Consider the following 124,683-nt stretch of genomic DNA (forward strand, 5'->3'; position numbering starts at 1 on the left):
TGGGGATGGCTGCTGTTTTTTCCAGGTGTTGGGCTATCTGTGATTCCTCCTCAAACACAAGATTATTGAGGTCAGGCTTCCCTAGATTAAATGAAGACACTGCTCTCCTACACATATTTGTTCTTGTTTCATCTTTGTATGAAATACGATGAGCAAGCTATATGGTGCTGTAAAGTTTGTCTCTGTCATGCATCCATGTATGGCCTGTACATGAGTATCAGTGAGAGATGGGTCTGGGATATAAAACCAAGCAAGGATCACTAAATCTAGGAGTGTGCATGGACCCAACCTCAGAGACAAAAGACTTCACAAGAATAAAGATTTATCAGCCAGCAGTGTTTATCAGCAGGATCACACAGCATGCAACAAAACATTTGGGAGTTGGCCCACAACCTAGGCTAATGTAATTCCTTTTCTGTTCAAGTCGTCCAATATACTTTATAACTATGTGCAACTCTACTATAGATTCTGATGATTTTCTTAATAATTATAATTAATAATTATAAGTATTATTTTAATAGGTGCTTTATTTTTGTTGTACTCTGAGATTACCTAATGATAACAATAACCTGTTCCATTCCTTTGAAGAATGATCCAAAAAACAGTGGTGCTAACATGGATTAGAGGTGAATACATTCCCAATATATTTACCAAAGGAACCAAGGCTAATAATGTTGACTAGCTATTGGTCGAAGTGATTGTTAAAAAGCTGGTAATATGGATCTGAAAGGAAGTATCTCTTCCAAAGTCTTTGGAAATTTCAGGGGAGTGAAAGAAGAGGAGGGATTTTTTTCTGGTGATATCGTCATCAATTTCGTTCACCCTTAATAAGAAAGGTGCATGAAGATTTGGAAGAAAAAAAGGTGCTTTAAAATTTTCTATTTTAGGGTTACACAGTAAGCATTTGATTTCTCAATGTGCAAAATGACTGCTGATCACGGTTTTTAAAAACTTCACCTGTGCAAATTGATTTTTTGTTTTCCTTTCACTGAACTTAATGCTTGCTATTAAAAGGGGAAAAGCTGAAGTGAAATTATAACTTCTCCTAGCTTCAGAAGAGAAAAGGTTATCACCTGTGTATGAGCTGACTGGTGATATTTCTCAACCTGCAGAAAAGTCACTGTCCTTTTTGAGAAGAAAGTGTCATCCTGATGAATCATCTAATCAAAAAAAAATTAGCATATGGTGGCATGAAGAAATGAGTGTTTATGACAGAGTACAGTCTGGTACAACTCACATTTCACTGCTTTTCATGCTTATCAATCTATAGGTTTGTGGAAAAAGAATATATAATTTACTTCAAGTTGAATTCAAATTACTGGCAAACCCAAGACCTGATCTTAATTCAAGTAGCAAGGTTGTTTCACCAGAATACTAGATACAGAATTAAAATATTTCGAGCCATTTAATTAGTAAAAGGCTTAAGTATTTTGGTTAAGCATAATGAAAAATACATTGTTTCTCTACAGCTAATTGCTAATTATTTGTTAGAATATTTTTTTGTGCATGTTTTCAAAACCTGATTTATATTTGTAAACACATCAGTTTCACGAATAATAATCAGGGGAACAGAGAAATCTCTAGTAAATTATGATTTGTAAAGGCGTATACATGCTACTAAGAGCCTTTATTTCACAGCATTGTACGACCTCTTGCAGTACTTAAGACGTAAACTTGTTAAGTAGTAAAAAGATCATGTGATGGCAATATTGATGTCCCATTGCAGTAAATAGCAAAACTCCGTAGACTTTGATGGAAACAGAAGTAGGCTTGGAAGTAGAAGATAAAAGATAAGGAGAATCTTTATTAAAAACGGAAAAAAAAAAAAAAAAAAAGTCATGCAGGAGAAAGTATATATATATATATGCATGTAAGTATTTGACAAGTGAGGTAGCAGTTTAGTTGCTGAATTCTAGAAAGTGGAAAGCCAGCTGAGGAAAAAGAAACTACTTTTCTTCAAAAGTCTCATTTATTCCTTCTAAGAACCGAGGTAGTACTGCCTTCTTACACATGCACACCCTCTCCTTTCAGTTCTAAAGAAAAGACATTACATGACAGCTCATCTCACGGAAGAGCTGAACGGCAGTGAGGAGAGTGTGAGCAGCCCTGCACTGCTTGCCATCATGACCTGCAGGAAGGGAAGCAGCAGGAGCCAGCAGTGGCCAGGGGTGCTGAGCCATGGGGTGCAGGATGAGGCAGAACACCGCCTGCCCTGAGCTGTCCTTCTCCCTGCTTACCAACCCATCATAGCCCCAGAAAGCTGAGAAGTCACTTCAGTAATTTCAGCAGTTTTTAGATGAGGATCCCTTTTGTAACTCAGCCCTATTTCCTCCAAATGAAATTTAATTCGGGTCAGGGAGCTGGGCAATACGGTTACTAGTGATTTGCCACATCACTTTTTTGATGTCCATGCTGTTATTGCTTCAGCCAGGAGGATCAACAGCGCTCACAGAGAACAAAACTTTCAGTAAATCCTACAGTCATCTTCTCCATGTGAGTAAATACTCAAGACAAATGATGTCTGTAGAATTACCTGAGTCGTGCTTTTTTTTTTTTCATTAAAAAGCCAGCTAAATCTGCAGCAGATGTAATAGCACGCTTCTGTAGCCTACAGCTTCAAGATTTGTTCGTATTATGCAGACCATTCAGATGTATTTCATTTTTAATGCAACTGTTTTACTATTTGTAATGAGCAATCATAGTAATAAAAAAGGATAGATGTGCAACAAATGTCCCTGTAAGCCATAAAACCTGATCATTTGCAGTATTTAGGTGAAAGCTTATTCTCCTTTGTTTGTAAAGTTCCAGATATGCTTGGATGCGTTTGCAATCAATAATACAACACTTCACTCCACAAACACAACGTCTGATCTTCTCGAAGTTCGAGCCTCCTTTATTTCTGACGGGAATGAAATCAGCTGAAACGCAGCTAGTTTGGGTGTTAATGGAAGAGCTTCTAAATACTGTTTTTGTTACTAATGTAATGGGGGGAAGAGCAGGGAAAAGGAGGGATAGGAAAGGGTGTGTGAGGAAAGTGCAGGGTGGTTTATCTCGTTTAAGGCTGGAATGAAGAGGAGCAGTGAAAAAGCTGAGTGGAAGGAGTTGTTTTAGGCTACACCTGGTCAAATCAGTGCAATTAGCCCCCGAAGAAGCCTGCCTGCTCTGTGGAACGCAAGCCTGGCAGTGCCATTTGGGGACTGAAAAGTGAGCTTTTCTGGCCGATATGGCAGGGCTAGGGCCAGGTGAAAGGGGCTGCCTGAATTTTGGGACCAAAGCCTGGAGCACTCACCCCCACAACAGGTATGGGTGATGCCCCTACGCGGCCGCGGCACCGCCCAACGGCCGCCCCTCACAGGGCGGTGGGGCCGTTATCGGGGCGGTCCCGCGCTGCGCGCTGATTGGCCGCCTCCGCTCCCCCCGCCCCGGCCTGAGGCCGCCGCCGCCTCAAAGTTTGCCGCCGGGCGGAGCGGTGGCCGCGGCGGGGCGGGGGCTCCGCCGCTGCGGACGGGGAGGGCTTCGCGCGGCCGGCCGGGCGCGCTGAGGGGCTGGGAGGAGGGCGGGTGGGAGGTGAAGGTGTCGCCATGCGGTCCCTGAACATCACCCCGGAGCAGTTCGCGCAGCTCCTGCGGGACAACAACGTGACGCGGGAGCAGTTCATCGCCCTGTACGGGCTGCGGCCGCTCGTCTACATCCCCGAGCTGCCCCGGCGCGCCAAGGCCGCCTTCGTCCTCGTCTGCGCGCTCATCTTCGCCCTGGCGCTGTTCGGCAACTGCCTGGTGCTCTACGTGGTCACCCGCAGCCGCGCCATGAGGACGGTCACCAACATCTTCATCTGCTCCCTGGCGCTCAGCGACCTCCTCATCGCCTTCTTCTGCGTGCCCTTCACCATGCTGCAGAACATCTCCTCCAACTGGCTGGGCGGTGCGTGCCGCCGCGGGACGGGACGGGACGGGACGGGACGGGCTCTCCTCGGGCTCTCCTCCCCAAAAATGCCTTCCCTGGGGTAGCCCGGGGCTGCCCGGAGCTGCTCGTCCCCGGGGGTGCCGGTGTGTGGGTAAGGGGCTGTGCACAGGTCGTGGGGGGCTGCGTGAGGCGCTCCCGAGGTGGCTTTTTTGCTCTAAACTTGGAGTCCGAGCTCTTCAGCCTCTGGTGGGGAGAAGGCTGTGTCTGTGGAGAAACGGGGGAGCGAGGAAATGCACAGGGTTTATCTCGAAGCGATAAAGCGATGTATTAGTTTCAACGCATCCTCTTATCCTAGGGATTATGTTGTATTCCCACCATTATAAAGGACCTTTATGATAACTAGAAAACACCTTTTCTAAAAAATAAAATGCATCCCAGATCGAAAGAATTAAAGTAACATAAAGACAAAGCTGAAGTAACGTTAGCAAAAGGGTGTTTCTTGTCCTTTTCTTGGCCTTAGGGCCATCCTAAGTGGAAAAATAAAAGGGATGGCTTTGCAGCAAGGAGCAGACGAGGTCTCGTGTGGCTGCAAATTGAAATGTTTGCAGGAAAAAAAGATTGTTTGTGAAGTGATGCTGTTAAATTTCAGTTTCCAGGCTTCCTGTGGTGCTCCTGTTGGGAGATAGCGGAGGTTACCTCCCGGGCACCGAGGCTGAATTCCAGCGCATCTGATGGACTCGAGTGCGGGGTGGGAATTGGTCAGAGGGGATTTGAAACGCACCCAGACACCTAACGCAAGGAGAAGTCGGCTTTACTTTTGTCTCAAAGCCAGGAACTGTCTGGGAGAAGTGATGAATATGAAACCACAGGTGCAAATGATAGCAAATCCAACTTAAATTGTTTTATAGCTACACTGCTGTGCCTTCGTTTTGACTGTTCAAGTTGCAGTTCTTGCAGATGAACACAGCAGAAAGTTGTTGCAGGCATCAGGAGGTCCCACGTATGAGTGAGAGGACCAAACTGGGTAGCTTTCCCTAAAGATTAGAGTTGTCTTTCCCCCAAGATTAGAGTTGTGATTCCCCTCCCTTGTATTGGGGATGACAGTCTGTCAGCCTCAGACCATGCATCTGACCAAAAGCCATCTAAAAGCAGGGTCCGATGAAGCCTCCACCTGAGGTGAATTGCAACAGATACAGCAGAGGCATGTGGAACAGTGTGAGTGAAGCATGTATGTTTCCCTTCATCTTATGTTACCTGATGCTTGACGAAATCTACAAGTAGTGAGTGTAGAAATGGCATGGTTGCGACAAATATCTTTGGATATTCAGCACTTGGATATTTTGAAGTGTGCCATTGTGTGGATTTTACTGTACTTCTTGCCTACCTTCTTTGCAGTGCTAGAGCTTTTTAAGTGCAAATGGATTCATTGACTTTGATTTCAACCTCTATGGTCCCGGTAATATAACTGGATTTAACTAATGTGGTATTGGCAGGGCATAATAAGTAGCATAATGGATGAATCTTGCCCTTCAGTGGGTGGGCAGGGAGTGAAGCAAAACTCAGGGAAATGAGATGTAAATTGAAGGTGTCCCAGGGGTGCCTGATTCTTGAGGCTCACACCATGAAGCATGAATGGTGATTACAGTTATACTGCAAATCAGAGCCTGCCAGACTGGGAGGACTCTTTTCCTTGCTTGCTTTAAAGGTGTAATTTTCCTTTTGCCTTCCATTTCCTAGTCTGAGGAGGCTTTATCTCATCCACCTTAATGCAAGCTGCTCTGAGTAGTGCAAGCTCCAGCTCTGTTAAGAAAAATCTGTTTTGACTATGCAGTATATTCCTGCTGGACGAAGTGGTGTGTACTGAGTCGTTTGATGCATGAAATAGCTCTGGGTTGCTGAGCATGTAGAGCCACTTCACTTCTTGTTCTAGCTGCACTTGTATCACTAAAACAAGCATCTGTACTAATTGATGTGTGCTGAGACACAAGTATGTTATGTACTTACCTTTGAGTCCTTTAGTTCCATGCTTGTGTGCAGCTGTTTGTGTTTCTTTATCTTCCTTTTCTCTTCAAAAAGACACAACAGAGCAGAAGCGAGGGCAGAACTACAGTTGCTCTAGGATGAGATAGAGAATATGCAGAGGTAAGAACAGCCACAGCTTTAAAGTAGCTGTTAACTTCTAAGCCATTCAACGTTATCTCTATAATGGGATGCTATCAGGAAGGAATAATTACCGTTCTGCTCTTCTAAAGTGAGAGGTGAAACACTTTCACCCAAAAGGCCTCCAGCTGTGCTTAATTTACAATAGGACTCCAGGGAAAACGTTGATAGCTGGCGATGTGAAGTGAGTCAAACTGAATGGTGGAATCACTCTTATGAAATAGATTGTGTTTGTCAAAATTCTTCAGAAACAGAAGATTTCTACTGTTACACTTACCAGAAGTTAATTCATTTCCAGCAGAGATGTGAAAGGCACTGACACGACTTCTTCCACAGTATGTTCGTTAACACACTTAACTTCACTTACGGTTCAGCACCTGGAGTTTCAACAAACTGAACGTGCAGCTTGTTTTGCCTGGTGATTGTGCAGTGCTAACATCGCTGCTAGCTCCACATATGCAGTAACTGGGACCAGCTCCATCTTGACTAAAAATGGGTGAATCAGTATCATTTTCAATTCTGCAATCCGTTACAAATCTGTATAACAGCATGAGACTCTTAAAGTGATGGTATAAGATTCAATTTCTTATTTATACTTTGCAAATAAAAAGGATGTAATTTCTAGATGACCTTTACATAGAAATTCAGCAAACTAATCTCTCAGCAATGCAGAAGATCCTGTGGAAGAAAATTAAAATTGTGGCTTTGGCATAAACGATCGTTGGTATAATTTGTAGGAAGAGGATGAGAGTGGAACTCGAATAAGAATTGAATTGGTGCATGCAGCAAAGGTGATCTTGGTGCAAACTGGAGTGATTTGAGGATTTTGCTCAGTTATGATCACAGGTGGGAGATAGCAGTAGAGGTCCTGTGGTCATACTGATAGCTGCCCTGTTAAGTGTCAATTTGGGCTTTTACCTGGGCCAAATATCTAAGAGTTTCTTTATTTTCCAAAACGGATTGGTTAGCTGAGTAACAGTGATATCTTTGCAGAACTGCCTGCAGCAACTGGAAAATTACTTCTCATGTTGTATAAATATAATAGCCCCAGCAAAAGATAAAGTCAAAACATGACATTACTGTAGACCTAATACGTGTGCTGCATCTTGCTCGTGAATTTTGCATCTTATCAGACAGGATGTGTCTTCTTAAAACTGGTGTTGAAGGCTGTTTTTTCCTATCGCTTGGGGAGTATTGGGTCACCTGAAACACTGTAAAACACAGCAGCACTCAAGATGACCTCGTGTATCTTTTCTGGACTCCAGGCACTATGCAGGAGAGGTTTGTCTTCTGTCTGTTGCTGTCTTATCTGCCCATTATGTATAGCTGCCTTGCTTCCTGAGTACATCTAAAGAAGCAGTAAAGGTCTTCTTAGGCACCTCAGTTGCTCCTTGGCACAACAGTTTCCTCATCTCTAAAAATTTGGCTGAAAACCGAGTGGTGTGTCGTAGCCAGTTCTGCACTGAGGGTGCTTTCTGCACCGAACATCTTCTGTCAAGCAGTACGCTACCTTACAAAGTTTCTGCATGAGAATGCATAAACATTCCCTTCTGACAAAATCGTCATCAATAAAATCACTCAGCCTTTTGTCTGATGTTCACAGGGATCTCTAAGCTCTCATTTCTTATTTTCAGTGTTGCTTCAGGACCTTGTTCTCCCTGGCTCGCTTCTGGAATGTTCCTTGATGCCGGACAGTTTCCATACGCTCTCAAACTCTGCTGACATGCTGTTAGGGTTAACACAAGGCAGTAAAACTGGAGATGAGCTTCCAATAACTGGATATCTTTTTTAAGCTTTTTTTTTTTAATTTTTCAATTTAAGTTGTGTCTAGACTTGGTGTAAATCAAGTCAGAGAAGCAAGAACACTCGTCATCAGTCTCCTGCAGCGTAAGAGGTTATGTCTTTGGGTTGTCTGCGTCCGTGAGAGCAAGATGATTTTAGTTCTCTGTTTTGTTGAAATCCTGCCTTTGCATTCATTCTGTCGCTACTATTGTTTACTTTCACGTATGTGCTATTAAGTAGAGGTAGGAATACAATTCTGGATGAAGATAGTTTGAGAACAGGTTATCCAGTGAATACCTCAGTAAAGGAAATAATGGGCTTAGGATTTTTTAAAAGTATAATATAATATATTGGCAGGATGACATCTGACAAAAGCAGCAAAAGAATGCTGATAGAAGAAAATTTGTATGTTTAGCACAGGGAATTACTGCAAGTCGTGGATCAATATTCAACACAACGATTGATGTAAAATGTTTTTTGTTGCATTAATCAGGCAGAGAAAGCAAGCAAGTTGAAGAATGTGCATAGATTGGTTAGTGTTTTATCTGGGGTGGTTGTTATATTTTTGGCAGAAGTACCTGACAACCTCTGCCTTGTCTGGAGACTGTTTACCATGTCCTGTTCTGCTCCCTGCCACCCCCTCAGCTGTACTGCTTGCTGTTTCTGCTATAGCTGCAAATGGCATAGTGCCCTTTGGTGGTCTGGTGTTCTAACAGCAGTGCTTTGCTGCAGAGCTCTCCTGCATCCTTGCACATTGGTATTTGTTTTCACTCATTGATTGCTTTGTTTTTCTGATCTGAGTTTGCCTGAAGGCTGTGATGCCTGTTTTGGTGACTTTGTCAAACCATGGGCAAAGCTGAATGTGAGCCTTTTTGGGGAAGGAGTGTGGACAGTGGAGACAGGATTCCTTGGCCAGCTAGCCCACGTTGCGCGCAGACTTTAAAATTACAGCACAGATGGGATGGTGTGGACTGTACCATGTATTGGTAAACAAATGTGGGCTGTTCAAGGTACGTGCTCGAATTGTGTGGGCTCAAACCAAACCCTTATGCCTTGTCTGCTGTACTTGACCTTAAACAGTGAGGTATAAATAACTACAGATCTTCTATTATTGTGTGCTATGCTTGTATGTTGTTTGGGGCAGAGCAGTGCATAATGTTCATTATTCTCTACAGGGCACAGGTGAGAGGCTTGTGCGTCACAGATAGCAAACTACTAAAGATACAAGATACCTGTATACCCAAGAATCAGTATAATACAGTGCCATGCCCAACCTAGTATGAAGGACCTTCAAGGATACAAGCTGTATTATTGCAACTGACTTGTTTTCTGCCCCGAATTTAAAAAATAAAACAAATCAAACCTTGCTTGCATCAAGGAAGCTGGAGAGAACTGTTTTGGAAGTTGAGAGAGAGATTTTTCAGTGCAAGGGCTTGGTCAATAACACTTTAACAGAGGAAGCTGCTATTTAACTTTTACCAGAATGGTTTTAGAATTTTGCCTTTGTTACCCTAATAAAAGAAAAATAAACAGATGTTCCAACCAGTGGTGATAAAATGGCAAACTTAGAGATACAGAGACAACATCTGATAATGAAGATGCGAAGAATTGCTTAAGGGCATACTGTTCATATTTGCAGCCTTCTGAATATGTTGTCATTGGGGAAAACTCTAATAATTGATTGAATAAACCATACAGTTTTTGGCAGTGCATGAGGAATACTTTTGGGAGCGTCTTAGCTGCTTGCAAAGGAGAAGCAATTAGTTATTTTCATTCCCAGTAATCCCCCTGTAAGTTTTCTTTTTTTCATTTGAAATGGTTGGTATTAAATGCTTCAGTGCCTTCTTAAGTAGTGATCTATTGGAGGTCTTTGCTGAAAGACTCACTTTGTAGAAAGTTAAATGCTTTAATACTTTATCACATCTTAAATATGAATATTTTAAAATATTCAAAAAAATCCTGTTTCTGTATGGGGGGAGTATGACACGTAAGTGGAAAATGAGCAGGCATAAAAAGAGATACTTTCTCAGCAAGCTTCTCTTTAAAAATAAATAAATTTAATGGCCTTTAGAAAGTCCTTGAAGGATATTTGTCACGTTCTTTTCACTACATACCAGATTCCTGAAACCACTTCATGGTTTGCAAAATAACTGAAGCAAAGCTCTGTTCTGAAGGGTTGAACATAGACACAGCTCCCCCTGCAAGTGAAGAAGAACCTAAGGAGTAGATGGGGTGGGAGGGAGGCAAGGAATGGAGAAGAAGAGGAAAAATGCCTTTTTTCTTTCTTTTTTTTTTTTTTTTTTTTTTTTTTTTTTTTTTTCCTGCAAATAGGCTACAAATTTCTTTATATCAAAGATGAGCTGCACAGAAGCAGTCGATAGAAGATGATTTTCTGTTTTGAAGTTTTTCCCTCTTTAATCCTAATCCTATGTATTGTATTTACCAGGCGATCTATCACTTTGAAGCCCGATAGAAGAAATCTAATTTTAGCCCATTACCATAATACATTCATGGAGCTATTTTTCTGCTCTTAATCGCACTTCTTGTCTTTGGAAGACAAGACAGACAATGAATTTTGTGCTTTGTTTTCAATGATTTAAAGGCTGCGGGAGTTCGAACTTAAAGGTTTAGAAATAACAGAGCAACCCGCTCAGCTTGGAAATAGCGAATGATGGAGCTTCTCTTAAATTCCTTCACTTGGCACTGAAGGTGGCTTTAGTAATTTATGTCCATTTCAGAGAGTGGCCCTGAAGCTGTTGCCCTTGCAGGATATCTGGAGCCCTAGTGGCAGGGCTTTCTTCTTGAGGTTGGAAGCAAGGATTCTAGGGCCCTTTTTCTGGAGTTCTCTTGTTCAGTGATTACAGCCTTCCCTTACTAAAGGGGAAGGAAGAAGAGATGCATCATCTGTGTTTGGGGAAGGCTTAGATCCCATAAAAACTACCTCACCTGTTAACATAGGCAAGGTTGTGTTTAGTGTCCAGAACACTGTGTTGAGTTTCAGACTCCAAGTACAGGGTATTTATAAATGGCTGCGTTCAGCAGAGGGCTGAAAAAGGATTGGAACCAATTCAGATATAATTAAGGATGATGGAGCTGGATCTCAAGTCTGAGGTCAGATTAAGTTTGGTGAAGTTTTACACATGAAACACTGGAATGCCTCAGAATTTCAGAAGATAGGAACTTGTGTAGTGAGTGACAATTCAAGGCAAACAATTCCCCTAAAGTGATGTAGTAACATTAGTGCAAGTTGATATTCAGAGATGCTGGCCTACGTTGCATGAGGAGCTTCAGGGAGGTTGAAATAATGTTCTTACTATTGATACCTAGAGGCTTTTTGAATAGCTTTTCATTAATGTCCTTTTGAAATTTTCTTGTTTTTTTGCTTACAAAACGTATATGGCTGTTGTTTTTCCTTGGCCACAAAAGTTCAACCCATTAAGGAACTGAGATGTGTAGGTGTGACCGAGTAAGTGTCTATTTCAGCCAACTTCACCTGCGATGAAAAGCATCCTTTTGTTTCATGATTCTGGAAGTGGTAATGCCTCTCTTCGTTTAGCTCAGAAGGCTTAATCTACAGATACTATGCAGACTCTTCCTTTTACTACCTTTTTACCAGTTACTTATAGTTTAGTTGGTCACTTTTGGGGAATCTGCCTTCAGAGATGAGAAGTGAGCAATTTTTGCAGCCTTTTTTCTTGGAGATTAAACTAATGGCATAATGGTAGTCTGTGCTCTTTGGCTGTTACTGGGAAGAAAATGCGAACATATCAGTAAAGGCAATGAAAGTCTGGGACTTCAGTGAAGGAATCTTGTATTACAGTCAAACCCCTACAATGGAGTATAGTTCAAATGGACTCGACTATTTGACGTCTTTCAGGCTATGAAAATCAGCATGTGATGAAAGGCTTTTTGCCACAGCTCCATCACTCAAACTTGGACTCATTTATTGAAAGAGAAGATTGTACACTTAAAAAACTACATGAGCAGAAAAGCAAAAATTAAATATTTTTACTTTTTGTCAGGAGTCACCTCTACTACTTTGTTAGCGGGGGGGGAAAAAACTTGAAAGTGATAGCGGAAAACTTCCTTTTCCTTCAGTGGAGTAGGATTTGGAACTGAATGAAAATCTGATTTTTAGAACAGACCAGAGACTGTGAGCCATAGCCTTTTGTTTGGTTGTATTCAGCATTCAACACGCGCAAAGGTGCAACTTGAGCTTGGTTTTTATTATCTCAGTGCAATGGTTTCAACACCTTCTGGTTGAAGGGCTATGAGTTTGATGGTCTGGGTCTGGTGCTTATATGTGTAGTGCATCCCATATCATACTGGGTCTGATGAGAAACAGATAAGATGCCAAGTTAGTAAGATAATGACCATGTTTCATGAGAGGCTTATTTTGTTCTTGCCATCTCCCTGGCAAAATACATTCTAGGTCAGAAACTGTGGTGAGAAGCAGACATACAGCCTTCTATACAGTTCCTGCTGACCACGCTAAAATTTCAGTTGAATAGTTTGAAATTGGGCTGTGTGGTATATATTTTTAATTCTATTTTAAGACAGATCTGTGAGCGTGTTGATTGTTGTGCTGGTGTTGACTATGTATTTCAAAGGCCCTTGACTTCCATCCATTTATCCCATCTTCCTTTTCCCTTATTTGAGCTACAGAAAGTGATTTTTTTTTTTTTTCTCCCCTTCCCAGTTAGGATTGATCAAACCAGTGGCAAACCAGTTCCTTCTAGACAGAAGTTTACCTGGTTCTTGTTCCCTTTATGGAGAGCAGGACTGAGTTTTGATAGCTTCCATTTTGTGTTCTTAATGTTCCCTGTGTTTTTCTTGCAGAAGGTGCCTGTAGCATCATAAAGATTAACTTAGACAAATGGTTATCTGATCCAGTTCTACTATGAGTTTATGGAGTGTATCTGGGTAAGGTGTAAATAATGATGATGTAAAGGAAATATTGACAGCTGCTCCAGGAGCACTGAACTGTAGTCATGTAAGAGAACTGTAGGAATGCAGATACTCAAAATGATCTCAGGGTCAGAAATGGACAGGAAATGAGTGAACAAGGAACAGGCTGGGAAAGGTGTTAACATAAGATTTTTGTTGAAGACTTATTTAAACACAGTTTCTGAGATGGCTGGACTTGAGCGTGAGTAATGGAGAATAAATGCATGATGCTGCATAAATACAGCATCTCACTGGATTTCAACACTGACATCAACATAGTGAGTTAATTGGGGGGAAGAAGGGTGATTTGGAGAATGGAAAAATGATGAAGAGGTTGAATTTTTCTCTTAAGTTATGCATAGCAGAGGACTTCTTTAATATAACACTCAGCAGAAGGTTGTGTTAAGTGTCAAAGTGTACAAATAGAGTGGTATTTAAATGAGCAGAAGAAATGTATTTCCAACAGCAGGAAAAAGTCAATTTCTAAACAAGTGACACTAAGACCTTGTAAAAGCTAAAGGGTAATCTGCCGAGGTAGAAGATAGTATCTCCGTAACTTTACATTTGACAGTAAATGGTGGAAGACTTGGTCAAAAGCGAAATAGGAATAAGTCTTGGACTGATACAGAGCAAGTGAATGTAGAATCATAGCATAACCTAAGTTGGAAGGGAACCACAAGGATCATGTAAGTCCAACTCCTGGCTCCACACAGGACCACCCTAAAATAAGACCCAGTGTCTGAGGGCATTGTCCCAACGTTCCTCAGTGCCATGACCACGTCCCTGGGGAGCCTGTCCCAGTGCCCGACCACCCTCTGGGTGCAGACCCTTTCCCTAACCCCCAGCCTGACTCTCCCCTGTCCCAGCTCCATGCCGTTCTCTCGGGTCCTGTTGCTGTCCCCAGAGAGCAGAACTCAGCGCCTGCCCCTCCGCTCCCCTCGTGAGGGAGCTGCAGGCCGCCATGAGGCCTCCCCTCAGCCTGCTCTGCTCGGGGCTGAACAAACCAAGGGATCTCAGCTGCTCCTCACACACCTTCCCCTCCAGGCCCTTCACCATCTCTGTAGACCTCCTTCGGGCACTCTCTGATAGTTTTATGTCCTTCTTATATTGTGGTACCCCAAACCGCACACAGTGTTTGAGGTGAGGCTGTACCAGTGCAGAGTAGAGTGGGAATAACAGTAGGCATTAATATGTCCTTACAACTCTTGTTCTTACGGGTGTAGTATGCACAATGGAAGAAAGACTACTGGAAGCTGCATTTGATGAATTGTTTAAATAGGAGACTTAGCAGTTTAACTGTTTATATATATATACACACAGAAATACTAGTTTGTTCTTTTGCATGATATGACTTTGTATAACAGTAGACTTCTTAGTGTTTTTTCTTGAGCCACAACAGTTGCATGTTTTACTTTCTGACTATTGCAGGTGCCTTCGCGTGCAAGATGGTACCGTTTGTTCAATCCACTGCTATTGTAACTGAGATTCTTACAATGACCTGCATTGCTGTGGAAAGACATCAGGGAATTGTGCATCCACTAAAAATGAAGTGGCAGTACACCAATAAAAGAGCTTTCACGATGCTTGGTAAGCCTCTTTTTTTTTTTTTTTTTTTTTTTTTTTTTTTTTTTTTTAAGAAGAGAGGTTCAAAATGTGCAAGCACTGCTAAAGGAATGTTGCAATTGCAAATGATCCTTCCATTGTAACACAAAGAATATAGGTAATTTGCTTACACAAATTTGTACGTACATACTGATAAATGAAGGTATTTTGAGAGAAGAGAAACTGATAACAGAAGATCTTGCTGTTATAGATATGAATGATGGCCTCACTGAAAATCACTATTAAATAGTGTATTTTGCATGGTTTTTAAAGATGAAGCTGTTAAACTGTTCATACCAAAACTTATGCTCCTTGTACAGAGTGTTAAAAAAATTATTTTTTTACAGGCATAGTCTGGTTGCTGGCAGTTATTGTTGGGTCACCTATGTGGCATGTTCAACGGCTTGAGGTATGTTTGGTGAAATGGGAATTTGTATTTTCAACTCAGTCCTTCCTGGATCTTTTTGCACCTTTAGCAATGAGATTGAATAAGCTCTTGAGAAATGTAAGAGGGGAATAACAGAAACGGAGCTTTTGTTTTATGTGCCAGCATGAGAAAGATGAATAATTAGGACTTGCATGCACTACAAAATGGACTGCCAGCAGGGACTAGTCATGTCTACAATCATTAGGTCAAAGAGCACTGATTGTATCTGGGATTTGCACTGTAGCTTCCTTTTTTTTTTTTTTTTTCTTTTTCTTGAAGTGTGCTGACTCAGTAATGCAGGATTTAGATTGATGTTTCAGGATGATGATGTCTCCTGCAAGATTTTGAAGAACTGTATCTAGTTTAAAGTGTAATCAACTGCCCATTATAGTTTAAGGAGTTACTGTACACCTCTGGAAAAACAAAACAAAAAAAGACTTGCCAGAATCTGTTGCTTTTGAGTCTGAATGCTACAAATTTATTCTATTTATTTATTTATTATTTTAACCCTTGGGATAATTACTGTAGTGACTCCTTTATGCTTGTTACAGGTTAAATATGACTTCTTGTATGAAAAAGTCTATGTTTGCTGCCTGGAGGAATGGGCCAGTCCAATTTATCAGAAGATATATACCACCTTTATTCTTGTTATACTCTTTCTTCTTCCACTGATATTGATGCTTTTTTTGTACACTAAAATTGGTTATGAACTATGGATTAAGAAACGAGTGGGAGATGCTTCTGTTCTTCAAACCATTCATGGGAATGAAATGTCTAAAATATCAAGGTTTGTAAAATAAAATACAATTGGCATTTTGACTTTTAGAAAGCTATTTTTATGGACAGGTTTTGAGAACCAGTGCAAAGAAGCCCATCTTATCTGTGGGGAATTCAGCAGGCATAGCCTGGATTTTTAAAGCTAGCTAGTTATTTAAACAAAATGCCCGTATTAATGTAACTTAAACAGTTTTCATCAAAATGTAGAATTGCCATACCTTAAATGTCTAGCTCTCAATAAATCTGATATCTTTCATCATGAAATCCTTCTTTTTAAAAGATGTAGGTCATGAGTTAAAAAGTAACTTGGGAAAATGTTGGTACGTTATTTCCTTATATTTTATGGAAAGTTCTTTATAGAATTCTGAGGCTATGAATACTGCTTTATCATCTTATAAGTTAAACTGGTGTGTGTGTGCGTGTGGGAGGAGGAATCAGAATTCACTTTAAAACTACTTTCACACAGTTTATCTTGTTATAACTTCCAAAGAATTCTTGAATGGTCTCATATTTGTTTGTGTGAGACTACCTGGATGGTAGCTCTCTATCTGAAAAGTTATGAATTTTGTTCACGGAAAATTACTGATTTTTGTAAGTTTGTTTACATTTACAACATGTTTGCTAATGGCACTACATATGGGCTACCCTTCATATTACCTCACATTTTTGCCTTTAGTTTGGCAAATTGATCCATTGAATGATGTGCTAGAAACCTCTAACAGGTCAATTAATTGAGGAGCATATTGCCTTAAACATGTACTGTAAGAAATAGCTTCAAGCTGCTTGTAAGTAATGATTACTTAGACATTCGTCTAATAGGGTACCCAAGAAAGCAGATAATTTTATCAGTCGGAACTGAAAGAGGATGCAGTCTTACATGAGTTAAGATGATGTGAGCTTTGGGCTACTCACTGGCTTAGTGAATGTCCCATGTAGTGGGAGGATTCTGTAACTGCAAATGTTACTTCTTTAGCTCAAGTGAGATCTCTATCTCGGGATCTAGAAATGTGGTTATATGAATAATATATCATTTGGAGAAAAATGATAAATTCATGGGTACCTTGAGCTTGTTAGGCATTCTGGTGCAGGCAGGGGGAGAGTATTTCTTGCTCTCAATTCCAGCATTTTACTTACCAACAAAGGCTGAATGTTGTAGGCATAGCTTCACCTACTCTCAAATTCTTTGTATAATCAGGTGCTGCACGTATGGCAGTGCTCCCAGTTCTAAGACTGAACTCTTGTTTTTGGAGCTATTAATGGAATTTCATGTTTTTTAACCCATCTGTTACTGTTGGAATTACATCTGCTTGAATAGAATGAAAATGCATTGCAAGACAGGCTCATGTCATTGCTTGCTGCTGCTATGGAAATGCCTTGCTTTCCTGACAAGGAAATAACAGGTGTTATTTATTTACTAGTTTTATATGCTACCACGGTTCTCGTTCAAAGGGAATGACGTGCTTCTGAGCATCTTCCAGGATTTTGTTTGCATCTGCAATCATCAGACATGTTTGCGTGTTTCACTCAGTGAAACATATGTAAACCACAAATCAATTCATAGTGATTCAGTATGAAATGTCTTGATGCAATTTCAGGAAGAAGAAGCGAGCAATTGTTATGATGGTGACAGTGGTGTTTCTCTTTGCAGTCTGTTGGGCCCCTTTCCATGTGATCCACATGATGATAGAATACAGTGAGTATCTGCAATGTGTCATATAATAAAGTCTTTCCTAGTGTGCTTTTTCTCTTTTCTGATAATGGAACTACAGATTATGAAAAGCTAGCGCTGCTGCAGCATTTGGCTATAAAATACTGTCTGTTAGCACAGGTTAATGGTGTGCTTATAAATCCTGAATCACTGTCTTGTAATGGAGGTGCGTAATCAACAGCAGATGAATTATTCTGAAGTCTGAGGGATAGAATGTTCTGCCGTGCTCACGCAAAATGTAAGTACATTTCAAAAAACCTCTTATCAGATGTAGTGTTTGGGAAATATCTTTTATCTGAGATATACTTGTGTGTCAGCCATATCCCCTCTTTTCTGCTGTGTACGTTTTTTGTTTGTTTGTTTTAAACAACAAACAAACAAAAAACAAACAAACAAAAAACAAACAAACAAAAAACCATGATCCTTATCTCTTACTGTAAACCTGACTGGACTTTGTTGCAGGAAGGTTGGGAAGGAACCCAAACTCTCTTCCAGCTCTTTTAGAATTTATATTCTAAAAGAGAAGGCTGCCATTGTTTTCTGAATTAGTACAGCACATAATCCAGTTCTGAAAAGGAGGTTTACTGTTCATAACGAGACTCCAGAAATAGCAAGACTTGAATATTAGGATGGTGAGCCTGTCTCTGTAGATTCATTTTCTTTCTGTCTGTCATCCTCCCTAATTTGCTGAAAGGTCAAAAACACCAGGCTGGAAGGTAAAAGTTCTTTGCAAGTAGAAAAACCCTTGAACATGTAACTTTTGAAATTAAATTTAAATTTGATACATGAAGACTTCTATTTGCATCTACATAAATTATCATACCACTTTGAGTTAAACTGCTGTGAAATATTTATCCTTCCACTTGGCCTGGTTTTAATGAGGTAGGCATGTTGGAAATATAAATACTGGACATCACGGTGATAATGGTGAGGCACTGGAACAGGTTGCCCAGAGAGGTTGTGGATGCCCCATCTCTGGAGGTGTTCAAGACCAGGTTGGATGAGGCCCTGGGCAACCTGATCTAGTGGGTAGTGTCCCTGCCCGTGGCAGGGGGCTTGGAACTACATGATCTTTAAGGTCCCTTCCAACACAAGCCATTCTGATTTTATGATAATATCCGTTTCTTATTATCTTATAATCCATCTGAACTTCCTCAGTACTCTGGGTTGGACAGTGGTTTTGAAATACACTCCTGTTATCTGCCCTCTTCGCTATTTGCCTAAATTTGCTTGAGTCTTGCACAGTTCACTTCCTATTTCCTACCTGGGTACTGTGACAGGTTGTGGGACTGCAGCTGGCAATGCCTACTGCAGCAGTGGCTGTTGTACTCTACTTTGAAAATGGAGCAGCCATTTAGTTGCCTTCTCTTGCAGGTGAGATTGTAGATAAGTTAGCAGTTCTGTAGCCACTTAGCAGAACCAAATCACGTTTATATGTGGGAAGAATAAAAAATACAAAGCTGTGGCTATTAGAATTGTTTGAGTTGTCCCGTGATAGGGTTGCCTGTAATGATATATGAATGGGGCTCAGTATAATACTTTGCTTTTTTCACTGCCAATTTGGTGGATTATTTCAGCTGCTGCATGGCCTTTATTCTGCTGTGTAAACATCTATACTGCTTATTCCAAGTTTGGTAGCCAAGTATTTGAATTCAAGGAATTCAATGTGATCTCAGTAATTAAGAATGAGATATGACCAAGAAGATGCATTTTTTTATACTATGAGATGATCTGTGCCAGCAAAGATGAAGAAGACATGAATAGTTGGTGGCAAGACAGGGATTGGTGTTGTGGTATTACAGTACTTACACGTTGGAGAAGGATGTGAAATGCAGAGCCAGAAGAAAAATAAACAAGGCCTATATTTAGGAAATAGAAGTTTTCTGTTGCTTTGTCACTAAGCAAGTTTTTTGGCTAATAAATTGCTTATTTTGGACTACTGTGTTCTTCCTGATGTATATACAAAGCAGGGCTGTGTTGTAGATTGTGTTCTTTCCTTGCTGATGAAATCCTGTTGATAATATTAAAGGCCTCTAGCAAGGTTTTTTGTTGACATTAAACAGAAACTTCTAATGCCATACTGGATACATATAGACTAAGCAGTGGATATTTATGTCATTCTGTGCTTATAGCATACTTCCTTTTCCTTTCCAGGTAACTTTGAAAAGGAGTATGATGATGTAACAGTCAAAATGATCTTTGCAATCGTTCAAATTGTAGGATTCTTCAATTCTATTTGCAACCCTATTGTGTATGCTTTCATGAACGAAAACTTCAAGAAAAATTTCCTGTCTGCCATCTGCTTCTGCATTGTCAAAGAAAATGTGTCACCAACCAGGCAACTTGGAAATTCAGGGATTTCTATGAGGCAGCAAAAGGCAAGCATTTCTCAAAGAGATCCCACTGACTCGGATGAGGCAAGGAGGGAGGCATTCAGCGATGGCAACATTGAAGTAAAGTTCTGTGATCAACCGGCTTCAAAAAGGAATTTGAAAAAGCACCTTTCCTTATTCAGCTCTGAGATTACTGGGCATTCTGTGTTGGGAAGTGGACAGTAGCATAACAAAGGTTTTCAGAAGGGGAAAAAAATGTTCTCTTTATATCATAACTTTGAACAAGCCATTTAAAGTAGTTTTCTACTTTAAGTGTTGAAATGAGAGAGGGGGAAAATAATTTTGATTATTATGTTGGAATAAGGGTCAAGAAAATATATTTTATAAGGAAAAGGAGTGAAATTTTGGAAAACAATCTCACTGTGATTTCCAGACAAACATTTTTCTTCCTCAGCTAATTTGGGGCTTACTTGCCCTCTGATTTAGGTATACCAAACAACTGTTGGTATACATGGTCTGTTTATTCTGTCTGGTTCCTGGCACTCTGCTGGACTGTACTCTTCTGAATGCCAGAAGACAAGAACTATGGAGAGCATATACAGTTCCTTTGGACAGCTTAGGAATCTTACATGGGTCTAACGCTGTTTATAAGATATGCTCTATGCAGCTCTGAGGACAGAGAAACTTCGTATCTGAGTTCAGGAAAAATGCAGACTGAGATGCAATTCTGTTTTGCAAAGTATGTGAAAGCCAGCCAGAATTGGTTGTGAAGAAATTATGATTTAGATTTTGTGCATGTCTGGATTTTGTTAACAGGAAGTTAATAGAAACTAACAATGCATGTATAACTAATGTGCTATTTTTACAAGTTAATTTTTGGGTACAAATTTAAAGGCCAGTGTCCTTCCCTGTACGCTGCATTATTCTTCCTGGAAAAGGTAGAAGTTGAAAAAGTGCTATACAAATCAAGGGCCTGCATATCCTGGAAGTGTGGTCTGTAAACACTGGAATTATCTTAGTCATGCTTTCATATGCAGTTTATGGGGTTGAAATTGTGTTGCTGTTTCCTGGAGGTATATGAGGGCCAGGCTCAGAGCCTGTTGGACTCTACGGAAGATTTCCAGTTGAATATTGTAGTCTTTTGACCTGATGTTTCTCTGGAGATTTGTACAAACTTTTTTCTCTCTCCTTCATCCTTGAAGTAGATTAAATACTGTGGAAAACCAGTATTACAAAGTCGAAATCCATAACATTCTAAAAAATAAATAAACATTGCTATCAGTGTGTCCAACTGAAACTTTGTAAAATCAAAATTTCCTTATGATTGTGGGACTGGGAAAAAAAAACAAAACTGGGATCTAGAATGGTATACTGTGATCTGATCCCACAAGCAAGGCTTTGAAATACATAATTTACAACTCCAGTTAAGTTTGTTTTGAATCCTTTGATTGCCTGTGAAATGTTGATGCTTTTCTGTCATCCCTTGCTTTCCCTAGTAGATTTTGTATTTTGTTTACACATAATTGTCAATGAAAATGATTTATTGATATTCATGGATAATTTGGAAGTACACCGGTCCTTCTGTGTAATATTTACAGTTGGGTAAGGCATTCTGATGCTGGCTTGTGACATACTCTTTGGTATTTATTTTACTGTGTATGATATACTTTGATGCAATTACAGAGAAAGATTCTGAACTTGCCCTGACAGCCAGGAATTATGAGCACTCTTGTTTATATTAGTATATATATTAAATAAAATACTGATTTCAGAGAGCTAGGTCTGGGTGAAACAGCATGAGTGAAATCAGATTTTGCCTCAGTCAGTCATGCAAACATTCCCCTGTGCATTACCTTTGAATAATGCTGGGAAGCAACAACAACAATTTTTGCCCGTGATTACATCTGTGATTTTCTTTGCATTTTTTAGTTCAAATTTCTAGAAATGTGTCTCGCAGTGAAGTTTTATACCCTGCAAATAGGGGTTCAAAGGTTTACCACCATTTTCCTAGGTGCAGAGTTGATCTGGCTGATGATGAGAACTGAGTGGTTTAACAGAACATATTACTGAAAAGCACTTTATCTTAAGCTTTTCACTTTATTTGTATTGCTAATTTCAATGACATTTTACCAACAAAGTTGATAGCTGCATTGTAAAACTTCCAAGTATTTTGTGTTTCTGTTTTAACTGTTTCTTCTATTGTATCATAAAATGTTATCTCAACAAATGACTGTTATAGTATTGTATTTTTTTAATTAAAATTCCATTTTGGCGTTGCTAGTGCTGTTTGCACTGGGAGCATCTACAATGAACTTCGAGTCTTTTTTTGTTTGTTTGGAGATTTATGTAAGCTTATATTTACATTTTTAGGGATTAATTTCCATTTCTATTACAAGTTCCAGCTGCTACTGTCATCCTGAGAGATGTGATTTAAAAGGCTTTTTACTGAAAAAGGTAGGACGGGGAAAAAAATCCAATCTTGTTGTAGGAGAGAAAAATGGTATTTCAGCGCAGATACGTGGTTACAGTTAGATTAATCTAAGCCAAACTAATACAGACAGTTCTTGTACATCTTAATAAACTATATCATTAGTGCCTTTTGACACAATAGTTGTCTCGAGCCAGATAATCTTGCGAGAAATCCTAGCTGCAAGGAATAGAAGATGCTTTATTGAATTGAGCAGAACCAAGATTTTGCCCATGTTTTCTTAATTTGCTGGAGCTTTAGTTTTGATTTAACTAACACATCATTCTGTTGAATTGAGTCAATTTTCTGTCCAGGCTAGTAGCCTGTCCCTGTCTGTTGCAATGGCTCATATCATGTGTTTGAGTGTTCAGCTGTGACTGGGTACTCTATCCAAGGGAAAGCAAATGCTGCTGTGAAAACCAAAAAAAAACACAAAACAAAACAAAAACAAACAAAAAAACCAGCCCCACTCTTCTCCCAGCTTGCCTGCTTCTTTCTATTTTCTGTTAGTAGAATTTCATGGTAAGCCTGATCAGAAAGCTTTCTGGATAGAGATTTACTGGTGAATAGAAAAGATAACCAAGCTGATTTCCCGAACTGAGAGCATTTATGAGCTGTTATGTTGGTTGAAGAAAAATGCTTCTTCTGCAAAGTTCCTGTCTAATCTGTTTTAATTTCAGTTACATATTGAAACAAATAAATAAAATTTCTTTGCTCAAATTACATTTTTAACAGTTCTCAGCTGTAAGGATCTATACCTCTAAATTTATGATGAAATGATGCCAGCAACTGGCGTAGAAATGAAGCCATGAGTCTGAAAACACGAATGGACCAGAAAAAAAGCATCAGAGATGTAGTCTTGATGCAGTTGTCTCAGGTGAGTTCAGAGGGTATAAACATGAAGAGCAGTGAGTAGAAGGCAATGAACCACTCCAGTAACTGTACAGCTGTCACAGAGTGCTTTCTCTGGGATGGGGAGAAAAAAGGGATAAAAATCACATGAAATTATTTCCTTGAAGTGTTTTAATGTTTGTGGGGGATTAGTTTCTTAGGATATCAGGTGGATTTTTTTTTATGGCTATGTTTTTAAACTGTAGAAATGCATACTAGGCTGTGATAGTTTGAGTAGACAGAGAGCTCTGCTTTTATCGAGGACGCTTGGTTCCGTTACGGGCTAGCACAATGTGACTTAGGCATGAGAAATCTGAATGTAATGAACAGTGCTTGCAGTTCCCTGCAGCACCAGCAGGGTTGTTGTAGGACATCTGTGGTACTGAGAGCAGGGGCCCTGTCGGGGCAGCCCAGGCTATGTCCAGCCCAGGCGTAATGGAAGGCCTCATGGAAGAGGGCCTGAGCATGTGGCACTGCTGGCGTGGTGTTTGGGTGTGTTTATCTGGGACAAGGAACAGCTGGAGCTGTGCACAGCACACCCCAAGGAGAAGACGGGATCTGTTTTAGGAGGTGGTTAGTTGGTGATGCAGGGAATCCATAGCTCGAGTTGTTTTTGTTCAGGGTGCCAGGTGGCTGGTCTCCACTGATTGCGCTTCCAGTAGAGAGTTAAGTGTTGGTTTTGTCACCTGGACAGGGTTGATGTGTCAAGGTGCTGGCAGGGGGCTCCTGGGCTCTTGTGTGAGGAGAGGGTGGGGGCTGCCCTGTGGTGAAGCTCACCACAGGCCCTGGGAGCCATGGCGCCAAGCAGGGAAAGGGAGAGGGAAGTGAGAGATGAACTGCTGTGTGCTGACCATAGGCCCCATCTCGATCTCCTAATATATTTGAATTGGCAAAGAATTAATTTACCCACAACAGTAATTGGTAAACAGACTCCATCTTTTTTATCTTGACCTAAGAATGAGAAATCATTCGTTTTTCTTGTTTTGTATTGCCCCCTGCTGAACATTGGGAGGGAGTGAGTGAGTGGCTGGGTGGGGAGTTTGTTGTTACATGAAGCTCACACACCAGTCCCTTGTTTGGTGATCTTTCTTAAGGAATGTGAGGAGTGGGTCTGGTGTTGAGCTGAGAAACATTTACATAAACTTTTATTTCTGTCCGTACCAAAAGTCCTGCTTTAACGCCTCGAAATTGGCTTCTGTCAGTCTTGCTGCAAATTTTAGGAATCATTAGTTTACTCTGAAGCCTCTGTGGAGTTGACATTCATGATGTTGTTTTAGAAGTCTCCCCGGTGACTTGAGACAGGAAGGAATATATGCTATTACTATGTCATTACCAGTGCTTTGCAAGTGACTCTAGTCATTTATGCAGACTTTCTCTGATGCTCAAAGAGATTCTGGATTCAATGGCTATCTCTGGTCCTGCTGTTAAGATGTGATACTGTCTTTACCCGCTTCTGATTACTCCTACTTGCAAGAGTAATTTCCTGTTCTAGGATGTCTGGTCTTTTTCCTCTGTCTTGCCAGAAGTGGGAGTTTTCCTTTTTGACTTGTCAGTAGCAGGGGCAGTGATCAGAGCTGCCTCCTTCAGACTTAATTTTAAAGAGGTGTTAATCTTTGCAGGAAAACAAACAAGCAAACAAAGAAACAAACAAAAAGGTGATTCATTATGCCTTCATTTAATGAATAACGACAACAAAAGTCATGCTGGAGTAAATTACTGTTAAAGGCATTTGACCTCATGTAACTGTAGATGAAGCTGGTGCATCAGAAGAACTAATGGCACAATGTGTTTAGATTCAGCAACTGAACTGTAATGCTGTATTCCATCTGCAGGAATAAATGAAGAACACAGTAGACTACTCTCCTCCAGAGTCGCCTAAGTGTTTGTCATTAAACGCTTATCTGAACGGCCTGCAGAATCTGGTCTTACATTAGGCCACTTAGTCTGCTTTGAAATTCTGTTGATGCCAGCACGTGAAGAAGGCTGGTGCACTTGCTCGTTCTGCAAAAGGCAGAGCCCCCCAAAGTTTCCCCAAGAAGGGCAGGAGCAAGCAGTGATGAGGTTGTTAATGAGAACATTTATTTGAGCAAGGTTTGACAGAGACGTGGGGTGGGGTGGTGCGGAGGCGTGCCGAGCTCTCTTTGTCCGTAGCCGCGGGGCCTGTTGCTGTGCTTGTAGGACCATAGGCGAGTAGAGACGGGGTCCTGGTGTGCTTCCTGCTCCTCTGGTGGCTGTGGTTGTAGAGAGCCGCAGCAGCCTCCAGGTCAGTGGCCGCGGAGGGATTAGGCAGAGGAGGGAAAGGACAGTGGCAGACCTTGGTGTGCTCAGGGGTTTCTGCTGGGCAGAGAAAGGAAAATGATCAAGAAGAGCAGCCCCAGACTGTTGCCAGGGCCATGCCCTGCATCCCTGCGTGAGGCTCTCCCAGCCTCACTCCAAGGCCGTCCATCTCACGTCCCCCTGACGGCCAGGAGATGCTCATCAGAGCCCACCCATCTCATCTTCTGGCATGCTGTGAGACGGTGGTGCGGAATGGGTTGGGGATAGCTTATCTGTCCTGTAGAGTGGTAGCATCTTTTCCGGCAGAGTTCTCAAGGGGCGAGCTGCCAGGAGTGTGCGGTGGTTTGGTCCCATCGCTGTGTGTGTCTGGCTTTCATAAGAGAAGGAAGAAACAGAGCAGCATCCTCCTGTGACCAGGGGCTGACCCTGCCTCTGTGCCCGAGGGTCATGAGGTCTCACCAATTCCATTAGTGTCCGCTCGTCCTGATGGAGCTGTCACTCCTGTCCTGGCCCGATCGTGTCACCTTCCTGCTCGCTGTGAGAGCGTGGTGGGTTTGGGTTGGGGTTATCTTACCTGTGCTGTAGAGAGGGTGTTGGCAGCTCTTCCTTCCAGCTGAGTGGTTGACGGCAGTGAGGCCAGGACTGCGCTGTGTTTCTGGTCCCATCGCTGCGTGTTTCTGGCTGAAAGAGAAGAAGCACCTAAAGGAGCAGCAGACCCTGCCTCTCTGCCCAAGAGTCTCTAACATCTCACCGAGGCTCTCTGCGTCCCGTTGTCCTGATAAAGCCGTCACTCCTGTCCTGGCTTGATCGTGTCACCTTCCTCCTTGCTGTGGACCGGTGTGGGTGAGGGTTGGGGCGATCTTACCTGTCCTGGAGAGCGTTGGAAGTTCTTCCTTCCAGATGACTTCTCAAGGGGTGAGTGGACAGGAGTGTGATGTGGGCTGGTCCCATCGCTGTGTGTTTCTGGGTGAAAGAAAAGTAGCACCAAACAGAGCAGCATCCCCCTGTTACCATGGGCAGCCCCTGCCTCTCTGCCCAGGAGTCTCCAGTGGCTCACCACATCCGTCCGTGTCCTGTTGTCCTGATGGAACTGTCACTGCCGTCCTGGCCCGAGCGTGTCACCTGGCTGCTTGCTGTGAAACCATGTTGGGTGTGGGGTCATCTTACCTGTCCTGGAGAGCGTTGACACCTTGTCGAGCTGAGTTCTCAGCGGCAGAGAGTCCAGGTGCGTGCCGTGGCTGCATTCCAGCATTGTCAGTGTGTCCAGCTGTAATAGAGGAGGCGACAAACCCAGCAGCCACCCCCTGCCAGCACTGGAAGCCCTCCCTTCCTTCCTCGAGGCTCTCCCAGCCTCATAACAGTGCCGTCCATCTCGCATCTTTCTGATGCCCGGGAGATGTTCACCGTAGAACAAGCGTGTCATGTTCCCACCTAGCGAGGTGAGACCGTGGTGGGGAATGCATTGGGGCTGTCTTACCTGTCCTGTAGAGTGTTGGCATCTTTTCTGGCTGAGTTCTTAAGGGGAGAGTTGCCAGGAGTGTGCCGTGGTCTGGACCCATCGCTGTGTGTTTCTGTCTGAAGGAGAAGAATCACCAAAGGGAGCAGCATCCCCCTGTGACCACAGGCAGCCTCTGCCTCTGTGCCTGAGGGTCTCGAAGTCTCACCACGTCCATCCGTGTCCTGTCGTCCTGTTGGAGTGGTCAGTGCCGTCCTGGCCCGCTTGTGTCACCTGGCTGCTCGCTGTGAAACCATGTTGTGTGTGGGTTGGGGTGATCTTACCTGTCCTGTAGGTTGTATACAATTATCCGGCACAGTGCTGGAAAGGAGCGGCCGGGAGTGTGTGGTGGTTGAGGTCGGTCAGTGTCCTGTAGGGCGCTGAGAGCTGTTTGAGGTGAGGGCCTGAGGAGAGAGGAGCTGAGTTGCTGTGCTCGCCTTTGTGTCCAGAGCAGAGGCTGGAGCCGCAGGAGAGGAGCAGGCAGCCGAGCAGCCTCCCCGTCAGCACGGGCAGCCATGGCAGGGCCCAAGTGCCGCTGGGGCCAGCGTTCTGGGGCAAGGCCGTCCCTGCCCCTTTGTGACATGGGGCACCCCCTGCCTGCTGAGCCATGGGCAGGGCATCCCTGGGGGGGGGCAGCAGGTGCTGCGGAGCCCAGGCCCGGGCTGGGTGGTGGCAAAGGTGCCCTGGTGTTTGGGCAGGGCTGCGGGGCCATGCCAGCAGGCTGTGGGAGCGTGCTGGGGTCCGGCTAGGGCTGTGCTGCCTGCCCTGCAGGGCTCGGAGAGCTCCCCGCCGAGGGGGAGAGGCCAGGAGCGTGCCCCAGTTCAGTCCCATCACTGCCTGTGTGTATGGCTGGGAAGGGAGAGGCTGCCCCCCATCTCTGCGCAGGGTGACATGTCTGTTCTGCCCACCATGGAAGCACGAAGGAAGAACTAAGTGAACAATAAACATTGAAAACCCCAAGGCCACGGGTTGTGATACTGGGGAGGGGACTCAAGCAGCTGTAGCAGCAATTGCAAGAGCAGCTGCTCAGCAAAGCTGAAATGAGTTCATTTAAATGAACTTGATTTCAGCTAAAGAGTAAAGTTAAGGAAAAGCTAAGAAATCCCAAAACTCATGAAAGCAGCTGAAGTGGTGTCAATTTTATAGATCACAGTGGATTCACTCTCCAGGATCCAGCTTGTGCTGTGAAGGACAAGAAGTCTGCTCACTGGGCTGTGTTGCAGTCACTCAGTGACAAGGCTGCATTGCAGTTTTCAGTTTGCGTGAGAGCTACCTCCTAAACTCTGCTTTTTGGTAGTCCAGTGATGCCAGCTAGTGGGTCCCCAGCAATCCCTACGGGGTCTAGTCGTGTTCAACTTCCTCCTCAGTGACCTGGCTGAAGGACAGAGCGCACCCACAGCAAGTTTGCTGATGACACCAAAGTGGGAGTTGTGGCCGATCCACTGGAAGGCTGTGCTGCCATTCAGAGGGACCCGGACAGGCTGGAAAGTTGGCCAGAGATCCCTGATGAACTTCACCAAGGACACGTGTGGGATCCTGCACCTCGGGAGGAATCAGCCTCTGCAGCAGTACAGGCCCTGTGAAGGCCCTGGTAGTCCTGGTGGGCCACAGGTTAAGCATGAGCCAGCAGCGCTGGCTTACAAGGAAACGCTGAGAGAGATGGACCTGTTTAGTGTGGGGAAGAGAAGGCTGAGAGGGGATCTTATCAATGCATACAAATACCTGAAGGGAGGGCGTCAAGACCATGGGGCCAGACTTCCTGTGGTGGAGCCCAGCAACAGGACAAGAAGCCATGGGTGCAAACTGCAACACAGAAAGCTTCCTCTGAACGTGAGGAAAAACTTCTTTCTTGTGAGGGTGACAGCGCTGGAACTGTCCAGAGAGGTTGTGGAGTCTCCTTCCCAGGATATCCTCAAAACCCACCTGGATGTGAGATGTGCTCCTGGGCAACATGCTGTAGGCTTGAGCAGGGCACTCTGACTATATGATCTCCAGAGGTCCTTTGCAGCCTCAACCATTCTGTAATCCTGTTCTTCTGATTCTGTGCCTTCACAGAGTCACCGAACTCTGCAGTTACCTGTTGCTTGAGATCGCTCCTAAGACGTGCATGCATTTAGGGGAAAGCCAAGACTTGCCTTCTGCCTTTTGTCTCACTTCTTTTCCTTTTCTCTCCTTATAAGTTTGTTTTACTTTTCCGTGTGCTCTATTGCTTGCCTTACAGCATTTCCTCGGTTTTTGCTGTGACCTGCTTATCTGTTCTGTGCAGATTAAGACAATGGTGTAATAAATCGTGTCTGTGAAGTGAAACTGCTGCATTTTTTGAATTTACATTTCCAAAAGTCTGACTATCAGATGTATGAGTTGTATTTCCCATCCTTATTTTAGGCCATCTGTGCTCTTGGGAAGACCTTGCTGACTGCACTGGTTACATTTGGCTTGCATATGGAAAGAACTTGCAATTACTGACACCCCTGCACTTCTGTAACACAAGGTTTGCATATATTATGGGAGTTGGAGATCCACTAAGAGGAGTGTATGCAGCTGTCAGGCACATATTTGGCATTAGATCTGGGTGCAGCCATAATGACAGGGAAGGTGGTGAGATGGGATAACGTGGAGGGATGTGCAGTGATGTATGATGGAGGCCAAGCCAGGCAGCACTGAAATAGATCAGCACCATTTGACATTGCATAAACAAAATGTTTTCTCCATTTCTCCAGGCCTTGAATTAGCACAGGCTTCCAGGTACTCTCTTTATGCTCTCTTCATGGTAGCTTGCCTGTACTATGGATTGCTATTTCTGAACTTGACTGCATATTTATAAGAAGCTAGAGGCTTCTTAGTGATGTGCCAGTTGCAGTGGGAGTGGTGACTTTCTTACTTCAAATAAGATGTACATTGGCACATGCTGATTGTAAAGGAAACGGCTGAACTATGATTTACAAAAAGGTCAGTAACTTTCTTCTTGGAGTCTTGTATGCGTGTGACAATAAAAATCTTATGCTCTTCAGCTTCTCACCTTTTGTCTCAAACATCTGGATTCCACAGACACATCTGCTAAGCACCAGGCTTAGCTATTACTGCGTTCAGTCCATAGCTGAAGAGTCTTTAAAGCTCATGCAACCTAAGAACAAATAGCAAGAAAACATAGTTTATCCATAGCTAAAGTATTAAAATACATCCTACTAAATGTCACATTAAAGCTGCATCCTTGTTCAGACTTGAAAAGTAATTTTTTACAAAAATGTATGAAAACATTTCATCTACACTAACTCCATATGGTTGTGTTGTGGCATAGCTCACTCTGTAGATGGCACCATTGCTGTACACCAAAAGTGATCCCGAGCTTGCTCTTCTAGTGACCCTACTCCAAAGGGATTTGTCACGAGCTTTTGAAAGCATGTATTTGCTGATAGGAGGTGGTAGGGGGTTGATTGAGCTCCCCTCTCTGTAGAATTGAATGTTAGGAAGGAACAATGGGAGAGGTGTTAGGTTTGCGTGTTTGTGTGATGGTGCTTTGAAATGCATTGGTTTCATAGCTCTTTCTCTCTCACAGGAGTAATAAAGACTGGGTCTGTTATTTCAGCTCCCTGTGAAAGCTGTATGTGACAAGGGATTTAATAAAGAATTTATTTTTATCTTTCGGGTTTCTGTGATAATTCTAAAAAGGCTACTATAGCAGCGATGTTTTGGAAAATACCAAAAATGAAAGCCAACGCATTACAGACTGTCAATTTAAACATCTACATCAAATGTTGGAACATTAAAATGACATTTGCCCTGCAGAACGAGGATGTTCTTGGCAGGAAATGGGATGGACACCCTCTTATGTGGGGTATGAGTTCCTCTGGGCTTAGCCATGGCCTGAAATTTTGTGGGGACAAAAACCTCAACAAGGGAGTTAGAGCTGTTGAGTGGCTGAAGATCAACTGCATAAGCAATCCAACAGCAATTGGCTTTATTTATTGTGGTCAAGTCTTATCTGAAATGATTTAAGTTTTTCTATTTGAGAGGGACAGCTGGAAGTCATCCTCTTGCCTTTGGAAAACTTCTGCTTACGAAGCTTTTCAAATGTAAAGGGTCTCAAAGTGACCTTTTTTTTTTTTTTATTAGTCTCCACAGGTATTCATTAAAACATGTTATACACAAAAATAGCCTTTAAAATCTCAAAGGGAGTGGGGAATCATTGCTTCAATGTGTTGTGTTTTTTTTTTTTTTTTTTTTTTTTAGGCAAAAATTACCTTTGTATAGAGAAACAAACTTGGCAACTTGTCAAAATCAGTTGTAAGACGTCTTACCATGGTGATATAGATTAAATCTTCGTGAACACTAGGGCATGTGACCAAATTATTCCCAGAGTTCTCCTAAACTGTGGGCACTCATCTAGTGAGCTACGTCTATCATGAGGTTGTATAAGTTGTGTTCAGTCATAAAATATATACATATAGGAAAGTGTTATGGTTTATTATGGAACATAAATAGCATATTTTTGTATATATATATATGTATATATATAAAAGAGCTGGGTAATGGACAAAACAAATAAAACAACAAAACAAAGTAAAACAAACAAACAAACAAAAAACAACACAGAAAACCCTAGCTATTCAAGACCATATAAACCATGAGAAAAAATTTGGCCATCTTTGTTACAATGTGGACCATGCATATATATTTATAAAGCTCTTCAAAAAGTTGTTGATGTATGTTTATAAAGTCATAAGTGGATTAAAGATACTTTACAGGTGGGAAGCAAAAAGAGTGTACAAGTCAGTACAATGAATTCTGGAGTCCCCAGAAGGTCCCCTGGCCTTACGTGGAAGGTACCCCTAGAGCGGATGCTGTCCAGTGGTTTGACTTTGTTTATTCTGTGGGCACATTTCTTATCATTATGGTAGTCTTACCAACTAAAAACATACAAGTATAAATAAAACCAGACAGCTTTGTAATATACATTCTCTACTTAATTGTTTGGCTACTTTTGGCACAATTTACATGTTGAATACTTTCAGAGTTAGGTGTGAGGTGTAAAGAGGTTGGGCTGAGCTTGATGAGGTAGCTACATTGCAGATAGTGATAGAAACACTAGTGTAAGTCAAGGCAAGGTGTATGTTGTTCCTTTTGGTGTCCTGCCTGTCTTAGATGTCCTCTAGGTCCGCAGCCAAGTACAATAATTAAAATTAAAAAAAGTCCTGTGAATATGATGGGGGATCTCTAAATATGTTTTTACAGGGATTATCGGCGAGAGACTCCATAGCAGTCTTTCCTCAGCACTGCTAGCTGTATTTGGGCCTCTGGCCAAGTCTGCAGATGGTAAAGAACATTTATTCTGTTCCTTGGCTGGGCATAACCCCACTAGCAGGTCTCCATCTTTTCTGCCAACGTTGTCTTTGTATGTTGATCAGGTAACTGCCTTGCTCAGCAAGCCTGCCCAAGACACAAATCAAACCACAGTCCTTTAGGAAGCATAAAATGGACAAGACTCTTTTGCTTGTACCTCTGTTTCACCTCTTGCAGGTAGCTGCTATTTTAGCACGTTGTTCTGGAGTCCTCCCCCCAGGCTGGCTGCTTACTCGTGCCCTGTGTCCCCCTTGGTGTGAGGCTGGTGGCCTCCCTGTGCATCCAAGTCACAGGAAAGGTGAGGGCCATGGTGCCTTCAGCGCAAGTTGTATGTGGTGGTCCCTGCAGAAGTAACTGCATTTTGAGTCCTATCGGGGGTGGGGGGTAAAAAAAATAAAAAGGTTGAAAAAAGTAAGAAGCTACTTTTATTTGGCTGTGTGATGTCTTGTTTTTTAACAAGGTATATAGTGGGGTAGCCAGTTCTCAGTGAGCTTTTGCTCCAGTTTCTGCTCCAGAGCAAAACTGACTCAGATAAACTTACTATTTTCAAGGTAGAAGCAGCTAGAGCTCTAAGAATCAGCTAGATCTGTAGAGAGTTTTAGAGGAAAATAATAAAAAGTGACTGAGATTCTGTCAAAGTAAAATACATCGGAACGAAAGAGAGGGCTTAAGGACCACTAAGTTGAAAGAATAACCAAGAATGTGCTTGAGAGATACACACACGAAAAATAAAAATAGAAGTTCTGCTCCTGGGAGTGCATACCTGTTTAAAAACTTGCACAGGTAAGAAGTGCATTTAAAACCAAAAACAATCAAAACCTTTAATGATTAAGTAAACAAACAAACAAACAACAACAACAACAAAAAGGAAGATGAACTTGCTGAGTTTACAGTATTCAACTATTTTTAAAGGAAATCTGTGATAGCCACATGAAAAACAAGGCAAAATATTGTATTTAAATAGACATATTACAAAAATACTATTTTTCTTAGAGTGTGGCATTTCCACTTCCAAAGTAAAACTTCCCAAGTAAACTTACGCAATGGTGAGACTGGAGAGGAAAATATCGAGAAAGCAAGCCTTTAGTTAAATCATCAGCTATAAATAGGTTACAAAACATAGTTGTTTGTTCCAGGTGAATGGTTATAGGCAATTTTGCTTCTACAAAATTGCATTCACTACTTTTGCAGTAGTCATCTTATTACTTCCCTTTTTTTTTTTTAATATATTTTAGCAATCACAAATGCTCCTTTGATTTTTTTTTTTTCTTAGAACCTGTGCTGTAATTATTGTTATCTGCTTCATTTGTCTCACAGATGACTGAGATATTGAGAAACAACTTCAGCATAAAATTTGTCAGGCCTTATGCTAAATATTCTTATTTATGCTCATCCATGCAAAATCATTTATTTACTTATTCTAGAAGTGTAAGACGACTACTATTTACAGGTTGTATTTGGACATATTATAGGCTGTTACTAGTGTTATCATGAATATAATGTAAAAATCAACCAGATAAAACACCTGAGTATACTGAGTGCACCTGTCACCAGTCACATTTTGTGTTCTTGTATTAACTGTATACTGTGTAATAGAAACAATATTGATATATGTGCTGTACTTGCTGTAGTTTTTATTAAATACTGTTACACTAACGTGTATATGTACTAATTTTTTTTCGCTCCATAAAGCCAGTATTTGTCCTTCATGAAGGATTTCTCATATCTAAACTAATTGCATTTATATTCATAACTTTTGATGATTTCAAAATAATTAAAAAAGGATAAAACAAAACAAAAAACAACTCATCCTTTGTGGTTTCATTTTTGCTTAAGAGTCTCTCTGACCAGATTGGTTTTTGTAGCGAGGACAAGGTTCATTAGCAGCTACGCTGCCTGCTATCACTCTGCAAAGATTTGATAGATTGTCTCAATCTCCCTGCTTCTTGTGAAGAATGAAACAAGGGACAAGCAGTCATCTGAGGGATTCTCTCAAAGGAAGAAGGAATGATCCCTTAAAAAATAAAAATGAATAAAGGTGAGTCCTATGGATCATAGCTTGAGCACATAAGACTCAACTGCTTGCATTGCTTGGGACGTCCTTTGGAACCTGACATAGCCCAGGGATGAGGTGAACTGAACACTTTCTGCTGCAATTAACTAACTACAGTGCACTGGCTGCCAGGCAATAAGCAATGTAAGTCATTATACCTGGTATAATTGTGCCTTTTTGGGGCAGGAGACTGACTAGGTCTGTGAATGTACCTCTGTGCTGCTCAGCTGTTCTGCTCATGTTCAGCATGCCGTCTGCTTCAATTTTCATAGCATAGAAACAATTGGGCACTGAAATGTAACTGCTACTTGAGCTCTCTGACTTGCTCTGTATTAATACACATCTCTCAAGTGGTACATAATTTTCTAGATATGGAAATCTGGGGTGGAGTGGGGGAACACAGGGAGGGGGAGTAATTTTTGTCCAGCACAGTAGCTTTGCATTCATACTTTGTTCATATAGTACTCGATAGAAAGGGTCTTAAGCAATTACTGGAAATGGGGATCCTATCGTGCCATCATATCTGAAGATAATGGGTATTTGAAAGACATCTGTGACACTCAGGGATAGGTGTGAATGTTAAAAGATGGGTATAAAACTTAATGAAGAATATAAAACATGACATCTTTCCTAGTATTAATGGGAAACCGTGGCAGATCTGGTAATTGATTTTGTCCCTCTTTCTATATTAGGAGTCTGAAAACAGGGACAATGCATCTTCTGCTGACTCTTATGTAAAACTTACCTTGTTGCATATTTTTGAGACAGTTCATTGAAAGCTGATGCCTAAGTTGCAGTGCTTTTCCCATTGATCAATATTTGCTTGGTTCATTCAGTATTCAAATTATTGCCTAGATGGTTAATAGGCCACAACTTAAAGTACAGAGTTACACAAGTAAACATGCTTCTGTCCACATTTTGTCTTTTATTTTCTCGTGTTTTCAAAGCTGTCCATAACATTCTCCGTGGGAAAGAGAAAGGCTATCTTAGCTAGCAATGGTAGGGGAGGGTGTTTGAGGAAGATTTTGGCTGATGCATCTCTAGTGACACCTTGTGGGATGTTTTACAGAATCTTCTGTAACTCTTTTTCACCTTTTTTTTTTTTTTTTTTTTTTTTTTTTTTTTTTTTGAGGAATAAACAAACTGAAAGGCTTATTTAACAAGAAGTTGTCCAAATACTCCACATGAGATATGTTTGAATTTTTGCACCAGTTTAGAGGTTTTGCCTTTTTTGTTTGTTTTGGGTTTGCTTGTTTGTTTTTCTCTTCCGGGACTGTCATTGTAACTTGTAGTTAGTAGGAGAAAATAAATACACAACCAAGATGCTATTTGGCCGCTACAAACAGCAGAGAACAGAAAGATGATACTTGGTTTGTCAGATTTTCATGATGACTGCTGGATTTTCATTCAGTACTTTTTCTGGGATTGCTACTTTATAAGCCAGATGTTCAGGTTTAAAACTGAGGTTTCAGAACTGATGCAGCAAATTAATTGAATTAATCTTTCCTTGGAATAGTACATTTGTTTCTCTGTTTTTAAAATTAATGTTATATACAGTACTCTTTACAAAACACCTGGAAACAATTACTGTTCTTACTGAATTCTCTGTTTACATAATCAGACCCCCCCCCCAGTGCTGCATTCTGGAACAAAAAGTACCAAAACAGTTAGCTGATCTTTTGCAAACAGCAGTTAAAGTGGAATTTCTGTAAACAGAATATTGGCTCTTGATTTTTGTCAGACCATTTTTTTTTCTTAGGGTGAACAGATGAAGTCAATTGAAACAACATCCCCTTGTAGACTCAGCTAGTAATTAATTCAACAGGACTTCAAATTAGGCTGATTTAATGAAGTATTAGACTTCTGATGAAGTATTCTCAGCAAAAAGAGGTAGAGATAATGCACTTGAAATAAGTAGGTCCTGTGGACTATAACTGATATTCTAGCTTCATTTTTTCTTGAAACATCAAACCCATTACAGACCAGCACAAACACACGCAAAAGGCGTATATATCATTGTTCAAAGCACTTTGGCATGCTTTCTCAACTATTTCTTTATATATAATATAAATATATATATATATATATATATTTTTTTTTTTCATGTTTTACACTTAGCCAGGTAAGATGGTAACTGCCTTTCACTTGTTTAGCTTTGAAATCTAGAAACACGGCAGACTTAAAAATCTATTACAGTTTCACCTTCCCTGGCTATGTGCCACTAAAGTTGTTCCTAGAACCTGAGAACTTGCAGTGAACTTTAATCTGTAAGAGAGAGATAAGCTAAAGGTCGCATTTTTTTCCTCAGAAAGACACGAGTGCCATGAAAAATAAGAGTTGGGTGCTTGTTTCTGCTCCAGTGAACTCAACAGTGACCTTTAACTTTCAGTTTAGTGGCTTCAGGACTATCCTTTAGATGCAGGACAGCTGCAAGGTAGAGGAGAGGGCTGAAGAAGGCCATTCCCAAAGCTGCTGAAAACCCAGGTGTGCATAGGTGAGGAGGTGAACTGGGGCAGTGGAGAAAACAAGGTAAGTGGCAAAACCAGCTGTCGTTTCTTTTGCATGCAAATGTTTGAGAAAAAGAACGTTTTGCTGAGTGAAGTCACTGCTGCATGCCAGAAATAGCAGCCCTGTGTGCATGTGACATACCTGCTTAAAACAAACACAAAAATCTATTATAAGCCCTTCTTTAAAATAACAATAACTGTTAGTAAAGAATAAGATTTAATTATGATCATAAAATAATGAGAAAAATAGCAGATTCATTGTTTTTATTCAGTGGTTTCATTGAATATGCCTTTGGAATTTCTGCTTCTCTTGCTTCTCTCTTGCATAGGCAGCATTTTGTTTGTTCTTTGCTGTTATTTCTGGACAATTTGGTGCCAAGTTATTTTTCTAATCTTCACAGTCAATGTGTCTACCTCTGTGATTACAGGACGTAGCTTTGTTATATAAAATGCAATTGGCTGGGCTGACAGAAAGGTGAGTATCTGGTTCCTACTTAATACCAGGAAAAACATACCTGGCCTATATAAAATGGTTTCAATGGAATTATTTTTATCCACTACTTTCTTAATAAATGCTAATAACTTCTGTGAAAGAAATCTATTTCATAATGAATTTCTTTCTTGCAGTGCTTTAAGGTTAACTTGCATGTTTTCTTCAGTACAATTCTGAAAACTGCTGCAAACTCTGGAGATACAAACCTCAACCTGAACCCTCTATTTGTCTTACATGCTAAGTATACCAAAAATATTTTAAATGCCTGTTGGTGATGCTAAATTAAGGCATGGGAAAATACCAAAATAGGAGGATTGAAGAACAGCAGAATTGCCTTTACTTGAATCAATATGTAACTTTACTGAGTTAACTAACCCAACTGAATTAAAAAATGCAAGTTGCAAAATTATGCTGTTTTCTGTCACGAATGGTGTATTTTATATTTAGAAGTTAAACAAATATACTCAGGCTCCTTCTAGTGGATATATATCTGGTATTTGGTCAGTTCAGTTTGCTGGTTTGATTATGAGTTTTCCCCATGAGCTCTGTCATTTGGTTAGGCACCACGGGAGAGAACTGTCCCGGGAGCTCTGATCCCAGAGCAGATTGCCAATGAGTGTGGGTGATTTTTCTTTCTATTTTTTTTTTCCTTTTTTTACATGAATGCTTAGTTATAGATGAATTTTGAAACTAGTTGCAATAGTTTTCCAGAAGTGAAGTAGTAATATTAGCCTGGAGAAGAACAAGCAAGTAGAAGCTATGCTACGAAAGCACTCTGAAGCAGGTAGACAACTGGGAATGCGAAGCGAGATGCTGCCTGGAGGGCAGGCACGTGGGCATTCAATCCACAGGCGTCATCTTTGTCCAATACAAACTCTGTTTCACTTGAGAGGGGTGGAGAGGGGGGGTGAGCAGTTATCTTCCATCTGGATTGCATGATTTAACAAAATTGTAGTAATGGTTGGGGCCTTCCTAACAGGATATTTTTGCAGAAGAGCATTGGCTTACTGATTGAAGCTCTTTGCAGGACTAAGAATGAGGGAGGACTGAGCTGCCCCTGCAAGGGGTTGAACAAGGGGTGGAGGTGAGGAGGGTGCTGACCCCAGGTAGCAGTTCAGCAACTGGCTGAGAGGAATATGCAGCAAGGGCACCAAAGGATGCCCTTGAGGCTGTTCCTCCCTGACACCTGCCTCTCCTTTGTGCTTGGGGGTGAGGAGGCCGGGGTGCCCAGCTGTGTACAGGGTGGAGGGGGGAGCAAATGGGCAGCAGGTTCCAGTATTCCCCTGTGCTTCATCTTGCCTGGAAGCGTACTCTGTTCTCAGTGTGCTCCTCTGCAAGTAGGGGCTCAACTACTTGTCCTGTGTGTGTGAAGAAGGGCAAAGGAAAGGCTAGCTGTTGCTTAAGCTAGAGTGCCTGAGTCATCTGGGTACTGGCTGGATAAGGCCAGTAGCTGTGTGTCCTCCTCCTTCCTTTTGGCCCCAGTATTTGTCCTCTTCTCATTTTCACTAGAAACTTAATTCTGCACCCAGTGGAAGTGTTGTAAATAGTATGTATCTGCGGAAGAGTTTTTGTAAACAGTAATTCAATAAAACCAACTTTTTTCAAAGAAAATTTATAACCAATTTACCTAGGCTTACAGGTGAGGAAACTTTAATGTGGGAAATACAGTAAGATAAATCTCCTGAAGAGTGGTTGGAAAGCAATGCTGAAAAAAAAATTGTACAAGCCTGACTGTGCCTTTCATGCCCAGCAGAATGTTTTATCTGTGTTTTTATAAAACCATGAATATGTATTTAGCTTGGTCCTTTGCTGACTGAGAAGAAGGAACCAGAAACTTGTCTTTGAGAAAATGCTATGGATTCTCTTTCAGCCAAGCACAGCTGTATTGATTTTTGCTTTGTCTAAACACACAGCTTTTCCTTTCCTTGCATTCCATTTTTAATTTTCCCTGTCCTTTCCTCAGCCACCCCCGGCCATTTTGCTTCTGTGGGGTTGTGTGATTAGTCCTTTAACTGATGTCCTTGATTCCATTGCTAGTTTTATTTGTTTCTGTGTCTTTTCTCTATATGCAGGCATTGAGCTGGCTGAGAAGAAGTAAAAAAGGTGTTTTTAATAGCTGGATCTGGAAGTCAGTCCAATAAGGCCTATTAAAATAAAAAGCCATTCTCAAAACCATCCTGCGAATGAAAAACAATTTTACCAAGAGAGGTGTCTGACCTTTTCTAATTTAGTAGTCATTAAGGGTGTCTGACCTTTTCTAATTTAGTAGTCATTAAGATTTCACAAACAAGTTGGTGGAAGTGTTGGCCCTGTTCTGCAGCAGCTGATTCAGAAACGAAGTTGTTGATGTGCTTCATACTACTTTCATTTTAATTAACGTATACTTACACTACTTGCTTACCTTTCTTTTTGGTTCCTCTACCATTTGAAAGTGAGTCCTTTGAATCACCAATTACATATTTTTTTAGTGCTGAGAGAAGCAGAGCATGGTGTGACTTTCTGGTATTGCCTGCTATTGTCACCTCTGTAGTGATGAGGTAGAATTTATGCAGTAAATCTCGGTACAAAGATGATAGCTAAACTCAACCGTGCTCAGCAGCAGTCAGAAGACTCTGTATAGTACAAATGTGAAGCTGTGGAACTTTCTTAGACGTCCTGCATGGAAGTAGGCAGCAGTGTGACTGGGTGAGGTAGCAGCGTGATTCAGTGGCAGAACATCCCCGTGTTTCATCCTTGGCCTGCTGGTGATCTTCCTCCCTTAATGTGCCACCAATGCAAATGTGCTGGTGTGCCAGTGCTCTGTGGGAGCCCTGCTCATTGGGCCATCACACAGTCAGTAAAAATCCCAATTCCTGGAGTTTCATAGCCAAGGCAGAAGGTGTCCCATGCTCTCACAGCCTACATATGAAACATCCCACACAGTTCGTAACCACCCTCCTGCTTTCACTGTGTGTGGGGGAGTTTATCTTTACTAGAAACAGTAATTGCAAAAATGACCTTCATACTTACTGAAAGCGGTAGACTGCTCCACTCTGACTCATGGAAGGGAGCCCAGATATTGGGTAACGGCTTGCTTCTTGATAATCCATTTCTCTGTCTTGTGCAATAGCTGAAATGATGGCTAGTTCTGTGTTGGATTCAGTGTTGTAGGTGACGCATAGAACTGCTCTGTCTTTGCCAGAATCTAGGATGAAGTGAAAAACTACAAAACCGCTGCTGACTGATGAAAGCAGCCTTGTGTTGGCTCAGCTGGGTTTCAGAGCGAAGGCTCAAATTTCGGTGTGTCTTCTGGTTTCAGTTTTAGAATAACAAATCCAGCTCAGTTCATGCACATCCAGTTGAAATAAAAGCCATTGCTTTTATTCTCTAATCATTTTGCCTCCCTAGTGGATCTTTGGGATCCCTCTTTACTGTTTTCTTGGCTGTTTTTTTTTTTTTTGTGTGTGTTCATTGGTGTTTTACTTCAGCAGGAAATCCCCTTTTTAAAATGCTATGTAATGAGTCACTACCCATGTTTGCTTCAAGCTGAAGGGGATTCCAACTATTAAATTGTATTATTGCTAAATATAATCCTGTTCCATTGTGTAGGTTGTAGTTTGAAACAGAGAAAGGTTTGCGGAAGTAGTAGGTTAAACAAGCAAAGTTGTTGTCAGTTTTGTTTATTAAACTGGAGATTAATGGCAATTCCAGTAAGAAGTAAGCAGGTTAGAAGTTTAATAGATCAAAACACATCTCAAATTGAAAAAATTACTCAGCAGTTATGAATCTCTGAAGATCTGTAGGGCTGGGCTGGGGGGAGAAACAAGAAAACCAAACTGCATAAAAGCTTGTGAGTTCCCAGTAGTGAATATTAGGATTTCTTCAGCAAGAAGCATGATCTGGTTTAGGTTTTTTTGTATGTTTGTTTGCATTCAAAATTTAATTGCTCTGATTTCTTTTTTACTCTGGCATGGAAAAACGCTTTGAATTTGTTTCACTACAGATCTGAGTATCTCTGTCTGTATTACTGCTGTTTTAGCCCACGTTGCTTTAGGTTGCCATCTTCTGAAACCCTCATCTACCACATTCTGTGATCTGGAGTGATGTTGAGACTTGATTAATCACCTTTCAAAACTGTGTGTGCATACAGGAGATGGAAATTTCAAATTGCAATAGCCTTTGGTCCAGCCTTCTCATGCATATACAGATATGCAGGCAATTCAGGTGTATTCACAGGACAATTGATTTGCTCCCCCTTTCAGCTCCAGATTTCCTTCCTTATTTTCATTATTTACCTGAGAGCTTCTACAGGCTGTAATACAGACTCTCCTGTTCTGCTGGTGACATCTACCTTTGTGCTGCATGAGATAGCTTGTTCTCTGCTGCTTCCAGACTTGGAAATACCTGCTTATATATATATGTGTGTGTGTGTGTGTGTGTGTGTATATATGTATTTATTTATTTATAAATAATATATAATTATATAATTATATTGTTGCATCCCTGCCTATAGCAGGGGGGTTGGAACTAGGTGATCATAAAGGTTCCTTCCAATCCAAGCCATTCTATTTTATATATATATACATATATATATACACATACATACACACACACACATATGTACACCTACATATATAATATTTTTGACCCTTTCTAGTTTTATTTGTCATTTAAACAGAACTCAGCAATTCCAATTTCTAAGTTACCTAAACTACCTCTCCCTCCCCATCCCTGAGTGTATTACTTAAAAGCAAGTCATATCAATATCTTCATTATCATATGGAAGGGGGTGGTTACATGTAGAGATACGGTGGTTATTAAGCATTGAAAAGGAACCATGATGTTGCTGAAGGCCCCACAGTAACACTCTTGAATTTAGAAATAGTCCCACTACTGGTTTTACAGCTTATTGCTGTAAAGGAAATAAGTTAATAAAAGCCACAAAGTTGTACAATTTCCCATAGCCTTTGACTAATGCTTTTATAGAAAGAACATTAAAAAAATAGTCTTAGCTGAAGGTGAGGGGATTTCCTTAGGAAGAATGCTTTTAGGGGGCATTGCTCTGAAACTATAACCTCAGGAGTCATTTTCTAACAGTGAGGAACATCTGCCCAGATGAATGGGAGACTAGAGACAGCCCAATCCCAAAACTATTTTGGGGCTTTACCTTTTTTCAAAGGTATTTAGGTGCTAAAGACTGAGTTTTATAGCAATGCTCTAAAATGTCTCATTTGCCTAGCTATGGTCCTCTTAGGGCAACAGGACCAAAAGAGCTGGGCCGGTCCATAGGATAGAAAAACTCAAACCCTGCATTGCAAGCCAGGGCAGCATGGTGAAGATACACTCAGGTGGGTCAGTCTGGAGTCACCCTGGGTCTGGGAGCCGACCAGCTTGGCCAGTATAGGTCAGGCTGCTCCAGTGAAGGTCCTATGTGAGTAAGACTGGGCTTACCATTTACCCGGTGCAGCTGAGGTTGTCTTAGGGTCCAGTGACCTAGACTGGCTCACATCATGCTGAGCAGAAGCTGCTGCTAAGCTCCACCACAGTGTAACACCTACATGGATCTGGAGTTCACATTTTTGAAACTTGTACCCCATTTGTCTTGTTTGAATAATACTCTCATATAGATTAAATCTGTCTGATTTGTAGAAGTTGAACATGCCTTTTAGAGAAATTATGGTGAATAGAAGTTGAATGTTTGCTAGCATTTGTAAGAGAGTAATGGATCATTTATTGGACTAACTTGCTCTCTGCTGTGATTTAAGGCTTCTTGAAAAATAGGATGCTCAGAGATGTATTGCCAAGGTTTAGAGCGAGGTTATAATTAATAGGTAATATATTTGTCCCTACTTTGTAAAGTAATCTGTACTTGACTTTTTTAGGTCACGATTGCAGGGGAAGTACATAGAGGAAGTAAAACTGCTTGCTATAGTCTCCTAGTGCTCCAAGCACTTGGCTTTTCTTTTTCTTAGAGGAGAAAAAAAAAGCAACCTTATCTCCGCTACAGCAAATGGCTTTTCCTTACAACATTTAAAAAATTAATCATTTTAACAACCTTTTTCTTTACTGTTCAAAGAATTTTTTACCTTGCTCTTGATTGTTCCCCAATGTTTGTACACTGCCTCTGTCTATGTTTTATGAGTAAATCTGAATAACACAGGGGTACTGCTTCCATAAAATTCAGGTCATACAAGGTGGAAATAGCAACCTAAGTTCAGGAGTTCCTTTATTTTTATAGTTCTTTCTTTTAGTAACAGGAAACAACTCTAAGGCAATTTTCTTGTAGGGTGATATATGGGAACACTTGTCTTGATAGATTTTTTGTTGTTGTTGTCTGTGTGCATATGTTATGGGGAGCTATATTAGAAATGCTTGGATCTGGCTTCTAACAGTGAGAGAACTCTCCCTCTAATGTGGGTATTAGCTTTACCACACACGCTTTTATGTCTTGCAAAACCATATAGTGAAGTTGTAAGCAGATATTATTCTTGATTTTACAAAAAGGGAAAATTAGATTCATATGCTTTTTCGGGGGGACAGAGGACTTCCTCTGTCTGTTATGATGAGTATTAGTGGTTGTGAAAAAAAGGTCATCAGGTCCTTCAGAGAGCCTAGAAAGAGTACAATTCTCATCTGAAATGCAGTGGACATGTCACCATTCACCATCCTCCTCTGCTGCAAAGTGCCATTCTTCCTGTCCACCAACAACCAGGATACCTCCTGTGAGATGCCTTCATTTCCACTGATTGCCCTTGGTCAGCTGCAAGCATAGCCCAGGAGAAGGTATCTTCCTCTGTTGGAACAAACAAACTTCCTCTGTTGGAACAAACAGCTAGCTCTTACCGGGTACATCAGACCTTACTTCCTTTTCCAAAGGACCTTACATCAGACCAGGTCCATTGGAAAAACATGAAAGCATACCAACTGATTTCAAAAAAGACCAGGCTGTATGCTTGCAGTGGAAGTTTATAGGAAAGATACTGGAGGAGGGTGATGACTTGGGGATGAGATATCCATCTTCATCAGAATCTGAGGCAGCAATTGACTTATAAAGAGCTGTGTGGTTGGATGGAGGTGAGACCATTGCCATCGTCTCTCCTTACCTTGCGAATGTATCAACTTCATGAGCATCTTCATGAAAATCCAGTGAAATAGTGAAAATCCATAAAAATATATTTGAGTAATAATGAAGAATTGATTGAATCACCATCCAAGACCTCATAAAGTAGCTGTGGCCTTTCCAGTTTTCCCATAAGGAAGGGAGAATTTGTTGTGGGTGGTCTTTCTTTTGTGGCTAAGCAGTAAACCACACAGGGAGCAGGAACAGAGTGGGTGGGAAGTGCTCTGACTTCTTGTACATCTCAGGCAAAACCCTACAGAGTCCAAACCTAAATCAAAGCTGTTCACTAACATTTAGGTTAGAACTGGGTAGCAGTATGTTCCTCTCCAGGAAGGTCACTTCTGTGAGCACAAAAATGTATTTCAACTCTGTATCGAGCGTGGACAAGATGCATCCACACCCATTAACTGAGTTTTCATCAAAAACATGACAGCTAGGACTGACTGCCTTGTGTTCCTACTTTTTGATTTGGGGCATCTGAGTCTGTTTAAAAAAGAGACAAAAATGATGATAGCGACCAATCTATTTCTGTGAGTGAAGCAGAAGGGTGTTTTAGCTTGACAAAAATGTAAGTGCGTGGGAGTGGTTCTCATTCATGCACCAAAAAGAGAAGGACAGCTGTAGACAGCCAGTGAGTAACATTGATGTTGACAATAGCAGGCTGCCTTTGTTCGGCAAGATGAATTCTTAATGCCCTAAGTGTGGTATCAAAGTATAAACTTAAAAACTAAGTCTCAGAAGCTTCCTGTACAGCAGATCTGTCTTCAGCTTCCTTTCCAGAATAGCAGAGTCCTGAACTGTTTTGAGCACTTTGATTTTTTTTCTTTTTCCAATCACTGTTCTTCCTTGTAGTGATCTTTTCTCAATAATACTTACATGGCAATTAAGCCCTTTACAAGTCACCTAGGATCCGGTACTTTAAGCTGCTGTCTTTACATTATATTAAATTTTCTCTAACCCATTTCCTTATTTTTCCCATATGGAAAGCCCTTACACAAACAGTTCTTTAGTGGACAATAAAATAATTTGAATGGCAGCCATCCAATCTGGACTTTCTATAGATAAGTGGCTTGGGTATGCATGAGAAGCAATGAATTTTTTATTATTCAGGCACGTTATGGTGTAGCCAAAGGGGCTTTCCTCTTCTGAATGGGGGAGCGGGGAGGTCAGGTAAAAAGATGCATGTGTGATTTCTGCTTTACCCCCACAATTTTCCACTGGAGGTTAAGAGAAAGGGTTCCCCCTTCAATTTTTCCATTGTCTACTTTTCTCTGTCTCCACAAAACATTTTGTTGTGCCTACCTTGTGGTGGTGAAAATAGCATTATGTTCATGCCACTAGTGTATATTCAGAGTTCACAATGAAACAATATGACTCTCTGAGGCAAGGTGGCTGCTAAACTGGCATTAACATGATAGGAAGAGCCCACATTTTCATCTTGGATTCTTTGGAATGACTTAGAAATGTTTGTAAACATTTTCTTCGAGGAATGGCATCTTTGTCTGCTTTTTTTCCCAGCCTTCCAGATAAGAAGGCACCTGATCTTAAAGGCTTAACTGTCCCACCTTTACCTGGTCCTGGACTAGAAGAAATCTGATTACTCCTGGTCTCCCTGGAAGAAACCATAGCAGTGCAGTTGAACAGGTGATGGATATTAAACGCAGGAACAGTACACATGGAAAGACTTAATTTAGCTCTATCATTGTTGCTTAGCTGACAGATGTCAACAAACTGACAACAACAACCCGCTGAACTATTTCCAGTCCCATAGCAATTAAGCATGTTGGTCAGTCCAAAGTCAAAAGCTGTGTTTTAGTGCAGAGAAAGCCAAAAAACATAGAAGGCTAGATTTGCTGTATTTTTTTTTTTTTTGAAGGCATTACTGAGGAAGAAGAGATGTTATTCCCTTGTTACTTCATTAGCTGGTGGAAGAAGCATTTCCCCTCAGATGCGTATCTCTTGGCTTCAGTTTCTTTTGCTGCTTGGAAGGATCTGGGTACACATCATTTGTCTCAAAGATAGTGCTCTAACAGCTTGCTACTGAGCTGGTGGGTTGCTTTCAACCTCCCCTGAGGAAGCTGTTCTGCTTTTTATAAGAACTTATATATAACTAAACCAGTGATCAGAGCAAGAAAAAGTGTGCTGATGTAAAGCTGAGTGAGTAGGCTGCTGTTCTGAGAGGATGAAGATGTTTGAGCTTTTTAAATTTTTTTTTTTGACCAGATAGACAGTAAATCAGAACTCTGGCAGAAGTCTGAAAGTCTGAACCGTCAAGCTAAAGTCATTAATGTTTTCCCCAACAAAGCAACAGCAAATACTTCACACACAGTGAAGACTGTTACTGCAAAAGAATAGAGAAGTTGCTCTAACTCCAGCAGTTAAAACACTTGCCCACGAGATGCAAACACAGTTGAACTCCCTACAGGCAGGAGAAGGAGTTGAGCCTTGGTCTCCCACATCCTGACCCTGGCCTGTTGTTCTCCTCTGCTGTAGCTGCAAATGCCTGCTGCAAATAGTTTTGTTTCAACAGGGAATTGGACACGAATTTGCAAATGATTATTGTGTGTGTGCATGTGAGAGGCAGAGGGTAAATGGTTTGACAGAGAAAGATATACCCTACTTTTCTGAGAAACTGTGATATTCCTGCTAGGAAGACAAAAATGCTTCCAGGGCAGTTAAATCACTGGTATCTCCAGTGCAGAAGACAACAGCAGCCTCCTAAGAATGCTAGAAAGGTATCCCCTCCCTGGTGCATGGCTGCGCGGGTTTTGTTGTCATAAAAACTGAAACTAATACAAGTCATTCTTCAAGATAACCTTTTCTGAACATACTTATAATGAATCTTTCATTTCTAGGTAACAAAATGACAGTGTTAATTTTTATCATCTGTGAAACTTGATTAATGAGCTCCTAGGTGCAGTGGGCTACGCTCTGAAATGAATAGCGTGCTCCTGAAAATGCTACATCACTTCTTGTCTGGGCGGAGGGGAAGACGTTTGTGCAGTCTCCACCTCTCTACGCCCTCTTCCTCAGCGAGAAAATCAGATACGATAATGAACGTGGTGCTTGTTGGCTGGGGAGAGAGCTGAATGTCACTGCTGATGAGGAGCCTGCGGCTGGCTACACTGAGTGCTGTTTCTGCAGGGAAACCTTTAGAATAAATTCTAATTAAAATGCATTCCTAGAAATGGGTCCCTGACCTATCTCCTCCTTACAGTAAATTATTCTGCTTCTAGATTAATACTGGTGCTATATACCTTTTGAGCTGATACAACTTTTCCACCATGCTAGACCGCTGCTTTTCCCACCGCATGCCTCTTGCTGGTGAGTGGGCGTACCATTGTGTCACTGTTCCATGGTAATCTGAAGAGCGAGAGGGAATCCTCTGTGGTCTCCTGCAAGCACTGCTTTCAAGTAGAGCTGCGTGGGCTGTGTTTATTTGTGAGATATGAATGCGTCCCCACCGTTAGAATGACTTTAAGAAAGGGGTTTCCCTAAGCCTGGGGTGTAGGTTAAACCTTGAGATAGATATATATTTGCCTCCAAACCGCTTAGTTGTCATTTGATTCAGAGAGCCTTTATTGAGACTAGTGCCTTCTAACCTAGCAGACACGGAGATGAGCACCTCGCCTGACAATGGTGAGTAACTGCTGCATTCGGAGCTGGCATCGCTGTGTCCCTGCCTAGACTCAGGATGAAATCATGTGCCTCTTTTTCATCTACCAAAAAAGATTTCAAATCCCAAACCTTGTATTCTAAGAGTTTTTTTTTTTGTTTGTTTGTTTTTTTTTTTTAACTTTTATTTTCTTCACAACTGTGTATAAATCATGTGATTTCATGCACATTTATACTCTGTTGTAGCACAGTTTTTGTACTCTCTTTTCTCGTACAAGGCTGGACAGTGAATGATACAGGAACAGTAAAGCATTATTGCCATGTAGAGCATTTGGGCTATGTCAAACTCTTACTTTAGAGTAAATCTAATGTTAAAAAGACTCAGTGCACATCTACTGGGTTTGACCCATGCTTCTTCCTTGGGTAACATTTCTGCTGAAACTTTAGGAAATTTTACCTGTTCTGTAGAGTTTGGGATGTGCCCTGTGCTACGGACTCTGATGAGCAGCCACAGGATTCCCTTGGCTGGGTCTGTGATTAGGAAACAGAAGGGCCCTTTATCCACATCTGCTACAAATTGTTTTCTGTAGTCCATGTAGCATTTGAGGGTGGTCCGGGGCTGTGGGCTGGGTGGTTTTTGCTTGCCTTGTTGCTGTGAATTAACATTAATGCTTCATCCCAGAAAAAGTTTTGAAGCATTTCAACCCCGAGTAAGGAATACTTGGAGTCACAGCGTAAGAAATTTCAAGTGGTACATTTTCGGTTAATAGGCATAAACAGAGTGAGCTGTGAGGATTATTGAGGCTTGTGTAGAAGGAAAAGAAAGCAAATTTATGCACGTTTTTTTTTTTTCTCTCTGTGTTTTAATTCCTTGTCTGATAAAATATAAAGCTGCGGTACTTGTAGCCGTTGCAGTGAGAATTAACCCTTCTGTCTTCAGAGCCAGCGGTGTTTGCTGCCAGAGGGCCTGCACAACCATTACACTAGGATAGCTGTAGGACTCTCTGCTCCAGTTCCCCCTTCTCAAACCAAAGTAAGAGTTGTCAGTACATCTATGAGAACTTAAAAATGCTCACAGCAACCCACTCAGAAAGCTGTGGAAAAAGAGTTTCTTAAAGGGTCGTCTTCCCTTCACATGCTGCTGGATCCTTAGTACACCAAGATATACTGCTGGCAGAGTCCTAATTTCCAGCAGTGAGAGTACCCCATTATCAGAAGTGTGGGCACACTAGAGTGTATACAAAGCAACAAGCATTTCACAGGTCTCTGAGAGCTGTTTAGCACTTGTGTTCCTGCCAGCCAAACTGTGCCAAGCTTTTCTGCAATGGAATGGGTTTGTCAGATCATTCCTAGTTTTCTATAGGCTCATTTCTTCTTTCTTATTTTGTTCTGAGATTTTGAAGCTTAGATGGAGAGTTTGAAGTTTATATAAATCTGAGCTGAGCTCCTCATCTGAATCAGATTCTTACCTTCTTAGTGTTAGGCTTCTGCTCTTGCAGCTGTACAACTTTTTGTGGTAGGTGTGCTTGTATCTTGAATACTTTTCTCATAAACTCATCTCCTTCCCAGCCATGTGGACCCTGTCCTTGGAGCAATCTTTCTATTAACGTGGCGAGTTACCTATTTGTACTCCACAGATCTGTTTCCAAAGTCAGTGGACTTAATAGATCCTAAATCATTTCTCTCTTGGCTTGGATTGCACAAGGAAGTTCCATTGTTTCTCTTTCCCTTCACATCACAGTTGTATTGTTGGGAGATGTCCATTGAAAATTATTCAGAAAATCATCTCTGGCACTATCGATTGTTATAATATTTATTAATCTTGCTTTTATCTTGCAGCATTTTTCCTTTCTACTTCTGCATGTTATCTTCTGGAATTATTTCTGTCCGTACTTTGACAGTGAATAATAACAAAAAAAAAATCTTTCACTGCATAATTTAGAGCTGACATTTAACAAACAGCTAAGTATTTCCTTCCCATCTTGCCCACCCTCAAATAATTTGTCATGCTAATTGAAGCTAGATACAGAACAGGAGTAAAGTACCCTTGGGAAGGCTTCCTGCAGTGCTCTTAGATGACATACGCCTGGTTTATACGTGTTCTTCTGAAGAACTGTATATTTGGCAGAGTTCACTGTTTGACAGATTTGTGATTTCTTGATAAATTGCCTTTAAACAAATTAAATAGATTTATTGCTGAAGGCTTTATTTTATTTCATCACTGCATTCTGTAAATCTTTAATAAAATAATTCATATTCTATTAACAAGGATTCCCCTTCATAGACTTCAGGCAATAAGTACGTTCAAACTATCATTGCCTTTGCCCCCAGGTCTTTGTGCAATGATGGGCGCTGGTCAAACCCAACATTTTCCAGTAAAGAACTGAGGCCCCTCATTTTCAATACTTTTAGGAGAAATATGTGCAGTATCTGAAAATCAGTGATAGGATATGTATGAATATGAGAGAGGCTCAAATAACAGAAAGTTAAAATTCATTTTCATATACAGGAAGAAAAATGTTGAGATTTTGTTTTTAGGCAATGTTTTTGGTTGCAGACATCATCATATATCTTCTAGCAACTTCGTGGCACGTTGTAAATCACTCCAAAACATTAAAGCGTAGCGCAAACACACACACACACCAACTCATAACCTTGTAATAATTAGAGGTTAGTAGTATTTTCTTCTTTCTGTGGATTCCAGTGATGGGAGAGGGAAGAAGGTGACTTTGTAGGAATCCAGGAAAGCACTGAGGACTTGAGGTATATTGTGCATGGCTTTGACAACTTGATCATACTTGACTTCTCTTCGTCACTTCTTATGTGACTCTTGCACATTAGAGTTGTAGCCATAATATTTTTGGCAAAGAATTTAGGTTTTGAAGCCTTTCAAATTGTCTTCTGTGCTTTAGATTCATCTGTGCAGATGTCTGTGTGGAATGACTTACGTTGAGCTTTGCTCTGGGCATGACCCTGGCTGCTTTTGGTAATATTTGTGCCGTTGATTTCTACTTGAAGGGGTTTATACTCACATGGGAATATTTTACTCACTTTGAAGATCTTAAGAAGTACATCTAAATCTGAAGATGTTTAGAAATCGTGAAATGGACAAATTTCTGAAGAAATAACTATGTCTGTAAAATGTTTTCCATTCTGGTTTAATGTAAGAAAAAAGTGATGTATTGATTTTTCAATCCAGGTCATGTACTTAAAAACAGGATTTATACCCCCTACTTCAACTAGTTTGTGTGTGTCAAAAGAAATGTTTTCAGACACCCTATTGTAAGACCAAAGAGCTGCACGGCAGATGCTGCCTATCTGTACAAAGCCAGCCTGCTACCTCCCATGCGAGACAGTGAATGCAGAGATTGCACTGTGCGTTTGCATTTCCTGGACTGCTGCCAAACAGCTTGCAGCGCAGAGCCTCTCCAGAGTCCCATCTACATCGTGCAGAAAACCAGGCTTTTAGTTCTGGGTAGAAATAGTGCATTCAGCCTTTAATTGCCTCGTTCTTCAGTCTGGTCCACTGCAACAGCCTTCAGTTGTTTTGGGTCTTGATTTATTTCAGTCATTGCACAGTTTGAGATTAGTTCAAGAAATTAAATAGAGTGCTTATCAAGTTCTGGATATCACAGATTTGTGGCATCTGTGAATTAGGTTTTTGGGGATGTTTGCTCTTCTGACTCTACTGCTACCATAACCAAGGAAAATTGTGCTTAATGGGGAGATCAGTTTTAAGTATTCAGAGTTAAATCTCCCTGCAGCACACAATGCAGGTACCAGTTTCATTTTATCTGAATCTAATTGGGCAAGACAGCTGAAGAACCTAACAACTTTCTATTTTTCGCACAAATAAAATGTCAGACTTTAAATATATGACTAGAAAAGGTCTAATATTGAAGTTTCAGCACTATCAGGAAATAACAGGGGGAGGAGAGGACTGGCAGATCTTGCTGTCTTTGTGGGTTTTCTTGTGCTGCATTTACATGACTGAAGCTGCATTTTCAGCAAAGAGCGTGGATGCAAAAGCAGGAAGACATGTAATAGCTGGTTGAAGTCTGGCTGCACTGAACATTAGTGCTATTTACGAGTATTAAACCTGGGACTATCTAGGGAGGAAGACGTCACAGAAATATTATGTTGTATTTTTAACTTTCTCAGAGTTATGGGTCAAGAAAAAAAATCCTGAAGTCTCTATTGCTGTATCGATTTAGTTTCCGTATATGTTGCTTAGGATCTTTTTCATCAAATGCTTATTTGTTTCTTCGGTTGCTCTTCCATTTTGATCACATTTACAGTAATAATCCATTTCTTCCCCCCCCCCCCTCCTACGCAACAGCCACACACAGTGTGTAACCTGCTGGCTTGTTTATCAACAGCATTTATGATTATATATGTTCCATTTTGTTTTGGAGCTATTTTGCAATTTGGGTATTACTTAAATGATGTAATTTTACTTGGCCTGTCTGTGACGGTTAGTCCTGAATCTTTTGCTTTACAAAAAATGTGTTTCAGTGGAAAGGTAACTTATTCTTGGGTTTGTTCCTTATGCCTAGTTTGCAAGTATTTACTTCATTATTTTTTTTTTTCTGGCATGCTAGCTGTTTTCTGCTCCTTCCATTGAGACAATGTCAGTTTATGGTGCTGTTCAGTTAAATTGAATCATTGGATAGAGTGTGTGTGTGGAGAAACCTGACAAAATTTTCTCTCCCTTTCCTGCCTTGTTTAGGCCGACTCAGTTCTGAGATTCATCTTACACTGCATCCCCACAAAATATTGCTTTGGCACAACACAGGAACAAGTGAATTACAAAGTGTGTTTGGGGAAAATGGAATGAAGGTTGAGGAAGATAGGATGCTCTTAAACTAGCACTGGATTTGGAGAAAGAAAAAGAATGTGGCAGGAGGCAAAATGAGAGCAGTGCAGGTTTAACGTTCACAATATAGATGTTTTTGAAATGTGCTTTGGATAACATTTTGAAGCTCTAGTTTGAGTGCCTATGTGGCCTTTTATTTTATAATTATTATTTTATAAGAATTAGTCTTCTTGTTGCTCTGTGTGGAGGTTGTTTTTTTTTTTTTTTTTTTTTTTTTTTCTTTCCAAATATGTTTTCTGCATGTGGAAAACTTCCTTGTTTTTAATACAAATTAGTACTCCAACCAAAAAGAGCTTTTTTGTCCTGTTCACATATATTTAGGAAGCACTTAAGGCTTGGATTATCACTGGAGCACTGATAAATCTGGTAGGAGAGCACCAAGGAATTTTGTATGCTTTTTACTATACATCTTCAATTGTGGCTAAAACACATAAATCTGTGAGCAAAACAAATCCTGTTTTACTTCAGAGCATTCCTGTTCTTAAAAGCCTTGACAGAAAGCAGAAAATTTATGTAATTCTGAGCAATCCTTTACATGACCATTATAACCTCCCCTATTTCCTACGTAGCCTTGATTCTTTGAAGTAGCTGCATTTTTATCCACCTTGGCTTCAATTTGTCTGATCCAATAAAAACCCTACAGCATTAAATTGCATACTGTAGTTGTAAAATCTTCTAGTTGTTTTTATAAAAGTGTGCATGTTTTGTACAATAACCTAGATGCCTCTTGTTTGGTTTGTAACCAGATTTAGATGTAGCACAATTTGCACTGCCAACACAGGTTGGATTCATTGCAGTAATTTTTTTTTTTGTTGTGAAGAATCAAAATGATTTGGGGGAAAAAATAAAGAATAAAAGACCTTTCAGGAGAGACACACTTCAGCACAAAGCCTTAAGAAACGAAAGGCAAGGCCATTACCCTGCATTGACACAGTCTCCAAAACTTGTTTGAAGAACAGCGGAGGCAAATCAAAGCAGGTGCCGGGCTCTACTGTGTGCATTGCGCCAGCTCTCACCGCAGTGAGGTCTGCTTTTCCCCACAGCTTGGACTGTTCAGAAGAGGGAGGATGTACTCTGGTGCTATGACCATGAAATAGCTTCTGGTAGCTGGACCGGCTGGTAAAGACATATTAAATCAGGGTGCCCGGTGCTGTGGGGCATGCAGCAAAATCTGCATATGACTAAGAGTCAGGAGATGCGTACCACGGACTTTGCAAAGCCATGCAGGAGGGATCCCCCCACCCCCAGCAGGTGGTGGCAGCAGGACTTCTGGAGAACTGCTGCTCTGTGATAGCTGGGTCTTCAGCTGGGCCAAGCACTGAGTTGGGAATTGTCAGCTTTAGCAGCTCCTTTGCAGAGCAGGGCCACGGAGAACCCAGAGCAGCCAGTGCAGGGGCCTGGAGCACTCCCCAGCACATCCCACTGAACTGATCTGTTGCTGCAGAACCAGCAAGTCACACAAGGAATCTTTCCATGTCCTTCACTTTTTTACTCCCCAAAGCTTTCTTTACTTGCTGTTGCATAAACTTCACCCACATAGGAATCCTCTTTATTGTCAGTTCTAACCTGCATCACTTTAACACGGCTCATTTTTTCAGCATGGGGGATGTCATAGTGTGTGTAACTGGCATATGGGTCTGAGGATGCTGAAGTGTCTAAGCCCAGTGGGATGCATTAGGGATGAAATAGTGGTCTGAATTCTGGTGGTGGTGGGTTTTTCTGTGTGTTTTTATTTTTATTTTTCATTTTTTCCTCTTCAAACCAGATTTGGTTTAGTGTGTTCATTTTTTTTTGTTTGTTTTGTTTTGGTGGAGGTTGGGAGTGTTCATTCCACGTCAACATTTTTCAAAACTGGTATTTTGTTAGATACCTAAATGCCCAGTGTAGGCATCCCAAAATAAGGCTTAATTCTTATTAGTACCAAATGTCAGCAGCACCCATTAAAATCAAATGAATACAGCTTTCCATACTTCAACATGTTTTTGTTATGATTAAACAGACACTCATAAAACTCAGACAAGCTGGAATCAAGTTGCATATGAAACTGAATTTACATTTTTTCTTAATAGGATCCTTGTAATTAGTGATTACCAGATGCATTTAAAATGTGTGAAATGTCTGCTGGAAAGGAGAATTAAGCAGGGGAGGAATGCCAAACACCTCAGATCTTCTCCTGGCAAACTTTTATTTTACACTTCTGCTCTGCACATAGATGAAGCAGCATGGTTTCTATAAAATGTTCAGCTGTGGTTTCACATTAATTTGATGTTACCAATAAAGAGAATGGCTTGTAATTGAAAACTTATTTGGTTACAAATGGCAGGTTCCACTCTTAATCGCTTCCTGCTTTATTCCAGTGGTCACGTTGTCATCCTTCCACCAGGCGTTATGAAATCTCTTAGGTCATGATAAAGCTCTAATCTCCCAGTTTTCTGACACCAACAACTATAACAACGCAGTGGCTTTGACACTTTGATCTCAAGTGTATAATAACACTTCTGGACTCCTTTTCTGATGGGGTGTCCCACGTATCCTGAAGAAACTCACCCAGTGCTGTCCCTGGCCTGCAGCACAGGCAGCAGAATGGCTCCTGGGGGTGAGGTGGCAGTGGCTCAGTCCCTGTGCCATCTGTTCTCCCGCTCGTCATGTAGAGGTGATGGTACTTCACAACATACACAGCTTGCTTTCTTCATGTTTGGGCTTCTCATCTGAAAGAATTATTTATATGTGAACTACTTAGTGTGACTGTTACCCCATTGTGTGTCCTTTTGTCTGGGAAGGATGTTTTTTTTTCCCCTTCTTCTCTTTGGAAATGCAGTGCTAGACAGTAACTAGCCCTGAAGAGCAGGAAGCTTGTTAGGAGCTTGTATAGTTCTTGAACAATGCACTTGTGCACAATAACTTACACAAGCCTCCTTTTCTTTTCTCTTCAAGTGATCTGTATCAGGCTCACTACTCATTCTCTTAAATTTGGAGTAATAGTCTTACTGTATCCTTCCACAAAGCATATGAATTTACAGGTCAATCTGAGGACATACATGAACTCTAGAGTATTTAAAATAGTTGGTTCTTTTAGAATGAATAATAATAAAAGCCTTTCACAACACTTCCAGTATTTTTGTGGCTACTGACAGCTTTGCTCCTTGGGGAGATTCCTGCTACCACAGCTGGAGAGTGATAGTCCTCTTGCCCTTGCAAAACTGTCCCTGCTAGAGTGGTGGGTTTAAGAGGAGATGATGGTGGGAAGGAGAAAGTAGATTCCTGGCCTACATGTAAGCCATTTATTGTATATAAAGAAGAAAACAGGAATGCAGACAAGATGTTATGATCTCTTCTTGTGATTACACAATTAAGTTGTTCTTCCTAGATTATTAACCTTTTTGTTTCCCTCTAAGTGTACTTTTTTTTTTTTTTTTTTTCCTCTCTGTTTCTAACAGATTCACTCTGAGCAGCTCAAAAGGAAGAATAAAGAGGCAGAGGATCTCCTTGAATTGTGTCTCCATCAGTGTGGTGAGATGGAAAGGTATTAAAGTATCTTAACTCTATGTGGAGAAGCTTCTCCCTTTATTTATTTATTTTAAAATTAATTTACATTATGCTTTGGAACTATACAATCAGGTATTTTCTGCATTTGTCAGTCAATTTCTCTTTCAGAGACCCAGACTAATACATTTTTTTCCTACTGTAATCTGTCCTGTGGAGGTCTGCATCAGTTCTGGTTAAACAAGTGAAATATGGGCTTTTTTTTTTTTTTTTTTTTGTACTGAGAAGAGCATGATCACAGAATAGCGTAGGTTGGAAGGGACCTGGAGGTCACCTGGACCAGCAGGGCTGAGGTCAGATTGCTCAGCCTGCTTAGGCAAGTTTTTAATATTTCTGAGTATGGAGATTTCACAACCTCCTTGGGCTGGTTGCTTCTTTGTGGAGTAATACTAGTTCTACTGATAACGGCAGGAAAAGAGGTTGCACTGTAGGAAGGAGAGATACTTTATACAGATAGAGAGGTCACAATATTGCTAACAGCTTTCAGTGAGTCTGTGACTGTGATGACCTGTTTCTAAGACTGTCGGTGAGTCATGGGGAGATTTAAGACAACAAATGATGCTGAGTATTTCGATGAACAGCTGTATTCAGTAAGACAAACTCTGACCAAATAAAAATAAATAAATAAAAAATCCAGGTAGCTGAGAATGATTAAAAGATAGCTTTAGAATTAAGCATAATGCGCATATATGAGAGGAAAAACAAAAACAAAACTTTTAAGGAAAGTGTAGTTTGTTTTGTGAAGTTTACAGAATAGTACTCTACCCTTCTTTCTTCCTGAAAGAAGCATTTTTTGTTCCAGTTAGTTTATTGAGAAATAACTGGACATTGAAATCCCTTGGGATTTCCGATTTATTTAAGACATTGTGTGCTGCTAGTGTAGTTTGACTCTAGCATGTTTCTGCGAGGGGAGGGAGGTGTCAAGTCTCCCTCCTGGTGCTGGCATCCCTGGTGAGATCAGGTGCCGGTTGCTGGCAGTTCAAGCCCTGATCTGTGACGCAGACAGCTGTGCAGCGAGCTTCCTCTCTGTTTCATTTTGGCTGCCTAACAGCTACCACAGGCAAGAAGTTGGCTTGACTTAACAGGGCTGGTTGTCCTCCATCAGCTACTGTAAGTTAAATTTCCTGGCTGAATTTCCTAATGGTGCTCTCCTGTTTGTTCTGCCTGCACCATTAGTAGGTAACTGAAAATAGCGAAGGTCCACAGGGGTGAAACTGACCCAAATGAATCACTGACTTGTTTTCCTGCAAGGGTGCAGCTCAGCTGTGAACCCAGATCTGTGAGGCTTGGTGACGCATCGACATCCTGCCCAAGGGTGAGCTCGGAGGCAAAAGGGGCAGTGCACAGGTCTTGTTTGGTTTGTGGTGATGCCTGATTCAGGAAGAGAAAGATCGGTGGTGTAAAGCACCAGTTAAAAACCTCAAACATATAAAATTGCATCAGGATTGCAGCTTTCCACAGAAATGAGTGCATGCAGGGTCTGAATAGACACCTGGTGCTCACGCTGGAGTGAGCAGTCAGTTTAGAAAGAGCTGTGGGAGGGTGACTGTTTCAAAAAGGTACCTGCTGGGGCTAGGAGAGTGTCGTAAAAGGGATTCAAGCTTTTCTGGCTATTGGTCTTCATAAGAAAAGTGCAGGCACTTGAAAACATTATTTTCACTCTGCTTTAGATTTGTCTCCCTTCTTGTTGTTAACTCTTAGTTTTTGGTTCTTTCAATGCTTTCCTGCCACCTCCCACCATCTTCCTGCATGCGTGCATGTCAGTGGAGGAGTTCATCTGCTCCAGAAAGCATGTGCTAGTCGGTGGCCCTGCTTGGCTCAGCTTTCCATTTTGTTGATTTTTCATGGCAAAACTTCAATTCCCTTTGCACCAGCGATCCACACGCAGTTGCATGAGTCCTGGGTGATGAGTCTGGGTGCTCCGTTACAGATGACTGTCTCTCTGGAGAAGCAGTAACTCACTCACAGCTCGTTTTAAAGCACAGCGAAATTCGTGAAAATCATTTCATTGACTTTCCAGGGGTTTGAAGTCATCCCAAATTCTGTCCATCAGGAAGAAATTTCGTTATGGTTTTGGTAGTGTAATTAAGCAGAAGATCCAAGTGAAAGGGGAACAATGTTCTCTTCTTGATGTGCAGGCTGTGGTGTACAGAAGTGAGGAGGCACTATTGAAGTGCAGTCCCAGAGAGTCCCAAACCTTCACGCACAGAGGGGCGCAGAGCTGTGTAGTAACTGACATCTAATGGGATTTAATGTGAGCCAGATAGTTGCCATCTTCTTTCACATCCCATATTTGTTGAGGGTAATAGTCAAAGGCTGGAAAAGCACTAAGTACCTGGATATCAGTAGCTTTACTTCTTTCTTCAGTGAGACAGAACAAATTAGAGATGCAGCTTCAGTGAATCACTGCGCCCTTTTTTGGCTTCTTTTCTGAGAAACCAGATGTGTTTCCATTGCACCTCTTTTGTTGTTGTGATTTGTGTAATTCTTAAAATTAAGCAAAACTATTAAAGAATAATTGTTTCTGTTCACATTAACGGCACAGCTTCTCCAGATGTGGCATTTGACAGCCAAACAGCTGCTGGCTATTAAATGTTCCTTAAAAGCTCCATTCCTTTGTCGTAAAGGGAACAGAAGTGTAGGGACGTTTATGGGGTGACAGGCAGATGTTTTGGCTGCATCACATTTGAGCGAAAGTTTAAGCATTTCTTTGCTCTAGTCTCAGTACATACATGTTTTAACCCCCTATCATACACCTTGCCTTATGGAGCTCTCTTCTTGGGACTGGGGCAAGATTATCTTTAATCTCAAACTTAATTCCTGAGTAACAGTGCCAGCACTTTTTTTCTACAGCATCTGGGAGCTCTCATTCTAGAGACAGTGCAGGTCTCCTAGGTGGATCTCAGCTGCTGCTGGTGGCTGGGTTTCCAGCTATGCTTTTGAAATACTGGGTGATTTTTTGGGGGTAATATTTGAGTTAAAAAAAGGAAGTTGGAAATAGATTGGAAAAAAAAAAAAACAAAACTATTTCTAGAAGCTTTTTTTTTTTTTTTTTTTTTTTTTTTTTGTTCTCTTTTTAAATTATATCCTCGCAGTTGACAAAGGCAGGTGTTCTTTTTGTGTTTGCACTGGTGCAGTATGCTTTGTGACTAATAAACCATCTCTTACCATGGGGGGTGTGAGGCAGAATGTAGAATTAATGCAGTTCAATTTTAAGAGATCTGGCTCAAATTCCACTCAGAGTTTAGGCTCAGGAGATCTGCTCGTGAGGTGTTGAGTAGTGGAATGGCACCACCGATTCTTAGGGAGCTGCACGATTGTAAGTGTTGTTTGTCAGCTCAGGAACTGGTGGTTTGTTAATGGCTTACAAAAGCTGCAAGAGTTCATGAGGCTGAAAAAAAGAATCTGTAACAAAAGACTTGTTTTCATGGCAAAACTTTGTTCATCCCATTGCTTGTTAAAACTTTGTTCATCGCATTGCTTGTTAGACCAGAAATTCTTTGCCATTTAGTCTTAGGTGGGTAAGATTTTAATATAAAAATCCTAAAGTATTTAGAGGGAAAAAAACTAAGAATTATACAAAACCAAATTAAGAGAGCAAAAATCCTTTAAAATCATATACAACATAAGAGAATAACCTAGTCCTGCAGTTAACAGTCTTTAAAAATTATATGCCTGATTTCTATTCCCATTTCAAATATATTTCTAGCATGGGTTAGATTACAAATTCTGTAACCCAGCTCTCTTCTTTCTCAAATTCTAAAGGCCTTTTTCTGAAACGAATGAAGTGCTTTATCATAAATTGGGGAAATATTAGCTGAAATGGCTTTTCTTTGCCGGAGGGAATGATGTTTTAATTTATCCGAACCAGTTTGTTCTCCTTAATTCAAATGCAGAAATTTACACCCTTCTATTAATCTGCTCTTTAGGCTTAGTGAAGCAAAAATCTGAGGTCCAAAATGCCCACCCAAGGGGATGAAGTATGTGTTTAACTCCTAGACTCCGGAATTCATTTCCCGTCAAAATATGACTCCATGGTGTTGGCATCTGGCTGTAAATCCTGGCTTAAAACCTTTTTCCACGATTGTTTATGGTGTATATTTGTGCTTTCACCAATCACAGGTGAATGAGTCCAGCAACCAGCCTTGAAATTATTATTTCAAGTAGTTATATGCATTCAGTACTAAATTAGCATTTGGCAGTAGATGCATTGAGACACGCTGTAGGTGTGCCCGCTGTTGCTGGTTCACAGTGAAATGCAGGGAGAGCCAAGAGCTCACAAACGGTATCGACAGCAGCGCTGGGACTCTGCGCAGGGCTCCTACCCAACTGGTTGATAAGCAGATATTTCTTGGCCATGAATCTACGCTGTGGCAAGCCCAAAGCGTGTGGCTCATCAAAAGACCGTGGAGCAGGCCTGGAAATGGCTGCTGCTCTGTAATGGAAACGTGTGTTATCATGGAGTTGTTCTGCCTCATGCTTCTTCTCTTGACGCGGAGAAGCCTGATTGCAAAGTGCCCTTGGCTCTGCTGGGAGCTGTTGGTTTCCACATCTCACGTTTCTTCTCTGGTGCCATAACATGCTCCGGCTTTAGTGATACTTTTGGGCCAAAGATAGGTTTTTGCTTTGGCTGTTAAACGCATAATTTAATAAAACTCGCTGTGCACGTATAACCACGGCTTCATAGCATAGCCCTCTGAGGACAGAATAGCATGTTTATTTATTTATTTATTTTTTTAACTGCGTGACATTGATCTACATGGGAATTTTAGTTCCAGTCATGTACAAAGCATATGCTGGTCACACTTTTATTCTGGCTCCCAGCTGAGACACTGAGTTGCTATAAAAAGTATGCAACCATTTATAAATAATTAACCACAAAAAGCTGTTAAAGCCTAGGAATTAAAATAGCATGAAGATGTATCATAGAGCAAAAAGAGTAAAATGCTTTAACGGCAGCAAGGTGAATACAAAGGGGAAATGAAAATATCTTTAATTTGATGCACAGCTGATCTCAAACAGTGAAATCCTGAATGGCAATTTTCAAAAGGAAGAGAACAGACCTAAGGAATCTTTTATTCTTGGAGGACACAGGTAGAATGATGTTGACTACTACTTTTCATGTATGATATGGAAATTATGAGCATAGATATGCTCTCTCCTTTTCCTGCAAACTGCTAAAATTTACATTGAGCAACCAGCTGCCTTTGTTACATCTGTAGGTGCTGCTTCCATGTCAAATGTTTTAATTATCCCAGCAGAGGAAACTGAGGAAGTCAGTCAAAATTTACAAAGCGTTAATATTCTAAATTTTTAATTGGCTTCTGCTTTAATTGTAGTACAATGTGTAAATAGGATATTGTGTATTTTTTATTTCTTCCTATTTTTATACTTAAGAAAGTTTTTACACATAGAAGGGATATACTTTGCCCCATATCAGTGCATGATTTTTTTTATTTTTTATTTTTTAATATTCTCTAATGATAGATTTTAGAAAGCATGCATCTCTAAAGTTTGACTGGGTTTCAGTTTAATGACTTTTCCAAAAGGTTTGTTTTTTTTTTTTTTTCTTTCCTTAAAAAAGCATAATTAGTGAAAACCAAAATACCCAATTTTAGAAAATGTTGGCAATGATGCAACATAATAAGGATGGTAATGGTGCAGAAACACGTCTGTGAACTTCACAAAACCAAAAGTAGTTCTGGAAGACTTGCTTTCTGTGGAAGTTAAATGCTGTGTGCCCTCTAGAGCTCACCAGGGGAAGCTCAGGTAATCATCGAGAATTGTCTTCTGTGGTAGCTCCTAATCACTGTTATCACAAAGGTATTCAAGCACTCAGATATCTGTGTGCTCTGAATGTACCGTCTGTAAAATGGAACTGTACTACAGATATGATTAACATTTTACATACCTCACAATAAATGTACCCTTCTAAATATCAAAGTGGCTAGTACTCTTTTAAAATATGATCAAAACACCTCAGTCTAAAACCTAGGGGGGGGGGGAGGGGGGGCAAAACCAAAGCCCTGAGGAACCTAGCCAACAAAAAGGGCCGGAGGGCAGACCCGGGAAACTACAGGCCTGTCAGTTTGACCTCAGTGCCAGGAAAGCTCATGGAGCAGATCCTCCTGAGAGTCATCATGCAGCAATTGCAGGGGAAGCAGGCGATCAGGCCCAGTCAGCATGGCTTTATGAAAGGCAGGTCATGCCTGACGAACCTGATCTCCTTCTATGACAGAGTGACGCGCTGGGTGGATGAGGGAAAGGCTGTGGATGTGGTCTACCTTGACTTCAGCAAGGCTTTTGACACCGTCTCCCACAGCATTCTCCTCAAGAAACTGGCTGCTCTTGGCTTGGACTGGCACACGCTTCGCTGGGTTAGAAACTGGCTGGATAGCCGGGCCCAAAGAGTCGTGGTGAATGGAGCCAAGTCCAGTTGGAGGCCAGTCACTAGTGGCGTCCCCCAGGGCTCGGTGCTGGGGCCGGTCCTCTTTAATATCTTCACTGATGATCTGGACGAGGGCATTGAGTGCACCCTCAGTAAGTTCGCAGATGACACCAAGTTAGGTGCGTGTGTCGATCTGCTTGAGGGTAGGAAGGCTCTGCAGGAGGATCTGGATAGGCTGCACCGATGGGCTGAGGTCAACTGCATGAAGTTCAACAAAGCCAAGTGCCGGGTCCTGCACCTGGGGCGCAATAACCCCAAGCAGAGCTACAGACTGGGAGAGGAATGGTTGGAGAGCTGCCAGGCAGAGAAGGACCTGGGAGTGATGGTGGATAGTCAGCTGAATATGAGCCAGCAGTGTGCTCAGGTGGCCAAGAAGGCCAACGGCATCCTGGCTTGTATCAGGAACAGCGTGACCAGCAGGGCGAGGGAGGTGATCGTCCCCCTGTACTCAGCTCTGGTGAGGCCGCACCTCGAGTACTGTGTTCAGTTTTGGGCCCCTCGCTACAAGAAAGACATCGAGGTGCTTGAGCGGGTGCAGAGAAGGGCGACGAAGCTGGTGAGGGGCCTGGAGAACAAGTCCTACGAGGAGCGGCTGAGGGAGCTGGGCTTGTTCAGCCTGGAGAAGAGGAGGCTCAGGGGTGACCTTATCGCTCTCTATAGGTACCTCAAGGGAGGCTGTAGCGAGGTGGGGGTTGGCCTGTTCTCCCACGTGCCTGGTGACAGGACGAGGGGGAATGGGTTTAAGTTGAGCCAGGGGAGTTTTAGGTTAGATGTTAGGAAGAATTTCTTCACTGAAAGGGTTGTTAGACATTGGAACAGGCTGCCCAGGGAAGTGGTGGAGTCACCATCCCTGGAAGTCTTCAAAAGACGTTTAGATGTAGAGCTTAGGGATATGGTTTAGTGGAGGGCTGTTAGCGTTAGGTTGGAGGTTGGACTCGATGACCTTGAGGTCTCTTCCAACCTTGAAATTCTGTGATTCTGTGATATTTTTCTGACATTCATGACAATGTTGAAGCACGTGGATATTACAGAGCACCAATCCGTTTGTAGGGGTTGGAGTCTTTTGTGGTTCTCTTCCTTTTTTTTTTTTTTTTTTTCCTTTTTCTTTTTTACTGGCATTACTGGTTCTTGCTCCTTCTCTTGCCCAGATACTGTTAAGCCTGGGAAGAACATAGACAGAAAGGGAAGAGCCCAAGGTGAATACCAGGTACAGCCTGAAGTAAGACAAACTGCAGGGAGAAGAGCAATGAACACTTCCTGGCTGCAAAGAAATACTTAAAGCCCTCCCACCATCTTTACGGGGGATTTCCCAGCTTGATTCATGCTCTGATCTCAGGAGGCTGTGGTCAGACACCTCCTCTCGCTGTGGCTGAACCAGCAGCAGAGATGAGTGCAGCCTGCCTTGGTGCTCGCAACTGCACTCCTGCCAGAGATTGCTGCTCGTCTTTTACTTTCTTCAGAGCTGCACCTAGGAACTGCTCCTTTCTCTTGAGCAGTTGTTTTACTCTAAGCTGCTTTATTTCACTTTAAAGGGTTTGAGCTGACTACTTTGACGCAGCCAGGTGTGTGGGTTGTGCCAGCAGTTAAGGATGGTGATTTGCAGTGGAGAGGTAGTGAAAGGTAGAAGGTGGATGGTGTTGTACATTTAAGCTCTTTGGAGCAGGACATGTGACTGCAACCCTGGGCAATGAGCAAAAAATAGTCTGTATGAGAAGCCACTTGTAGGCAAGAGTTTTTTCTCTCAGCTAAGTTGGCTGCTGTACTGATCTCACACAGGAGGTGTGTGGAGCAAAAGAAGAGAAGAGCTGCTATCTCTCACCAATGGTTGGCTGTCCAAGCAGATAAAAAACTGAAGCTTTGACAGCTCACTCTGAAAATATCAGCCTGTGGTTTTAACAGCTATGTCCTAAATCCCTCAATACTGCTCAGTAACCTCACTTTACTTAACCTCTCCCCTACTCTTGCCACATTTTTAGGGCTTCTAAGGGAGCAGTTGCAGCAATTTCTCCCTTACTATGCAAATATCATTTAATGCACTTTTCCTGAAACTGCACCACAGGTGCCTTCTTCTGTGCTGTAACTTCCCAAGCTTTTCAAGCCCCCAGTTCTCTGTGCAGAGTATATCCAAATCTGTTGGGCAAAGCAGGGCTCATGCTAGGTCAGGTGCAGGAGTCTGAATGAGCTGAAGCTGCTGTTTTTCAGGGAAGTAGGCCTGAGAGAAAAGGGTGGTTGTTACTGATGTTGCTGAGTTGGCATTATGCATCTCCTTAAAAGTGAAGCCTCAAAGCTCAGCTGTTGGTCTTGCTGCTTCCTGAGAACTTACTGTTCAAGAAGCTCAGCACACATTTGGTTAAGGAAGACCAGTGCAAGTGGAACTGTCCAGGATGTTGCAGTTTTTCAGAAAGACAGAAGGTGGCTGGATTTCTTTCTCAAGCTCCCTTGTTTTCCTTCTCCAGTTTTCCTCTTGCTTCGTGAGTATTTGTGTTGAAAAGACGTGTGGCTCCTTGGTCCTGTGACTGCCTGAAGCCCTGCATATCCCCTCAGACCAGAAGTGAAAGGGAAGCTGAGCAGCCTCAGACCTTGCTCGCATGCCCAGCCCCACAAGCTGCCACGCAGAGCCTGTGCCACCCGGGCTCGTCCGCCGCCCCCACGGCATGGAGGCTTTGAAGCCACCGCAGGCTTTCAGAGCAGCTGCAGCCTGCTGCACGCCCATGAGGCGTATGGAAATGTGCACCAAGGAAGTCTTTCTCTTGCTCAGCGTGCCTGTAGCTGGCCATAATTCCCTTTCAAAGGGGTCTGACAAAACACAGTGCTCTTTTTGGTTGGGTGCTTTGTTTGAACTCGCTCTGGCAAACGTGTTGGTTTAATACAAACAACAACAAAAAGCTTAGGACGAGGAAGCATCTTTCTCTATAGAAGAAAACTCATGTGATGTGCTCTGGTGAACGAGGACCTTTCACAGGGCCAAAAGTCCTATTTTCTGTCTGTAAGTCTAGCTCTCAAAACACACCCAAATATCCTGCCATGAAAACTTTTCTTCCTTTCATGCTGTGGCTCCACATAGACAAGGTAGTTTGAAGGGGCAGGACACTTGACGGGCACTAAAACTGAGAGTGACTTGCTGCCAGCTCGCCCAGCATAATCCTGTCTCAGGTTCAGTGCTTGATAGTGCAGGCAGGGTTCATGGCAACTCTGCAAATGCTGTTCCAGCTTGTCCAGCTCCTGGGCAGCAAATCAAATCCAACCTTTTGAGTCTTCCTTGTCCTTGTTTCCTGCTGCTGGAATGTTGCTGCAGTTCCTCTGCAGATGACTTTGCATCCATGCTTAATGCAGTATGTTCCTGTTAAAGGCTCCGTGAGTAAATAGCGAGTGTAATAAAATGCGTCATTTTATCCTCTCAGCACAAAATTCACTTCATTTATTTAGTCTTATGATTAGGATACATGAGTTTGTTTATTGGATAATGTTGCTATTAGCCTCTCAGCAGTTTCCTCAGAACCTGCAGTGCGATCCCTGTGGATTGTCTGTCTGAACTGTGATAAATGTAACCAGTAAATTCTAACTGCTTTCAATTTTTTGGTAGTTCAAATGACGGACTTAGTATTTTCTGCCTAAATTGAGATGTAACATTGCCATATCCTGATTGCTAATACTTCCGAGCCTTGCTGTTGGCTTTCTGGTCACATACTGTATATATTTGGAGTTGTTTTAAGCTGATTTGGAAATAAAAGTCTAAATTACCAAAAGAGAGAAGTATTTTTTTTTAAAAACTTAGGTTGGGTCTAGGGTTTTGGCGGTTTGGTTTTGATTATGTTCCTGAAAGTCACATTCCACAACTACGATGTATTGAATGAGTCAACCCTAATTGCTAGCTCCTTCTGCAAATTTGGAGCATGCCACTAAGTGGACTTAAGTCCTGAGTGTCCTTAGCAGAGACTGAAAGATAATGGTTTTCCCAGAAAACAAATATCTCTTTAGTATCCAGAACAGACCTATTTTTATAAGGTATGAATATTTTTAGTAGGAACTTGCAGGGGAAAAAAATGAAAATACATGTCAGGTGTCTATTATGAAATATTACAGAAAATGAAACGTACAATGAAAAATAAATCATTAACTGAGCATCTAGTTTTGGAGTTTAAAACCAAGTTAACTGTTATGATAGCATTTTCGATATCGATGAATTTTAACATTCTAGAAACTGGGGGTGGGTGGGGATGAGGGTGCATTGAAGTCTGCAAAAAATCCCCAGAAGGGTTGACTAGGATTTCTACACACAAGGTAGTAAAATTGATAAGGACTACTTGTTTAAATATTTTAAATGGATTTCTGCCACCACGCTCTTACAGATTGCATGTGTGAGACTGCTTGAGTGCTCGCTATGCACCAGGAAGGAAGGTAGCAAGAGCTCAGTGCAGGACTAGCTCTGCTGTGTCTTGTCACGTTAAGATGACAGCTGACAAATTTACTTTTTTTGCGCTTCTAGTTCCTCTGCAAAGCATCATATTGCTATTTCTTTTTAAGCAGGTGTGAAAGTAAAGAGCTTGATGCTGAAATAAGAAACCTGATAGAGAGGAGTAGCACTTTCACATCACACGAGGACCCTGAAGCTGTTGACCAAGAAAGTCCGAACCATCAGAGAGCTTCGTGTTCCCTAAAGGTAAACGCAGACTCCTTTTGCAGTTGTTTATCTGTGAGGGAAGAACATCCAGGCCTTGTGTGACTTGGTTATGCAGGACTTTTTTTTTTTTTTTTTTTTTTTATAATTTCTAAAATGATACACTGAATTTGCAATGTATTTTTCTGATACTACTACTTTCTGCTGTGAAGAAGACAAAGTGAGAAGATGCTTTTTATAGGGTTTTAAAAGGTCAACTAAAACTGCTGATTATCCAAAGTACCATCCTGTGTAGTCAGCTGTGCAAAACTGTGCACACCAAGAGGAATAACGTTTTTTTATGGTTGCTGTGTTTGTTAGCTCTGATATAATGGAGGATGTGAAGATATGTGAGGAAGATAGATCTTTGGGAGATCTATCATGGTATTTAGATAAATAAGAAGCAAGCACTGAAGGAGAAAAATGCAATTTAAAACTTGTGTTTCTGTGGTATTATAAATGGAGAATTGTAAGTCACCTGCCAAGGTGGTTTGTGTTGCTTGCAGTGAAGCAGCACTTAATAAGCATGACAGAAACTTGTTCGAGGTTTCGGTCCTTTACTCTGAAACAGCAAGCTGCTTTTTATCATGCAATAGAAGGTGAAAAGGAAATTCTTCTTTTCTGCAATCTGGGAAAGGAAGGAGATAGAGGTGTGGGAAGAGAGAAGTGATGAAGCTGTGAATGGCAGCTCCCTGTGAGAAGGGACAACACACTTACCTGCCTGTGTTACTGCACCAGGAGGAAAAGGAAATCTCTGAAGGCAGTGCTCCTCCGTGTGATACAGGAAATTGATGAGGCGGTAAAGGAGAGATGACTCTCTTCTATGAAATGCAGAATTACACATAGCTCTTTTCACATGTAAACCGCCATTTCCAAAATGACTCATGACCTCAGGGCAAAAAATGGAGCAGAGCCACAGGGCTAGGAGCTAAGGATATGCCACAGGGTCAGGCTAGTGGGTTTAGAGGCAGGGAAAGAGAAGCCAGGAGGAGGAATGGGGATTCCCAGCCCCAATGATGAATAAGAAGGTGAAGCAGAAGACAGATCTGACAGTAGAATCGGCTAGTATTAAGCTATGAAATTATTGGTGAGAACAGCAAGCTACAAATGGTCTGTGGAAACACACAGTTCCCATGTTAGCCTCTCTGACAGGAGATGCAGGCACGGATTTGGAGGTGTGAGGGAGAAAAAGAAAGGATGTACATGTCCCAGCCACTTCTGTAGGGTGTTTCAGTGCTTCCCTCAGAATATCATGGTGGTATTCCATCTGTATTTTTTTTTTAATACTTTTTGTATTTAAAGCACTTCCCACTGGAAGGTGTGTGTGTGTTGCTTATGTAGATAAGAGAAGAAAGTTGAAGATATTTCCATGCTACGAATACGTTAGCTATTTATTATTTGTATTTTTAAGTCAAAGAGGTTTTCACTTGTGTGCTTATTGACTTGGACTTCAAATGACAGCTTGACAACTGTGATAAGCTCCAGCAACTTCAGTATAAGAAACTAGGAGTGCACGTGACAGATCGTTTTTTTTAAATATGTTATTTTCCAAAACACAAATTTATTATCCTTTCAATTATGAACACTCTAAAATAGTATTAAAAAAGGAAAAAGAAAATGTCAGTTTGTGAAATGAGATGGTGATCTAGACTTAAAATGGGTGCTAAATTCTTTATGTAGGAATTGGGAAAAAGATGATAATGAAACAAGAGTGTATCCCTCACTATAGTGTTAGAACTCTATCAGGAAGTTTTTTGGCAGAGCAAGCAAGCCATTTTTATTTTCATTCTGTAATTTATCCTGGAATAAGGAGTATGAATTGCATGCTGTAGAATGACATTTCCTTCTGAGATCACAGCAGTTTTGAAATTGTTACCTGGAAGTATCTGTAAACAAATTCCTTAGACTTTCTTTCTTCTTTTTTTTTTCCCATAAAAATATTTATTGTGGTTTTAAAGGCAAATATCTGAGAGAGAGAATACCAGAATGGACAAAATTAATCCTCTGCACTTCCTTCCCTCTATGGTTCCTTCATCTGTAGTAGTTTAATTCTGGCTTATCATGATGCTATGTTTTCCTGCTCCTGGAGATCCTGGAGAGCAAAATGCATGAGGAAACAATGAAGTCCATGCAGGCTGCAAGAGCCTTTTGGTGTACTGGGGTCCTTGACACCCACATAAGGTCTATTGGTCTCATATAAGGGACTGAGTGCCTGTGTCCTTGTATGTACTTTCCCTAGGTGAACAAACTGTTTCCTTTTTAAGCTGAAAAAAGAGGTGAGACATTAGCATGGCATCAGTATTTTACACTGATGTAAGCTCTTCTCACTATAACGAAATACATTTACTTTTGTTAGAGCTACAGACAAAAAAGAAAAAGAGAAACATGATGAAATCTTTACTGATGAAAGCAATTAACAATTTCTAATTCATATCTACTTGCCTATTGCCCTTTTCTTCTGCAACATCATTTACTTACTGCTGCAATATATAGCAGGAGTGTACGTGAACAAGGATTGCAAAGCTGTAGTCTGTGAAACTGCCTATCTGACTCAGGAGGGAAAGGGTTCCTTATTCTCCCTTTTAGAGTGGGAAATTCAAGGCCAAAGGGATCAAGCAACTTGCTGTTTTAATATTAGAAATCAAAGAAATGTGTTTCATAACATAAAAACAACGTCTCGCTTTCAAATTTAAATATAAAGCTGATTATATTCAACTGAAATAAGTTAGACTGAACATTATGCATCAAAATACTGATGTTACTAAAAGTACTCATGCAGTGTTTTCAGTATATGTATGGCTTAATCAAGATTTTATACACAAGAAGGATGTTTTCTGGGGGAAGGAAGGGATGATAAAAAATATCAGATGGGAAAGGAAGAACAGCAATTAAATTGAGCAGTGTGTCAACATAAAGTAAAGTAAGGATTATTGGCAGAGGTTATATATTTTATGTGATCAATTGGTAGCTCAAGAATACCAGACTCCCAAGTATTTGAACTCTTTTGGGTGCAAAGAGAGAAAGGAAATAAATAAATAAAGGACTGTCTGTTCTTGCACCGATTATGTTGTAAAACTCAAAATAGCCTGTTTGCTACTTGTATAAATTGTTATCCAATTAGAGTATCATGAAATTGGATTTTTATCTTCAGGCCTGAGTTTGCAAGCGCTTAAATAGCCATGTCCTTGTGGTTAGTCTCATTAGCGATGAAGGAAAACAATGGATAAAGGAAATCCTGAAACAGAAAGCTGTGTGATGTTGTACTTACTCTGAAGCCACATCTTGCTCTAATTTTATCTGGTTCCCACATATTAAGGAACACATTCAAATTTGCACTGTTATTTTCCTGTTAGAGTTTGTACTAACTGAACAAGGCAAAATGTTGAGGCTGACATGCTTGTTCAAGGGAAAATCCCTTTTTAACACATTTGTCTGGGTGAAGCACGTGGACTGTGTCGAGACAGGAAGAGTTTCTTTTTCTGGTTTAGGAGCTGATGTTATTCTTTGACTAAGATTTCTCAGTTTTTACCATTTTACCATGTGAACCACAACAGGAAAAAGGTTAGCAATGGATAACGTAGGAAGCACTGCTGGTATAATAAATGTTTTATTCCAGAAGCTTTTATTTTATACAATTTTGTTTAATGCAGAGTAACAGATTTCAGAGCACTTGTGAAAATATTTCAAAGCCAAAAGGAGAGCTTGACCAAAATGTAAGCAAACAGATTTTCCAAAAGCCACCAAATTTTTACTGAGGTTCATCTCAGAGTAAATCTGGCTTCTACAAATCTGAAACTGAACAGCATAACTTGAAAAATCTTCAGGCAGATACCTGATAGGGTAGGAAGAAAAAAAAGAGATTTTACAATTTTCTCATCATCAGGGAAAAATTTGCTTTTACTTAGTGCAAGCAATTTACTGGTTCTTGGTTTCACTGCAGTGTCCGAACAGACAGTTTTCAGAAGTGACAAGTGGCTTTCGTTATCTTGTGTGTGCCTATTTTGTAATACTGTAACAAAAGCCTTTCCCAGAATAAAGAGCCATCACTCTCTGAAAAATGAGAACTTCTAACTTCTGGTGGTGCTGATGCTTTTGAGAGGATTCAGTGCTGGCCAGAGTTCCAAGGCTCTGATTTCAATCTCATTGCAAGCATCCCCAAAATGACTACAAGCCTTTTACACCCAGAAATGTCAGATCTTCTTAGAATACAAATAATTGTTATTTTTAAACAGGGAGAGGAGGAAGAGGGGAAGGAATTTCAAAGTCACTGCTAGTAGAAATGACATAATTTCATAGAAACCAAGTAGAAATTAATAAAAGACTTGGCAGTTAAGCTTACTCTGCCCTTGTAGGTGGGGTCGTGTGCTGCTACTTGTGAGAGTCACCTAGGTGAGTTCAAGGGGCAGCAAGTCCTTCCTGGTCCCTTTTGCTTCCTGGGAAGACTTTTTTCTGTGCTGGATATCTGGTGGGCTTACTCCTTCTACTCACAGCAGTCTGTCTGCAGGAGCTCCTGGCTCCCAGCTTGCTGCCGGCCATCCCTGGCAGCCGTGCTCTGAAGTTTCTGAAGCTTTCTTCCCCGAGTGTGCTCCAACTGCTTGCCATAAAAGTGTTTTCCCCTTCACAGTGGTCTTTAAAATAAGACAGCTGTGAACAAAAGTGGAAGGTAAGATGAGCACTGTCTGTCGCAAAGATGAGAGCTGCCTGATGATTTTGGAAGAGTAGTTTAACTTTGTCACCATTGTCTGTGGCATGGACAAAAATCATAAATGCCTAGGATAATGTTTTGTGTGCTTGCATGTGGGTATGGACAGGGAGGAAAAGAAAAAGGATTGTGAAGGATGGAAGAGAAAACTGAGTGTTGGAGAGTGAGGGGTTGGAAAAAGAAGTATAAAGGTCCTACTAAGAACTCGTGCTATTTCAGAGAATGTAAAGGTTTTAAATCATGATTCACTGACATTACAGGAGGTTTCAGGCTTAGTCAAGCTCCCTGCAGGTGGAGGTTTGCTCGATATAGTGTTTTCTTAGTATATTTCATCATGTTCTGATCTGTTGTCGTAATGGAGATAGAGCAGGGTGAGCCAAGGACAAGAATGGCTTGTGTGGACATTAAGAAAGGATTTTTACAGTACACATAGGCAGAAGAAAAACTGTCAGTCATTCTAGGAGGAGCCAGACCTGATCAGCTGTCCAAAGAAAGAAAATGATCATTCTTGTATCAATTCACAAACTACAGCACTCGCTCTGTTGGAAAGCAAAATCTGCTTGTTCTCTCTTTTATTTTCCTTGTTTTCTTGAACTATGCTCAAAGGTGAGGAAAAGTTGGTTTGTATTCAGTGGTGACTGATGCTACAGCTACATGTCACAGCCCAGCAGCAGGAGCAGTAACATTTTGTTTTCTTGTTTGGGATAGATAAAAGAAATGTGCAAAGGAGGTTACTTTCTGGGGAGAGAGTGGAAGCAGAAGTAAAGGGTGAGAAACAGATCACAAGAGTGCAAATTACCTATATGCACATATTTTAGAGCACATACAAATGTGATCTAAAATGTATGAAGAACCCTGGCTAGATAAAGGTCTATGCAACTGTATCTTGGGGAGATTGTAAAAAGTTACTTGATGCCATCCACTGCTAGTGGTGATTTGGTTTTACATGTATTTGTGGAGAAGTTGGAGGCAGAAATATTGTAAGAGTTTACTAAGTTTGTATTTCTCCACTCAGAGACTCTTCCCTGTTTTCTGGTGATTTTTGAGTGTGGCCAGTAAATGATATGACACAGACTTACTTGAGAGGAAGAGATGAAATAATCTGGGAAATTAAGATTCATGTAAGCATTAGATTGGGATTTGTAACGTTTGCTGACCTGTTTGTCACTGGTGTAACATCACACTTAGTGAATTTTGATTTTGCATATAGCTGAAGTAGGAATGATTTCACCACAGTAAAATCTGTTTTTTAATTGCACAGGATCCAAGTGACTAGATTTCCCCCTGTAAACCCTTTACTGCAGTGTTAGAGTGCTGCTTTGCAAGCCAATGCCAGGCACATATGTGGTAGGGCGTCCTGCCTGCCTCTGAAGTCCCATTTGAGTGCAGACACCCTCTTCAGCTGTCTTTTTGCCATCTCTGAGCTTTCTGTGGCTGTGTAGTGCTAGGTCAAATTTTACTCCTAAGTCGTTAGCTGGTCTGGTTATATTTTGCAGGCTGGCAAATTTTAAGAGCATTCTAAAAGATTGCTTGGATTTGTAAACAGTCTCCTTATGTTTAGTTTTGTGACTGCATGTACTGTCTGGTCTTGAAATTGACTTCTCCAAACAATTTACAATTGCATATTTGATTCAACAACTTCAAACCTGTTATAAATGCATTAAAAATATTTTTTCTTCTTCCAAAATATGATAGCTGTCAGAAGAGTCTTTCTTTCAAGGGTTGGTGTTATACATGTGTCAGATTTCTGTAGTATTATCATGCAAATAAGTTGTTCTTAGTAGTGTAGCAGTAGACTGATAAACAAATTCAGTGGCTTTCACTCAGCAAAAGAAAATGAATGTCATAGAATCATAAAATGGCTTGGGTTGGAAGGAACTTTAAAGATCATCTAATTCCAGCCCTGCTGCTACGGGCAGGGTCACTTCCCACCAGACCAGGTTGCTCAAAGCCCCATCCAGCCTGGCCTTGAACACCTCCAGGGATGGGGCATCCACAGCTTCTCTGGGCAGCCTGTGCCAGGGCCTCACCACCTTCTGAGTGAAAAATTTCCTCCTTAGATCTAATCTAAATACACCATCTTTTAGTTTAAAGCCATTCCCCCTTGTCCTATCACTACAATCCCTGAGAGAATCCCTTTCTATATTTCTTGTAGGCCCTGGTTAGGTACTGGAAGGCTGCTATAAGGTCTTCCAGGAGCCTTCTCTTCTCCAAGCTGAACAACCCCAGCTTTCTCAACCCGTCTTCACAAGGAGAGGTGCTCCAGCCCTTCAGTCATCCTTGTGACCATCTTCTGGTCTCTCTCTGACAGGTCTATGTCCATTTTTGTGCTGGGGGCCCCAGAGCTGAACACAGTACTTCAGGTGGGGTCTCATGAATGCAGAGTAGAGGGTGAGAATCACTTCCCTCCAGAGGGAGACAACATCTTTACTTCAACCTCTCCCAAGTATAACTGGAAGAAGACCAGCACTTCTGAAGAGCTTGAATTTTTGTTCCCTACTCATTGGCTTTTCTTCTGTTCTTACAGGTTCTAGATAAACTCTTCTCTTTCCATGGCATAGTACTGTTCTTACGTGCTAACTGAAACTGAAAAACACTTGCGAGGGAGGGAACAAGATACCTATCTCCCACCAAGCTGCTCACACAACTGAACAGCACCATTGCTCTTTAGCGTCACGTTCTAACCCTTGAGCTGGATGGATTTCCTATAAATCTCTTAAAAGGCAGTTGACTTTACGCACTGTCTGAAGGAGCACTAGCATTATCTGTATGAATGCTGTTTGCCTAGCTACATACTGAAAAGTAATTGATGTCAGTTCTATTTTGTCATATTGAATACTATCCCTGTGGTGGAAAGCAATAGCTAAGAGCAAGATGGTGCAAGAAGATTTGTCACTGTTTTTAATGTGAATATGCAGGGTGCAATTAGTCAAAAATCCTTAGAGATTTCAGCTCTCATCAAGATGCTTCTTCAGCTGAAATCTGTACCTTTCACAAAACAATATTAAAATATTAGCATTTGCCATATTTTCATTAGTTGTGGCAGAAGAGGACTTCAAAAGAATAAGAATTAGTTGAATTTACTGCAGCCTCTGAGATCACAGCCCTGTGGTATAATATCCCATGATAGTCTCTGAAAGCTTCAAATCCTCCAGTCCAAGAGATAATAATTTACTCTCAGTAGTTGTTAACAGGGTCATTAAGGTATTAACAATGAAGGACTTAGGGTCCTAGTACCCACCCAGCTTTTCAGGTTTTGAACTAATCAATGATAACAGCCGTGTGATCTTAGGGACTTACCCTCAACCTCTCTGCAGAGTGATTTGAGCACCAACATCTCTCAGGTGGGAGTCAGGACTCATGAGCAGGGCTGTGTCTTCAGTTTGCTCTTCTGTCCCTACTGTGGGGGACTGCACCTCACATGGTACCCCACAGCATGGTGTGTCAAAGAACTCAGTAGCCAGGGCTGGTCTTACCATGTAGGCCAGACCATAAATGCAGCAGTTTGGACTTTTCTCCCAAAAGCTAGGCTGCTGCTGGAATGGGGATGGGACTGTGCTCACCATAGGAACTGCAGTAAGGGGAGTTGTCCAGGCTTAAGGATCATTGCCCATGAGAGCAGACGTGAAATGCAGATGTTTTCTGGTTGTGTTATAATGAATCAGTTACTTGCTCAGTGTTAGTGCTATACAGACCAAGTCAGACTCTATTTCCACAACTTTATCATCTACAGGGCTATGGCAGGCATTGGAGGAGGCAGTGGGATATTGTGAGAAGGTGAAAGGTAGTGTTCCTGTCACTCGTGTCTAGTGCCTCTCCTTCAGTAGCTGATTCTTGACTCTTCATATGCAGTAACTTCAGTCCAGAAAGTAGTTTTCCACTCTCCAGTGTGTGAGAACACCAAATTATGCAGACACCCTGCTGATGGATGCTGCAGAAGCGGATGTGACAGCCACAGGTTGTGGGTGAGACGTCATTTGTTCTGTGATCTGACACTAACATCTGGATGACCTTTAATATTTGGCTGGTCTGTTTTCTCATATGTATGATAGGGCTGTTACCTACTTTTGCCCATGGCTTCAAAATCCTTAGGGATAAGCTTTGATTTGACATAAACTTTAGATAACTCCATTACAATACTCAGTCTCATTTTTAAAATGCATTGCTCTCTCTTTCTTCTCTGCTACAGCGATTGTACAGTTTAACTATCACTACTTCCTCTGACGTAGTGTGATGTGTTTATTCATTAGAAGTTGGCCTTGTCACCTGCCTATTTTCCAAAGGATGGCCTCACTGTTTCACTTAATTTTTCCTAGGTGATGGAGAGGTTAATTTTGCAGCATGACACTTAATGTGTTCCTCACCATACATTAATCAAAGGAGAAATGTCAAGAAATGCAATTACCAGAATTGCTGCTACATTATCTGCCATACCTAGATATTTTTTTCCTTTAAACCAATGCTGTACCTGGAAGGGATATGTACTCAAAGGCTGGTTTTGGTATAGGTACAGATGGAATCGTTTTATTTTTTGATGGGTAGAATGCCTCCCGTGTAGAATCTAAAATGCCTCTACTAAAATAAAATCTGTCTTTAAACTTCTTTCTTTATAACCCACAAGTTTTTCAGCCTATCCATAAAAGAGAGCAATTAAGAAGAACATCAGAGTAGGGAGGATATATTTCATGTGCAAATATTTTAAAACAGTAGCTTTCTTCCAAACTGGGCTTTTATTTTTGCAAAACAGGATTTGCTTAGTCACACATTGTGAACCAGCAATCTGGAATGTGGCTATTAAATTCCGCCATTTCACAGGATTACTTTAGTTTGTCTAAAGATCTCCTGAAGTTTTATGTTATTTTCTGAAGATTTATGTATGTCAAACTTCACAAGCTAGCTTTAATTCTGTTTCTTGAAGAGCAAGTAAACAACTTCTGCCCTCACTGAAAAAAAGACCTCAGACCCAGGGATCTTTCCACAATAAGGAAAATTATTTTTCTTTCAAGTTTCCTTCTCCAATCCATTGCTATTCAGAATTCCAAGGCTGAAGGCAGAAATACTTCATGCTTTTCTTTTTTTCTCTTCACTTTGGATGTGAAAAGTCTGTGGATGCCTTTTAATTGTTAATCTTTCCCATGAATTTAACTTGGCAACTTTAGTCTCTTTTTCCAAATGGGGAACGAAGACATAAGTTTGAAGCATTAAGGCTTGAGCACCTTAAAGCTAGGTCCATGCTCAGGTAGGGTAAGTGACTAGAATGGCAAGTACTAGGTCCTTAAGAGAAGAACAAAATCTGGCATTCTGCATCTTTGTGCAGCTCTTCTTCAAGGAAAGTAAATTGGTTTTCCAGTTACAGTGTTCCCATAGACATCCTGGCTTTTGCAGGAGTGTCCCCTTCACCATAGCTTATCTATTGCTCCTTTCGGGGCATGACTCACTACACTAACTTTTTCTGTCGTGGCAGTTCACGCTATCTTACTGTCACTTAATACTTGTCATACTTACATAAGTGCTTTGCTACAACTGGAAACAGGGATAGAAAACCCTGTCCTCTTATTTACTGAAAAATGTACTCTTCTTTCCCTTACACATGCAACTTCCTCTCTCAGGGGCGAACTGGCCAGTCGACTGCAATTTGCATCTGGAGTACACAGAGTGCTGCCTTGCCTGGTGTATTAGTCATAGGCAGTGTGCTTGAACCATTCTGGGAAGCCCCAGCTAGGAAGGAGGAAAAGGTTAAAATCAGAATTCCACCACCTAGGTTTTAGTCTCTGCTGCTTTCACAGGCAGTGCTTGTGTATCTTCTGTGTCTTCGTGCATTTCCCTCCACTCCTTTAAGGGATGTAAAATACCTGTTTCATTGCTCTCTCTTTCGAAGACCCGCAGTGAAACAAATGCTCAAGGCCGTCTTGGATGCACGTGGGCAGATGTGAGTGAAATGGAAGCTCCAGCAGACCTGCTCGAAGTAAGTGAATGTTTTGGCTCTCCTCTGATGTGCTGTTTGTGTAGCTGGCATGGCTTCACCTGGTGCAGGTACAGGCCACTTTATAGGCAGTTATAGGCTCATTTTTGTGTTCCAGCAGAATCATCTGAATGATTTATTCTGCTTAAAAGTAGAAGGAAATGTTACATATTTTTAGATATCAAATTTTTAGATATGAAATTCTTAGAAATAAAATCTTTTTTTTTTTCCTTCTCTTTTTCCTCCTCCCAAAAGTGATCTAGTCACTTTGATTTGTTATTACACAAAAGGTAGAAAGTGGTTCATTTTAGTGATCCAGCAACTTTGAGCAGCATTCAAACCAATTTGCTGAACATATTTGTAACGTTTAGATTTGCGAGTTGTCATATTGATTTTAATACTCTTTGTGCTCCTAAATATATGCCTAAGGCCCAGATCCTGAACACGAGTAATTCCACTGACTACCATGTAATTTTTTCAGATACTTTAATTTAAACATGTTGATGAACTTCTACAGGAAGAGGGATTATTTTCTGACATGGAAATCGAGCGCTCCACCATTAGAGCTTTGCAGGACTGGTTGGGGGTGAATATGTGGCCAGGGTTTATGCATATGAAAAGACACAGTAGAAATATTCTGTGATCTTCTTCATTATTGTTGGCATTAAATTCTCTAGTTGAAGAAAATAAATTAATTTCAGGAGTCATAAGACATTAGAGGTGCTCACACTTTTATTCCCCATTTTCTCATGTATTGGTTAGAATTCAGATTAGGGAGAAAAAAATATCCCTGACCACATATGGATCCAAATGGATTTTTATGAATGTGTGTTTTTTTATCCAAGCCAGTTCTCTTTATATATATATATATATGTATATCACATGTTTGTATTCATGAGAACTCATGGAAACTTCTGGGAAATTATGATATTTGTCATTGCCATTACAAGAACGAGGGCTTAGCTGCTTTTGTCCTTCATGGACAAAACTCCAAGTTAAATCAAACAATCGCAGATTGGACCGATTTTCCTAATTGCTCCAAATAGCCTATTCATTTTCTGTATTGCTTGTTTTGAACCCATTGTGCTAAAGATTATTGCTGCAGGCCTGCAAACACTTACCGGGCGCAAAACTACTAATTATTCTAGTTCTTGTAAACGAAGGGAATTACTTACGCCCACTTTAACTTATGCTTAACTTTTGTGGCTTTTACTATTTGGTTGTATTACCATCTGTAAGATAATTAAAAGCCTATTTTTTGTTAGCCTATTTTGTGTTCTATACCTCAGATGGTGCAATGAGACCTAATTTTGTTTATGTTGCCACCCATTTGCATAATGGCTCTGAAACACAGGCTAACCAGGGTTAAAGCAGATGTACGCTTCAGAATCTGCTGTCAGCAGGTGTTAAGATACCGATGGCAAATACACTGTAAGAAAATGTTGCTGTGTCACTTTCTTTACATTGCAGGTGGCAGGGTGGATGGGAGTTTTATATGATAAACATGACTTGAAGAGGGGATGCTGGAAGTATTCATTTTTGAACTTTTTTTTTTTCATCTAGTCAAAGCACGTACTACTGACCAAAAAGAAGACTGTATTAGCCAATTCTCTGGAACAACAGATTCTCTCACTGGAAAGACAGAGACGAGAGGTAATCTTAAGTTTACCTACCCTTAACCTTTACAGCTATAACCTAAGATAGACATTACAAATTCAGTAACATTTCCATGGCAGGAAATCATTGAATGTTACTTACACTGTATTTAAGCAGCAATTGGTTTCATCAGGCACTGCAGCAAGAGCTCTGTTTCTTCTCTGGAAATCTCATCCCCCACTCTTTTGAGGAAATTTCTATCTGGAGAATTTCCACTTCTCATTTCTTCACAGCCTGATGCATGCAGACACTTAAACTTGTGTTTAAATTAGTTCCTATAGTTCCTATATCTAGGCAGTTAAATTTGGAGAACTGTTCCTAAAAACAAATATTGACCAAATATTGTAACACGGTTATAAATCCAGAAGAGTGGAGATTTATATGTCAAAAATGGCAAACTTTCATAATGATCACTGTGGTAAAGCCTAAGGAATAACTGTGAGTAGTAGCAACTGGAGTGTTACCACAGGTAGCAGCAAACTGGAAACTATTCTATTTCTGAGCATCCTAAAGAGTCAACGTGCATCCTACAAATCAAAGTACTTCTGGGAAACCTATTTGGCCTTCTCCAATAAAAATGTACACACATTGACTTCACTCATACCAATTTTATGCAAGGTGTTTGCCAATCTTCCCTGTTTTGCATGCATACGTTTGCTCAGTTTAGTGGTACTGAAAAAGGCAAGCAGGGTTTGCACCCAGCTGTAATTGCGGTTGATAGGCGTCTTCAATTCACTGTTTTGAAGCTGATGACCTTCTAACTGCAAATATGCTTATGTAACTGAAAACAAATTAACAAAATTGTCCTTAGCCATTTAGGAATTGCAGTTTGGGATTTGTACAGTGTTGCAAATGATTCACCTATAGTTTATTTTCTATTTGCATCTTTCCTGAATGTTACTTCCTGAACATTCATCTGCCTTAGTTGAAATAACAAAGAAATGGCAGATGAGCCATAAAGCTCACTGGATTTCATGTTTACTTTTTCTTGAAATGGACTGTCCAGATAACAAAGAGGTTGTGAACACTCATAGCTAGAGAATAGGTCTCATATATCGACATTGTTGAAATGAGGGTTACTTACTGTTTCTTCCTGATAATTACAGCTTCTGGAGGTGAACAAACAATGGGATCATCAGTTTAGAGCTATGAAACAACTTTATGAAGAACAGGTAACAATATTAACTGCTTCTATTGGAATATGAACACTATTTGCTGCTGCTTAAATCTGTGCTTAAAAATCAACCAGCTGTAGCTGCAGTAGTAGTATCTTTGAGTGGGCATGTGGGCACCATCATCATATTTACTCTGTATTTTGTCTTTCGCTTACAGAGGTAAAATACCTAAATAAAATAAAATCACATTACATAAAAGTGAAGCTTATGTATTTGCAATCTTCAGTGAGACAAATAACAAGAGAACAGACAAGCAAGCTTTGTCTAAATTAGTAGGGAACCGTGGGTGGACATGACAGCAGAGGTGTTCATGCCTTCCAGAAGGTCACACTTCAGAGCAGAATGACCTGAAAATTATCCTGCAGTGTCTGGTGTGTCCAGCCACTGACTCAGTTTGTTGCACGTCTATTGGTTCTTGTCCCATCTTTTGTGGTAAATTTCACTTTGGTTTAGGAAGCCTAGAAAGTCACCAGGGCTCCCTGTAATGGGGAAGCGCTCAGGTAAATCTTCCATGATTGCCACCTTCTGTAAGAAGAGAGACTTTTTACCTTTGAGAAACTGCTCTGTACAAAAATATTAATTATATATTAAAATATTAATAATATAAAAAGTAAATGGTAAATAAATACTTATCTATTTATATTTTTATTTATTTTTGACAAGATGCCATTGTCATAGCTTTCATTCCTTGCTTGCAGCTCTGTGGCATATTAGCTGCAGACGTTATAATCAACTGCATAGCAAAGCTAGCTGCTTAAAATATTTCTCAGTATTCTAAAAATTAAGTTGGTTCATAAACTGACACTTCTCTTATTTCCTTCTATGAAAAGGAAGTTTGCCAAGTGACCTCATGTGCTTATCAGGAAAATTTTCTCTAATATTTTCCAGTAAGTTTTACTGAGATCTGGATCATTTCTTCCTTGACTTTTCTGTGCAAAGAGAATTCAAATGTCTCTTCCTCATTTAATATGGGACAGTTTTATGCCTCTGGCTAGATTGCTTTGGAAGTGTACTAGTGCCAAGGCAGCCCGTGTTGCAAAGGGAAAGGAAAAGAACATTAAAAATGGAGAATTCATATGCAGGAACAGCCCTGTGGTAGCAGTGCTTTGGCAGCAAAATCAGTGCCTGAGCCAACTGAGGTAACACCATGAGAAAAATTGCCCTAAATCATTAAGAGTCTGCCCTGCAAACAGAGCAGCAGGGCTTGGGGGGAGGAGTAAGCGGTTGGGCACTTTGCACCCAACCAGATCCACGCCTTTATGCTAATCTGCTGAGAGTTGAAAGGATTTGGAGGCACCTTTGGGGTGCTGTGCCTTTCTGGATGCACAGTCAGCCCACCGTGGTATATTATTTGCTTTTCAGCTGGCAGAAATGAAGACAAAACTGGACATGTCAGAGAGGAGAGTCAGTGAGCTGGAGGAAGAGAGACATCGGCATCCTCCAGAAAAGGAGAGGCTGCAAGTCCTGGGCAGAGACAGGCTGTCACAGGAAATGGTAGGAGGGTGCACTGTCACCCAGTGTCTTTCCTCTCTCTTCTACTAAGTGCACACCATGGGCTGTTGCAGCCCCCGTAGGTGGTGGTGCTGGGTGCTCATCAATATTGTACCCAAGGCAGTGGCTGATCTTCTCTTTGATCAGAGAACTATGCATTGTGAGGCAGTCATTTCTGTATAAATTGTCAGACCACACAGCAGTAGTGTGTGTGAGAAGGAATAAAGAGCAGATTGATGTGCATAGCTTAGATATTTTCTTCCTGAGTGTTCTTTTTAGGGTGAATTTCTTTGTGTCCAGAGAAAGAAAATGCTACCGCAATTTTAAATGGAAAAGCTGCAGATATCACATAAAATGCTCAACAATAAAAAGTCAGATCCCTGAAGCTAAATTCCCACCAAAGTAAACCCACCAACCAAAGTAATCAGCAACTTTCTACCAAATATGCAGAAAAGGTTTGCCCCATCTGTCAAGCATCAGAGAGTAAGCACTAACTATTCTCATTCTGTTTCATGGTAACACAGCTTCGTAACCTCTTGTAAGAGCTTCTGACTGCTGTTCTAACAGCTGAAGGCAAGGTTCTCCTTTCTCATGGGAAACTTGATAATGTGAAACAAACCTGAAGACAAGTGGCAATCACATCACTTCCATTATCAGATAAAAAATATGATAGCTGTTGTAGGAAAAAAACTTTTATTTTCATAGGCTGAACATTTTTTCTTACTTACTTATCTATTACAACATGGGTAAACGTGCTTGGTTTCCAACCCATAGGCCCATTTACATGCTTCAAAGCAAACTATGCCATTATGAACTTGTTTAATCACTGCCTGTATTTGCCCTGAGTATACAGTCAATGCTAGACAATCAATTTTCCTGTTCATATTACTAAGATGTTTACTGTCAACCTTTTTAATAAATGATAGCTGTGAAAAACTGCTAACTCTTTGGAAAGGTAACAATGAGCAGTACACTCTCAAATTGTTTTTGTGCATACGTGAATAATGAACAAGGTAACTATATACTCTAAAAATCTCTTGCGGGGATGGGTCAACCCGCCTGGCATACCAACTTTAGAACAGCAATTTCTCTACAAATTATATGGCAGCCACTATGTGCTTCTATTTCTTTTGAACTTCTTTACTTGTTGGATGCCCTGCAGGGATGCAGGAGATCTACACCTTTGCAGATGTAGCTGGTAAAAGTAGAGAATTTTGAATGAGCATCATAAATTATAATATCCACATCAAGTTACGCTGTGCTGCCCATGGGGCTAGGTGAAGAAAAAGCAGTTCCAAGGGACAATTAAGAGAAATGCTTAAAGTTGTTCAGCTTGAAAACACACAAGTAAGTCTGTTGGTTTAAAGTTCAGCGTGCTGAAGGGGCCTGGGTTGACAGATCTATCACGTTAAATTTTGTAGGGCTTTGTATTTTTTTTCTACAGCATCTAACTTTCTTCATACTTGCATTTATTTTATATTTTATATTTACAGTATTATATATGTATCTCTGTATATATTTTATTTTCTTAGAAGATAGCAACGTTTTTTTATTTTTATTTTTATTTTTATTTTTATTTTTATTTTTATTTTTATTTTTATTTTTATTTTTATTTTTATTTTTATTTTTATTTTTATTTTTATTTTTATTTTTTAATGTTCTTCACTCCCTATAGCCATGGAGCTGGCATAGGCTGCAGAAGGTTGTTGCCAGGTCAGAGTAATAAGGTGTTTGTTTTCTAATTGCTTATCTAATCCAGCAGCCTGACAGGACCTTTTAAATTTATTTATTCAGAGTAGCTTCCCTGAGCCGTATGGGAAAACCAGCAACAGCAAACAATCTCTGTCTAATGGAGCTAATTTTCTTTTTTGGTGCATCTGAAGGTATGACTGTCACACTGACAATGTTGGGAATTAAAAGTTAATCTGTTTGCATGTCCTCCATGGCCCACAGATGAAAACTGACTGTTTTGGAGATTTAAATTATTTTGTTCTCTCTGCGCTCAACTGTGTGCCTGTAGATGACTTCTGGCAAAGAAGCCATAAAACCTAAGATTAAGTGTTGAATAAGAAGCAACAAGACTAAGAATTCAGATGGTTCAAAAACCCAAACAAACCGTGTTTGGGTTAATTATAAATGTTTGTATTCCCCAAGCTGTCAGCTTTGGAGAAGGAGAATGTGTGCTAGGAGAGAGGAAGAGGGGATGGCAAAGAGTAGAATAAAGCTAAAAACCTACAAGGATTATAGTTTTTTTTTTTTTTGTTTTTGTTTTTTAAATATATTCAAGCATACAGAGACATGCCAACTTGAGTTAAATCCTGAGTGAGTTCCTTATAGAAATGTTCCAAGTAGCCTAGAACAAAGGATAATAAGGCTACCTTCTGCATATGGGACAGTTTCTCAGGGGTGTTTTTCAGTGGCTTGATGTGGACACAGTGATTCACTTCTCATGAGCCCAGAGAGAAAATACCTAGTAGCTGGCTGCACAGAGATAGTGCTATTGCACAAAAAGATAGTATGCGTATGGTGTCATGTGTGTGTGATTGTTGGATCTCATTTCTTTATCACATAAAGCAGCTGCAGAGGAATATTTGAAGTTTTTTTGTTGTTGTAGAACAGTCACTCTGTTTCAAATGTCTGAACATCTTTCTCTAAGACAATTTGACAAAAGCAAGCTAGCTAGGAATGCATTACCCTGGAGAGAAAGGAGGGAAGCTTACACAATGCCAGTTACTTCGGGCTCTGATCTGAATCTTAGCTCCCCTCAGTGTCAGTTGAAAATAGCTGTGCTGAAAGCAATAGGAGAAGTGAATCAAACTTAATTTTGCAAATCTGTCCTACTAATTAGTATAATAACATCTTGAAAGACTTGATAAGTCCTGTTGCAAATATGGATATCTTCATGGTGGTTTGCTGGGATGGAAGCAGCGTAGGCACACACACTAAGAAGGGTCGAGCTCCAAACAACAAAAGTGATGAGGTAAAGAAAAAATAAAAAAAAAAAAAATATGGGTTTCTAAGCCTCAGTTGGCAGCTTGGTAATTCTTGAGCAAGCTGAGGCCTGCCTCTTGAGTAGTGGGAAGAGCCCTCACACTGTATGATACAGAGATGTGTTTTTGTCTCCGATGTTGTATGATACTCGGGGTGGCTGGGACTCCACCTGCTTCTAGCCCTGGCCTTGCATTGAGTGGATGAGACTAAGGCAGGGTTGCGATGGTCATTTGTATGCTACCATTTGCTTTGGCCTGCCAGCTTTTTCATGCCTTTATGCAACTGCAGATTGTGGAGAGCAGGAATTTATTCTGGTATGTTGCCTCTATCTCATCATATGGTGAGTGGTCAAAACAATTTCAACAAACTTTATCATATCTGGGTTTTACTAACCATGCATCTTCCTGTTGCTTTCCTTCCCAGCTGTGTTTGGGACACCAAAAATTCAGCACATCTGCCAGGCAGCAGATACTTGAAAATTGTTTTGAAAAATGGTTCCATCTGCATTTCTCTGTATTTTGCATCCCAGAAAGAAACAAAGGTTCTCAGCGAAGTCCTGCACGACATGAAGGAAGAGAACAAGCTCCTGAAGCAGAAGAATGCCTCAATGATAAGAAAACAAGAACACTATGAGTGTGAAATAAGTCGTCTTAATAAGGTATGAGCAAGAGTTGAGCCAGTGACTAGGACTTCTCCCTTTAATTCTAGGGTCTCTGATGTTAAGCACTAACACTACCTGATGACTTTATTTTCACTACTTGGGTGAGCAATCTGTCTATGGTAACAAACTAATGGTCACTGTTAATCCATAGATCATAGATTCTGAGAGATGGGGAAAGAAGCAAGAACTGAATTTAGCTAACACCTGTTCATGCTGCTCTTGGCAGGTTGGAGGGTTTGCACTGTAAAGAAGAAAGTTAAGAAAATCTTTGGCTTCTTCTCTGAAACTTGTCTCTGTCATAATTATATTCTTTCTAGGTTTCCCCTCCTTAAAACAAAAGGGAAATGGGAAATGGCACAAAGCTGTTTTCATGCGCTTCCAGTGGAACACTGTGATAAAAAAAATAATAATCAAACAGTTTAAAAACTGTTGTTTTACGTATGTTCTGTCTGAGAATGGCTTCTCTTCACAAGACATATGCTCCAGTCTTATATGCATGCATGCATACATACATGACTTTGTATATATATTTGTATGTATGCGTGTGTGTGTATTTCATTGAGGAAATTGCCATAAAATAGCTCAGGGGATTTTTTTTTTTTTTTTTAACTGAGGGAAAGTAATAAATGCAACTTTGTTTAATCAAAAGATCACATAAAGCAGTGGGTGTTTTCTAACAATTCTGTACTTCACGGTGAACCACAAACGCTTCCTGAGGAAATGCACTGCAATAACCATTGCTGTGTATCTTTAAGTGAAGCATAAATTGGAGGACCAGAATGTGTGAAAGTCAGGGCAAAAAGGTAATGTTGCCATATTAAAATATCTGACAATTTATGATCTTTAGTTCATTCTGAAATGCATTGACAAGACTTGCTCAAAACCTTTTCTGACTTTCATTACAGATCTTGATTTTTATTTTATTTTATTTTATTTTTAGAATCTTACAGTGTTGTTGGAACTAAGATGTAGGTGAATAAACCATAGTTTTAAATGAAACATCAGCTTTATGCAACATAGTTTCTCACACGAGTGATGCTTTACTGATTTCCTGTGTAACTGCATCCTTCAGATCTCATGAACACATGTAATACTGTGACCTTTTAAGTCTAGTACCTCTGCTATTGTAGTTTCAGTGCCTTCAATTGCTTACAAATTTTCCCAAATCAAACTTCTACCTTAAAAGCACTTTAAGCTCCTTCTGCGTTACTTCTGTTGGAAGGCTGTTCTGGAGCTGTAACCCTTCTTTCATTAGACACTTTCATCCATTTCAGTTGGGCTGAATTTATTCAGGCCAGATGATGATGATGATGATGATTATTATTATTATTAATGGTAGTAGTATCAAACAAATTGCTTCACTCCTGCTGTTACCCTTGCTCTTTTCCCATATCAACGTGAATCAATCATATTTTCATTACCAGACAGTAGCTAAGCTGATCCAAGTTTTTTGTTCCCTTAAATACATAACCATGCTTGCTTATGCATGATTTTAAGCTACTTAGTTCCCAGTTTATGGAAGATATAACTACTGGTTCTTAAATACCTGTTTAACCTGTTTGCTTCCAGCTTCATTCAGCATTGATCTGGTCAACCAGAGTACCCAATATGTAGATCTGATCCTACTTTGATGTTTGCCATATGAAAGTGTTGCAATAGTTTGAAATGCCATATCCCAAGACTGTTGGCTTTTCTGTTGCTGTTTCCTTGTTTGCCTTACAGTTCAAGTACTAGACAAATTTCTCTCTGACTTAATTGATAACTTTGCTGCAGCACTATCTCAGTTGTGTCATTCAAACGTAGACTGATAGGCTGTAATTTCCCAATTAAGAAAATCTGTTTATTATTATTATTTTTTTAAAATGAAAGACGATCAGGTTAAAGTCTGCTTTACTTCATCCCATTTCTAATGTCTGTAAGGCTTTTCTCTTCAAAATTTCTTCCCAAATGTGGCACACTCGTGTGGTTAGATTAAGGGATTGCTAGCTGCATGGACCACATCCTTCTCATAACTTTGAAAACCAAGTTAGTTGTCTTTCAGAAATATAGTTTCCTTTTTGATAAATATATGTGTATATATATCAGAAAAAACTCTGTGCTTCTTGTCTTGCGATTTCAGGTTTCAGTTTTTAGTATTTCTAAATGAACATTATTTAACACTGCATGAAGTTAAGCTGAGTTAAACTCAGTGAGCTGTGAGGTCCTTCTCATTTTTACTTGTTCCTTGCTGTTAGTCATCCTGCCATTGCCACAGAGCTATGTTATCCTCCTTCTTGGGAGCATCACTGTGTATTACCTTTCTGCTTGTGCTCATTTTTATCATGAAAGAAGCTCTTATAACTCATTTTGCAAAATATATGATACCTTGCAGCTCACTACCTAGAATCATGATATAAAAACTTCACAGACACTTGTGGCTGCTGACCTTCCACTTCCAATCTAAAAGCTGATGTGCAACTTGTTTTTATTACTTGTTTTGCTATTTGTGTAGAGCACTGAAGTGTCATATTGTAAAAGAGATTAGCAGTGGCTGGAAGGGACAAAAAGAAGATTAGTCAGTGAGCTATTTGTGTCCACATCATCCCATATTTAGGTATAACCTTATTCACGTATAACGTGGAATACAATCTTTGTCAGTAGTATACCTCTTTCTCTCCTGCACTGTTCTTAGGGACAGTACTTCATCAGATAAAAGGCCTCCCTTTTCTCTTCTGCATTCCTTGTTGGAAGTGCTATTTTTCCCCCTTTTTGATACTTCATGGAAGATGAATTCCACAATACTAATCATTGGGTTTCTTAGGTGCTCTTTTTTTTCTGCTTGTCTTCTTCCCCTTCTCCCTTTTCCCTTTCCAAGTTATTTTCTCCCTTCTCTTACAACATGAGTGGTGCATGGCCAGTCAGGGGAAGCTGGGGACCACTAGCAAGAAGAGAACCTTCTAAAGTGGAGGAAATTAGCTGAGTCCGTATGTTCCATGGGAGATGCAGAAAAGCACTGAAATTGAAATGTGAGCGTTTGTGGTAGAGTAAATAAGAAATGTGTAAGTGTGGTTATAGACAGAAAGTGGTAAGAATGATTTAAGAACTATTCCAGTCCAAGGGACAGCTGTGGAACACTATTAAATAAATAAAATCTGCAAAGAAATGTAGCAGAATTTGAAAAATAGTATAGGAGCATTCTCAGTGTAGTGTGTGTATACATGACTCCCTCTAGTGACAAGTTGTAGAGACTACATAACTTCGTCTCGATGTGAATATTCACTTTGGTTCCAGCTGTCGAAATTTGTGCTCCTGGTGCAAAAAGTGTTTCAGTCTGACTTTACTACAGGAACATTTATAGGCATAGTCGAATGCTACTTTAACATTCTTGGGTTGTTTCGTCTTTTGACACCGGTCTTGGCTTTCTCAAATTCTGATTTGCACAGGGAAAACGGTATTTCTGAATGAGATTTGCAGCTGTGATTTCCACAGCTAGTTGTTGGTTATAGTTTAAGTAAAAACACAGTCTTCTAAACTACACCATCTCAAATTCATGGATCTAGTGTAGGCGCTTTGAGAATTTGGACTTAGGCATACATAAATGTTATTCACAATATTCACTGTATATAATTGAAACAACTGCAAATGAATGAAAAAAGGTCTGTGACTCTACTTAAGGAGAAAGCTTTATAATGCTGCAAAGTAAATCTTTCTGATGTGGTGGATCTCAGTACAGTAACTATGATGCTTTATGTTGCAGGCCCTTAAGGATGTGTTGCAAAAGAAGCACCAATCTGTTCCTGGGACTCCTTCAGAGGGGGTTGACAAGAACAGCCTTGAGGACATGAGAACCCAACTTGAAGTTCTCCAGCAGCAGGTGAGAATGGCTGGAAGCAAGCCTGCCTTGAATTTCATGCCATACGATTTTGCCTTCTCTCCCAAGAACAGTGCCTGGCTGACTTGCTATATAGTACTTTGGAACGGAAGAGTTATAGTCCATTCAAATTGGTGTTTCCTAAGATGCTGTCATCACAGCAGTGTCCATAAAGTGAAATTCAGTCCTTGCGAAAGACTGGAGCAAGCTCTTGTGTAGGGTTTCAAGCTGCAGAATGATTCTTGTGATTTTTGGAGGCGTCCTGCCAGCTCCCTGCTAGGGACTGAATTTTCTCCAGAGAGAATGCCAAACTTCATGAGTTACTGATGAATTTGTTGCTTGTATCTTCTGCTCCTTATATCGTAGAAGTTGAAAGTTTAATGAATTGTCTAGAGAATGCTGGTCTTGGAAAATTAGAGTGTTGATATCGTAGTTGTTCAAAGTGTGGTATGAGACTTTTGAATCTATAACCTGCATACCAATCACTACAGAGAATTATTTTTTTAAATCTTCATTTTGAGCAATTCAAGTGCTTTGTGCACTCTGCATATGAGAGAATATGTTTAAAAGCATGATACTTTTCAGATAATCTAACAATTTTGGTCTGTCATCCTGGACAGTGTTAGGGCTAACATTATTGACACACAAATGGATGTGATCAGAATGGGAATTTTATTCAATGGGAATAAAATACTTGTTTCTGTCACGTTTGACAGCAGAGCCAGATTTTGCTCTCTAATGTAATGCTTGCCACATGCTGGAGAATAAAATCCTGCACTTGATTGTACAGTAATGAGTTATTTCATTCTACACAATAAAATAGAGTAAACCCTTTTTCTTTTTTTTTTTTTTTTACTTCAGAATTCTCATGGGGCAACCATTTTATGATTATATTTCTCTAGTTGTATAAATCAGTGCAGTGAGTCCAAACTTCCTTCTGCACGAAATGGAGCAGAAAGCTCTAACTGTATGGAGGAGGGACCCCTGGGACACACAATATGACAGAGCCTCACCAGAGCTTGGCTGTCACCAGGCCATCCCTGGCTACTATAGAAAAGTTAAAGGCATTAATTGCTTCAGAGATGTCCCCCTATTTCTCAGGACAAGAGAATATAATGATAAAGCTGTGACAAAGTTTGCTCCCTTGCAGCTTCAACAAATTGTACAGGTGGGGAGCAGTAGGGAGGTGAGACAGCAGAGAGTGAGGTAGGAGAGAAGAAATGAGAAAACTCTAATAAAGAGGTGCATGTAGGTGGACAGAGGTACAAGAGAGCTGCATGTCTGCAAACATCAGCTTTGCTGCTATTTTGGAGGGTCAGTAGTGCTCGTGCCTCCTTCAGGCACAGGCTGTAAGCAGAGATCCACGCGGCCACACAGAAAGCCTTTGTTCATTTTACACACTGTTATTCGGGGAGGGGGTTATATCTAGTGTGGGACCGTCAGATTCAAAAAAAACTTGCAAAAATCAGCTGCAACAGGCAGGTCGTGAAAATTTATAGAGCCCTGTGTTTACTTCTTTTTTCTTTCCCTGAGGTATTAACGTTTCTTTATTTCTCCTGTGTAGTCGTAATACTGCTGCCAGCAAAAAAAAAAAAAAAAAAAAAAAAGCAGCTGTGTCTATGCTAGGGGCAGAGCATGAGACACAGCAACCAAATTCTTTGACAGTAGATTGTCAGCAGGCTTTAGTGACCAACTGAAAGGACTCCTGAAAGCTTTGGTGATAGTTCCCACTCCAGTGTGCTTTTGCTGTTATAGAATAATAGAACCATTCAGGTTGGGAAAGACCTCTAAAACCATCTAATCCAACCTTATCTGTCATTGAAAGTGCCACTGACCTTCAGCTTCATACCAGGTGGATGCCTGCCCATTAGTTGAAGAACTATGGGTTTCTTTCCACAGTGTTTCAGCCAAGGTGTAAACTTCTTGACTGTCCTGACTAGTTCAAGTTTTTTAGCCATAAATATATTACAATGGCTCTAAATACTGTCACTTACTCTGCACAGCTTAATCCTTTGGGCCACACTCTTGTTAGAGAGTTAGAGCAGCAGAAAAGGTAAATCTGCAGGCAACTGCAAAGGCATAAAACAAGGTAGGCTCAAGGCTAAGCTTGTCATGTGGTATTCAGTGGGCTATGAAAAAGGCAGGATGTTCTTTGATCACAGTTGCTCATCATTAGGTTGGATAAATGTCGTGGTTTAACCCGACCGGCAGCTAAACACCACGCAGCCGTTCGCTCACCCTCCCCCCTCCCTCTCTGGGACGGGGGAGAGAAATGGAAAGTGAAGCCCGTGAGTTGAGATAAAGACAGTTTAATAAGACAGGAAAAAAAAATAACAAAAATAATAATAACAATAATAATAATGATGATACAATGGGGATAATACGAAAGTAATAATAGTATGTACAAACAAGTGATGCACAATGCAATTGCTCACCACCCGCTGACCGATGCCCAGCCTAACCCCGAGCAGTCCGGCCCCCTCCCCCCGGCTAGCCACCCCTATATATTGTTTAGCATGACGTCAGATGGTATGGAATACCCCTTTGGCTAGTTTGGGTCACCTGTCCTGGGTCTGTCCCCTCCCAGCTCTTACTGCACCCCCCAGCCTGCCCGTTGGCAGGACAGAGCAAAGGCTGAGATGTCCTTGGCTTAGTATAAGCACTGCTCTGCAACAATTAAAGCATCGGGGTGTTATCAGCACTCTTCTCATTCTAAGCCAAAACACAGCATTCCACCAGCTACTAGGAAGAAAATTAATTCTGTGCTAACTGAAACCAGGACAATAAAATGATAATCTTCTGTCAGACAGTGTGATAGAAGTCATTTCTTTGTGCTGTGTGAGCACCTCCGGTCTCCACCAGAATGCTAACTGCTTGCATCTGAGATACTGGAGAGATTAAAAGATGTTTGCAATTGAAAACTGGAAAAAAAATCATAAAATGTTTGCCCTACTACTGTTTATCCCTTAAAAAGATCCACGTCTTTAGTATTTTGTATCTTATTTATAATTGTTAAAATGGATATTCCCCAGTAAGCCTTTTAATTATGACTATCTACAAACAGTGAAGCTGTGGACTGTTTCAGTTGATGTGCCACTGTGAAATTGTCATTTTGTATTGTTCATTAAAAAAAAAAAATAAAAAAAATAAAAATAGTGAGGGAAAATCTTTTGGTTGCAGGACTGTAAAGAGGGATCCTTTTGGAATGCATCCCACTGCTTGGCCATTGTTTAAAAAGCAACCATATAACAAAGTGGATTAAAATTTCTGTTGTGGCTCTGCTGAAATTCACATAGTCATAATGATTGCAGGTACAAATATATGAAGAAGACTTCAGAAAGGAGCGATCTGACAGAGAAAGACTTAATGAGGAGAAAGAAGCATTGCAGAAGATTAACGAGAGATTGCAGTCTCAACTGAATAAACTAAACTCTCAGGTATGAGTCAAAAGAAAGTCACTATTGCCAGCACATGTGTATTTTATTTTTATTTTCTCACTCTCCACACAATCCAAGGCTTTCTGGCTTCCATTAATTGACATTGGATTTTATGTGAGGTCACCACCTGGGATGAAATCATTCTGAAGTAATGCAGTAAGAAGATGAGAAATGATTAGAGGCAACTTCCAAATTAAGTAGATGAAGGGAGTGTTTATTGCAAGAACTCTTCAAACATATCTTAAAATACAGGGGGGGAATCAAAAACAAATCCAGAGGACTCTTGATTGTTTCACTGGCACTTGATATGAGAGTTGTAACATCAAACCAGCTTTTGAAATAAAAAGCGTCTGTAATGAATCCTGACCTCTGCTATGGAATTACAGAGCAATATTAATATCACTGAGGAAAAAAAAAAGTCTCCATCCAAATTAGCTGAGCAGCCTCTGGAATAATTTCTTGTTGCAACATCCTTTTTATCTCTTCAGAGTAGTGTCAGTATTCTGTTCACAGACATTCAGGAAGCCAAAGCAAAGTCATGGCATGCAAAATTTTGAGCTTTCTTAACTCCCTTTAAAAGTTATGAAATTTTGAGGTTTCCTGTCTTGACAGAATTGTGCAATGTCTTAAAAGAATGGCTGATTACCAAAATGTTCTGTGATGATTTATTGTTCTCCCCAACTTTGTTTTGAAACAGAAACTGTGGTATTGCCTTATTTTCAGCCAAGCCATTCATCAATACTAGTAAGATCTTGCAATAGAGTCAGAGACAAGGTGCTGTCCAGTGTTCCTCACTGCCACCAGCTTCAGTTGTAGAGGAGCACAGGTTGGGCATCTTGACTGATGCTAGGGCACTGCTGCAGTTGGGCCTGAGGCTAACCTGTGCTTTTGTAGGTGCTTGGAAGCATTCCATGCAGGTGGAAAAAACAAACAAACAAAATGGCGGTGCCAGAGTGAATGCTGTGATTTGCCATTCAGGGCATCCCAGGCATGCAGAAATACCTTGGACAAATCTGCTACTTTGCATGCAATAACTTTTAGTTATCTTTCCCCTACCCACTAGCCCACTCCTGGTTGGTTCAATAAGGTGTGTCTGTGTGTAGGACACGTCTGTAGATGTCTTTGTACTCCAAGACATCTTCTATATATTTTTGCTTCATCTATAGACCATAGAAACCTAAACTTCTTGTATGGCCCTGACTGGTCAGTCAGTGGATGCTGTGAGAACCTCTCACAGCAGTGACAGTGAGCAGAGGGACTATAAATGGGGCTAACAGGCCTCTCCCACTCCTCCCCAGCCCCTCTGGACCAGGACCAGTGATTTATCTGCAGTGCATACATACTGTGCGCCCTACAGGTGGTACAAGCTCTGTGTGATATGCCCCTGCATTGCAGTGACATTGCAGCTTTGGATGTGATTTTTAAGGGTTTGATTTATCAGGGTGAATATTTCATTTATTTTCAGATTAAGACCTGTGTGAAGGGAAAGGAAAAACTAGAAAAGCAGTTGCAGCAGCAGGTATGTTTCTGTTTACCTGTGCCTTGTTGTTGGATGTGAATGAAATGCTGGTCCTCGGGAGCAGTGAGGAGCAGTCTCCATTTCTTATGCTCCCGGTCTCTGCCTCTGCTTGTCAGCCACCAAAGCCAGTGGCATTAGATGTGACAGGAGGGGCTGAAGGGTTCAAGCTCTTTATGTTGGGAGAACGAGCACTTCCTTTTTTCCTCCTCTTACCCTCTTGGGAGGGAGGAAGGAGGGCACTTAATCTCACAACGTAGAGATCTTGAACCCTTGCCAGAAGATTGGTCCTGTACATAACTGGCTATCATCTGCAGGACAGATGCTGGGACTTGCTGCTGTATTCTAGTTGACACAGGAGATGGAAGCTAGTCGAGTTGTACCTGAGGCTCACCTATATACAGAGGCTCAGTACCAGGCTTTAAGCTGTCCTGTGTGTGTGTTCAGCTTCAGCTGCTGGCCCAAATCTATTCCATGAGTTATCTGTGGCTATGGATGGATGAGAGAGACCAGTACGGTGTGAATTTGCAGTGCATCAGATATTCCACAGTATTTGACCCTGCTCAGTTCCTCCTTTTTCATGTAGCCTTTATCACAGGGAATTTCTGAGGCACTGGTACACACACAGGCAGCCGCTGCTGAGTAGTTGGGGCACTGGCAGTGTACACTTGGGAGCATCTTGTTTGTCTCTTCCTGCTTTGGGATGTGATTAAACAAGCTTGTGAAGTACTTTAAATACAAGAGGAGCCATGCAGTGTATTTATTAGTTTATTTTCTTAAGTCAAATTATTTAGTTCTGACTCATCTTTCATTCCTCCTTGTTCTGTCCTTAGGCAAATTCCCATTAATTCTACTGGGACTCAGAAAGCCTAAGAAAAGGCACAACCAAATCTCAAGACCATAGACTTTGGTCCTTTACCAATATTATTTATTTTTCTTGTTATGCAAATGCCTGTCCACATGTAGCTCTGCTTCAAACCATTGAATGTTACTAATGTGTAATGAAGATCTCTTGAATATGGAAAGCATGCAGAAATATGCTTGCCACATATTGAAAAAAGATATTTTCTAACATAAAAGGTGTCAAGAATCTGGCATGAGAAAAGTCAAATTTCTTAAATGCTTTTAAAATTGTGAACAGTCTGAAGAAGCTAAACATTGTTACTAATGCTGACAAAGGGGATTTTCTTCCCTGTTGCTTTTCACCAATGAATTTGTATGTGGATACTGTTGGTTGTCATATCCTGCTAGTAATGTATTTTTTTTTCTTGCTTTGCTTAATTTTTGACAGACAAAAGACCTCCCGGTACAGTCTGAGAGACCCATTTACCCACCTCCACTCTTTCTCTCCCCATGCGTTAATTATGGGAACTGTGGGTTGGTCCTTCACTATCAAGATCCACGAGTACATCCAATGTCTCGCAGGGCACAAGAACAGCAGCAACACTCAGTAAGGTTCCCACCTTCTCCAGTTTCACAGGGGCACTGATTTTCTCAGTGTGGTGACCACAGAAGAATTAACATGGTGCTATCACACTGCTGTCCTCATCAGTTACTAAATCTGTTGTTTTTTTGGCTTGTTTTGGTGCCAGGTCAAGGTTTTTTTACTGGTTTTAGAATTACCTAAAGATCTGGAAGAGCCTTTCTGATCTCTGTACAGTCTCTCTTTCATGTTTGTCTTCCCCCAGATGATGATTTTCTTTTATAAGCTTGTTCTTTTCTTTGCTGTTCCTGTGTCTTTGGTACTGAACTGCACACAGAGTGCTGCCATGTCTCAACTGAAGCATAACCCACTGAAATCTGTGCACAGAGGAAAAAATGCAGCAATTTAATATTTGGATGATAAATTATAATTTAAGTATATATTATTATGTATTTTAAATTTATTTTGGCAAAAACTGTTCATCTATAAAACCGCAAGAAGAAAAAGAGACTATACATTAGTTTTCCATGATGCTTCTGGTCATTCTATAATTAAAAAAAAAAAAAAAAAAGGAAGTTGTTTGATTGGATTCTTGTTGGTTTCTTAGATTAATTTACATACATGTAAATGCAGAGCCTTTTCTAGCTGGAGCCCAGTTCTGGGCATACAAAGTAAATGACAGTGACACAATTGGGTATCTAGTTGCAGTTGGCATTATTCTGTTCTCTTCCCTCTATTCAGCTGAAGAAGGCTTGTTGACTAATGTCTTATTTCCGTGTCCTACCCTGAGTATTTGTGTCTCTGGCTCTATTATTGGAAAATGACTTTCGTGCTTCACTTACGGTTTCTGTATTCATGGATAATACAACTGTCCTACCACCAGGCAGAACCCCTGTAGGCAGGCTGCACAAACACACGTTCCCCGTACATTCCCACATGCTGACAAGCTTGTGGCAGGGTGCACAATGCTGCTGTTCAACTCTAAGGGTGAAGCCCCAGATTTTGTTGCTTGTGTTGAGTAGTATCTTCCTTCTGGTACTCTGATGTGAAATGGGATTATGTGAGGAGTGAGGTTTACTGAGGGTGAGGCACTCAGGCTGAATGCTTTAGGAATGCAATTTTCCCAAGCAAGCCCGTGTGTTGGAAGAAAGAAAGAAAAAAAAAAAAGAGCATAAGTGGAAGTTATATCTGAGCATGGCTAACACAGTGGGAAATTTTAATTTTTTCCTGGCACATGACAAGGTCCTGTCTTCCTTGGCATGAAGAGGAATCCTTTGCCTTAGGGCAGGTTATGTCAGGATGAGTTATCTGTTTCAAGAAAAATACCGACATTTTTGAAATGCTGTTGGTTATCTAACAAGTAGGCTGTGCTTGTTCAAAACCAGTGAGAATAAATTTAAACATGGTGAATGTCATTTCTGCCTATAAAGCTGTTGCCTATCAAAAGATGTTCATTATTTGTGAAATTACAGCTTAGTTTCTGCAAGGCACGTATAAGGCTTTCCGACTGCAGAAATCCGTTTGAAAAGCTGTGGTCAAACGAATCATTTCTATAGTCCAGGAGTGTGCTTATCTGCTTGTTTATCAGAGTTGGAAGTATCGCAGAATGTTTTTTGCTGCAATTTGGACTCTGTCCCAGATTATTTTGGCTCTTCCCCCTGAACTTTCATCATCTGGGTTTCTAATTCTGCAAGGGATCACTGGGTTTACAACTTTGCCATTCCTGCTGGAGCACTGGGGTCAGTTTGACTGGTTGCTTTGTAACTCCCAGTTTCATTCTGAGTTTTCTTTGAAATTCTTCGCCTGTGAGAGTACAGTGTTGCTGCTCTGAGCTTTTGATAACTCCCTGAGCAATTTGTTAGCAATGAAGAAAGGTGTTAGAATTTAATGAGTGTCCTGAGTTAACATACGTAATCCTGTGTGTTTAGTCTGTGCTTTTGCTTTTTCAATCTTTTTATATCTTGCACCTTTTCGTTCCTTTTACATTGTCAGTAGAAATGTTTTTGTTTAGTCTGACATGAAATACATCTCTTGTCTCTGAAATTCATTCAGCTTTGCATTGTGTATGTATGAAAGAGTGGATCAGAGAACAGAAAATTCAATAGAAACTCAGAAGAGCAATGCAAATAAGTATATTTTAAGCCATCAGTGGAAAAAATGCATAAAGCAAAGCACAGTCTGGCTTTGTATCAAAGTGTGTTTTGTTTGCCCACAAACACAGAATTAGTTAGTAATTCATGTGGACATTATTATTTAAGTGAAGATAGGATAGTTCGTTTATCCTAACGGTGTAGGATAGCAATTACTGCTATATAACTGCAAATGACAGCATACATAAAAGTTAAATCTCTTTTCTATATCTACAGCTTCATCCTGCTGCCTTAATTTAGGCAGAACTTCTTTAGAAGTCAATGAAATTTCTTCCCCACAAGCTGAAGTGTGTAAGAGTCTCCTTGGGACTACTCAGGGTTTTGTCAAGAGCAATTTCTGCAAAACAAGAATCATTTTCCCAGTTTAACTAATTTGAAGCAGTAATTACCTGGAATTTGATGAGCTTGCATGTACTCAAATCAAATTGATGGTTTAATAGAGCTTCAACTGAAATGTCTGGTCCCAAAATTGTTTATTTAGTTGCAATGTGCTACTTATTTACCACAGTGTGTAAACTGTATTGCAATATTTCTTTCTTCCTTGCTGTTGCTTGCTATAAAGGATTTCCCTCGATGAAACTATGCCTGCATGGACATCACCTTCTCAATGCATCCTCTTAGAAGAAAGATTGGGAACCTTTCCATCCCACAATACTTTCAATAAGTTATTTGATAACAGCTAATGTAATTGCAACACAAATGCTAATCTGTGGAAAGGGAGAAGGGAAAGAACTTGACTCAAAGGGTCAAATCATGCAAAAAACTGTGTTTATCCATACTGAAACTGGAACAGCTTTACCTGTTAGGTCGGTGTGTGTGCCAGATATCTCTGGGCTTCCTAAATATAGAAGATAGAGCTAGTTAAAAATGTGATTTCTGCTATTATTTTCTAGTCTGTTTTAGCAGTAGTGTACTACAAAGCCCTTTTAAAACCTGATTTGTTTCTGTTAATGTTTGTTTTGATTTGGGGGATCTAGAAAGGCTTACACCAATATTTTAAATCAGTTCAGCATTTAAACCATGTTGCAAAAAAGGAAGCAAGCTGAAAAGACTCAATCAGTGGAAACATAAAGCTAAATATAAAATTTTTGTAAACTACTTTTGCATGACTAACAAAAAGCTTCACAGCACAATTATGTTTTTAACATGCCACTATTCCTTTGTTTGAAGTGTCTATGAAATCTATATTGCTGTAATAATGTTTTATTGTTCTGTGCAGCCAGACTATCAGTGGTATGTTCCTGACCAGTTTCCGCCAGATGTGCAGCACAAGGCAAATGGTAAGACAACAGCTGTACAGAGCATATTTTAAATGTGCTTTTTAAAATAAGGGCCTTTGAGGGTTATATAGTAAACTTGCCTATTTATCTGTTGAGGGCTTACGTGACAGCTTTGCCTCAGAGAGCTGAGGCTGGTGTATGTGCAACACAGGTGAGGTTTCTAATGTAATACAATCTGCGTTAGAGCTTTCAGCTTCATTGCAATTTGTAAATTATCTCTACTGCACATTAAAGGATCGTACATTTACCTCATTAACTGCCTAGTAAGAGTCCTAAAGAATAGATATCCTTAGAGTTTTCCTTAGAGCTTCTGTTGCTCTAAGACTAAATTTAATGATGGGCTGAACCTGGGGGCTGGGGTGGAGCAGGTTTTAGAAGCCCTTGGTAACAAAGTGCAGGTTTTAGGACATCATTTCACTTTAAAGGCAAAATGCCTGTTGCTGTTCTAGATCTGCCTTGGTAGTTCACGGTGCCAGGTCTTAAAATGACTGTTTAAATGGACAAAAATAATTTCTTGCTGAAGTGTTGGTGTAAGCTATCTGCTGGAAAACAGGAAGAGCATTTAGTATTTGTACCTAGGTTTGAAATCATGCTAAATTCCTTGGTGTTTTAAAGTACTTGGGTCAGACTGGTCAAAAGACAGATGCCAGAGAGCACAAAGATAAAGTGATGTTATTCTGGGTGGGAATCTGTCCCTTCATGTTGTCTTCAGAAATTTCCCAAAGCCACCCCTTTTTTCTCAGAAGTAGTCAAAGATCATGGCACCTAAAGTTCTGTGTTTTGCTCTGTTCTTATGTCTCATGGCTCATTTGTAGTGATACCATTTCAGATGAATAGTGCATCATCCTGTGCAGCGCACGGGGATCAGCAATGTTCATTCGTGTGCTGTGGGAGCATGTGTGCTCCATCTGGGTGCCATGTCATGGTGCAAGTGGACACCACATGGGGTGGGAGGGAGTCCTCACCAAAAGCTGTGTTGTAACTAGAAGAAGATGGCTACAGAGGAACTCTTCCGTTGTTTGTTGTCCTCTACATTTGCAGGGAAGAGAGGGTAGGGTGGGAACGTAGCTTGCCAAAATGGAGGATGAGCTTCCCATAGATACATGGCAACTGCTTGGAGGGTTCTGATGTGGTTGTAGGGAAAGTAGAGCTGTGACTGCAAGAGAGGCCAGGAGATTAATTCTGTAGTTCCTCCCACTTAAACTCAGAGTGATTTATTGCACCAGAGGATACTGAGAGGATGTTTATACCAGTGTATGAAACAAGTCCAGCCACCAACTGCAGCTGTGGTCCAGGGCAGTACGCTTATGGAATATGAAGAAAAGAGAATTCTTTCACACTGCTTGATTGTAGTGACTTGACTTCTGTCTCCCTGAAAAAAACAAAAGTGTTTTTAAATCCACGCTTTGTTTTTCTATTACTGTTGTTTGTCCAGAACATCCAAATACCTCTTCCTCAGTGGAAGAGCGTTTAGGAAACTCAGACTTTTTTCTTCTCTTTCTCTTTTAGTGACCATCAAAAGGAATCCTCAGCAAGTACCATCATCATGTTGTGTATAGCATAGGGTATGCCTATATGTATTCCAGGCTCTTACTCTTTTTATTTTTAATAATAGAATGGAGATTTTTTTTATTAGCTGTTGATCACGGAGAAGTCCACCTTCTACAATCATTTAAAATGCACTAGCCAGGATTTATGTATTGTAGTCACCTATGTTAAGTCTATATTCAAGTCATTTGTTTTAAGAAAGGTTTTAAAGACAAACTCCAGGAATTCATGAAGAAAGTATTCTTAACGTTGTTCCAATTTCTTTGTTCTGTTTTGGACTAATGCAAATTGCAAGGGTGAGTTTAAAATGAGCATGTGTGGCAGCATTCCTGACAGCACTTTTCTCAGCTGCTGCCCTGTTCAGAGAAGGCTTTCTTAAAGGGCTGTTGCATCTCTCCTGCCTAGTTTGTGTTTCTACTTGTAAAGATCACATCTATTTCCATAGATACAGGGAAAGAATAATTACTGAAATGTATTTAAAAAAAAAAAAAATCACCACAGAGCTTTCCTACTATTTGCTCTCCATCCAATCCCCTGTTTTCCAAGGTTTCTACACCTGTCTGTTATTTTCCTCACACATCTAAGTTTTGTTGGTTGACAGAGAATCACTTACAGACAGGCCTGAGGAGCAGTGTTGTCTGTGGCATTAAACGTTCACAGTGCTGTGGTAGTTTGTATCTGGCACTTTCAGTATGAAACCTTTCTAATTAGCCTGGAAATGATTTCATCAAAATACAGGAAGGAGGAGAGGAAAAGGGCAAAACAACAACAACCAGAAACCGCAGGCCTCAATGTTCTACCCTTTTCCCACTAAGCCTCTCCAAAACGAGAATGAACAAGAGGTGTTCGTTCCGCTGTAGTAAGATATCGTAATTATCTAAATGAAATCCTTGTGGTTTAGCTTTATGGTCAAAGTGGAACCAAAGCGAAGCGTTGTCAGAGGGTGTAATAATCGTGGCAAATTTGTGTTGTTTTAATGTGGTGAAGAGACGAGAAGTGGAGTGTGTGTAAATTGTCCATCCGTGGTGGTATTGTGATTATGTTATGCTAACATTGGTGTGGGGAATTTTTACAGGTGTAAGTGAAGTTTGCGAAGATCGTGTGATGAATGTTGACGAATGTATCTTAGTGATTTTAATTTAGTTACAATTTTAATGTTCTACTGCTGATCTATGAAATATGGCTTTATGCAAAACAAAACAAAACACAAAAACAAAACAACAGCAACCTGTCTTTTCAGAATCTGAAGCAGTGAACATCACTAAGCAGGGCTGCGTCAGCTCCCTCTTTCAGAAATGTGTCAGCTAAGTGAGGTTCAGTGACGTGCCTTGCTTCTTTGACTAATGTACTTCAGAGCTGCTCCAAGCACCTTCACCTGCTTCTTGCAAGTGAAGTCATCTCTCTCTGCATTTTGCAGCTAAGTGTCTATGGGACATTTAGGGATTTAGTCTGGGTGAAAAGAAGGGTCCATAACCCTTGCAGTACAATGAAGTTACCCTATAGAGAGAGGTAGTTATTCCCAGAAGTAGGTGCCATGGCTTGGCAGACCAGTCCTCAGCCTTGAAATCATGTCAGCATGCCCTTGAATTCAATTCAGAGGCTCATATAACAACGTGCTCGAGCATCTTACCCCTGTCTTTGTTCACATAACACATGACAGTGTGATGGTCAGTGTGTGCACACATGTGGAGGTGACACAGCTAGGAATCTTGATAGGCATTTATGATTGTATTTACTTAAATTTTTTACTTATCCATACACCTAAATAAATAAAAATAAATAAAATACCCTAATCTTTGTACACATTGTGGTCCAGAAGTAGCTACTGTGGATTATATTTGGCCTTTGTTTATATTTTTGATTCAGTAGTCACAATTTAAATTACTTAATCCGATTTTTTTTTTTATTTGTCCATGGTTCCTCACAGTTATTTTTGAAATACCTTCTTTAATAGAAGTTAATGCTCCCCCAGAGAAAATTATAGTCAGTCTCAAAGGACAAAGCAATGAACATTTCCAACTCTGGTAACTGTGGCTGTAAAGAACTCTAAAAGTAGCAAGAGACAACATATGTGAATCTCCTGGATGAGGAAACGAATCAGGGAAAATAGAAATCTTTAGAGACAAATAACTAAAATTTGTAATCCCATCTGAGAAAGGGAGAGTAGAAGGGAAGACGCAGCACCTCAGAATTTAAGGGGAAATGATGATACAGAATAGGAGGAGGAAGCCCAAACGAGGTAAACTGTAATTGAACTGTTCTTGCTTTGCTGACCTGAAAGAAATGAGACTTCTTGTAGGAAAGTCAGAAACAGGAGGAAGAGCTTCCTGGGACAAATTGTCTTGCAAGAGAGAATTCCAGAAAAAAATAAAACGTTTTTGAGCATCAGTGAGGGGTATGAACTGTGTATGTAAGATAAGAAGAAAGTAGTCCTGTCTTGTAAGAATAGTTTAATAACTATCCTGACTGATAATAATTGTATTTCTCTACAAAAACAAACAACAACAAAATACACAAGTCAACCAACAAAACAACAACAAAAAAGGTGGTTTAATTTGGCTTTGGTATCTAAAAGCTGCCTGTCTAGTGGATTGGAAATATTTGTATTGTGGCACAAAGCTGCCACAAAATGGCTCTATCACAAATCCTCGCAGCAAAGGTAGAGAGGTCTGTGCTACTGTAATAATCTTTGGGATACTTTGTATTGACCACTCAACTTGTTTTATAAAAACACATCTCTGGCTGTAGGGAGTTTACTTAAATATTAATAAAGAACCATTCAGACCATAGTGGCTTTGGGACCTTAGAAACAATTTTGATGGGCTTCCTAAGTTAAACAGTACACTGGTAAACTCGGGAGCTTGGAGATGCTTTGACCTGCTAGGGGTTGCACGGGACAGTGAAGATTTACTAACCGCGTGATATATAATTTCCAAAAAGATCGAGAAAAGGTTTTTGCTTTTGATTATGTGTTCAGTGAGGTGATGTGTTCCACGCAGTAGGTACTAAAGGCATGCCCATGGGCTGAAGTTGTTTTCATGCCAGGCCACTCTGTGGGATGCAGCTGCATGCTCTCTGTGTGGCTGCAGAGAGGTGAGGGCTTGACCTGGTTCCTCTCCTCCCACTCTTCCGTGGGGCTGTCTTGTCAAGAGGTCAGTTCTCCACCACTGGGGTTCAGATTGAATCCAGAAATATTCAACAGGTGGTTGCAAGGAGGAGAGTGTGGGCTGTATTCAAGTTTATTAATCTGATTTTACTAGCTTGTTCTTCCTGTTTGCATCAGCAAGTTTTGTGTTGCATCTCTTGTTAAACCACTGGAGAACTCTGATAACTCATAACAGAGCTCAGCATGTCTGTCTGTGGGCATAAATGTTTCTTCTCCCTGTCTTCGCAAACATGAAATAGTCCAGCTGAAGTAGGTGAGGAGAAGAGATGGGCAGGACCACATTGTGGCCAGCCAAGCTCTGCAGGCGAGGCTGGGGAGTTCTTGGGGGGCCACTGCTGGTCTGTGGGGCCAGGTGAGGAGAAATCACCCGGCTTCCAAAACTGCGAAGGTGTTTGCTTGGGGGCCACAACAAAGAGAGGGGCAGTGTATAATGGTAAGCGGTGGGAGTTGGGTAGAGATTAAGGAAGAGGGGAGATGTCTCATTGCACCAGAGATGTATTTCAGAGAGGTTAACTTTTCTGCCTGCCTCTGGGCCGTTCCCTCCCCAGGTACTTTGCTTTGTGGAAAGCCTTCTCCTATAATGTGCTCAAATCCTTCCAGCTTAGCCTTGTTCTGCCAGCTGCACTGCCTTTGGAGGGACATTTGCTCCTAAATCTCTCTGTGCTTTGTCACTCAGCATTGCTGGAGCTAGTTTCCTCTCTTTTTTTATTTTTATTTTTTCTTTTTCTTTTCCTTTTTAAGGAACAAGGCAGAAAGAATTCCAGCAAGTGTACTTAATGTCACTTTATTTGGCAAGCAGTGTTGACTTCCTTATCCAACTGCACAAAATTGAAAAGACAGTTGGAAAAAAAAAATTGATTTTGGAGATTTTCCCTGAACCCATTTTTTTAATGAAAATTCTCTGGAAAAGAGGTTTATTGCAGAAAGCCTACTCAGAGCAAGAACCCTTTTACATGCTGCAACTACTGGCATGTCATGTCTTTTTTACTTCCAAAATTAATCCTACTGTATTTGTTTTCTTGGCAGAAAGAGTCTCAGTACACGTGTTTAAGAACCCCAGTTACCCCTTTCCAAACATTTGGTACAACTACTGGATTTCTTTCTCCTGAACTGTACATTTTAGTTTTGGATCCAGCTGTGCCAGGCACAGGGAGAAGCCAAAACGGGGTGCTTCTCCTACCTCTCAGTTCAAGGGGTAGTTCTGGAGGTGATGGGACAGGCAAGAGCAGCTGGTCACCACCTCATCTTGACATGCCTAGGAAAAGCAGAAATCAACCTGCAAAGCCCTGGGGATGCCCAGATGAGCATATGAAGCAGCACAATGTGTCCACTTTCATTATAATATCATCTCTTGTTCCCTTCCACGCTCTGCTGCTTTCCAGATTTTTGCCCTCAAGGTACCTACTTTGTGGCTAATGTTGTTATAATTACAGCTAATTGGAAGAAGAGGGGGAAGTGTGGGGTTTTCCACTGAAAATAATGACATCTGTAGGGAGGGGAAAATGTAAAACTGGAAAATAATTTGTGGAGATCTTCAATGAAAACCAAACAGAAAAAAAATAACTGACATCTTAATTTTCCTGGAAGAAAAAAACCCAAACCCTAAACATTTTTGGTATTTAGCCCATCTTCAGTGCATACATTACATTAGGAAATATCTGCTCCCAACTAGTCAGGACAGATATTTAATTAGTAGCTTGCCATCCCACTGGGAATGCATATGTGATTATTTCCAGGATTTCTACGGATACAACTTGATTTTTGCTAGTGCAGTATAATGAAATGCTGCTCTGTATGCATATAATTTTTAACCCCAGTAACATGAGAAGTTCCTAAAAGAAAAAAAAAAGAAAAAAAAAAAAAGAAAAATAGTATTGCTTTAAAAAAGTCAACTTCACATAGTGATCAGATACTTCTTACTTTTCAGGCAGAAGCATCTCGTGAGGAGGAACAGGATATACAATCTTAGCAGCAGCATGATTTAATCATTTTATTTCTGTCAAACAACTTACCAAGATTTATCTAGATCTTACTTTGTTTAAAACACACAGAACTGTGTTCTAAGTGTGAAGCATTCTAGGCTCTGACACCTGCTGGGTACCGCAAAATGTTGTCTCAGGGGGAGAGAGACTTTTTGCTCATGGGAACTCTGTGTTGGATCATAATAATAATTAAAGAACATCTCACTGTATTTCTGCCTTCAATGTATGAATATCCCAGTCCTTTTGTTTTTGTTCAAAAAAATATATTGTTACGTGAATTCTGACATTTGGTGTGAAGCTTTTATCCGTGTATACCTTAATGATGCACAAATAACCAGTCTCCTAATTGTTGCTCTTCCTGGCTTTTGTGAACAGATAACATGAATTTTAGCTCTGAAACTACCCATAAGGAAAAATGTAACCAAGATCACCAATTCACATAGTACTGCAGCTTGTTACAAATGTGGACCTTTTGGATCAAGTTTTCTTTCCTATACATTTGGGTATTGTCAGCCCTGTGTGTTCAGAAGTGAAGGATGGTGTTACTGTGTAGTAGCTGCAGAGCAATTCTCCCAGGCAAAATCAGGTCCCTGCTGGAAGTATTTCACTCCTAATGTTTCTCTTGTAAGCAAAGTACTGTGAGTGCCGGTGTGTGCGCTAGTATATTTCCTTTCTTCAAACATATTTTGTTTTCCTAGCTTGAGTGAGCTACTATCAAACACGTATCTGAACCACAGACACCTACTTAACAGTTGTAGTACTGCTTAGTTCTTCCCTCTGTCATACTTAATGTACTCTCCTGGGTACACCTACTGCTAATGCATTCCTAATGAGCACTGCTGAATGTCAGCTGTTCTTTCTGGAGGTCTAGAAATATTTTACCTGGGGGCTGTAGGTTATGATTAGACTCTACTGTTTGCTCTGTATCAAGAATTTTCAGGACTAGATCGAAGTTAAGAGTCAGAGACTACCAGTGCATTGTAGGATGTCCTTGCACTCTTTTGCTGCTTCACACTTACTGCCATTTCTGTTGGGCTGATGACAGGCTTTAAGGATATGCAGTATTGGCTCCAAGAGAGGAGGAAGAGAGAGAAAATAGAAGGAAATTAATCATAAATGGGTTGTATTTCTCGATGTCAAAACCTTTTGTATTCATTTACTTTTGCAGATTCATCCTCAGAGAAAGGAGCCCATCGCTGACATCCTCTGACCTGGAGAAGCATAGACCAAAGTCTGCAAGCGCATCGTGCAACTTCATTATTCTGTATTGTTCTGTGTTTTTGCCCCTAGCTCCTTATCTCTTTGGTACATGTTATTTATGCCTGGTGAAATGCCTGCAAGGACAATAGGAAAGCAGATCATTCAGGCTGGTGATCCTCAGGATCTAGTTAAACTCTGCTGGAAGCATTACTGCCCTTTGTTCTGAAGATGCTGTTTATGCTGGCTATGAGGATCTGTTAAAAAGCCTTATGTTAAGAGATGCAGCTATTGCTGGGGATTTGGAAGGCAGTCACATCTGGTTTGAATTCAAGAGTTTCCAGCCCAATAGTGTTGTGATATTTTCTGTTTGAGAATTCTAGTTGTTTTTATTTGATTCTTGGGAATGATTTCTTGATGTACCATCCTGAATTATGTACTATTTTCCTTGGTTGTGTGGTAAAAAGGAAATGAGTTTCACTGTTTTAACACATTTGTGTAATTGTGATTGGGGTACTACTGATGCTAGGCCAGGTACAATGTACCTACATGTATTTCTACTCTGACTCCAGGCCAGCTCTCCTGTTGATTTGGCTCAAAAACTGTATGGAAAACATAGTCACGTTGTGTTTTTTTTTTTTTTTTTTTTTTTTTTTTTTGTTTCTTTGTTTTGTTTTTGTTTTCATTTTTTTTTCTGCTGTGTACTTATTTGAGTCAATACAGTTTTAGTAATGATAATTTCATGGGTTTAATGTCTCAGTAAAAACAGCTTTTTATTTCCAAACAATTCTGATAAAGAATCCCACTGTAATGCATTCAAACATTGTTGTATAACCTCCAATCTAAGAATAAAACCTGGGTCTCTAAACAAAATCTAAATGTGTGTAGACTATGAAAACATATCTGAAATTCATGATGAATGGCTGTTCAGCAAATGCTGCCCAATAACCTAATTATAAGGTTGTGTCTTTCCTTCAGGCTTTCAGAGGCAGGTATCTGAACCTGCTGGGACCCACCTGGAGGAAGGAAAAGACTTTTGTGCCATGAGCTTCATGAGGTGTCCTGTGTGCACTCCTGATAACTCAGAAGTAGTCCATCTGATTTTAAGCTCCCATGCAAACAGCCTTTTGAGCTGTACAAAGACAGAGATATCAGTTAGATTGCGTGTCATTTCTGTGTTTAGAACAGGTATTTCCATTCCCATCAGCTTGCAAAGGCATTAAAATAATAACCTGACAGGATTAAACATGTTCAGCATTTGAATTTGGACACAGTGAGGAAGAGTCCATGGGAAAGGATTTTTGTGCAGTTAATTTTTACAGCAATGCTACTTCTGCCTGTGTTGATCAAAGAAAAGTTTTCCTATCTTATAGTAAGGAATCAGGAAGCAAGGCACCAAGTGAACTGATCTCTGGAGAGACATTGCTTTTTCATGAGCTATTGAAAATTGGAGTTTGACTGCAACATTAGCCACAGAACACACTCCCAAGACTGTTAGAAAGACAGAGAGGAGTTTTTATCGCTGTGAGAATTTCAAGTTGGCTTACAGACACTACAGCAGCAGATTGCTTAACTAGCAAACAGGGTAACTGCGCTACTCCTGATTAGCGATTTGGCTAATAAGGGTGAGATCATGGAAAATGCTAATGCAGTGCCTTCGGAAAATCCAATTATAATGTAACCCAATTCAATGCCAGCTCCCAGCAGGTGACCAGTGTTGTGGGCAGGGCACCCCACGCTCAAAGGCGCCGTGCCTTCTCAAAACAGACCAGCTTCTGTGTGGCTGGTGTGGGAGGCAACAAACCCCCATTTCATTCATTTCTACTGTTTTCCCAATGCACTGCAAAGGTTTGCGCCTTCCATTTGGGGAGCTTAGCTCATTATCTTACAACTTGTGCAGGCATTATCTGGCCCAAGCAGATGATTCAACGTGAGCTATTCACTGGAAGAAAATAGAGCTTGCAGTAGGGCTACCTTTTTTTTTTCTTTTTTTCCCTCCCCCTGGTCTAGTCACAGGCTTTTGATGTCTGGCTGGCTTGGGCACAAGACTGTAAACCTTGACTCACACAGATCCTAATCATGCTAAGTGTGAGGTATCCCTTGTATTATTTGATAGAACATTCACATGGTTTTAAATGCACGTTAAATGCCTGTACAGTTCTTTCCTCTTAATTTTATTGCAATGATGTATGTTTCCCAAATGCAGGTGCTGTCATCGATTTGAATTAGCAATGTCAGACTCAAGCAACCCTGAAGGATATGCTTTTTTCGGTGACCCAGACAAGTTTGAGGGGGTGAGTTATTCTAGTTAGAAATCAACTCAAGTACTCATAATAAGCACTCTTCCTTCCTCTAGTGCTTGCATCTAGGTGCTGATGCCTTTGCCAAAACCAGGCATCAGCACCTTTCAAAAGATCTTCTGGCATTCCCCAATCTTTCTTCCATGTTTTATTTTCCAAACACCTGCCAAATTTGCCATTTTAGTCTTTCAGTTTAGCTTTCTCCACTGTTTTTACCTATCAGTGGTGAGTGGGACAATTTTACAGTAAGGGCACATGTCTCATGTTTGTGAAAGGCCTTTTCTTTTTCCTTTCTTTTTCTGTAGGAACTGCTGAGGGTTTGGGAATGCTGGAATTACTATGCAAATTGCTAAAGGAGCAATTCACACAGAGTAACTCTCTTTTAATAACGGACCAGAAACTTATTTGAATACCTGAATCTGTAATGAGCTACACCCTGGGGTCGTACCCCCTGATTACCTCTCTCTCACGGTGGCTTGGGGAAACAAGGCAAGCACAGAGTGATCTTCTGTCAAAACCTGCCAGCAGTTCAAAGGGATGTTTTCTAGCCCTAAGAATTCCTGTTTCACTGTAGGGCTCTGACTTATGGCCCACTGTAGCCCACAAGGCAGCTGATGAATGCAGATTGCCATGTCACCTGCTGCTTTTTGTTCATCCAGCAGCACTGCTGGTGTGACCCACCCACGTTTATTCTCCATCGGTGCTGGACAGGCCTGGTGTAACCGGAGCATGACTCCTATCTCAGAGCTACTGTGTTACCAGGACTCAACTGCCACGTTAAAGGTGTCTAAAAGGTGACATTGATGTAAACTTTGATGTATATGATAAGGAAAAGACCCATAATGAAGCTGATTGTGCAGTGTGTTAAGGAGATGGGGGCTTCCAGGCATCTCCTTGCTGGTTGAAGTCAGTCCTCAGAAAGCCTTGTTGCTTCTGGTGGGAGCACACATGTTGACACAAGTTGGTGTGGATTCTGAACAGCAAGATATGAAATCTAGTAGCAATAATTTTACTAAATAATAGATCTGCGAGAACACTTTAGTTACGTTTTGGCATGGGTTCCTATAGATGTTTCTTCTAAACGGAACTTTCTCCACGTGGTTGCAGTGCTATGTACTACACATGCTGCGGAGAAATTTTCATTTCTATGAATGAGAGCAAGTCTTCATATGTCAGGTTAAATTATCTGCTTCTAATATTATCTTTATTTTCAACATGGTATGCTGGGTTCACTAAATGACGTTTTGATTACCATAACAGTAATTATCCAACATTAAAAAAAGAGCACGTTTGAACTCATGAAGTCATTAATGCAAATGAGGTACTTAAAAGCTTGGGGTCTTGGGGGAATTTTTGTCCCATCTTTCCTTTTTTTTTTTTTTTTTTTTTTTTGTGTGTGTGTGTGTGTGTGCAGCTAACAGATGTGACACTACTGTTTTGTGGACATGAAGCTTTTTGTTTTGATTTACCACTCCTTTACTTCCCAGGTATTTAAAAAGCTGTGCTTGTCAAAGTGTATGTAGTTTGAAAATTGCCTTTTTCTTCTGAAGGGGTGAGGTGCTATTGGAGACCATCATGCCAGTGCTTATTCCATTCTATCTTTATAGATATTTCTTGCTATTTTTATGCATAAATACTCTGTGCCATGATATGAAGATTTCATTGTTAAGTCGTCTGTGTTTATATGTCAGTAAGTAGTACCGCTCGTTACTCTCAGGTTGTCATCTGTTTCAGGGAGGAAAAATTGCTAGTAAAATTTGGAAATTGTTTTAATTGCCTCAAGTTCTGGATACAAGAGGAAGTGAATTCATGATTATGCTGTGGGCAAAGCAGCCAAGGTTCCACAAATACACACGTTTCCTATCCTATCCTATCCTATCCTATCCGAAGGCTAGATATCACAGCTCAGGATGATTGGTTAGATTGCAAGCAAAATCTCACATTATCTTCATCCTTGAATCCAATCACTAGGTTTTGATCTTTTACTGAATCAATTTCTTGTCCAAATAAACCTTCGTCTAATTTCAATTCCCACATTATGTTTCAGTCTCTCTGCCCCACTTTCTTATCCTTCTTCTTGCCTTCCTGAGCGTGGCTTTTGCATCCTATAAGATAAGATGTTGCTATTGCAGAGTCTTCAGCTTTTTCCTGTCAGTAACATTTCTGTCATCCTTCAAATATCTCCTGTAACCCCATTTCCCATCTTCTCCGTGTGTTTGATTTCTAAACCCTTCTTTACATGTAATAGTCTTACAAATTCTGGTGTGCCATTCTTGTTTGCTTTTTAATAATTGCTAGGAGAAGTTCAGGGCTTAGTTTTCTAGGTCTCCAGGCAAGGAATGCCATCCCTGCAGGAAGGATTAGTGTGTTATCCTCTGCAATGCAAAGTGTTGCATTATTATATATAATTTCATGAATTATAGTAAGGATATTTCAGAAGAAAAAGTTTTCTTCTGATATGAAATGAATTATATTAATAGTAAAACTAGGAATGTGTTACGAATACTGTGGATAACAGTATACACAGTAGCTTTTGGCTCTGGTTCCCCAGACCTGAAGACTTGCACTTCATGAGCTCTGTGTCATATTTCCATCCTTCCCAGTCATTGCTCTGTCCATTTCCATGTCAACATGTTTAGGGGAATCAGGATTATGAGACGCTCAGCATTTCGTCTTCATCCTCCTCCTGTGTTCTGTAGTCTAGAATTGAATTTGAAGAAGCTAGTGCTGTATGACAATAACTTTAATCAAGCAAATCTCAGCCACTCCAGCTGCCCCAAAATGCATAGGGAATGCAGCCTTACCCTAAGGAGCTGGAAGTTCTGCCATGGCCTTGTCTGTACCACCCTGCACTGAACTGAGAGAATATTTCTACTCATGTTGGACTTCTCTCCCTTCCTTTAAAAAAAAAAAATCATCTAGGTTTAAAAACAGTTTCTGTATTTTAACTTTGTTATGAGAAAGACAGAAGAATTGCTCTGATATTCACAGATGCAAGTGTAAAGGTCTGTAAGACACCACAGGGTGGAAAGTATTTTTTTGATTAATAAAACACTTTCCCACCAGGAGCCAGGATGCCGGCTAATTCTGCATTTTCACTTACAGCAGCAGCAGCCCCTCTTCCACCTGCCCTGCACGTGGGGAACACCCAGGTGCTTCCTGCTCCAGGGCTGCTCATGCAAGGGCAAAGGGCCCACACCAGCCACAGACTGTGAGGGAGGCATCAGACCAGGGAGCTGTGGGGCTCTTCTTGTGGCTAAAGGATTTGGAGATGGGAAATGTGATGGAGCAGAAAGCAGGATGTGTGCTGTGAATGCTTGTATAGTATAACCTGGTCAAGAGAGAGGTTATAGCTTTGACAAAGAGTAAAGCCCTTTGGTTGGCATTTTCATCACCAAGTTGGTTTGTTTCATTTAATTACTTAGCTTCATTGAGCAGAGAGAGTGAGATGCTTTAGTTTTCTTGGAAGAAGTTTTCATTTTGTGCATTCCTGTGTTCTGGCATCCTTTATCTCATCTCTTAGCAGTACAAATACTGAATTAATCCTTTTAATGGGGAAATATTACCTTGCTGAACTGGCATGTGAACAGGTCCTCTGCAAGTTATTCACAAAACTACCTATCTCTTTGACTAATTATACTTAACGCTGTTACTTAAGGCTAGGTATAAAGCATCAGCCAGATTATTTCACTATGATAAAAATCGAGAAAGATCTGTACTTTTATGAAGATTGAAATACAAGCTGGTCTTTTTTGGTTGCTTTTTCACTTTTGCTCCCCAATGCCACATGTGTAGCCTGTCCTCTCTAGCTGAGATCCAGCATAGAATCTGTAGAAATAAAATGCCAGAAGAAACACTACTGTATGTGCTGAACTGAAAGACTAGCTATGATTGAAAATCATGGTCAGCAACCAAAGAGCAGAATATTTCAGGTAAAATCCTTTCTGCATAAATGACCTGGTCAAACACCAAAACAGTTTTGGAAGACCAGTTCCCCCATATTTTCAGCTTTCAATGTAAAAGGGAATGCTATGGCAGTACAGGAGAAAAAATGGTCACTTGTGAACTGATAAAACACCGTTCCATTTTATTTTCTGTATTGAGGGCAAGATTGCTTTATTCCTTGTTATAATTCCCTTGTGGAATTATAACAAATGTTAGTGAGGGTGGGGATACCAGACAAGGAGACTCCAGTGATGTATTTGCAGTAGAAGGAAAAGGAACTAGCTAAAATCAGGTTTGAAGCGTGAATATTATATTACAGTTAGCTAAAACCAGGCCTGAGTCTAGCCCAATAATGCCAGCAAAATTGGTTGCTCGCAGGGATCGTTCCTAACCCTTAATGATGACAATTAAAATTCAAAGCGTGTGTGATGTTGTTATCTCACTGTTCCTAACTTCTGAAGAGACATCTGACTCCCCTGAGGATTTGGGAGTGGCTGGGTCAGAGCATTGTCGCTGTTTTTCTAATTCTGTCTGACAAATTAATAACGCAGGACTTTGATACACAGCAAAGGAAAAGCTGCAAAAGCAGCAAACCTCCCCATAAAGTCAAACCCATTGCATTATCTGGTGACCTCTGCGAACTGCAGTTCTGCATTACAAGATACCTGTTGGGTGGCTGAAAGGAAAGTTTCCAGAAAACAAAGCAATTAATCTGAATGTGCTGTTAATTTAATAGTATTCCCAGGGGGAGCCTCAGACAGTGCTACTATTCACAAGCTTACCATAACTTCCTACTGTTTCACAGATGCTTGTGACAGGCTCCACTTTTCATGCTCATTCCTCTGAAGTCCTTTACTCTTGAGTTGCAGCAAACCATCTATTTGCATTTTGTGAGTCAAATGAGGTTTACGGACAGCAAAATTCCTGCTGGATGAGAACTGAGAAAGGTAATGTTCTACCAGCAGGAAACTTTTCCAAATAATTGAATTGTTATTAATAAAAGTTTTCTTCTTGATGAATGCAAACATTCAAGCTATAGCATGTTGTGAGGCGCTCTGTATCTGAAAGCACAGATAAGAGACGTGGGAAAGGCAAACAAAAAACCTTTGAGCAGTACCAGAGAGGGGGAGGATCCTAAATAAGAAAGGAACATCCCTTACAACTTTCACATTTGTTCCAATTCATTCAGTCTATTCAGCCCAATTTTGTTTAGTTTCTGTATGTAAACATCGCTACTGTTTATGAGCAGTATTTAATTTTGTTTTAAAACAGCTTAATTTTATGAAGACCATAAGCCTTTCTCCATCTGAAAAGAAAATGATTCAGGCATTGCACCTTGATTTATGCACACTAGATTGGGTCAGTGTTAAGCACTGCATTTCAGGACCACTAAACAGCTGTCATTCATCTTGGTCAGTCTTTCTCAAGAATATTACACTGCAGTTGCAGGCGTATAAATCACCATTAACTTCTTCAGGCTGCTTTAAACTGCTACAGATCATTGCTTGAAATTCTGCAGACTTTTTACCCCCTGGAGTCCATTGAGACGCAGTGGGGGTCTGCAGAGCCGCGCTGCTTCTGGCTTTGTTAAACTGCACGGGTTTTCCTTGATCTACAGGAAAAAGGCATGCAGATAACCCAGGTTCTTGCTACCAGGTGGTCCAAGGACTGCGTGTGCAAGCTGTGAAGTTCGTGCACATGTGAACACGTTCAGCTTTGTGCTCATGTGCATACTTGTGTATTCACGTTGCAGGCATACAAAACAGTTGTTGAGGTATGAAGGTTTGATTGTAAGAGCCAAATATATAAATGTGCTTGCTCTTTACACTAAAACCTTGGTCCCAGCCTGAGAGCAGAGCCTGATTACTATAACTTTTAACCAGGTCGCATAGCAGGACTCAGGAGGCCATGTCCTAAGGGCAGAGCACTGAAGTAACAGAAAATGAATTTTTGTTTGAAATTTGTTTTTAACCTGGAGTTCAAGCATCACCAGGCTCTGCTTCGGTCTGTCCAGCCTGCCAAATTTTACCTGTGCTAAGCAGGCTTCATGTTCTGGGCAGGCAGAAGCCATTCCCTGCCACCAGCTTCTCAAAAAGCTGCCAGCATGCTTGCTTTCTCAGTGTTTGCTTTCTGTTTATAAGCTGGTGAGGGAAAAGTGCTTTTCCATTTATTTTATTTACTCTTTTATAAGGGCACTTTGAGTTTACTAGGACAGTTTAATTGGCCTCCAAAGCAGCCTGCCCTGCTTACACAAGTGTACTGTTGTTCCATTGCTGTTTTTCCTTTTGGGATTGGGGGCCTCCAAAGCTAAACAACAGTCTCCTCTTTGCCTTCAGGCTGCAGGAGGGCTTGTTGTACCTTTGTGAGCATTGTGAACACTGTGCTGGGAGATGGCTGCTGGTTATCTTTTGTCTCCTTGGACTCTTCACCCACGCGGAGCGAGGTGTTTCAGCAGGATGGAGCAGGTCAGTGCTTCTGTAGCAGAGCTGGCGTAACACAGTGATGTTCCCAACTAGGAAGGCTGGACGTGTCTTAAATTATATAATTTCAGAAAAGTCTGAAAAAACAGTCCCGGCAATTTAAACACCTTTTCTGTGCAGAAAAAGAAAGACAGTACCATACAAAAATTGGCTTTCCCAAGGGCTTCCTGGGCCATTTCCTCAGCTCATAGACTTGTGCAAGATACAAGCTCCTTACTGAGGGAGTGAATTATTTGTAGGAGTTCCCAAACCCAGTTGTAACCCTACCTTTTTCTCCCACAGAGGTGAAGAGGCCCAGGCAGCAGAGGTCCATGCTCTTGGCCTGGTTTTGTAAGAAGTGTCTACAAAACTGTGCTGGCTATGTGTGTGGATGTATCTGAGAGTGTATGAAATGCGGCATTTGCCAGCTTCATTCAAATTTGATAGAAAGTGAGGAGTTCTCGAGGATGTTAGCTTCCTAGAGGTGTGTGGGTAGAAGACAGAGGAAATTGTTAGTTCAAAGAAATCTCATTGTTGACTCTGCTTATTAGACATCAGACAATCCACACAAGACCTCATCCAGGTGAGACCTGTCCCTAGGAACCTTGATTTCCACGACATGGGTCCACTGCTCATATCAGAGCCTCTTTCATCTCCATCTCTGGTCCCTCAGCTTGCAGAACTAGTATTATTTTTCTGAGGGGGTGTGCCAAGCTATGAAGAATAAATGCAGGACGTCTGAGCGGTCAGATGTTGTAAATACTGTGCACAGTGGATGCTCAGATAATGCTTTTTCTCACTATTAGTCTGCATGATCTGAGTCTTGCAGAGTGAGGCATGTGATGAACTCCTGCCTGAGGGGTTATACTACAAACCATACAGATACTTTTCTGATACACATATTGTTTCCATAAGTTTGCTGTGTTTCATACTTTTCATTTTGTGTAGGAACAGTTGTCTTTCAGAAGGCTGACAGATAGAAATGTGGGTAAGAGTGACGAGTCTGGCCATACTAGCATTTCACTGAAAGAAAGCTCCATTGGTATTCAGCACTGAATATGTATTACCTGGGGAGCGTATACCAAAACAGTGTAACCTCATGTATAAAAATAAGCCTGGTGCTTTCCTCTCTGTAGGGAACTGAGGCTTTATTTACATTTTTTGTAGTTATTTCATCTGTGAAATTGTATATCAATGGAAGAGTAAAGAAAGAATGTGAAATGTCAGCAATATGTGTGCACATGCATGTATGTATACACAAAGACGATGACAGGAAATGTAATTCCATATGCGTCGCAGGTTCAAAAGATGGAGTCCAATCTGTTGGCTTTTGTCAGTAGGGACTTTGTCCAAATGAGAACAGCAAAACACGGTCACTGGTGTGCAGATTCATCTCTGTTTTGGAGGTCAACAAATTTTTCAAACAAACACGTATGTAACTTTATTCTGGGAAGTATCTTGACTGACTTTGGAGGGGATAAGCATGTAAAAGGTAGGACATTTGTAATCCAGATCCAGGTCAATTCAGAGGAAATCTGTAATGCTATCCATAAAGCAGGAATACGTTTTAAATGAGCTGGTGGTCTGGCAGCTAATCTAGACAATAAAACTAAATGTTGTTAATGACACCGGGTGTGATGAGAATGATTGCTCTGAAAATGGCGGAGCTGGAGTTAGCACAGCTGGCGTGCTTTGATGCTGGTCTTCCCTTCATTTGGCAATGGGATTTTTGTGGAGTCACTTCCATGATGTGGTCATCATCTTTGTGATGGTTTCACAGAGAAACCTCATTACTTTTTCTGCAGAAGTGGTATCATAATTTTCAAAAGTTATGATGGTGATGGGGAAAATGGCTTCTGAGTTGTTCCCTCTCTGTATTTGGCTTTTGCTTGGTTTTAAAATGCTGTTTCCTTTCCCTTTTTCATTGCTGATCCAGCATACCCAGATCTCAGGAAGCAACCCTACGGCCCTGAACAACCTGTCCTCTCACTGATGCCTGGGCTGGGCTATTGTGGGTAGGAGGTGTCCTTACTTTTCAGGACCTGTCCTAGGGCAACCAGTAGCATCGGCTACTGGCTGTGCAGGAAGGCACTACATCCTAACCAGTGCAGCTCCTGCCTTGCTTCCAGCAGTAACTCTGCAGACCTTGGCACCACATGTAGCCCTCAGACCGTAGTGTTGCAACTGTGTGTGTAGCTTGTTGTACCCCAGGTTTAAGGAGCACTCCTCAGGTAATCATCTGGCTCAGTGCTGCTCTGGGGTCTGCTATGGCTTTGCTTTCTCTGCCTGTCCTAGCTAGTTAGCCTGGTGCAAATGCTCCATATAGTCTCTGATGTAATGCTTTCCTCTCTGAGGAGATATATGTTTGCCACAGGGACCTCCTTTCCCAGGTTTGAATATTCTGGTCATCCCCAGAAACCTGAGCAAAATAGGAGGGGAAAAAGAAGAGCTACACGTGGACCACAGGAAAATGTAGTTTTCAGTGAGAAAGTGGGGGCTTGTGATTTTTTTTTGCCTGCATGTTTCTTGTGTTTAGTTTAGGTGCTTTCTAAGCAGTAATCTTAGTAACATTCCTCAGAGTTCTCTGGCACAGCAGGTAGAGATGTTCGCAGACCATAAATACTGGTTCTGTATGGAGAGGTAGGCAGAGAAACTGGGGTTGGAGAATACACTTACATGTACTTCACTAGCTTGCGTGAAACCCTTAAAGCTGATGCTGAAAAAAATAACTGTCTAAGCAATCAACTCCATTTGGGATAGTAATACCCCAAATGTATTTCCAGCCACTTAGTCCGGAGATGCTCTCTCCACTCTGAATTTCTTGTTTAGTTGACTCCCTGTGTTCCTCCAGCTGGTGTTGTAAAAATGAGAGGAAAGATTAAATAAATGCATCCAGTCAATTCCTCCTTGGCTCTTACGGCTTTGGTAGTAAGCTCATCTGCACAGATTTCTTAATGTCTTGAGGCAAACTCTCCCATGGGCTTTCCTTAGGACCACACACAAACATTCAGTTCTCTTCTTGCATTTTTCTCTTAATTGCCCATCTTATAACAAGCAGTCATTGCTCTTATCAAGAGTTGCAAATAACTTCTTTTGAATAGCTCTGATGTGCTTAGCTACAAGGAAATTGTAAATAGCAAACGTCTCTGTTGTGCCTTTTGCTCTTCACAACATATGAATGCTATGAAAAAACAGACAAACTAGTCAGGCTTGTTGGCTACACACACATCTGAGGATATGTGCAAGCCATTCACATAGCCATATGAGTCCTGCTACCCTGCCCAATTTGTGGAGGCTCTTGCAAGAGAGTGCTTCTGAAGGCAAACAAGTTACATGCATTCCCACATGCTGTATTCTTTAATCACAGACAAATTTCTGCTGTTATATGAGATGTTGGTTTTTAAGCTTTGCATAATTGTATTTAATATCATTTCAATCTCGTATGTTTTTAAGTTTTGCTTTCCTGGCCAATGCAACCTATTGCAATTAACTTTTAATCTTCTGCATTGGTCTTTGTCGTCTGTTCACTTGAGATGGGAAGCAGTTAATAGATCTTTGAAATAATGTCCTACTTAGACTCAGCAAAATATGTTTACAGGATCCAGTGTTTAATAAAAGAAGATTAAAACTATAGTAACACCCTTGAAATTGGGAAATGCATAGTTACTGAGCTGCACGATCTCCCACTGATGCAGCCGGGTGCCATAGCTAGAGAAGGTGCTCAGGGAATGGGACTTCTACCTTCTGCTTCTGTTCCTGATTTGCTGTGAGACCAGGAACAAGTCACACTTGCTTGTGTTTTTGTTTTCGTTTTTGTTTTCTTAAGATGATTCTGTAATTCTGTAAAGATAGTCATCTAGTGCCAGCCGAGATGCCACTGGGTATCCAAAACATCTGCAGAAATGATGCTGGGTAATAAGAGGCTTATGCCCTTTAATACTGGCAGCTACCACCAGGTAGGACACCCAGAGACATCTCAGAGGTTTTAGGTGCCTCTTTTGCAGAAACTGAATTTGGTCTCCCTGTGCCCCATTTTCTCCATAGGTAATGACTGTGGTACTGGCTGCACATGGATGGTGTAAGGCTTGACACTGCAAAATGCATTTCAAGCAATGAGATTTATTCTTTTTTCAGAGTGCAAAAAGCGAGGGACTCTCTGTCACATAAATCTGTTTGATTTTCTTCTGCGAGAGCTTTCATCTGGGCGTACTTTGCACGCGTGGTTGGGTGGACTAAAAAAAGACCAAGTCCAGCAAGCCGGTCCTTCATGTCCTCACTGGAGGGCTTTGTACTCCCCTTTGAACCTGAGGACCCCAGATATCACCACCTGCAGCTGGGGCTCCGGGGTTTGGCCCCGGGAGGGAGGGCTGGATGGCAGCTTTGGCGTTTCTGAAAAGTCCACGAGATGGAGCTCTTGTTTGAGGGATAAGGCTCTCCGGCAGGCTGCGAAAGTAGGACATGGACCTCGTTTTATCGGATTTTTCACGCAACGGGCTTACGCTGAGCAAACCTGGCTTTCCAAGCACTTGCTTTTAACGCGCAATGCTCAGTATGAGAGAGGTGGGGAAAAAGGAAATGTATTTTTGCAGATAAAAGTGTTTGAAGCTTTCCGTGATGATTTCATTTTCTTGTTGCTGACTTGTTTTGCAGAGCTCTTTTTGCACTCCCTCCCTCCCATCTTTCTATCCCTTAGTGTGATTCTTGTATATAATTATAATACTTACACACCTTAGCTCTTCAACCCGTATAAAATCTAGGTGCTGGAAAACTTACTTAATGGTTTAGAGGAGAAAATGTACAGTTGGTGAGTGAGGAGGAAAAGTATTCAACCTGAAATGTAAGTTACCTGAAAGAAACCTAATAAGCCCGAGGAGTGTGACAAAGAAAGTGGAATTAAGTGTGTCTTAGCCTGTAAAGTTTGTTGAAAGACACAACTTGTGAATTCCGAAGTCCAGCTACAGACAATTGCCACTGTAACTGCACGCACCTCACCTCTCCGGTTTGTGTCTCAAATGCTTTTAAAAACACATTTGTAGAAGCCCATTTGTTACTCGTGTAATCAAACAGCCACACTAATGCATCACAGACCAGTGTAAACACCCCGCCTACGAGGACGTTGTGCTTATCTTCAACATGGGTGGTATGAGCAGCAAGGAGATGTGGGCCCTGCCCCTCATAGCTTAACGTAGCAATGAGCCGCATTCTTTGGGGAAGGTAAAATGAATGGATATCACTAATTGCACCTTCTAGCATGTCAGTCGGGTCATCGCAGCCCGCCTTCCTTCTTTGTAAAGCAACATGGCCATCCTGACAGCTCTGAGGATCTTTTAGAGCAATAGATGAATTTGGGTCACTTATTGGTTTTGTTTTAATTGCCACCAACCAACCAAAAAATGCAGTCATGGGAAGCGCAGTAGCGTCATGGGATGGTGGCCATGTGAGGGACCAGGGGTCACGTAATGGTGGCGGTGTGAGGGAGGAGACATCGCAAAATGGTGGCCGTGTGAGGGAGGAGGTGTCACATGATGGTGGCTGTGCCACGCTGTCTCCGTGCTGATGCGAGGCTCTCTCCTTTCCTGCTCCCTGCCCTTGGTTGTAGCAGCCTGCCTGTGCCCTTCTCTGCCACTTCCCTTCACTCCCTTCCCTGTGCTCCTAAGGCGGGCTGGGAGGTGAGACCTGTGCTGGAGGGCTGCCATGAGGGCGAAGCCCTCTTCTGCAAAGTTAATTGGGTGATGTTGGCAGTAGGGTGATGGTTGGACCAGATGATCCTGAAGGTCTCTTCCAACCTTAATGATTCTATGAAAGGTGGCCTACCATCTCATCGCGTGGGATTTCAGAGTTTGAGATGGGAAAGAGAACAGCAAGTCAGTATTTTATTCTAGGTCATGTAGGATGAACTTCCCTTCAGCCATGCCATTAGGATAACCATTTTGTAGCTTGCCATCCCACGCTGCTGTTGCCTGGAGCCCTGCTCGGCTCTGTACAAGTGCATGCCAGCCCACAGAGCATTGCTGCTAATTGCTTGGTGCTACTGGGTATGCTTTGATAAGGAAAAAAGGAGCATCCATGAGTTAACATAGCTGGATGTATACTTTAAGTGCAGCATGGCTGCTTGTTGTGTTTTTATAGTAGCCAGATGTTGTACTGTGCTTAACTTAATCTCTTTTCACATTGTTAAAGCCCATGGTGTGGGCTTTGAAAATGCATAAAGTTGAAACCTGGGGCACCCTGGAAGATGGAGGTTCTGAGTTCGTTTCCTTTTTGGTTTGTATCAGTAATTAAGGAGAATCAAATCTTAGCTCAGATGTGTTTCCAATTCTCCCTGCAATGGTGTGTTTCTGCTGCCCAAGCTCTGGCTGATGACCGACATGACCCTTTACCTCTTCCTCTCTCCGTGTTTTCTGTGAATTGCATATTCCAATTTCCTAGGAATCACAGGTGTTTGCTGATTATGCAGTAAGGGCTATTCCATCAAGAGGCAGACATGCCTATTGTACAGAGCAATATTACATGCAGTAGATGTACAAAAATGTTAAGAATTCTCAACATCTTCAGGCTAAACTCATAGCTGGGGGTCCTGGATCTTCCGGGAGAAGGTAAAGGGAAAAATGTCATCATGAGGGCAGTTTGTGTGTTTCTGCTGAGTAGAGTTTATAATTTTGTTTTCTTCTTACTGCTGGCTAACTAGAAGGGAAATCTGAGTCTTGAAATGGGAGCTGAGGATACCAAAGGCTGCCCTGTCTTCACCTTGAGGGAGGAAGGAGAGGAAGAAGAGGAGGTTGATGGACTTTCCAGGGGCCTGGAGGGAACTGTGTAGGACATCTATGATCTACCCTGTATTAAAGCAAATCCTGCGCTGTCAGGTGTCACCAGATAAACCTACAATCAGTTTGTCAAATCTGTTCTAATTTTCTGCCACCTAAGTTGAAATCTTTTGTGTTTTACAGATGAATGCTTAAGGGAGAGATCATATTGGCCTTCAAAATTGCAACTAGTGTTTTTGCACTGAGGTTTCACGGTGAGCAGCATGTCCACGTGAGTTGTGGGTGGAAGCTGTGTGTATAGCTGAAGTTTAGGACATGAGAAGCATTAAGTGAAAAAAGCTAGCATTTAGTTTTAAGTACCATTTTTGAACAGCTGATTCTTGTTGCCCGGAGAAGAGTTTGTGGCTCCATGGCGTGAGTGCGCAGCACTGTGATTGAAAACAGTGACTCGAATAAACACTTTGCGGTGACGTGTTGAAAACAATTATTTTTTGAAGACAGGAATATAAAAAGAATTTAGGTCTGGGAAGTGTCTGTGGGAACACCTAGTCACATAAGAATTAAAGATTGCGTGTTCTAGATCAAAGTAGCCTATAGTTCATACTGCATCTAATTATTGTCCCATTCTCTTTTATTAAATTCATTTGTTTTAATTAGAGGAACAGATATTTTGCACTAGAATTTAAGGAGTCTATTGGGCACTTGAGATTAAATCAATGGTTTGTTAACAGTTTTATCTGGGAAATGGATTAGATTATTTAAATTATGTGAAATAGCATCGCTTTTCTCAGTAGAATAAAATTATGATGAAGAAATAGTGCTTGGAGCATGAGAACTCTGCTTGTCATTATTTTTCACATGCAGATTTGGCATTTTACAGGGAAGCCATTCATCTTTAGTCTGGTTTTCTAACATAAAGTCAAATTTGGGAGAATAAAGCAAGCGCTACAATGGAGTTTAATGGCAGGTGTTTTTCAGTAACGCTAGGGGAAACTCCAGGGCTTGCCACTTGATTCCATAGCACTGTATTTTTGATTTTTGTTTTGGCTTTGTGGTCTCAGAGCAAAGAGCGTTATTAATCAGTTCATAAAACAGTAGGATTAAAAAGAATGCACTGGAGGTGTAAAACAATCAACACCAAGAGATTTTAAAATGAGCTTAATAAATAAAACATAATTGGATAAAATAGGCGAGTAATGAGTTAAGAGCAGCCCGCATGTGTAATTTCTTGGGGTCAGTGGCAATGCGTCAGTTGACACCGCAGCTGGGCGAAGCCTGGAGGGCACGTAACAGGGTGTCGTGAGGCTGTATTAATCGCGGTTTGCCATCGAGGTGTCTTGGCTTACCCTTCTCACACCAGCGCTTTTAAGTGACGCGGAAGAAACACTGAGTAAAATTGCAAGCTGCACACCAACTGCTGCATGTGCTTTTGATTTTTCTTTCTCTGGAGATAGGGTGAAGGAAACCTCTCTCATTAGAACAAGAAGCCGTAATGGAGGCGAGAAGGGAGCCAGTGCCACGCTGGCAGGATGCTTGCTGCGCTTTCAGTGGAGGTGAGCTGGGCACTCCCTGGCTTGCAGAGTAGGGGCATGCCTCGGGAAGATGGGCACTGGGGCTCTGTCAGGCTC

General features: G+C 40.9%; 2 protein-coding genes across 2 annotated transcripts; both read left to right on the forward strand.

The window, feature by feature from the left end:
- Positions 1-3,581: 3,581 nt before the first annotated feature.
- QRFPR (pyroglutamylated RFamide peptide receptor) lies at positions 3,582-19,864 on the forward strand (the record flags this gene model as incomplete). Its single annotated transcript, XM_084285488.1, has 6 exons — positions 3,582-3,921; positions 14,221-14,379; positions 14,742-14,803; positions 15,373-15,608; positions 17,194-17,291; positions 19,461-19,864. 6 exons carry the CDS (start codon positions 3,582-3,584, stop codon positions 19,862-19,864), a joined length of 1,299 nt encoding a protein of 432 aa, XP_084141614.1.
- Positions 19,865-22,914: 3,050 nt separating this feature from the next.
- TNIP3 (TNFAIP3 interacting protein 3) lies at positions 22,915-106,377 on the forward strand (the record flags this gene model as incomplete). The annotated part of the gene is made up of 14 exons (XM_084286511.1): positions 22,915-22,983; positions 56,190-56,275; positions 67,268-67,403; positions 77,981-78,067; positions 79,628-79,717; positions 80,827-80,892; positions 82,258-82,389; positions 85,907-86,035; positions 89,775-89,891; positions 93,200-93,325; positions 94,791-94,844; positions 96,133-96,296; positions 99,634-99,694; positions 106,336-106,377. The coding sequence occupies 14 exons, from the start codon at positions 22,915-22,917 to the stop codon at positions 106,375-106,377; spliced, it is 1,359 nt and encodes a 452-aa protein (XP_084142637.1).
- Between the last annotated feature and the right edge of the window lie 18,306 nt (positions 106,378-124,683).

This window comes from Netta rufina (genome assembly GCF_964035555.1).
Source record: "Netta rufina genome assembly, chromosome: 4".
Taxonomy (NCBI): Eukaryota; Metazoa; Chordata; class Aves; order Anseriformes; family Anatidae; genus Netta; species Netta rufina.